Raw genomic sequence first — 137,251 nt, forward strand, 5'->3', positions numbered from 1 at the left:
TCCTCCTTGACAAGTGACTTGTACCATATTGTCTTAGCCCAAAGTAGGGTTACGTTTTATGGTTTTACCACAGGACTAATGCAGAATGAGAATCTCTGTTGTATGTGATGTTTCTTGTAGATTAATTGTGCGTGCCAATGCTGGAGAAATTATGTGTCGTCAACTGTATTCGCTTTTTAACTTAAAGCAAAATAATCACTTTCCTTCAAAGTATACACAGATTATCTGCATTAATTTGGGTTTTGTAATGTTTCTGTAATGATGTTGTCGTTATGCAGTTTCTGTGATTTGTATTTCTTATGAACACGTCATTTATTAATAGATAATGCTGTTTTGTAATGTGTATCTTGCTACTTGAACTTTAGTACACCAATCACCTTTATGGATTTATTTTCTATGTTCTGTAGTAGTTGCTGTGTTAGTTTAAGTTTGTGTATCTCGTGTACTTACAGTTAAGTAACTTGCTTCAGGCATCAGCAGTCACTAAGTTACACATAACACCTGAGATGTATTAGGACGATGAGCCTGACGGACATCAATCATGAGGAATTGACACCACATATCCTCTTATTACAAGTACGTAGACACACAAATTACCTGAGCTGCCTTGCTATCTTAGTGCAAAAGCTAGAAACGTAATAAAACAGCAAGAGACAGCAATAAAAAAAGGATGTTACCACAAGTGACTGAGGTCCTGGGTAACTATTTAGTAGTTAATGGGAAGTGACAACAGCAAGGTGACTGGGTAAATGGGAAACAACATCAGCAAGGTGACCAACAACCTTCAGAGACCAATCAGACATTGATGTTGCATCATTTAATCAATCAGCGACTGATCATGTGCTGTTTGGGCCAATCTGAAGTTCAGGATACTACCGACCATGCATCGAGCTGGTTTCTAGAAAAGGTTAATGAGCTACAATTCTCTGGAGCTCGGTGCACAACACAACATGAAGTAAGAAGTTAGGCATCGGTCAACAGAACAAGAGACAGCGGCAACATGGTGGCGCAGTGGTTAGCACAGTGCCGAAGTCCCAGATTCGATCCCAGCTCTGGGTCACTCTGGGTTTCACCCCCACAACCCAAAAGATGTGCAGGGTAGGTGGATTGGCCACACTAAATTGCTCTTCATTGGAAAAATTAATTGGGTATTCTAAATGTATTTTAGAAAAAAGAACAAGGGACAGCCCACAGTCACTCGGAACTCGAGAGCTGGTGACCCAGAGTAAACAGACTGATCCACTGACGATGTTAAGCATTGTGATTTTATTACAATCAACTTAATGAATTCTGTGACAACATTCTTGTACCCGGAATGGTCTGTAACTAGTCAGGAGCAGCAGGTTCCATTTAGATAACGATCGCAACACATTCTGACATGTAATTGATTTGAGTGTTACAATTGAGATTGGAGCCAAAGCCAGATCTTACAATAGGATCAAATTTCACATTCCGTTTGCGTATCCTGCACTAACAGCTATGGCTTTTGTAAACTCCTTTTACAGGGTATTGAAGGGGAGGATTTACAGACAGAAATTTCACACCAAACATCACGTCAAGATCTGACAGAGTCACTCGATTCATGGGAGCTGAATATCATCGACCTTTGAATCTAGAAGGAAAAATATTGTTTGATTTTTAAACATCACTCAGTGTCCAGACACTGAGACAGGCTCATGCGAGTGAGAGGCATCACTGCAAACAATCTATTTTATACTCTTTAGCTCACCCAAAGATGGAAATTTCAGCTCACATTTCTCCATCTTGTATTTTTTAACATTTTGTTCAACCGTTAAATGTCCTCGACCTTTGGACGTTTCATTACAGAACTCAGCTCGACGACATCAAAACTTGTGTCCGGCCTTGTATGTGTGCCCAGCCAATCCAATTGGCTTCGACTTTGCAGCTGCTCAGTCCCAGCTTTGGAAACATCTAAAAGTGGTGCGAATGCAGGCAGTGAAGAGGAGGTAAAGATTTTACAGATGGATATAGGTAGGATAGGAGATTGGGCTAAAATTTGGCAAATGGATTTTAATGTAGATAAGTGTGAGGTTATCCATTTTGGCCAAAAATAATAAAGGCAAATTATTATTTAAATGGAAAGCAGATTCAAGATGCATCTGGGCAGAGGGATCTGTAACAATATGAAAATTGTAAAGATGACAAAGGGTTAACAATTTTATGTTAATACTTCTCTCCACCAGATGGAGATAAGGAGCAGTCAAATAAATATAAGGTGACTCCTGGGATTCTGGGAGAAGATGTTTCGGCATGAGAGATTAGTTGCATAGTTGAGAGATCAGTAGTTAGAGATATTGTTTCATTTAATAACTTTTACCTTGGAACTTGTTCGTATCTTATTTATGTAGTGTAAACAAATCAGCTTTGTTTGTTTACTTAGCTTGATGTTCTTTGTTCAACACCACGTACACAACAGAGAACATCACATGGTACCAGGAGTGGATCCTAAGATAGAATAGTTAGATTTAGAGAGGAAAAGAAAACAATCTCCCCCCCAAAATACTTGCGAAGGTCAAAAAAAAATCTCATCCAGACTGATTGCAACACCCTCATGGAAGCCAGTCATTTTGAACAGAAGAGCCCAGTCGAAGCTTCATGGAGGGTTTGCAGGCTCCAAAGCAGTTCAGGACATTGGGTAAAGTAGATGTAAACTGGAGGAATTTCAAACCACAGTTTAAATTGTACCTCTCAGCCTCAGACCTCGAAGCGGGCAGTGATCAGTGAAAGATTGCGCTGTGCTTAACCATGGTTGGACCACAAGCGTTAGAATTGTATAACTCATTCCACTTCAAGAGTGAAGTTGATAAGAAAAAATATAATAGTCACAGAAAAGTTCAACAGACACTGTGAATTGCAGATTAATGAAATGTTTGAGTGCTATATATTCCGAAAAAGAGTCCAAAAGGCATGTGAAACACTTGACAGTTTCAGAAGAGATCTCAGGCTCAAAGCGCAGATCTGTAATTTTTCGCTATTATCAGACACCCCTCTGTGTGATCAGATTGTATTCAACAAGAAAGTGCAGGTTCAGCATGTAATTAAAAAGGCAAATGGAATGTTAGCGTTTATTGCAAAAGGACTGGAGTATAAAAGTAGAGCAGTGTTGTTGTAATTGTCTGGGTGTTGGTGAGATCACATCTGGAATACTGTGTCCAGTTTGGGCCTCCTTATTTGAAGGAGGATGTGGTGGTACTGTAGGCAGTTCAGAGGAGGTTCACCAGATTGATTCCGGGGATGAACGGTTTGACGTGAGGAAACAGTTTGGGCTTATACTTGCTGGAGTTTAGAAGGATGAGAGGGATCTGATCGAGTTGTATAAAATACTAAATGGGATTGATAAGGTAAACATAGACCAAATGTTCCCCCTTGTGGGGAACAAGAGGTCACGGATATAAGTTGAGAGGCGGTAGATTTAGAACTGAGATGAGGAAGAACTACTTATCGCAGACGGCGGTGAATTTGCAAAATTCAGTAATTAAATGTTTTCAAGAAAGAGAGATATATTTTGATTTCAAAAACGGTTAAAGGGATATGGCCAACATGTGGGGAGGTAGATTTTAGATCAGGAAGAGATCAGCCAAGATCTGATTGAATGGCAGAACAGGGTCGAAGGGCTGAATTGACTACTGCTGCTCCCAATTCCTATGTTCCACTTTCTCTGAGACCCCAGCCCCATTGACTGTGACAGGGTTCATACTGTCTCCGTGAAATTGTTGATGTAAAGTCACATCAGACCCACACTGCTCGCTTTCCAATCCAATTTATTTAAAGGTCCCAGAAGCCTGATTCCAACCTTAAATGTTGTTCAGATCCTGTCAGTAACATTGTTTTGGAACTCACTCGTACCACCACATAGACAGTCATCAACATGCATCATAAAGATGCCCGAGAGTTTCCTGCCATGGTACCAATAAAGCACGGCAGCTTCTGCCTTCTGGTGGAGACAACCCGACTTGAACAAAACTGATCCAAATGAAAAGTACCATATACTCTGAAAAAATAGACAAACTTATTTAACTTCCAAAGTCTTCCTTCTACATCTGGCACCTTCTTAGGAGGTTGCAGAAACACTGCCCTCGGGTGTGACCCCCAGCACAAACGCAGCTTTTATGTTTCTTGAATTATATTCCCAAGAAAATGTTGTGAAGAGGACCAAAGGAATTTCAAAATTACCTTTCCTGCTGTGGGTAAGTCCACTCTGACCTCTTTATCTTCCAAGGGTCCTTCAAATCCCCGAGACACTAACCTCACCATGGACTTGTAAGTTCCGCCTGATTGGAGCTTTTCTGTGCAGATCCATCGATGTGATGATGCTGGCTGACCCCTATCTGGGACCTCGGAACACATGCCAAACTCTGTCCAACTGCCTAACTCTTTTTGTTTCACCTCCCTTACGGCTTTATCCCCTCATATTTTGGCAGCTACAAAACCCTCTCGGTTACGGGGACTTCAGCATCGCCCCCAAACATATCCTTGGTGTAAAACCGACAATTCCTGTCTGAAATGTTACAGTTATTGAAATTACATCGAGTGGACGTCACAGAAACAGACCAGAAACAGATCCCTGAGGTTCCGAGGAGGCCCCAGTTGTCAGTCAGACTGAACTAAACACGGGTGGTATAAAACAAACAACACCCAAGTGTTTGCTGTCCACGGGGACCTTCCTTTAATCAGAGCCATGATGTGGAGATGCCGGCATTGGACTGTGGTGGGCACAGCAGGAAGTCTTACAACACCAGGTTAAAGTCCAACAGGTTTGTTTTGTGATTCAAAACACATTGTTTTGTGTTGTAAGAATTCTTACTGTTAAATCAGGATCCGTCAGTGGATCCTGTTCCTGACACCAGGTTGTTGTGGGACAAATGTCACTCGGAGTCCAGAGTTGGTAAAAGTTTGGGAATCTTTATTACAAACATGCAGGGAATGCTTCGGCGAACCGAAGCATCTCAAGGAGTAGTTGCAATAACACACGTTTATACACAGTACAGTTGCTGCTGGTCAGGCTGTTGTTTCTGCAAATTAGTGGGAAAGTACAGGATGTCAAGGAAACAACTCGAAAACAGCTCAGAATTATCGGCTATAGTGATCTATATTCATCGCTCACAAAACAGATCTAGGAAAACAATAGCTAGACTAATAATCTAAGGACCCACGGAAATACAATAGGGATCCAGGTTCGGCAGATGGTGAATTTTGCATTCATTTATATCTGGAATTAAAGTCATTGATGACCATGAAGGAATTGTTGATGGTTGGAAAAAAAATCTGGTTCACTGATGTCCTTTGGAGAAGGAAATCTGCCATGCTGACGTGGTCTGGCCTATTTGTGACTTCAGACCCACAGCAATGTGGCTGCCTCTTAACTGCAGCCACTCAGTTCAAGGGCAATTAGGGATGGGCAACAAATGCAGCCCAGCCAGCAATGCCCACATCCCATGAATGAAACAACAGATGTGCAGGCCAATGGATCTGGTGGGGAAAAGTGTGTGAGAGAGACAGAGAGCTTTCATGAATATAACTCACTTTAATCACATTCACACTTTATTTCCCATATCATTCGATGGGCTGAATGTCCTCCTTCTGGGTACTAATGACTATGTCTGAAAAAGAACAAATTCAGCTGCTCCAGTCTCTCCAACTAACTGAAGTCCTTCATCCCTGGTGACATTCTCATAAACCTCCTCTGCACCCTCTCTGAGAACTTCACATCTTTCCTAAACTGTGGGGCCCATACAGAGGGTTCCATTCGAGAGAGATAGAATTGAAAAACAGGGAGGTTATGTTCAACTTGTTTAGACAACGGTTAGACTACACTGGGAGCACTGTCAACATTTGTGATCTCCATTTGGAAAAAGGAAATAGAGGCACTGGAGAAGGTGCAACTAAGATTTATAGAATCCCTATAGTGCAGGAGGCCATTCAGCCCCTCACATTATGTACCAGCCCGCTGAAAGAGTACACCACCCAAGCACACTCACTTGTCCTATCCCAATAACCCGTCAACCTAAACATTTGGACACTAAGGAGGAATTTAGCATAGCCAATCCACCTAACCTGCACATCCGCCACACAGATACAGGGAGAAAGTGAAAACTCACACGGACAGTTATCCAAGGCCGGAATTGAACCTCCTGGGTCGCTGGTGCTGAGAGGCAGCAGTGCTAACCACTGTGGTACCGTGCTGCCCAGGAATAATATCAGAACTGAGAACATTAACCCACAGGAAAGGCTGGAGCTACCTTTCTTTAGAAAAGAGAAGACTGAAGGGTGACCTGATGGAAGTCTTTAAGATGAGAAAGGGGTTCCATAATCCAATAGGGATTTGATGAGAAACCTCTTTACCCAGCGAGTGGTGAGAATGTGGAACTCGCCACCACAGCGAGTGGTTGAGGTAAACAACGTGAATATATTGAAGGGGAAGCTAGATACAAGTCTGGTGAACCTTTATTGCACTCCCTCTGTGGCAATAATACCTTTTCTAAGGTAAGGGGAGTAAAACTGCACACAGTACTCCAGCTGTGGTCTAACCAAGGTTCTATACAATGGGTATATTCTGGCCAATCTCACGACTTTGCTTCCAGTGGGCTGATGCTCTTTGAGCCTGGGAGAGCACATTTCCACTGAAATGATCCACAAAGTACAAGTGATTAGCACTGTGGCTTCACAGCACCAGGGTCCCAAGTTTGATTCCCTGCTGGGTCACTGTCTGTGCGGAGTCTGCACGTTCTCCCCGTGTCTGCGTGTCGGTTTCCTCCGGGTGCTCCGGTTTCCTCCCACATTCCAAAGATGTGCCGGTTAGGTGGATTGGCCGTGCTAAATTGCCCTTAGTGACCAAAAAAGGTTAGAAGGGGTTATTGGGTTATGGGGATAGGGTGGATGTGAGGGCTTAAGTGGGTCGGTGCAGACTCGATGGGTCGAATGGCCTCCTTCTGCACTGTATGTCCTATGTTCTTAAAAGCTGCTGAAGGACATTTATTTTATGGTGTTTTTCCCCCCACTACAGGTAGATCTAAAATAAATACATTTGTCTCTGTTCCATTGAGTCTACAGCACAGGGCCCGGCCAGTCGGCTCAATTGGTCTCTGTCAGTATTTATGCTCCACATGAGCCTCCACCCAGCCCTCTTCATCTCCCCGTCAGCATATCCTTCTATTCCTTTCTCCCTCATGTGAAAGCAGGTGAATGGCCTCTCCCCAGTGTGAACTCACTGATGTCTCCGTAGGCGGGATGGATCATTGAATGCCTTTCCCTTATCAGAGTAGGTGAATGGCCTCTCCCTGGTGTGAACTCACTGGTGGACCAATAGGTTGGATAACTCCTTGAACATCTTCACACACAGAGCAGGTGAATGGCCTCTCACCAATGTGAAGTTGTTGGTGTGACTTCAGGCTGGATAAATGAGTAAATACCTTCTCACACTGAGCGCAGGTGAATGGCTTCTCCCCAGTGTGAACTCGATAGTGTGACTTCAGGTTGGATAAATGAGTGAATCCCTTCCCACACTGAAAGCAGGTGAATGGCCTCTCCCCAGTGTGAACTCGCTGGTGTGTCTGCAGGGTTGATAATTGAGTAAATCCCTTCCCACACTCAGAGCAGGTGAATGGCCTCTCCCCAGTGTGAACTCGCTGGTGTGACTTCAGGCTGGATAACTCAGTGAATCTCTTCCCACACTGATTGCAGGTGAATGGCCTCTCCCCAGTGTGAACTCGCTGGTGTGAATTGAGGTTAGATAGCTGAGCGAATCCCTTCCCACACTGAGAGCAGGTGAACGGCCATTCCTCAGTGTGAATTCGCTGGTGTGCCCACAGGGTGGATGAATGACTGAATCTCTTCCCACACTGAGAACAGGTGAATGGCATCTCCCCAGTGTGAGCCCGCTGGTGTCTCTGCAGCTGGGATAAGCAAGTGAATCCCTTCCCACACACAGAGCAGGTGAACGGCCTCTCCCCAGTGTGAATGCGTCGATGAATTTCCAGCGTAGATGGGTATCTGTATCCCTTCCCACAATCCCAACATTTCCACGGTTTTTCCATGTTCATCGTCTTCTCGTGTCTCTTCAGGTCAAACAATTAGTTGAAGCCCGTCCACACAGAACACATGTACGGTCTCTCCTCACCGTGAATGTTGCAATATTCTATCAGGCTGTGTAACTGGTTAAAGGTCCTCCCACAGTCACTGCTCTCGAACACGCTCACTTGGGTGTATGTGTCTCGGTGCTTTTCCAGTCACACAAATGTTCAAAATCTTCTGAAGCAGCCAGAACAGGCAAACATTGTTCTGTGTAGATTCAAAAGCCGATAATATTCAGGTCCCAAGGAATCCAAGTGACTCTGTCAGATCTAGACGTGATGTTTGAGATTTATCTGTAATTTCTCCTCTTCTAATATCCTATAAAAACAATTTTCAAAAAATATCACCTGTCTTAACAGGGAGAAATTCAGAACAGATAATTCTATTTTCCATGGAATATTCTTTCCTCGCTCATTCCCCAAAAGCTGTAAATCTCCATCCCACACACTCTCCCTCTATTCTCACACTGCTGCATCTAATATTCACCCTCCCAATTCTCTTGAAAGTGCTGTTTCAGGCTGATTGACAGACCCATGATCATTGCTTCCTGTCCTGGACACAGAGATCATAATAAAGAGTAAGCTTATGGCCCATCCAGCCTGCTCGACCATTCAATCATATCATTGGGTGATCTACATCAGCACCATTTTCCCACACTATTCCCCCATATCCCTTGATATATTCAATATCTAGAAACCCATCAACCTTTGTCTTGAAAATACCTGATGACTGAGACTCATCTCAGCTTTCTCCCCATTTTCCTGCCGGTTCCCCATAATCCTTGACTCCCTCATCAAATATAAATCTGTCCAACTCATCCTCAAATATATTCAATGACCCCAGACTCCACTGGGCCCTGTGGAAGAGAAATCCAGAGACTAACAACCTTCTGAGGAAAAAGATGACTGTAAATATATAACATAGCTACTGTACTAGATTAGAAGCTTGAAATAATAATCAATGTGCTTTATTACAGAACCATAAATAATATGTCTAATCTGTACCATATAACACTCGACATATCTCTGTCTGATATTTTTAGTGTCCCCTAAATGTCAGCCATCTCCTGGGGAAACCAGTCCTTTAGCTGCGAACACTGGGAAAGAGACGATCCTTTTAGCCAAACAAATAAACGTGTCAAGCTGAGGGAGCAAAGGATATCAATGTCTTTAAGGGAGAGCGAGACCTGGGCCAAGCTTTGCAGAGTCTGCAACCTCCCTGGATTCACTTCCTTTTCCTTCAGTTGCTGCAAGTGACCAACTGAAGGTCAGAACGAGAAAATAAATGGAAAGGGGGAGAAAAGAAAGTGTTTTACTCACAGATGTTGCAGACAAGAGTCGATTTCAGTCCGTGCAAAGCTCAATCGTCATTCACACAAACACGCGCTCTGATTGGCTGGTGGACAAAGTCCTTCCGGTCCTCCAATTCGACCCATTGGTCAATATGTCAGCTGGAAGGTCAGGAGGCGGGCTCTACCCCGCACACGCGCAGTCTCCCCGCTCCCTTGGACATGCGCAGTCCCGGGCCGAGAGGGTGATCACCGAGCGGCTTCTCGCTCTGGCCGGAGCCGGTTGCCTGGAAACCTTGTCTCGAGGAGGTGTGGCGGGAGAGGGAACAATTGGTGGGGGCGGGGATCCCGTGCCCGCGCGCCGGGCACGCGCACTGGAACCCGGAGATGTGTTTGGGGCCTTTCCGTGGATGTGGAAGAATGTGCGGGGGGGCGGGGGGGGGGGGAGTGCGCACGCGCGGGCTCGCCTGCTGGCGGCTTCGTTTTATTGATTGGAGCTTTTTGTCTTTGGTGCAGCTGATGTGTTTTTGCATCGTGACTATTGTGTTTTGTGTGTTTACCCTGTCCTCTGCCTTGGTCTCTTGGGCAATGGAACCGCCTTTTGGGGCTGAACTGTGCCCCTCCGGGGAGGGGAGGGGTCTCGGTGTCGGTGTGTCCTTTCCTGATGGTCGGTGCTGCTCATTCTCTCCCACACACTCTTACAGACCGGCACATGCAGCATTCACTCAGATACTCCTTCACACACGCCTGCTCTTGCTGACATGCATGTACTGCTTCCACACCCATGATTTACCCCACACACGTTTCCACTGATGTGGGGCTACCGCTGGGGAGTCGCTGGCCTTGTTTTCTTGCTGATTGTTCTGTATTCAGCGTTGTCCTGTTGTATTGTAGAATTGTTAACAAACTAAAAGATCTAAAACTTTCTCCTCTGTACAACATCTAGGAGGAAATCAATGTTTCCCCCTTTCCATTTCTTTTCTCATTCTCACCTTCAATTGGTCACTTGCAGCAACTGAAGGGAAAGGAAGTGAATCCAGGGAGGGTGCAGACTCTGGAAAGGTTGGCCCAGGTCTCTCTCTCAAAGACATTGACATCCTTTGCTCCCTCAGCTCGACACATTTATTTGTCTGGCTAAAAGGATGGTCTCTTTCCCAATGTTCACAATTAAAGGGCTGGTTTCTCCAGGAGATGGCTGACATTTAAGGGGACAATAAATTAATATAGGCCAGAGATATGTTTAGTGTTATATGGTACATAATAGATATACTATTTATAGTTCTGCAATAAAGTACATTTCTTATTATTTCTAGTTGTATAATATAGTGCTGTAGCTATGTTATATATTTCCAGTCATGGAGTCATTACAGCACAGAAGAAATCCATTCAGTAACTCGAGTCCATATCGACTCTCTTTACAACAAACTAGTCAGTTCCATCCCCCCTCTATTTGCTCGTTCCCCTGCAAGTTAATTTCCTTCAAATACCTATCCAATTTTATTTTAAAATCAATATTCGTCTCCACTTCCACCTCCATCATAGGCAGAAAACTCTTAACCACTCGCTACCAAAATTAAACCCTTCCTCAGGGTGGCACGGTAGCACAGTGGTTAGCACTGTTGCTTCACAGTGCTAGGGCCCGGGTTCAATTCCCAGCTTGTGTCACTGTGCAGAGTTTGCAAGTTCTCCCAGTGTCTGCGTGGGTTTCCTCTGGTTGCCTCGGTTTCCTCCCATAATTCCCAAAACACGCGCTTGTTATGTGAATTGGACATTCTAAATTCTCCCTCGATGTACCCAAACTGGCGCCGGAGTGTGGCGACTGGTTGATTTTCACAGCAATGCCATTGCAGTGTTAATGTAAGCCAACTTGTGACACTAATAAAGATTATTATTAGACCCCCCCCCCCCTTTATCGAATCAATAGACGCTTGGATGAAGATTTTCACCTCTTCAACAAGAAGCAGTGAGCCTGGATCCCTCATGAATCAGCCCCTCAGGAGAATTGGGAGGGTGAATATTAGATACAGCAGAGTGGGAATGGAGGGAGAGTGTGTGGGATGGAGATTTACAGCTTTTGGGGAATGAGAGAGGAAAGAATGTTCCAGAGAAACTAGAATTGTCTGCTCTGAATTTCTGTCCTGGGCTGACAGTGATGTCTTTTGTAAACACCTTTTACAGGATATCAGAAGGTTAGGATCTACATACTGAAATCTCAAACCAAACGTCACATCAAGATCTGGTGGAGTCGCTCCATTCGCTGGGATCAGAATATCATCAGCTTTTAAATTTAGAAGGAGAAAACGTTTCTCTGTTCTGACGGCTTCAAAAGATTTTAATCATCTGCGTGACTGGAAAACACACACACAGCGAGTGAGAGTGTTCCACAGCACAGACTGTTGTTACACAGTTACACAGCCTGAAAAAACATTGCACCATTTACAGTGGGGAGAGACCGTACCTGTGTTCTATGTAAGTGAATTTTCAACATACTGTTGAATCTGGGGACACACAAGGGACACCTTTATCATGCAGAATCTGTGGGAACACGGGAATTTTGGGAACAAATTTGGATGCCTGTCTGAAGTGGAAACTGATCAACATGGACAGACCGGGGAAATGCCCTTCACCTGCACTGAATGTGGGAAGGGATTCAGTGATTCATTCAAACTCCAGACACACCAGCGAGTTCACACCGGGGAGAGGCCATTCACCTGCACGGAGTGTGGGAAGGGATTCACTCAGTTACCCAATCTGCAGACGCACCAGCGAGTTCACACTGGGGAGAGGCCATTCACGTGCACGGAGTGTGGGAAGGGATTCACTCAGTTATCCCATCTGCAGAGACACCAGCGAGTTCACACTGGGGAGAGGCCATTCACCTGCTCTGAGTGTGGGAAGGAATTCATTCAGTTACTCAATCTGCAGACACACCAGCGAGTTCACACTGGGGAGAGGCCGTTCACCTGCACTGTGTGTGGGAAGGGATTCTCTCACTTACCCAATCTGCAGAGACATCAGCGAGTTCACACAGGGGAGAAGCCATTCACCTGCACTGAGTGTGGGAAGCAATTTACTCAGTCACCAGATCTGCGGGCACACCAGCGAATTCACACTGGGGAGAGACCATTCAACTGCTCTCAATGTGGGAAGAGATTCACTCAGTCATCTACCCTGCTGATTCATCAGCGACGTCACACAGGTGAGAAGCCGTTCAGATGCTCTGTGTGTGGGAAAAATTTTATTCAGTCATCCAGCCTGCTGCAACACCAGCGGATTCACACTGGGGAGAGGCCATTCACCTGCTCTGTGTGTGGGAAGGGATTCACTCGATTATCAACCCTGCAGACGCACCAGACAGTTCACACCGGGGAGAGACCGTTCACCTGCAGTGTGTGTGGGAAGGGCTTCAACCATTCAATCCACTTCATGACACACCAGCGGGTTCACACTGGGGAGAGACCGTTCACCTGCTCTGACTGTGGCAAGGGATTCACTCATTCATCAAACCTGCAGAGGCACCAGCGAGTTCACACCAAGGAGAGGCCATTCACCTGCTCTGTGTGTGGGAAGGGATTCTCTCAGTTATCCCACCAGCAGTCACACCAAAGAGTTCACAGATGATTACACGGGGTCAGATTCTGCTGTCGGTGTTGCTGTTAATCACATCCAGGATCAACCGTGTTCATTTATAGAATTTACAGTGCGGAAGGCGGCCATTCGGCTCATCAAGTCTAATCAACCCTTGGAAAGAGCACCTTACTGAAGCCCACACCTCCACCCCATCCCAGTAACCCCACCTAACCTTTTTGGATGCTAAGGGCAATTTAGCACGGCCAATCCACCTAACCTGCACATCTTTGGACTGTGGGAGGAAACCGGAGCGCCCGGAGGAAACCCGCGCAGACGTGGAGAGAATGTGCAGACTCCACACAGCCAGTGACCCAAGCCTGGAATCGAACCTGGGACCCTGGAGCTGTGAAGCATCAGTGCTAAACACGGTGCTAACGTGCTGCCCATTCTGACATCCTTCACGCCCTCTCGACACATTTATTTGTCTGGGTAAAAGGACGGTCTTTTTCCTAATGTCCACAAATAAAGCAGCGGTTTCCCAGGAGTTGGCTAACATTTATGGGGACTATAAACTAACATAGGACAGAAATATTTTGAGTGCTATTGTATAATAGAGATTAAATGTTTAATACTGTGGTATAACATATGTTATTCAAGATTCTGTAATGAAGTAAATTTTTACTATTTCTACTCTTGTAATATAGTACTGTAGCTACGTTATATATCTCCAGTCATAGAGTCCTTACAGCACAGGGGGAGTCCATTCAATAACTCGAGTCCAGACTCTCTGTAGAACAATCCAGTCTGTCCCATCCCCCTCTCTATCCCCGTTCTCCTGTAAGTTTATTTCCTTCAAAAGTCCAAGAATTTAAATTTGGAAATTGTTGATTGTCTCCACTTCTATCATCCTCGTAGGCAGCGAGTTCCCGGTCATGACTACTCACTGTTTAATAAAGCTCTTCCTCACATCATCCTTGTATCTCTGTTCAAGTAACTGACTATTAAACGTATCTTTCGCTCAATAAATATACAGATATCTATATGTATTTAGACTAGCAGTCTGCAGGAAGATTTTCAGGTTTCTCTGTCCAGGATACATGTTGTGTTGCCCTATTATGTATTTTCTTTTATTCCCTTTTCTTCTCATGTACTTAATGATCTGTTGAGCTGCTCGCAGAAAAATACTTTTCACTGTACCTCGGTACACGTGACAATAAACAAATCCAATCCAATCCAATTCAAACCAGGACAGGAAGCAGTGAGCATGGATCTGTCAATCAGCCTGAATCAGCACCTTCAGAATAACTGGGAGGGTGAATACTAGATACAGCAGAGTGAGTGTGATGTTGTACGAATTAAGTAATGGCATGATGGGAAAACTGGTCAACTATTCAGTACAATGTAAGAAAAGCTGACCTAGCCACTTCAATGTACCAGAGCCCTTTGTAAGGAATGCTAATTTAGCTATTCCAAAATGCCTGACCTCTGGAATTTCTGATAAGGCTAACCCGTCATAACCCAGGGCGGTATGAATAAGACAAGATAAGGAATGGATGAGTCTCCTCCAACCTTTTAATGTTCTATCAAAGGACAAGATAATGGTATGAGGGATGAGACAAAGAGTCCGAGAAGATCAACAGGTCAGCAGGTTTATGACATTGCTTCCGTTTCTACTTTAGGTTGAATTCCTGACTAAGCTGTAGTCATGCAATCTTGATAATGTGTAAATACCGAGGTGATGCTCTGAAAGCGCGGACTTGGGAAGGAATCAGCAGTGGTACTAACTGCTCTCTGACCTCAAGTTTCAGCCATTACTGCATGCAGTCTTTTTGTAAATAACGCCTTGTTATTTTGCCTTAACGAGCGTTGTTGAATCTGTCTACTACAGTCCAGAAGCAGGACATTACTAACTAATAACATTTGGCGCAAGCGAGCAGCTACGAATATCCTGAGTGAATACCGTGGGGGACTGAAGAAGTGATTGAGCCACGACCCGGAGGGAAGAGACGGACTCCGGCACAGGGTAAGATTCACCTTGGTCTCTCTTTCTCGGATCGTTGCTACGACCCCTCATCCCTGACGGAGGAAACTAGCAGGTGACGGTACTCAAAGCACTCGTAATTAAACAGCAACTGCACTGCGCGTATCACCCGCAGGCAGCAGGAATTGTGGAAAGAGCCAACGGGACTTTAAAAGAAAAATTATCTAAATTAACTGAAGAAACTGGGTTAAATTGGCTAAAGGTATTACCCTTGGCACTGTTTCACATGCGAGTGACTCCACATTCGCGGACCGGACTGTCAGCTGCAGAGATAGTCTATGGTCGGCCAATGAGGACTCCCTGGGATGCCCATGAAAAACCCCTGGAGGGAATAGACCTCCATGTGATGGGGGAATAGACCTCCATGTGATGGGGGAACAGATGCAGAACTATTTGAAGCTCTGAAGTTTTTCCACTCACAGGTGAAACAGGCACATCTCCCAGTGCCAGCAGGGACAGCCGTCCCTCGATATCCAGTGGTCGAAGCCGGAGACTACATATTGGTAAAGAATTGGGACAGAAAGAAACTAGGACAACGCTGGAGCGGACCTTTCCTAGTACTACTGACTACACCGACTTCTGTCAAGCTTGAAGGACGTTCAAGTTGGATACATCTATCCGATTGCAAGGAGATAGTCTCCAACCCAGACGTGAACACAGGATGAAGATCTTCATTATAATTTTGGACTCTCTGGACTATTTAGCCACTCGGTAGTAAAAAAAAACGAACTACCCGGGAACTGCATTCCAATACCTATTTATATATGTCATATCTTTATGCTGAAAAATTGAATGTAAGCAAGTGTTGGGTTTGTACCCACATCCCCGTCCTTTCGAGGGAAGGAATACCTCTCCAATCCATCCCCTTTCCATATCGCAGAGACAGTTGAATGGATTTTACGACAAAATCAAAAAGGGACCAGGGGAGATATGGAAATATGGAGATCTGCTGGCTATGACATGACTAAATTTTCGGCTTCGTATCAGCCCGCTTATAATCATGCCTGGACTCCACCCTCCCTCACCATCCACTCGAATAATGTTCAAGGTTCCATGTGTTTTAATAAATCAGGGAAAGGAAAGTTAATGGGGCAAAGTAGGTGTAGCCTTACAGTTGACTGGCAAGGACCGGTACCAGGCATATCCAACAAGGGCATGTTTAACTGTGATTGGTCCAGGGTATGGAATATAACCTCTAACAGCTCATGAGGCCAAACCTCCCCAATCCCCTGGATGACGTTAGCTGATGATTTTACGGCCTATAATGGAACATATTTAATATGCGGCACTAAAGCATATCCGTGGCTCCCTACTGATTGGACAGGATCCTGCTTTCTGGGATATGTCGTACCCCAAATGCGTCACCTACCCTCCCTTAAGCACTCCCCCTCGCGAGCCAAAAGGACTATCACTAAAACGGAACAGTTCTTTATGATGGCCTTTCCATTGTATGGAATGGGCAAGGCAGCCAACAAACTGATCCACATGGCCACAGCATTGGAACAACTGGCGAACATAACGGCAGCAGAAGCCTGGGAAACTGGACAGGCACTGGCCGAGGTCTCAGCTGAGCTGGTGGCTGTCTGGACCGTGGCATTACAAAATCGACTGGCTTTGGATTATCTGTTAGCCTCGCAGGAAGGAACGTGCGCTATTGTCGGTCATGAGTGCTGTACTTATATTCCAGATAGCTCTGAAAATATCACTAACCTGGCCGACCATATTAAGAGACAAACTGATCAAATTCAAGAGATTGGCAGTGAATTTCATGACTATAACCCGCCGGGTTGGCTAGGATGATTGGGTCATGGATTATTTGATTGGATCGTTAAGGCCTTCATGCTACTACTACTAATGCTACTAGGGATAGGATTGCTTGGTTGCTTGTGTAAATGCATTTTCAATCGAGTCATGGAAATCCCTATTTAACTAGTTGTCATGATATGACAAAAGGAGGGAATGTGATGTTGTACGAATTAAGTAATGGCATGATGGGAAAACTGGTCAACTATTCAGTACAATGTAAGAAAAGCTGACCTAGCCACTTCAATGTACCAGAGCCCTTTGTAAGGAATGCTAGTCAGTCAGACTGAACTAAATCCGGGTGGTATAAAACTCACCCCAGTATCTGCTGTCTACGGGGACTTTCCTTTAATCAGAGCCGTCAGTGGATCCTGTTCCTGGCACCAGATTGTTGTGGGACAAATGTCACTCGGGGTCCAGAGTTGGTTAATGTTTGGGAATCTTGGGCAGCACGGTGGCGCAGTGATTAGCACTGCTGCCTCACGGCGTCGAGGTCCCAGGTTCGATACGGCTCTGGGTCACTGTCCGTGTGGAGTTTGCACATTCTCCCCAAGTTTGCGTGGGTTTCTCCCCCACAACCCAAAGATGTGCAGGGTAGGTGGATTGGCCACGCTAAATTGCCCCTTAACTGGCAAAAATGAATTGGGCACTCTAAATCTTTTCTTTTAAATTTTTTTTTCACATTTTCTCCCACATTTACACCCATCAACAATAATCAACAAGATATGTCAATCCCCATAATAACAACGATCCCATCCGCCCACCAACCCCCAAACCTCAGCCCACATGTTTACATAAACAAATGACACAAAGGAATCAGGGATTACCCATAGTCACCCTTAATCTACACAGCCCCCTTCCCCCACCCCAACTAATGTTCGATGTTATCCAGTTCTTGAAAGTGCATAATAAATAGTGCCCATGACTTGTAGAACCCCTCCGAGTTTCCCCTCAGTTCGAACTTAACCTTCTCAAGGGTCAAGTATTCCAACAGGTCCGCCACGCCAGGGCACTGGGTGGAGAGGCTGCTCTCCATCCCAGCAGGATCCGCCTTCGGGCGATCAACGAGGCGAAGGCTATAATATCTGCCTCCTCTCCCGTTTCCAACCCTGGCTGGTCCGACACCCCGAATATGGCCTCCTGGGGACCCGGGTCCAGTTTCACACGCACCACCTTGGAAATTACCCTAAACACCTCCTTCCAGTACTCCCCTAGCTTTGGACAGGACCAAAACATATGAACGTGATTCGCGCCACCCCCCCACCCCGCGCAACGCTCACACACATCCTCTACTCCTTCAAGAAATCAGCTCATCCTCGCCCTCGTGAGGTGTGCTCTATATACCACCTTCAGCAGTATCAGCCCCAACCTCACACGAGGTGGAGGCATTCACTCTCCGGAGCACCTCACACCAGGCCCCCTCCTCTATAACCTCTCCCAGCTCTTCCTCCCACTTTGCTTTGATCCCTTCCAGTGGGGCCTTATCCTCTTCCAGAATAGCTCCATACACCGCTGACACTGCCCCCTTCTCCAGTCCCCTTGTCGTCAACACCTCCTCCAGCAATGTGGAGGCCGGTTCCTCTGGGAAGCTCTGTATCTCCTTCCTGGCAAAATCCCGAACCTGCATGTACCTAAACACTTCTCCCTGCTCTAGCCCATACTTCGCTTCCAGCTTCCTCAATCCTGCAAATCGATCCCGAAGAAATCGATCCCGAAGAAACAAATCTTTTAGCGTCTTAATCCCCTTCTCTTCCCATTTCTGAAAACTTCCATCCCACCTCCCTGGCTCAAATCTGTGGTTCCCCCAAATCGGCATTTCCCTTGACCCTAAACCCAACCCGAAGTGTTGGCGAAACTGCCTCCAGAGTTTCAATGAAGCTATTATTACCGGACTCCCTGAATATTTCCCCGGAGCTATTGGGAGCGGCGCTGTTGCAAGTGCCTTCAGCCCCGACCCCCTGCACAAACTCTCCTCCATTCTGACCCACTGAGAATCCACCCCTCTGACCCAGCTCTTCACTTTCTCCACATTCGCCGCCCAGTAGTAGTACAACAAGTTCGGGAGACCCAAACCCCCTGCCTGCCTTCCCCTCTGTAGCAGCACCTTTCTCACTCTGGCCACCTTCCCTCCCCATATGAATGAGGTAATCCCTCCCTCAATCTCCCTGAAAAAAGACTTTGGCAGGAAAATCGGTAGGCATTGAAAAATAAACAGGAATCGCGGCAACACATTCATTTTAACCGTCTGTACCCGACCCGCCAGTGACAGAGGAAGGCCATCCCACCTTGCCAGATCAGCTTTCACTCTCCCCACCAAACTAGTGATGTTGTACCTGCGAAGCCTCCCCCACTCCCGGGCAACCTGCACCCCCAGATACCTAAAATGAGTCCCTGCTCTACGGAATGGCAACCCCCCCACCCCTGCCCCCACCCCCGGCCGAGACACCACAAAGTACTCACTCTTGTCCAGGTTCAACTTGTACCCCGAGAAAGACCCAAATACCCGCAGTAGCTCCAACATTCCTCCTATCGACGCACTCGGCTCCGACACATACAGCAGCAAGTCATCGGCATATAAGGACACCCTATGCTCTATCCCCCCCCCCCCCCCGCACTATTCCTTTCCATGCTCCCGAACTTCTCAATGCGATGGCCAGCGGCTCAATCGCAAGTGCAAACAGCAGGGGGGACATAGGACATCCCTGTCTCGTCCCACGGTGGAGAGAGAAATATCTCGAACTGATATTATTTGTGCGGACACTCGCCTTTGGATCCTTATATAATAGCTTTACCCAGTTCACAAACCTGGGTCCAATCCCAAACCGCTCCAGCACTGCCATCAGGTACCCCCATTCTACCCGATCAAACGCCTTCTCGGCATCCAATGCCACAACTACCTCTGTTTCCTTTCTTTCCACCAGTGCCATAACAACGTTCAAAACCCTCCTAATGTTCGAAAACAGCTGCCTCCCTTTCACAAACCCCGTCTGATCCTCCCCTATTACCTTCGGAAGGCACTCCTCCAGCCTACCTGCCAGTACCTTCGCCAACACTTTTACGTCCACATTCAGAAGTGATATGGGCCGATACGACCCGCACTCCGTCGGATCCTTATTTTTTTTTAGTAACAGGGAAATCGATGCCTGCCCCAAGGTTTGCGGCAACACCCCCTTCCCTATCGCCTCCTCAAACATGCCCATCATCAGGGGTGCCAACCTATCCTTAAATTTTTTATAATATTCCACCGGAAACCCATCTGGCCCTGCCACCTTCCCCGACTGCATCCTCCCAATCGCATCCTTTATCTCCTGCTCCACTATTGCTCCTTCTAATGTAGCCCTGTCCCCCTCCCCTAGCCTCGGGTACTCCAACCCATCAAGAAATTCCTGCATCTCACGGTCTCCTCCGAGTGGCTCTGACTTGTACAACCTCTCATAAAACTCCTCAAAAACCTTGTTAATCAGCACTGGGGCCACCACCAACTTCCCTGCCCTATCCTTCACCTGAAGAATTTCCCTTGCCGCTGCCTCCCTCTGGAGCTGACCTGCTAACATACGCCTTATCTCCATGTTCATAAACTGCACCCCTTGCTCGTCTCAGTTGGCGCACCGCCTTCCTGGTGGACAGTCGGTCGAAGCTCGCCTGTAGTTCCGTCCTCTTTTCCAGCTTCGCCGGGTCCCCATCCTCTGCATACCTCCTATCTACCTCCAACATCTCATCTATTACCCTCTGCCGCTCCAACCTCTCCTCCTTATCCACCCTAGCCTCAAACGAAATTACCTCGCCTCTCACCACCGCCTTTGGAGCCTCCCAGACGACTGCCTTCGACACCTCACCCGTACAATTGAAACCTACATATTCCTTAATTACGTTTTCAATTTTCTCACAGAATACTTGGTTCCCCAAAAGCCCCACATCCAGTTTCCACCCCGGTCTCTGCGCTGCCCCCTTCTCTAGCACCATATCCACCCAATGTGGAGCGTGATCTGACACTGCAATTGCAGAGTATTCCGACTCCTTGACTCCAGCCAGCAAAGCCTTCCCCACCATAAAAAAGTTGATCCGCGAGTATACCTTACGGACCGCTGAGAAAAACGAATACTCCCGTTCCCTTGGGTGCAGGAACCTCCAAGGAACCACCCCTCCCATTTCCACCATTAGCCCAGCCAGCGCCTTCGCCCCCCCCTGATGGGACCAGCGAGCGCGGCCGTGATCTGTCCAACCTTGGCTCCTGCACCAGGTTCCAGTCCCCCCCCCCCCACACACACACACATACAATCAGCTACTCTAAATCTTTTTTAAAGAAGTTTGGGAATCTTTATTACAAGCACGCAGGGCAATGCTTCAGTGAACCAAAGTATCTGAAGGAGCAGTTACAATAACACACATTTATACACAGTACAGTTGCAGCTGGCCAGGCTGTTTTGTCTGCAAGTTAGTGGGAAAGTACAGGACTTACGGAAAACAAAATATAACTTGATAACAGCTCATGCTTATCGGCTAGAATTACGTCATCTCTCACAAGACACATCTGGGAAATCAAAAGCCGGACTAGTAATCCAGAGACCCAGGGTAATGCAATAGGAATTCAGGTTCAGCAGATGGTGAAATTTGAAGTCACAAAAAATTTGGAATTTAAGTTGATGACCATGAAAGCCTTGCCGATTGTTGTAAAAACCCATCTGGTTCACTGATGTCTTCGAGAAGGAAATCTGCCATGCTGACCTGGTCTGGCCTACTTGAGACTTCAGACCCACAGCAATGCAGTTGACTCTTAGCTGCAGCCCCTCAGTTCAAGGGCAATTAGGGATGGGCAACAAAAGCGGCCCAGCCAGCGATGCCCACATCCCATGAATGGAATAAACAAATAGAAGATGTGCAGGTCAATGATTCTGGTGGAAAATACAGTGAGATAGAGTCTATGAATATAACTCACTTTCCTTATCTGGATGGAGCAAGGAAGTATGTGGGGTTGATCACACACTTCATGGTCAGGGATGTGGCCAAATACTGCCAACGATGAATATAGTGCACCCTGGTGGAACCAGGCCGTCCCTGCACGATCAAAATGGAAAGTCAGCCCCGGCCCAAACGACCCTGGGAAAACCTGCAACTAGATTTTCCTGGACCCTTGCCTGGAATACAGGGTAAAATATGTTGTCTGCTGGTTCTACGTCAATTCACCGGTGGGTGGAAGCATTCCTGTATAAGGACGCCACCGCTGGCACCATGGCTTTGATATTGGCTAACAAAATAATACCAAGGTGGGAGGGTGCCCCTCCAACTGGATTCTGACAAAGAAGAGGAGGATTGGAAATGATACAAATGATATAATACTAACTGAGATCCGGAAGGCGTCTCTTTATACCTCCAGAATTGTATTGCCAGCGTGCTTTGGGGCCCCATCCCATATCTGGTTTCAACCACTGACATCGACCTCCTCACCATGGACACAGAAGGAGCCGGACATCACTGACACGAAAACCAATGATCACATGTATACAAATGTCACGTGGGTGTGTTGGGCCACTATAATTGCAATAAGAGACATAAGGGGAAGGAGCGGTATAGGTTTTTATTATGACGAGACCCAGGATGTATGTACCAATGGGACTTTATACGTCCTGCGGGGCAGCTTTTACCAATTACCTGCAGTTCTGAAATACCTCGGCCCTATATCGGTTGGGGAACCCAGGATCAAGGGAATTACAGGTAATAGGGAAAGCTGGGACACAGGACCCTTCCCCCCAGGCAAGATGACAGTGTATTTTAAAATGACGGAGCAGAAAATACAGTGCCCTCAACAACCGCTCTATTGTGAAATATAAAGTTAGAGGGGACTGTATAGAAATGTATTGTATAGACCCCTGCCAGGCACCTCAATGTACTAAGAATCAAGAGGTGAGAGACTGATTGCTTTGTACCAGGGAAGAGAATCAGAGGAAGAGCAGGCAGGGTGTGGTTGCTGATCAAAGCGGGTCTGGTGGACTGAAGTGCATTTGTTTCAATGCAAGAAGAGTAACAGGTAAAGCAGATGAACTTAGAGCTTGGATTAGTACTTGGAACTATGATGTTATTGCCATTACAGAGACTTGGTTAAGGGAAAAACAGGATTGGCAGGATTTCAGGCGGGATATAGAGGGATGTAAAAGAGGTGGGGGAGTTGCCCTACTGCATAAGGAGAATATCAGAGCCGTATTGCGGGAGGACACCTCAGAGGGCTCATACAACGAGACAATATGGGTCGAGCTCAGGAATAGGAATGGTGGCTTCACAATGTTGGGGGTTTAGTATAGGCCTCCCAACAGCCAGCGGGAGAGAGAGGAACAGATATGTCAACAGATTTTGGCAAGGTGTAAAAGTAGCAGGGTTGTTGTGGGTGATTTTAACTTCCCTTATATTGACTGGGACTTACTTAGTGCTGGGGGCATGGATGAGGCAGAGTTTGTAAGGAGCACCAATGTTTGAAACAGTATGTTGATAGTCCAGCTAGGGAAGGGGGCGTACTGGACCTGGTATTTGGGAGTGAGCCCAGCCAGCTGATCGACGTTTCAGTAGGGGAGCAGTTTGGGAACAGTGACCACAATTCAGTAAGCTTGAAGGTACTGATGTATAAAGATAAGTGTAGTCTTCAGGTGAATGTGCTAAATTGGGGGAAGGCTAATTCCCACAACATTAGGCAGGAACTGAAGGATTTAGATGGGGGCAGGTGTTTGAGGGCAAATCAACATCTGGCTTTTGGGAGGCTTTCAAGTGTAAGGTGATAGGAATTCAGGACCGGCATGTTCCTGGAAAGGAGGAAGTATGAGTATGGAAAGTTTGGGAACCTTGGATAACGAGAGATATTGTGAGCCTAGTCAAAAAGAAAAAGGAAGCATTTGTCAAAGGTAGGAGGCTGGGAACACACAAAGCAAGCGTGGAATACAAGGAAAATAGAAAGAAACTTAAGCAAGGAGTCAGGAGGGCTAAAGAGGGTCACAAAAAGTCATTCGCCAGCAGGATTAAGGAAAATCCCAAGGCTTTTTATACATATATAAATAGCAAGAGGGTAGCCAGGGAGAGGTTGGCCCACTCAGGGACAGGGGTGGGAATCTATGCGTGGAGCCAGAGGAAATGGGTAAGGTATTAAATGAGTACTTTGTGTCAGTATTCACCAGAGAAGGACTTGGTGGATGATGAGTCTGGGGAAGGGTGTGTAAATAGTTTGGGTCATGTTGAGATCAAAAAGGAGGTATTGGGGGTCTTGAAAGACATTAAGGTAGACAAGTCCCCAGGGCCTGTTGGGATATACCCCAGAATACTGAGAGAGGCAAGGGAGGAAATTGCCGGGGCCTTGAGAGAAATCTTTGTATCCTCACTGGCTACAGGAGAGGTCCCAGAGGATTGGAGAATAGCCAATGTTGTTCCTTGGTTTAAGAAGGGCAGCAAGAATAATCCAGGTATTTAAAGGCCAGTGAGCCTTATGTCAGTGGCAGGATTATTGGAGAGGATTCTTTGAGACAGGATTTACTCCCACTTGGAAATGAGTGGACGTATTAGTGAGAGGCAATATTGTTTTGTGAAGGGGAGGTCGTGTCTCAGTAAATTGATTGAGTTTTTCAAGGAAGTGACAGAGATGATTGATGACTGTAGGGCAGTGGATGTTGACTACATGGACTTCAGTAAGGCCTTTGACAAGGTCCCTCATGGCAGACTGGTATAGAAGGTGAAGTTGCACAGGATCAGAGGTGAGCTGGCAAGATAGATACAGAACTGGCTCGGTCATAGAAGACAGAAGGTAGCTGTGGAAGGGTGCTTTTCTGAATGGAGGGCCATGGCGTTCCGCAGGGATCAGTGCTGGGACCGTTGTAATAGATATAAATGATTTGGAGGAAAATGTAACTGGTTTGATGGTAAGTTTACGGACGACACAAAGGTTGGTGGAATTGCGGATAGCGATGAGGACCATCAGAGAATACAGCAGGATATAGATTGGTTGGAGACTTGGGCGGAGAGATGGCAGATGGAGTTTAATCCGGACAAATGTGAGGTAATGCATTTTGGAAGGTCAAATACAGATGGGAAATATGCAGTAAATGGCAGAAATCTTAAGAGTATTAAAAGCAAATTACTGCAGATGCTGGAATCTGAAACCAAAAGAGAAAATGCTGGAAAATCTCAGCAGGTCTGGCAGCATCTGTAGGGAGAAAAAAGAGCGAAAGTTTCAACTGTTTCAGATTACCCTTTGTCAAAGCTAAAAGGCTTAGAAAGTGGGAGATATTTATACTGTGGGGTGAGGGAATGATAGATGAGTCATAGCCACAGAAACCAAGGGAAAAGAGTGCTAATGGCAGTCCCCAGCGAGAATAAAAGATGTGAAAGGCCAAACAGCAGAGAAACTAAAATCAGAGGGTAAAGTGTGACAGATGTAGGGGGGAAGCAAAGGGGAGAAAAGGTAAGGAGAGGAGGAAAGGATTGGAATTGAGGAAGTGAGTAGGGTAGGAGAAGAGCGATTAAAGGAGGCCATTGGGACCCTGTTTCTCGATGGGATCCGGCGGAGTGAATGAAGAGCCAAGAACAGGATGGGCGATAGTGGAACAAAGCGGGAGGGAATTCAAAGTGGAATCTATGTGATGGGTAATGAGAGCAATGATGGTGTAAAAAAAACATACAGTTTAGCTGCTGTTCATGGACAGAAGGACAAAGCCTCTTATTCAAGAATATACCAATGAGTCACTAACAACAAAGTCGTATTTCTGACACCTCCACCAACTGGACTACCGATTCTTATTCAAAGAGAAAAATAAGAGTCCCTATACCCATTATAAACTCTCCTGTCTCTGCCTGGAATAGACCCACATTGGTCTTTGCTAATCTTTTCCTTTTCACATTCCTTTAGGAGCTTTTCCAGTTCTCCCCAGTTTGCTCTCATATTCTATTTTCTCTTTATCATTTCCTGTTCCTCCTTTGCTGAATTCTAAAACAAGTTCCCAATTCTCAGACCTGCTACTATATTGGCCACTTTATGAGCCTCTTCCTTTGATCAAAAGTTAACCACGGTTTCCTCACTTTTCCTGTTGGATTTTTGTTTCTTAAAGGAATCTATATTTGTTGTATAAATGTGAAGTGAAAGTCACCAGAGTCTGAGAGGCCTGTGGGCTGCTCTCCCCTTTGAGAGAGAGAGAGAGAGAGAGAGAGAGTGAGAGAGCTGGACTTCCAGTGATGGGGATGTGCTGAGAAGTCCCACATCAGGTGGCTCTCCTCCCACGAACCTGAAAAATAGGCTCTTTTTGACCGAAAAATGCGAACACCAAAAAACACCCCCACACCAGTTCCACAACACGGCAGAGAGAGAATAATACCAAACAGCAGCCAATCCAGAGGACAAGTGGAAACCAGGAGTAGAAAAAGCATGGACAAGCAAACGACCGAACCGGCTGACACACGAGGCAGTGAAACGCAGGCTTCGCCAGAGCGAGAGGGACCGGCCTGCCACACGAGAAGCCCCCCCCACTCCACACACCAGGGGATGGGTGGAGGATGTTTCTCTCAACAGAAATGAGACAACATTGGGAGGAAACTAAACTGGACATCCAAGCTGTGGTGAAGAGTATGGTTGCCAAAGCGATGGCGACCATGCAGGTGGACCTGGACAAGGCGGAAAGGCACCTGGAAGTCCAGGGGGAAATATCAAGGAGCTGGAAAGGGCTGCATCAGATCAGGGCGACCGGATCATTGCCCTGGAAAAGGAGGTGGTAAGGTTGATCGCGACTCTGGGGAATTTAAAAGGGGAAATCGAGGACCAGAAGAACGGGTCGAGGTGGCAAAACCTACGAATCGTGGGCCTTCCGGAGGGGATTGAAGATAGGAACCCCACAGACTTTGTGGCCCAATTGCTGGGTAACCTGGTGGGAAGGGACAGCTTCCCCAACCCACCTGAAATCAACACAGTGCACCGGTCGCTCCGACCAAAACCCAAAACCGGGGAACAGCCAAGGGCGATAATCGGCAAGATGCACCGGTACCAGGACTGGGAAAGAATCCTGTGCTGGGCCATGCAGTCCACAAACTGCAGCTGGGAAGGTCACCGGATTTGGATTTATCAGGACATTGGGGCTGACCTGGCCAAGCGTCGGGCTGAATTTAACACAGTAAAGGCCGCATTATACAAAAACAGTGTGAGGTTTGGGATGCTGGACCCAGTCAAGCTCTGGGTCACGTCCCAAGGCAGAGAGACTTCTTCACGGTCCCTGCGGACGGGGACAAGTTCGTCGCGGAGAATGGACTGGAGAAGCGACAGCAGGGACAGCGATGGAGAGCCCATAGAAAGACACTCTTAATGCTTAGTGTTTATTTGTTACATTCTGTACAGCCAACTGTGAACCATCACCACATCGGCCACGTGGTGCGGGAGCGTACTGGTGCGGGACCGAGGAGGAAAGAGAGGGAGGCATGAACGAGGGCAGCAGAGAGAAGCTGTGGGGAATGGCGGACAGGGAGCCCAGGGATCGGGCGACAGAGGATGCATAACTCACCACGGGAAAGGGGGCCACCACACTAAAGAGTTAGTTAGCACCGGGAAGCGTGCAGGGAAGAGTCTGTGGTGCGTCTCCTGCAAGGGGGAAAGCACCTGGCGAGGGGGGGCAGACATCGTGAATTGGAGGACAATCAGGGGAAGTAACCACAAGGGAGAGACAGGTAAAGATTTAGGGCATTAGACCGGCTACATTAGGCCACACGTGGGGACTTGGAACAAAATGGCTCTGCAAGCAACCACTTTGGAGGGTCCCTGAACAAAGGGAAACCCCAGAGTTCAGGGGCTCACCCACGTGGAGAACTCACAGTTGGCGGCCATGTTCGGTGTCCCCTGGACAAAGGGAAACCCCGGAGCGCAGGGGCCCGACCTCATGGGGAGAACAGTGACCGCGGCCATCTTGGACGACCCCCAAACAAAGGGAAACCCCGGACTGCAGGGCGCATCCACCAGGTAAGTATTGATCCCGAGTAACGGGGGGAGAGAAACCCCCCATCAGGACAATCACCTGGAACGTCAGGGGATTCAATGGCCCAGTGGAAAAATCCAGAGTCTTCGCCCACGTGAAAAGTTTGAAAGCCGACATAGTCTTCCTCCAAGGGACACACCTGAGGGAGAAGGACTGACTGTGGGTAAGGAAGGGCTGGGTGGGACAGACCTACCATTCCTGCTAATCTCCGACCACCTCCCCCAAGGAGGTTGGACATGGCCCTCCTGGCCAATAAGGCTTTCTGCAAAAACATTTCACAGGCCATCGGCAAATATATGACTAATAATCAGAATGTGGAGGCTGTGGCCAGGGGCGCAATTATAGCTTACAACAAATGAAGAAATAGGGGTGGCTAGGCAACAGCTAGTCGCCTCCAAACTGGAGGTAGACCGGCGATACTCCGGGGCCCTGATTGTAGAGCTCCTGGCAGAGAGGAAAAAGCTACGGATGGTCTTTGACCTGATCTCCACGAGAAAAGCAGTGCACAGGGGACCCTGTACGAACACGGAGATAAGGCCAGCCGCCTGCTGGCTCACCAGCTGAGAAAGCGGCAGCAATGAGGGAAATAGCCCAGATTAGGGACAGCAGAGGCAAATTAGTAGCGGAGTCGGTAAAGGTCAACAAGGCATTTGAGACCTTCTACTGGGGGCTGTACACCTACGAGTCCCCAGCAGGTGACTTGAGGATGAAGCAGTTCCTCGATGGACTGGACGTGCCCATTGTGGGGCAGGATAGGAGACGGGGCCTGGAAGCGCCGCTAGAACTGGGAGAGATCATGAGAATATTAGCTCCATGGAGGCGGGGAAGACACCGGGACCGGACGGTTTCCCAGCGGACTTCTACAAAAGATTTGCGACAGCTCTGGCCCTGCAGCAGCCGGAGATGTTCACAGATTCACTGGCAAGGGGCACCCTGCCGCCTACACCAGCACCAGCCTCAATCTCGCTGATACCCAAGAAAGACAAAGACCCAAAAGAATGCAGTTCCTACAGATCCATCTCGCTGCTAAATGTAGACACAAAATTACTGGCCAAGATCCCAGCCTAAAGGCTGCAGAACTGCCTACCAGAGGTGTATCAGAAGACCAGAGGGGCTTTGTTAAGGGTAAGCAGCGAACTCGAACATCAGGCACCTGCTGAATGTGATCATGACACCATCTGGGGAGAGAAAACCTGAGGTGAACATCTCCCTGGACACAGAAAAGGCCTTTGACACAGTCGAATGGAAGTACCTCATCGAGTTACTGGAGCGGTTCGGGCTTAGAACAGGATTCACCACCTGGGTGAAACTCCTGTGCAACGCTCCCACGGCGAGTGTTCGGATAAACACCAGCAGCTCTAAGTATTTCCAACTGTACAGAGGCACAAGGCAGGAATGCCCATTGTCCCCGCTGTTGTTTGCATGAACGATCGAGCCATTAGTGATCGTGCTTAGGACAGCAAAGAACTGGAAAGGGCTCCGGAGAGGAGACACAGAGCACAGAGTCTCACTCTATGCAGATGACCTCCTCTACATCTCGGACCCGCGAAGCAGCATGGGAGGAATAATGGTGCTTTTGAAAGAGTTTGGAATCTTTTTGGGCGACAAACTTAACCAGAGCAAAAGCGGGATCTTCCCATTGAACCCGGAAGGGGGAGGAGCAGAGCTGGAGTGGCTGCAGTTTAAACAGGCCCGGCACAAATTCCACTACCTGGGGATCCAAATCGCTCATCACTGGACTGGGATCCACAAGTGGGACCTGACCAGCCTGGTGGAGTACCTGCAGAGATGGAACACATTCCCACTCACCCTGGCGGCGAGCCACTGCAGCACTCCCATCCCCACCTAATAAATACTCAACTAGCCCAGTGGCAGCAACTCTCCTGTCATGGAACCAACCGCGACAGCATTTCAGGCTAACTGAGATGTTCGATAAAGCCCCATCTGCAACAACCACAGGATCGCACCGGCGACCATGGACTCTTCCTTCAAAAGGTGGGGACAGGACGGGGAGACACTGACAGTTCAGGACTTTTACACCAACAACAGGCTAACAACGCTCGAAGAACTGACTGAAAGATTCCAGCTGACAGGTGGTAATGAACTTCGGTACCTCCAACTGAAAAACTTCCTATGAAGGGAAACATGGACGTATCCACGACCACCACGCCAGTCACTGCTAGAGGACCTGCTGGACACAGACAGCTGAGGGAAAGGGAACTGTGGTGACATGTACGGGCGACTGCTAATGGGGGCCAACATCCAACTGGATGAGACGGCACAAGTGGGAGGAGGACTTGTGGTTTGAAATAGGGTGGGGACTCTGGAGCGAAGCACTGCACAGGGTCAACTCCACCTCCACATGTGCAAGACTAAGCCAAATGCAGCTACAGGTTTTACACAGAGACCACTGAACTAGAACCCAAATGAGCAGCTTCTTACCGGACGGGTGGAGGATAGATGTGAACGGTGCCAAGGAGGCCCAGCCAACCACGGCCACATGTTCTGGTCTTGCCCCAGACTTGCTGGGTATTGGACAGCCTTCTTCGAGGCAATGTCCAAAGTGGTGGGGATGAGGGTGGAGCCATGTCCGAGAGTGGCAGTCTTCAGGGTATCAGAGCAGCCAGATGGGGAGGAGGGCGGTCGCCCTTTCCTTTCGCCGGAGAATCCTGCTCGGCTAGCGGTCAGCAGCACCACCCAAAGCTGCAGACTGGCCGTCCGACCTATCGGAATTTCTCCAAATGTAAAAAATTAAGTTTGCCATCCGAGGTCGGAAGAGGGCTTCCACAAAACGTGGGAGCCATTCACCCGACTGTTCCGAGACCTGTTAGTAGCTAATAGCTTAGAAGACAAAGAACAGGAGAAGGCAGTCATGACACAGTAAGGAAGGGGGGGGGGGGGGTGGGATAGGGGAATGAGAGGGGGGCAGGAGACATGGAACCCAACCATGCCCAACAAAAGAAGCATGGGAAACAAGGGGGGGCGGGCAGGAAAAGAGAAAAAGGGGGGGGGTGGGCCGGGGCAACAGCCGGAACAAAAATAAACAGTGGGGAACGAAAACCAGGAAACCACCACTGTGAATAATGCGAAAGAAAGAACAACCGTGTCTGTACGTACACACTGATCCTTCTTCTGCATACCACAAAAAACTCAATAGAGAGAGAGCCCCTGGTAAATATGTAATCATTCCTTAAATATTAGCTATTCCCTGTCCCCCATGTAGTTTCCCAGTCCACCTCAGACAACTTGCCCCTCATACCCTGATGGCGTTCTTCTGTGAGCAACACCCAGATAAATTAAACAAAAAAAAAACCCATGTAACCATCACGGCCCATCTTCATGGCAATGTGGCATTGTTTTGGGGGATCCAAACAGGAATGCAAGCTGAATAACTTCTCTCTTGCAAAACATCCTTTTACTCTGTGATCCTTATGAAATTTGAAACCAGGTATTCGCAACAAGGCTCAAAGAGCATCAGCCCACTGGAGGCAAAGTCCTGAGACCGGCCAGTCCAGCAGAAAGAAACCCTCAGACCCTCCCCATTGACCAACTGACAGAATGAATGAAATGCAGTCCTGGATGTAACTGAGAGCAGAAACAATAACAGCAGAATCTAACTCCTGTAATCACTGGTCAATTTATTGGTGTCTCAGCAGATGCAATGAATCATGCTTTCCCTTCCCACATTGAGAGGAGGTGAATGGCCTCTACCCAGTGTGAATTCGCTGGTGACTCTGTAGGTTGGATAACTGAGTGAATCCCTTCCCACACCGAGAGCAGGTGAACGGCCTCTCCCCAGTGTGAACTCGCTAGTGTTTCCGCAGGGTGGATGAATCACTGAATCCCTTCTCGCACTGGGAGCAGGTGAACGGCTTCTCCCCAGTATGAACCCGCTGGTGTGTTTTCAGGTTAGATAACCGAGTGAATCCCTTCCCACACTGAGAGCAGATGAATGGTCTCTCCCCAGTGTGATCTCGATGGTGTGTCTTCAGACTAGATAAATGAGTGAATCGCGTCCCACACTGAGAGCAGCTGAACGGCCTCTCCCCAGTGTGAACTCGCTGGTGTGTCTGCAGGTGGGATAACCGAGCGAATCCTTTCCCACACTGAGAACAGGTGAATGGCCTCTCCCCAGTATGACCTCGCTGATGTGACTTCAGGCTGGATAACTGTCTAAATCTCTTCCCACACCTGTAAGCAGATGAACAGCTTTTCCCCAGTGTGAATGCGCTGGTGTGACATCAGACTGGAGATTTGAGTGAATCCCTTCCCACACTGAGAACAGGTGAATGGCCTCTCCCCAGTGTGACCTCGCTGATGTGACTTCAGGCTGGATAACTGTCTAAATCTCTTCCCACACCTGTAAGCAGATGAACAGCTTTTCCCCAGTGTGAATGCGCTGGTGTGACATCAGACTGGAGATTTGAGTGAATCCCTTCCCACACTGAGAGCAGGTGAACGGCCTCTCCCCAGTGTGAACTCGCTGATGTACCCGCAGGGCATATAACCGACTGAATCCCTTCCCACACTGACAGCAGTTGAACAGCCTCTCCCCAGTGTGAACTCGCTGATGTATCCGCAGGTCAGATAACCTACTGAATCCTTTCCCACACTGAGAACAGGTGAACGGCCTCTCCCCAGTGTGAATTTGCTGGTGTTTCCTCAGGTCAGATAACCGACTGAATCCCTTCTCACACACAGAGCAGGTGAATGGCCTCTCCCCAGTGTGACTGCGTCGGTGAACTTCCAGCTCTGATGGGACTCTGAATCCCTTCCCACAGTCTCCACATTTCCACGGTTTCTCCATGTTTTGGGTCTCCTCGTGTCTCTCCAGGTTGGACAATCAGTTGAAGCCTCGTCCACACACAGAACACGTGTATGGTCTCTCCCCCCTCCCTTGACCAGGCTAGTCATGTGGAACATGCGAGGGTTGAATGGGCCGGTTAAACGATCGCGTGTTTTTGGTCATTGGAGCCTGAAGGCGGACGTTGTGCTCTTGCAGCAGATGCAGCTGAAGTTTGGGGATGAGACGAATGGGTGGGGCAGGGGTTCCACTCGGGGTTAGACACGAAGACGAGGGGTGGCAGTGTTGGTTAATAAGAGGGTGGCTTTTGAGTTGGGGGTGCATTGTGGCCGATCCGGAGGGTGGGGGTAGCTCTGGGATGGTCAGTGGGAAGCTAGAGGGAATGCCAATGGTCATGGTGAATGTTTATGCCCCGAATTTGGGACACTGTGGCCTTTGTGAGGTGGGTGTTAGAGAGGATCCCGACTCGGAGTACTCGGCCATTGTGTTTTTCGACCACGCGCTGCATTGGGTGGATTTGAGGATGGGGGAGGGGCAACGGTTGCAGTGGAGGTTGGATGTGGAGCTATTGGCGGATGAGGGGGTGAGTGAGTGGGTTACAGCTGCTATGTCTAGTAGAACGATATGGAGGACGTCCCAGCCACCACGCTGTGGGATGCAGTAGTTAGGGAGGAATCTGGGTGGATAGGGAGAGGGTTCCCACCTCTCCCATCCTTTCAGGCAGTGAGTTCCAGATTTCAACAAACCTCTGGGGGAAAAGCTTTTCCTCACATCTCCTCTAAACGTCCTGCCCATTTCTTTAAATCTGTGCCCCTAGTTATTGACCAGCTGGGGTTTAAACCAGCATTTTATACAGCTCCAGCATAACCTCCCTGCTCTGATATTCAATGCCTCTGTTAATAAAGGCAAGAATCCCATTGGCCTTCTTAACCAGCTTATCCACTTGCCCTGCTGCCTTCAGAGATCTGTGGATACGCACACCAAGTCACTTTGCTCTTCTGTACTTCATAGGGTCCGACCATTCATTGTATATTCCCTTGCCTTGTTAGTCCTACCAAAATGCACAACATCACACTTTTCTTGTTTAAATTCCATTTGTCACTCTTCTGCCCATCTTTTTTTCAAATAAATTTCGAGCATCCAATTATTTTTTTCCAATTAGGGGGCAATTTAGCGTGGCCAATCCACCTACCCTGCACATCTTTTGGGTTGTGGGGGTGAGACCCAAGCAGATATGGGGAGAATGTGCAAACTCCACACCAACAGTGACCCGGGCCGGGATTGAACCTGGTCCCTCGGCGCCGGGAGGTGGCAGTGCTAACCACTGCACCATCCTGCTGCCCCCTCTTCTGCCCATCTAACCAGCCCATCTATATTGTCCTGTAATCTAAGGCCTTGTTCCTTACTATTTACCACACCACCATTTTGTGTGTCATCTGTGAACTTACTAATTATACCTCCTACATTCACATCCAGATCATTAATGTGTACTACAAACAACAAGTGCCCCAGCACTGATCCCTGCAGAACACCGCTGGACACAGGCTTCCAGGCACAAAAACAACCTTCAAACATCACCCTCTGCCTCCTACCACTAAGCCAGTTTTGGATCCAGTTTGTCAAAGTGCCCTGAATCCCCTGGGCTCTTACCTTCTGCATCAGCCTCCCATGTGGGAGTTTGTCAACAGCCCTACTAAAGTCCATGTCGACTATATTAATGCACTATCCACATCTATAGCCTAGTCACTTCCTCAAAAAAGTCAATCAAATTTGTAAGACATGCTCTCCCTTGTTTAATCTTTGTGTTTGAAAAATGGTGAAAAGTAATAAAAATATTGACATTTGCGGGTGTCTGGCGGGAGGTGCGCGGCTTCCCTTCCGTCAGGGAGCCGCTTCAGCTCTTTCCGTGCAGCCTGGTCAAGCTGCCGAGAGCCTCGGGACTCGCTGCTCGGTGTCGCCGGTCGGTGCTGCGGGTCTGACGCGGGGACAACCCAGTCCGTGACCTTCCCCTCCCCCCGGCCCGGGACTGCGCATGTGCGGCTGAGCGCCCACCCCTGACCTTCCTGGGGACGTATGAACCAATGGGAAGGATTGGAGGACCGGAAGGACTCTAGTCTCCCGGCCAATCAGAGCTCCGGCTTTGTGTGAACGAAGTATGAGCTTCACACAGACTGAAACATCCTCCTGTCTCCAACATCTGTGAGTAAAACACCTTCTTTTCTCCCCCTTTCCATTTCTTTTCTCATTCTGACCTTCAATTGGTCATTTGCAGCAACTGAAGGGAAAGGAAGTGAATCCAGGGAGGGTGCAGACTCTGGAAAGCTTGGCCCAGATATTTCTCTCTGCCTGAAAGACATTGACATCCTTTGCTCCCTCAGCTTGACACGGGGAGAACGTGCAGACGCCGCACAGACAGTGGGACCAGGTTTTTGGACCGAACCCCTGGGTGGTTCCGATGTGCTTGGCCTGGCAGGGCATCTGAGGTTGCAGATTCCTTGGCCTCCTGTAGGGTTACAACACTGGGAAAATGGTGCTGAGGTAGAGGGGCCAATTATCTCATCGAATGGTTGAGCAGGCTTGATGGGCCTAATGCAGCTCCTATTTATTCTGTGTTGAAACGCATGATAGCACAGTGATTAGCACTGTTGCTTCACAGCTCCAGGGTCCCAGGTTTGATTCCCGGCTTGGATCACCGTCTGTGCAGAGTCTGCACGTTCTCCCCGTGTCTGCGTGGCTTTCCTCCCACAAGTCCCGAAAGACGTGCTGTTCGGTGAAATGAAAAATGAAATGAAAATCGCTTATTGTCACAAGTATGCTTCAAATGAAGTTACTGTGAAAAGCCCCTAGTCGCCACATTCCAGCACCTGTTTGGAGAGGCTGGCACGGGAATTGAACCCGCATTGCTCGCCTTGTTCTGTTTTACAAGCCAGCTCTTTAGCCCTGTGCTAAACCAGCCCCTCAGTGATTTGGACATTCTGAATTTTCCCTCTGTGTACCCGAACAGGCGACGGAATGTGGCGACGCGGGGTTTTTCAGTAACTTCATTGCAATGTTAATCTAAGCCTACTTGTGACAAGAAAGATTATTATTATTATAAAGCAGTGAGCGTGGATCTGTCAAACAGCCTGAATCAGCACCTTCAGGAAAATTGGGATGTTGATATTAAATACAGCAGGGAGCGAATGGAGAGTGTGTGGGATGGAGATTTACAACTTTTCGGAACATAGGAACTGGAGCAGACCATTCAGCCCCTGGAGCCTGTCCCACTATTCAATGAGATCATGGCTTATCTGTGACCTAACTCCATATACCTGCATTTGGCCCATATCCCTTAACCTCTTTGATTTACAAAAATCTATCTATCTCATTTAAAATGAACAACTGATCTAACTTCAACTGCAGTTTGTGGGAGAGAGTTCCAAACTTCGACAACACTTTGAGTAAAGAAGTTCTTCCTAACATCTCTCTTGAATGGTCCAGCCATAATTTTATTTTTTAATAAACATTTTATTGAGGTATTCTTGGTGTAGAAAGAACAACAAAATAGAAAAGATACATGAAACCATAAACATCGTGCAAAAACCGTTTACCTTTCGTACAGGACTCACCCTCATTGACCCCCGACTCTAACCTAACCTACTCTCCCCCCGACCCCCCCCCATTGACCCCCGACTCTAACTTAACCTTCTCTCCCCTCCCCCCCCCCCCCCCCCCCCCGTCTGCTGACGTTTAATTTTCCGCAAGGAAGTCGACGAACGGTTGCCACCTCAAGTGAAACAGTGAACAAGGCAAACTTAATTTTCTCCATACAGAGAAAGCTAGCCATGTCCGATAACCAGGTCTCCGACTTCAGGGGCTCTGGGTCCCCCCATGCCAAAAGTATCCGTCTCCGGGCTACCAGGGAAGCAAAGGCCAGAACATCCGCCTCTCTCTCCTCCTGGATTCCCGGAACTTCCGACAACCCGAAAATCACCACCTCTGGACCTAGCGCCACCCTTGTTTTTAACACCGTGGACATGACGTACACAAACCCCTGCCAGATCCCCGAAGCTTTGGACATGACTAAAACATGTGGACATGGTTTGCCGGTCCTCCCGCGCATTTTGTGTACCTATCCTCCACCTAAAAGAATCTGATCATCCGGGCCACTGTCTTGTGAGCCCGGTGCACAACCTTAAATTGTATCAGGCTGAGTCTGGCACACGTTGCAGACATGTTGACTCTAAACGCGTCTGCCCATAAACCATCCTCTATCTCACCTCCCAGCTCCTCCTCCCACTTACGCTTCAGCTCGTCGGTCTGCGTCTCCTCCAACCCCATAAGCTCCTTATAGATGTCCGAGACGCTCCCCTCCCCTACCCACCCTCTGGAAATTACCCTGTCCTGAATCCCCCTCAGCGGTAGAAGCGGGAAGGTTGACACCTGTTTACGAAGGAAGTCCCGCACCTGCAGATACCTGAATTTGTTTCTCCTCGGTAGCCCAAACCTTTCCTCCAGCATACTCGGGAAACCCCCCTCTATGAACACATCCCCCATCCTCTCAATCCCCACTCTCCGCCATAGCTGGAACCCCCATCCATATTCCCCGGGGCAAACCGGCGGTTAGCACAAATTGGGGCCCAGACCGATGCTCCCACATGCCACGTCCACTGGCCCCAAACTCTCAGGGCCGCCACCACCACTGGACTGGTGGAGTACCGTGCCAGCGGGAATGGCAGAGACGCAGACTGGTGCTTACAAGAAGCCGCCTCTTTACGCACCCACGCCGACCCCCCTCCCACCACCCACTTCCTGATCATGGCTATGTTAGCTGCCCAGTAATAATTGCTAAAATATGGCAGCGCCAGCCCACCTTCTTCCTGGCTCCGCTCGAGCATTACCTTTCCTTACCCGCGGAGTCTTGCCCGCCCAGATGAAGCCCGAGATCACCATGTTGTCCCGCTTAAAAAAGGAACGCGGAATAAAAATGGGGAGACATTGAAATACAAATAGGAACCTCGGGAGGACCGTCATTTTCACCGTTTGCATCCTCCTGACCAGAGACAACAGGAGCGCGTCCCATCTCCGAAAATAGTCCTTCATTTGATCCACTAGCCGGGCCAGATTCAAGTTATGCAGCCGGTCCCATTCCCGTGCCACTTGGATGCCCAGGTACCTAAAACTACCCCCTACCGACCTGAACGGCAGCTTCCCCAGTTGCCCCTCCTGTCCCCGCGCCTGAACCACAAACATCTGTTTTATCCATAGAACATTACAGCGCAGTACAGGCCCTTCGGCCCTCGATGTTGCGCCGACCTGTGAAACCACTCTAAAGCCGATCTACACTATTCCCTTATCGTCCATATGTCTATCCAATGATCATTTGAATGCCCTTAGTGTTGGCGAGTCCAATACTGTTGCAGGCAGGGCATTCCATGCCCTTACTACTCTCTGAGTAAAGAACCTACCTCTGACATCTGTCTTATATCTATCTCCCCTCAATTTAAAGCTATGTCCCCTCGTGCTAGACATCACCATCCGAGGAAAAAGGCTCTCACTGTCCACCCTATCCAATCCTCTGATCATCTTGTATGCCTCAATTAAGTCACCTCTTAACCTTCTCTCTCTAACGAAAACAGCCTCAAGTCCCTCAGCCTTTCCTCATAAGATCTTCCCTCCATACCAGGCAACATTCTGGTAAATCTCCTCTGCACCCTTTCCAATGCTTCCACATCCTTTCTATAATGCGGCGACCAGAATTGCACGCAATACTCCAAATGCGGCCGCACCAGAGTTTTGTACAGCTGAAACATGACCTCATGGCTCCGAAACTCAATCCCTCTACCAATAAAAGCTAACGCATCGTACGCCTTCTTAACAACCCTCTCAACCTGAGTGGCAACATTCAGGGATCTATGTACATGAACATCGAGATCTCTCTGCTCATCCACTCTGCCAAGAATCTTACCATTAGCCCAGTACTCTGTCTTCCTGTTATTCCTTCCAAAATGAATCAGCTCACACTTTTCTGCATTAAACTTCATTTGCCACCTCTCAGCCCAGCGCTGCAGCTTATCTATGTCTCTCTGTAACCTGCAACATCCTTCCGCACTGTCCACAACTCCACTGACTTTAGTGTCATCTGCAAATTTACTCACCCATCCTTCTTCAGGTCATTTATAAAAATGACAAACAGCAGTGGCCCCAAAACAGATCCTCGTGGTACACCACTAGTAACTGGACTCCAGTCTGAACACTTCCCATCAACCACCACCCTTTGTCTTCTTCCAGCTCGCCAATTTCTGATCCAAACTAAATCTCCCTGAATCCCATGCTTCCGTATTTTCTGCAGTAGCCAACCGTGGGGAACCTTATCAAACGCTTGACTGAAATCCATATATACCACATCAATTGCTTTACCCTCATCCACCTGTTTGGTCACCTTCTCAAAGAACTCAATAAGGTTTGTGAGGCACGACCTACCCTTCACAAAACAGTGTTGACTATGTCTAATCAAATTATTCCTTTCCAGATGATTATACACCCTATCTCTTATAAACCTTTCCAAGATTTTGCCCACAACAGAAGTAAGGCTCACTGGTCTATAGTTACCGGGGTTGTCTCTACTCCCCTTCTTGAACAAGGGGACAACATTTGCTATCCTCCAGTCTTCTGGCACTATTCCTGTAGACAAAGATGACTTAAAGATCAAAGCCAAAGGCTCAGCAATCTCCTCCCTAGCTTCCCAGAGAATCCTAGGATAAATCCCATCCGGCCCAGGGGACTTATCTATTTTCACACTTTCCAGAATTGTTAACACCTCCTTCTTATGAACCTCAAGCCCTTCTAGTCTAGTAGCCTGAATCTCAGTATTCTCGACAAGATTGTCTTTTTCCTGTGTGAATACTGACAAAAAATATTCATTTAGCACCTCTCCTATCTCCTCGGACTCCAAGCACAACTTCCCACTACTGTCCTTGACTGGCCCTACTCTTACCCTCGTCATTCTTTTATTCCTGACATATCTATAGAAAGCTTTAGGGTTATCCTTGATCCTACCTGCCAAAGACTTCTCATGTCCCCTCCTGGCTCTTCTTAGCTCTCTCTTTAGGTCCTTCCTAGCTAACTTGTAACTCTCGAGCACCCTAACTGAACCTTCATGTCTCATCTTTACATAAGCCTCCTTCTTCCTCTTGACAAGTGTTTTGACTGCCTTAGTAAACCACTGTTCCCTTGCTCGACCACTTCCTCCCTGCCTGACAGGTACATACTTATCAAGGACACGCAGTAGCTGTTCCTTGAACAAGCTCCACATTTCCATTGTGCCCATCCCCTGCAGTTTTCCTCTCCATCCGATGCATCCTAAGTCTTGCCTCATCACATCATAATTGCCTTTCCCCCAGATATAACTCTTGCCCTGCGGTATATACCTATCCCTTTCCATCACTAAAGTAAACATAATCAAATTGTGGTCACTATCACCAAAGTGCTCACCTACCTCCAAATCTAACACCTGTCCTGGTTCATTACCCAGTACCAAACCCAATACGGCCTCGCCTCTCGTTGACCTATCTACATACTGTGTCAGGAAACCCTCCTGCACACATTGGACAAAAACGGACCCATCTAAAGTACTCGAACTATAGTGTTTCCAGTCAATATTTGGAAAGTTAAAGTCCCCCATAACAACTACCCTGTTGCTTTCGCTCCTATCCAGAATCATCTTTGCAATCCTTTCATCTACATCTCTGGAACTTTTCGGAGGCCTATAGAAAACCCCTACTAGGGTGACCTCTTCTTTCCTGTTTCTAACCTCAGCCCATACTACCTCAGTAGACGAGTCCTCATCAAACGTCCTTTCTGCCACCATAATACTGTCATTGACTAACAATGCCACCCCTCCCCCTCTTTTACCACCTTCCCTGAGCTTACTGAAATATCTAAACCCCGGCACCTGAAACAACCATTCCTGTCCCTGCTCTATCCATGTCTCCGAAATGGCCACAACATCGAAGTCCCAGGTACCAACCCATGCTGCAAGTTCACCCACCTTATTCCGGATGCTCCTGGCATTGAAGAAGACACACTTTAAACCACCTTCCTGCCTGCTGGTACACTCCTGCAACTTTGAAACCTTACTCATGACCTCACTACTCTCAACCTCCTGTATACTGGAGCTACAATTCAGGTTCCCAAGCCCCTGCTGAACTAGTTTAAACCCTCCCGAAGAGCATTCGCAAATTTTCCCCCCAGGATATTGGTACCCCTCTGGTCCAGGTGTAGACCATCCCGTTTGTAGAGGTCCCACCGACCCCAGAATGAGCCCCAATTATCCAGAAATCTGAAACCCTCCCTCCTGCACCATCCCTGTAGCCACGTGTTCAACTCCTCTCTTTCCCTATTCCTTGTCTCGCTATCATGTGGCATGGGTAACAACCCAGAGATAATAACTCTGTTTGTCCTAGATCTAAGTTTCCACCCTAGCTCCCTGAATTCCTGCCTTACATCCCTATCCCTTTTCCTACCTGTGTCGTTGGTACGTATGTGGACCACGACTTGGGGCTGCTCCTCCTCCCTCTTAAAGATCCCAAAAACACGATCCGAGATATCACACACCCTGGCACCTGGGAGGCAACACACCAACCGCGAGTCTCTCTCATTCCCACAGAATCTCCTATCTATCCCCCTAACTATGGAGTCTCCAATGACTAATGCTCTACTCCTCTCCCCCCTTCCCTTCTGAGCAACAGGAACAGATTCTGTGCCAGAGACCTGCACCCCATGGCTTACCCCTGGTAAGTCCCCCCCCCCCCTCCCCCACCAACAGTATCCAAAGCGGTATACTTGTTACTAAGGAGAATGACCACAGGGGATCCCTGTACTGACTGCTTCCTCCAAGCCCCTCTCACCGTCACCCATCTATCTTTATTCTTCGGAGTAACTACATCCCTGAAGCTTCTATCTATGACCACCTCTGCCTCCCGAATGATCCAAAGTTCATCCAGCTCCAGTTCCCTAACGCGGTTTCTGAGGAACTGGAGATGGGTGCACTTCCCACAGATGAAATCAGCAGGGACACTGTCGGCGTCCCTCACCTCAAACATTCTGCAGGAGGAACATTGAACTGCCTTCCCTGCCATCCTATCTAGATTAAAAAAAGAAAACGAAAGAAAGAGCTTACCTGTTATTCACTCCCCTTCTCAGCAAGCACTAACTCAGCAACCTCTGCGCCCTGCACGATAACACCTGAGGGAAAATAAAAGAAAAACTACTTACCAGTCACCAGCCAATCCCTTACCTGCATGCTGTGATGTCACGGTTCAACTTCTTTCTACTTCTACCTGCCCTCGTGTCTTCCTCTTGATCTTTACAGCGGTTGTTGCTTTTTTTGAATAGAGGAGGAGGTAGGGAGGGAAACACTGAAGAACTGTTTTGGGTTTAAGTGTCCCTTGACAACAGCTCCTCCACAAACCACCTTCAAGTTAGGGTGACCACAACAGAGGTATGCAAATTTCCCTTACAACAGTCAATCAGAAGCTCTGCTCTCCTGCCCTCTGCTGGATGTTTAGCTTACACCCTGAAAACCGGCCAAATTCCCCGAAAATCTTCATGATTTCCTTCATCCCCTCTACTGGGTCCGAAACGTACAGAAGATCATCCGCATAGAACGAAACCCTGTCTTCCACCCCCACCCTCACCCCCGACCAGTCTAGCTCTTTGAAGCTCTCAAAGAATTGCCAGCGGCTCTATAGCCAGCACAAACAGTAGTGGGGAGAGGGGGCATCCCTGTCTCGTCCCCCGGTGCAGTCCAAAATAGTCCGAAGTTGTCCTGTTCGTCCACACACTTGCCACAGGAGCCTGATACAGTAACCTGACCCAGTCAATAAAGCCCCGCCCAAATACGAACCGTCCCAGCACCTCCCACAGATAATCCCATTCTACCCCATCAAAAGCCTTTTCTGCATCCATTGCGACCACTACCTCAACCTCCCTATCTTCCGGGGACATCATGATCACATTTAACAGCCTTTGTACATTGGCCACCAACTGCCTATCCTTAACAAACCCCGTCTGGTCCTCTCCAATAACGTCTGGAACACAATCCTCAATCCTGGAGGACAAGATTTTGGTCAGCAACTTGGCATCCACATTCAGCAGGGAGATCAGCCTGTAGGACCCACACAACTCCGGGTTCTTGTCCCGCTTAAGAATCAGCGAAATCATTGCCTGTGACATCGTCGGGCGCAGCACCCCTCTCTCCCTTGCCTCATTGAACATCAGCAACAACACTGGCTCCAATATCCCCGAGAACATTTTATAGAACTTTACTGGGTACCCGTCCGGACCCGGGGCCTTACCCGCCTGCATGGCCTTCAAGCCGGCCACTATCTCTTCCAGCCCAATTGGGGCCCCCAGCCCTTCTACCCGCTCCACGTCCACCATTGGGAAATTCAGCCCCTCCAAGAAGCGCCTCATCCCCTCTGGCCCCACAGGGGCTTCCGACCTGTACAGCCTGCTGTAAAAATCTCTGAATGCCTTATTCACCCCTACCGAATCACCAACCAGGTTCCTATCTCAGTCCTTTACTTTCCCTATCTCCCTACCTGCCTCCCTCTTCCTAAGCTGCTGTGCGAGCATTCTACTGACCTTCTCCCCATGTTCATAAATCGCCCCCCTCACCTTTCTCAGCTGCTCCACCTGTGGTTAGCAAACTAAACCCCGCCTGCAACCTCCGTCGTTCCCTTAATAGCCCTGCCTCTGGGGGTCTCCGCATACCTCCTATCGATCTGTAGTATCTCCTTTACCAGTCTGTCCATCTCTGCCCTGTCAACCTTCTCCCCATGAGCCCGGATCGAGATCAGCTCCCCCCTTACCACCGCCTTCAGTGCTTCCCAAACCACTGCTGCCGAAGTTTCCCCGTGTCATTGACCTGCAGGTAGTTCTGAATGCATTTCCTCAGCCACTCGCTCACCCCTTCATCCGCCAAAAGTCCCACATCTAACCTCCAGTGCGGGCGCTGGTTACTGTCTTTACTAACCTGCAGGTCATCCCAGTATGGTGCAAGGTCTGAGATTGTAATCGCCGAATACCCCGTGTCCACTACCCCAGTCAGAAAGACCCTGCTCAAAATAAAGAAATCAATCCGGGAATACACTTTATGCACGTATGAGTAGAAGGAAAACTCCTTCACCCTCGGCTGTCTAAATCTCCATGGATCCACCCCGCCCATCAGCTCCATGAACCCTCTTAGTTCCTTTGCCATTGCTGGAATCCTGCCCGTTTTCGACCTTTAACCTGTCTAAGCAAGGGTCCATAAGTGTATTGAAGTCCCCTCCCATGACCAACCTGTGCGAGTCCAGGTCCGGTATCTTTCCCAGCATCCTCCTAATAAACTCCACATTGTCCCAATTTGGCGCATATACATTAATACCACCTACACCCCCCCTAGCTTCCCACTGACCATCATGTACCGACCTCCCACGTCCGAGACTATTCTACCCGCCTCAAACACCACCCGCTTATTGACCAGGATCGCGACCCCTCTACTCTTTCAATCTAGTCCCGAGTGAAACACCTGGCTGACCCAGCCTTTCCTCAATCTAACCTAGTCCGTTACCTTAAGGTGCGTCTCCTGCAACATTACCACGTCCGCCTTCAATCCCCTCGGATGTGTGAACACACGTGCCCTTTTGACCGGCCCATTTAACCCTCGAACATTCCAGGTGATCAGCCTAGTTGGGGAGCTCAGCCATCCCCTTTTTTAGGCCCGCCTCCAGCCCGTGTTCCGCATCACCACCGGTCCGCCCCAGGCAGCCGCCGACCTCCTCTCTGTCCCTCAGCTCAAGTCCCTCCCTCGTCAGCAGAACATTCACCCCCCACCCAGCAACAACACCCTGTAACCCAACCCCTTTCCTAAACCAAACATATGCACACCCCCCACTGCACTTCCGAGAGCTAGCTCACCCAGCTAGCTTGGCGGCCCCCATCCCCGGCGGCAGATAGTCTTCCACCTATTGTTCTCCCCCCCCCCCCCGCCCCCCCGCTCATACAAACAAACTCCAACATCAAACAATCCCCACACAATTGCCCAACAGAAAAAACACCAAGATCAAAACAAGCACACCTCCATCCCCCAACAGTGCAAATGAAAACCTTAACTCACTCAGCTCTACTCCTGGTTCCAAATCAGTGCAAACGGCACCTCAAACCCATCTTCCGTAAAACGCAAAACGAGAAACTTTTACAAAAACAGAGAAACAAAAACATGAACGTTGCAGCCAAGTTCAAAAGTTCTCAGTCCTTCGCCAGCCCTTTCTTTCGTGGAAAGTCCAACGCGTCCTCAGGCGACTCGAAGTAAAAGTGTTGATCCTCATGCGTGGCCCAGAGACGGGCTGGGTATAACAGTCCAAACTTCACCTTTTTCTTGAAAAGGATCGCCCTGATCTGATTGAAGCCTGCCCTCCTCCACGCTCAGGTCTTGGTAAACCCGCAGGATGCTATTGTCCCATTTACAGCTCCGTATCTGCTTGGCCCACTGCAGAATACGCTCCTTATCTGAGAACCTGTGGAATCTCACCACCATAGCCTTGGGGTGGGGGGGGGGGGCCCTCCCATCCGCGGCTTCCTCGCGAGTGCTCTGTGAGCCCTATCCACCTCCAAGGGCCGGGAGAACGCCCCATCCCCCAGCAGCTTCTCAAACATGCCTGCGACGTATGCCCCTCCGGGACCCCGACAGTTCTTAGGTTCTGCCGGCCGGACCTATTCTCTAGGTCCTCCACCTTCTCCAGAAGCTTCTTTTGCTGGTCCCTCAGCATCCCCACCTCCAGCTCCACCGCAGTCTGATGCTCCTCTTGCTCAGCCAGCGCCTTCTCCACCTTCTGGATCGCCCGATCCTGGGCGTCCAATCTGAGCTCCAACCGCTCAATCAACACTTTTATTGGGTCCAAGCAGTCCCGTTTCTGCGCAGCAAAGCCCTCCTGAATGACTTGCATCAGCTGCTCCACAGACTGCTGGGTCGACAAGCCAGAGGTCCGCCCCTCCGCCATGTTGTCTCCTGTTGTAACTACAGCCCAAGTCTTCTCTGTCTTTTTGTTTCTGCCCTTACGAACACTTCTCGTCCTTTTCTCCATGCACCAAAGTGGGAGTTCAGAAGAGAATTGCCACTAACATCCGTTCGAGAATTCAAGTCCGTTAAAAAATAGGGGGAAAAGATCCAAAAGTCCGACCAGAGCGGGAGCCACCAAATGTGCGACTTACTCCTTCATAGCCGCCACCGGAAGTCCTCCGGGGCTAGAACTGGCCACACACCAGGCCGAGGGTTGCAATATAACTTGGGGGCTCAGGTCCCTGATCTTTGGAATGGCAGACGGCGATGATTGGGTTACAGTATAAATTAAAAAGACACACCAGGTTTGTAGTGGTATAAGGACGGCTCTGGAGGCTGCTGAGAGTTTTTTCAGGCGGATGACCTGTCTTTGGTTTCTTGAAAAGGGTTTCAAAACTGCAAGCTGGCGAATTGGCAGGTGAATGAAAATAGAGATGCCAGCTAAAGCTAGGAAGGCAGAGATATGTGATGTATTGGTTGAATATGTGGGTCTGTTAGAAACACAGGAGAGCCCACATGGTTCTGAGACTCAGAGAGATCTGGGTGTCCAAGAGCATGAATCACAAAAGGCGAGTAGCAGGTACAGCAAGTAATTAGGAAAGCTAATAGAATGTTATTGTTTATTGTGAGGAGAATTGAATACAAAGGTAGGGAGGTTATGCTTCAGTTACACAGGACATTGGCGAGACCACATCTGGAGCACTGTGTACAGTATTGCTCATTTACCGCCAGTCCAGCAGAACAAAACCCTCCGACCCTCCCCATTGATGAACTGTCAGAATGAACGAAATGCCGTCCTGGATGTAATTGAAGCAGAAACAATAACAGCAAAATCCAACCCCTGTAATCACTTGTGAACTTGGTGTCTCAGCAGGCGCCAAGAATCATGGATTCACTTCCCAGACTGAGAGCAGGTGAACGGTTTCTACTTAGTGTGAATCCACTGGTGACTCTGCAGGTTGGATAACCGAGTGAATCCCTTCCCACACTGAGAGCAAGTGAACGGCTTTGCCCCACTGTGACCTCGCTGATGTTTCCGCATGTTGGATAATTGACTGAAACCCTTCCCACACTGAGAGCAGGTGAACGGTCTCTCCCCAGTGTGAACTCGACGGTGTGATTTCAGGTTGGATAACTGAGTGAATCCCTTCCCACATTGAGAGCAGGTGAACGGCCTCTCCCCAGTGTGAACGCGTTGATGTGACTGCAGGTGGATTAACTGAGTGAATTCCTTCCCACACTGAGAACAAATGAACAGCCTCTCCCTGGTGTGTACCCGCTGGTGTCGCCGCAGGCCGGATAACTGAGTAAATCTCTTCCCACACTGAGAGCAGGTGAACAGCCTCTCCCGAGTGTGAACTTGGTGGTGTGTCTGCAGGTTGGATAATTGAGGGAATCCCTTCCCACACTGAGAGCAGGTGAATGGCCTCTCCCCAGTGTGAACTCGCTGGTGTGCCTGCAGGTTGGATAACTGAATGAATCCCTTCCCACAGTCAGAGCAGGTGAATGGCTTTGCCCCAGTGTGAACTTGTTGGTGTGTCTGCAGGTTGGATAACTGAGTGAATTCCTTCTCACACTGAGAGCAGGTGAATGGCCTCTCCCCAGTGTGAACTCGCTGGTGTGTCTGCAGGTTGGATAACTGAGTGAATCCCTTCTCACACTGAGAGCAGGTGAATGGCCTCTCCCCAGTGTGAATGCGCCGATGAGCTTCCAACTGTGATGGGACTCTGAATCCCTTCCCACAGTCCCCACATTTCCACGGTTTCTCCATGTTTTGGGTTTCCTCGTGTCTTTCCAGGTTGGACAATCAGTTGAGGTCTCATCCACACACAGAACACGTGCACGGTCTCTCCCTGCTGTGAATGGTGTGATGTTTTTTCAGGCTGTGTAACTGGTTAAAGCCCTTTCCACAGTCAGTGCTCAGGAACACTCTCACTCGGGTGTGTGTGTCTCGGTGCTTTTCCAGCCACACTGATGGTTTAAATGTTTTGATGCCGACAGATCGGGTAAACATTAATTCTTCTGGATTCAAAGGTCGATGATATTCAGATCGTAACAAATCAAGTGGCTCTTTCAGATCGAGACGTGACGTTTGAGATTTCTGTCTGTAATTCCTCCTCTTGTAATATCCTGCAGAAGGAGTTTACAAAATCAACTCAGTATCGGAAAAAAATTCAGAACAAACAATTCTTGTTTCTGTATAACATTCTTTCCTCTCTCATTCCCCAATACCTCATCTCCAATACCTATTCCCGATACCTAGTCTCCAGGGAGGGATGGAGTATTGGAGCAGTAAGTATAACAACCGTACCACGGGATTCACGGCCTAGTCTCCAGGGACGGGACTCGGAGAGGCGGAGTATCTGAGCTAAGAGTATAAAAACTTTACCACGGGGATTTGCAGCCTTGTCTCCAGGGAGAGGACTCGGAGGGGCAGAGTATCTGAGCTAAGAGTATAAAAACCTTAATTTGGGGATTCTAAAGTCCATGTAGACTAAATCAACCGCACTACCCTCATCTACACACCTAGTCACCTCTTCAAAAAATTCTATCAAATTTGTAAGACATGTTCTCCCTCGTTTAATCCTTGCCTCTCCAGGTGGAGATTAATTCTGTCCCTAAGAATGTTTTCCAGTTGTTTCCCTGGCAGTGAAGTTAGACTCACTGGCTTGTAGTTTCCTAGTTTGTCCCTACTTGCCTTCTTGAATAATGGCACCACATTAGCCGTCTTCCAGTCCTCAGGCACCTCTCCTGTGGCCAGAGAAGATTTGAAAACGTTTGTCAGAGCCTCTGCAATCTCCTTCCTTGCCTCCCACAGCAGCATGGGATACATTTCATCTGGCTCTGGTTATTTATCCACTTTCAAACCTGGAGAAACTGTTCATACCTTCTCCGTCTCAATGTTAAGTTGTTCAAGCAAATCACAATGTGCCTTCCTGATTTCCATACCTACGTCATCCTTCTCCATAGTGAACACAGATGCAAAGTACTCATTTAAAGCTTCACCTGTATCTTCCAGTTCCATGCACACATTGCCACATTGTTCCGTACTCTTACCCTGGTCAACCACCTGCTCCAAATATACTTATAAAACATTATTGGATTTTCCCTTATTTTACCCGACAGTGCTTTTCCAAGCTCCCTCTTTGCTCTCCTAATTCCTTTCTTAAGTAATCCTTTGCACTTTCTATGTTTCTCTGGGACTTCCGCTTTGAGCCCTCGGTATCTGTGATAAGACTCACCTTTAATTCCTTACCCAACCCTGGATATCTCTCGACATCCAGGGTTCCCTGGACTTATTGCTCCCACTCTTTACTATCATGGGAACATAGAATCATAGAATTTACAGTGCAGGAGGAGACCATTTGGCCCATCGAGTCTGCATCGGCCCTTGGAAAGAGCACCCCACTGAGACCCCAACCTCAAAGTCAGATGCTTCAATTTTATTGGCTTGCTCCTCCTGGGCTTTCCATGAGCGAATTCAATTTATCCATTTCAAGTTGACTATGTTGTTAGTCAGTTTGCCAATACTTTGGGGTGTGTGAGCTGCATTGTTATCCTCCTGTTTTTATAGAATCTAACCCTCTTTCCCCACTCACTATGTGAACATGTTGACTGGTTGTTGAATTGCTGACATTTGATCTGGAGGCTGTGCTCCCTCAGATATCCTGTTCTGAATGAATTCCCAATGTCTGGTTGTATTTCTGCGGCAATATCTCTTGTTCTCTGGGCCCATTTCCCGCCAGTTTTTCTGCTGCTTTCATTGTTTGAAAAATGGTGAAAAGTAATAAAAATATTTACATTTGCGGGTGTCTGGCGGGAGGTGCGCGGCTTCCCTTCCGACAGGGAGTCAGGGAGCCGCTTCAGCTCTTTCCGTGCAGCCTGGTCAAGCTGCTGAGAGCTTCGGGACTCCCTGCTCGGTGTCGCCGGTCGGTGCTGCGGGTCTGACGGGGGAACAACCCAGTCAATGACCTTCCCCTCCCCCCGGCCCGTGACTGCGCATGTGCAGCGGAGCGCCCACCCCTGACCTTCTTGGGGACATATGAACCAATGGGAAGGATTGGAGGACCGGAAGGACTCTGGTCTCCCGGCCAATCAGAGCTCCGGCTTTGTGTGAACGAAGTATGAGCTTCACACAGACTGAAACATCCTCCTGTATCCAACATCTGTGAGTAAAACACCTTATTTTCTCCCCCTTTCCATTTCTTTTCTCATTCTGACCTTCAATTGGTCATTTGCAGCAACTGAAGGGAAAGGAAGTGAATCCAGGGAGGGTGCAGACTCTGGAAAGCTTGGCCCAGATCTTTCTCTCTGCCTGAAAGACATTGACATCCTTTGCTCCCTCAGCTTGACACGGGGAGAACGTGCAGACGCCGCACATACAGTGGGACCAGGTTTTTGGACCGAACCCCTGGGTGGTTCCGATGTGCTTGTCCTGGCAGGGCATCTGAGGTTGCAGATTCCTTGGCCTCCTGTAGGGTTACAACACTGGGAAAATGGTGCTAAGGTAGAGGGGCCAATTATCTCATCGAATGGTTGAGCAGGCTTGATGGGCCTAATGCAGCTCCTATTTATTCTGTGTTGAAACGCATGATAGCACAGTGATTAGCACTGTTGCTTCACAGCTCCAGGGTCCCAGGTTTGATTCCCGGCTTGGATCACCGTCTGTGCAGAGTCTGCACGTTCTCCCCGTGTCTGCGTGGCTTTCCTCCCACAAGTCCCGAAAGACGTGCTGTTCGGTGAAATGAAAAATGAAATGAAAATCGCTTATTGTCACAAGTATGCTTCAAATGAAGTTACTGTGAAAAGCCCCTAGTCGCCACATTCCAGCACCTGTTTGGAGAGGCTGGCACGGGAATTGAACCCGCACTGCTCGCCTTGTTCTGTTTTACAAGCCAGCTCTTTAGCCCTGTGCTAAACCAGCCCCTCAGTGATTTGGACATTCTGAATTTTCCCTGTGTGTACACGAACAGGCGACGGAATGTGGCGACGCGGGGTTTTTCAGTAACTTCATTGCAATGTTAATCTAAGCCTACTTGTGACAAGAAAGATTATTATTATAAAGCAGTGAGCGTGGATCTGTCAAACAGCCTGAATCAGCACCTTCAGGAAAATTGGGATGTTGATATTAAATACAGCAGGGAGCGAATGGAGAGTGTGTGGGATGGAGATTTACAACTTTTCGGAACATAGGAACTGGAGCAGACCATTCAGCCGCTGGAGCCTGTCCCACTATTCAATGAGATCATGGCTTATCTGTGACCTAACTCCATATACCTGCATTTGGCCCATATCCCTTAACCTCTTTGATTTACAAAAATCTATCTATCTCATTTAAAATGAACAACTGATCTAACTTCAACTGCAGTTTGTGGGAGAGAGTTCCAAACTTCGACAACACTTTGAGTAAAGAAGTTCTTCCTAACATCTCTCTTGAATGGTCCAGCAATAATTTTATTTTTTAATAAACATTTTATTGAGGTATTCTTGGTGTAGAAACAACAACAAAATAGAAAAGATACATGAAACCATAAACATCGTGCAAAAACCGTTTACCTTTGGTACAGGTCTCACCCTCATTGACCCCCGACTCTAACCTAACCTACTCTCCCCCCCCTCCCCCCGTCTGCTGACAATTAATTTTCCGCAAGGAAGTCGACGAACTGTTGCCACCTCCGAGTGAACCCGAAAAGTGAACCTCTCAAGGCAAACTTAATTTTCTCCATACAGAGAAAGCGAGCCATGTCCGATAACCAGGTCTCCGACTTCGGGGGCTCTGGGTCCCCCCATGCCAAAAGTATCCGTCTCCAGGCTACCAGGGACGCAAAGGCCAGAACATCCGCCTCTCTCTCCTCCTGGATTCCCGGAACGTCCGACATCCTGAAAATCACCACCTCTGGACCTAGCGCCACCCTTGTTTTTAACACCGTGGACATGATGTACACAAACCCCTGCCAGAATCCCCGAAGCTTTGGACATGTCTCAAACATGTGGACATGGTGCACCTATCCTCCACCTAAAAGAATCTGATCATCCGGGCCACTGTCATGTGAGCCCGGTGCACAACCTTAAATTGTATCCGGCTGAGCCTGGCACATGTTGCAGACGTGTTGACTCTAAACGCGTCTGCCCATAAACCATCCTCTATCTCACATCCCAGCTCCTCCTCCCACTTATGCTTCAGCTCGTCGGTCTGCGTCTCCTCCAACCCCATAAGCTCCTTATAGATGTCCGAGATGCTCCCCTCCCCTACCCACCCTCTGGAAATTACCCTGTCCTGAATCGCCCTCAGCGGGAGGAGCGGGAAGGTTGACACCTGTTTACGAAGGAAGTCCCGCACCTACAGATACCTGAATTTGTTTCCCCTCGCCAGCCCAAATTTTTCCTCCAGCACCCTCATACTCGGGAAACTCCCCTCTATGAACACATCCCCCATCCTCTCAATCCCCACTCTCCGCCATAGCTGGAACCCCCCATCCATAGTCCCCGGGTCAAACCGGTGGTCAGCACAAATTGGAGCCCAGACCGATGCTCCCACTGCTCCCACATGCCACATCCACTGGCCCCAAAACTCTCAGGGCCGCCACTACCACTGTACTGGTGGATTACCGTGCCAGCGGGAATGGCAGAGACGCAGACTGGTGCCCTTACAAGAAGCCGCCTCCTTACGCACCCATGCCGACTCCTCCCCCACCACCCACGTCCTGATCATGGCTATGTTAGCTGCCTAGTAATAATTGCTAAAATATGGCAGCACCAGCCTGCCCTCTCCCTGGCTCCGCTCGAGCATTACCTTCCTTACCCGCGGGGTCTTGCCCGCCCAGACGAAGCCCGTGATCACCGTGTTGACCCGCTTAAAAAAGGAACGCAGAATAAAAATGGGGAGACACTGAAATACAAATAGGAACCTCGGGAGGACCGTCATTTTCACCTATTGCACCCTCCCGGCCAGAGACAACGGGAGCGCGCCCCTTCTCCGAAAACCGTCCTTCATTTGGTCCACTACCCGGGCCAGATTCAAGTTATGCAGCCGGTCCCATTCCCGTGCCACTTGGATGCCCAGGTACCTAAAACTACTCCCAACCGACCTGAACGGCAGCTCCCCCAGTCACCCCTCCTGTCCCCTCGCCTGAACCACAAACATCTCACTCTTATCCATGTTTAGCTTATACCCCGGAAACCGGCCGAATTCCCCGAAAATCTTCATGATTTCCTTCATCCCCTCTACTGGGTCCGAAACGTACAGAAGATCATCCGCATAGAACGAAACCCTGTGCTCCACCCCCCCTCCCCCCACCCCCGACCAGTCCAGCTCCTTGAAGCTCTCAGAGAAATGCCAGCGGCTCTATAGCAGCACAAGCAGCAGTGGGGAGAGGGGGCATCCCTGTCTCGTCCCCGGGTGCAGTCCAAAATAGTCCGAAGTTGTCTGTTCGTCCACACACTTGCCACAGGAGCCTGATACAGTAACCTGACCCAGTCAATAAAGCCCCGCCCAAATCCAAACCGTCCCAGTACCTCCCACAGATAATCCCATTCTACCCGATCAAAAGCCTTTTCTGCATCCATTGCAACCACTACCTCAACCTCCCTACCTTCTATGGACATCATGATCACATTTAACAGCCTTCTTACATTGGCCACCAACTGCCTATCCTTAACAAACCCCTTCTGGTCCTCCCCAATAACGTCTGGAACACAATCCTCAATCCTGGAGGACAAGATTTTGGTCAGCAACTTGGCATCCACATTCAACGGGGAGATCAGCCTGTAGGACCCACACAACTCCGGGTTCTTGTCCCGCTTAATAATCAGCTAAATCATTGCCTGTGACATCGTCGGGCGCAGCTCCCCTCTCTCACTTGCCTCATTGAACATCCTCAACAACACCGGCCCCAATATCCCCGAGAACATTTTATAGAACTCTACTGGGTACCCGTCCGGACCCGGGGCCTTACCCGCCTGCATGGCCTTCAAGCCCTCCACTATCTCTTCCAGCCGAATTAGGGCCCCCAGCCCTTCTACCCGCTCCACGTCCACCATTGGGAAATTCAGCCCCTCCAAAAAGCGCCTCATCCCCTCTGGCTCCGCAGGGGGTTCCGACCTGTACAGCCTGCTGTAAAAATCTCTGAATGCCTTATTCACCCCTACCGAATCACCAACCAGGTTCCTATCTCAGTCCTTTACTTTCCCTATCTCCCTAGCTGCCTCCCTCTTCCTAAGCCGCTGTGCGAGCATTCTACTGGCCTTCTCCCCATGTTCATAAATCGCCCCCCTCACCTTTCTCAGCTGCTCCACCGCCCTCTCTGTGGTCAGCAAACTAAACCCCGCCTGCAACCTCCGTCGTTCCCTTAATAGCCCTGCCTCTGGGGGTCTCCGCATACCTCCTATCAATCTGTAGTATCTCCTTTACCAGTCTGTCCGTCTCTGCCCTGTCAACCTTCTCCCCATGAGCCCGGATCGAGATCAGCTCCCCCCTTACCACCGCCTTCAGTGCTTCCCAAACCACTGCTGCCGAAGTTTCCCCCGTGTCATTGACCTGCAGGTAGTTCTGAATGCATTTCCTCAGCCTCTCGCTCACCCCTTCATCTGCCAAAAGTCCCACCTCCAGTGCGGGCGCTGGTTACTGTCTTTGCTAACCTGCAGGTCATCCCAGTACGGTGCATGGTCTGAGATTGTAATCGCCGAATACCGCGTGTCCACTACCCCAGTCAGAAAGACCCTGCTCAAAATAAAGAAATCAATCCGGGAATACACTTTATGCACGTATGAGTAGAAGGAGAACTCCTTCACCCTCGGCTGTCTAAATCTCCATGGATCCACCCCGCCCATCAGCTCCATGAACCCTCTTAGTTCCTTTGCCATTGCTGGAACCCTGCCCGTTTTTGACCTTTAACCTGTCTAAGCGAGGATCCATAAATTCATTGAAGTCCCCTCCCATGACCAACCTGTGAGAGTCCTGATCCGGTATCTTTCCCAGCATCCTCTGAATAAACTCCACATTGTCCCAATTTGGCGCATACACATTAACTAATACCACCTACACCCCCCCCTAGCTTCCCACTGACCATACTGTACCGACCTCCCACGTCCGAGACTGTTCTACCCGCCTCAAACACCACCCGCTTATTGATCAGGATCGCGACCCCTCTAGTCTTTGAATCCTGTCCCGAGTGAAACACCTGGCTGACCCAGCCTTTCCTCAGTCTAACCTAGTCCGTTACCTTAAGGTGTGTCTCCTGCAACATTACCACGTCCGCCTTCAATCCCCTCGGATGTGCGAACACACGTGCCCTTTTGACCGGCCCATTTAACCCTCGAACATTCCAGGTGATCAGCCTAGTTGGGGGGCTCATTGCCCACTGCCCCCCCCAGCCATCCCCTTCTTTAGGCCGCCTCCAGCCCGTGATCCACGCCTCCACCGGTCCATCCCCAGGCAGCCCCCGCCCCTGCCCTCTCTGTCCCTCAGCCCAAGTCCCTCCCTCGTCAGCAGAACATTCATCCCCCCTCCAACCCCCCAGCAACAACACCCTGTAACCCAACCCCTTTCCTAAACCAAACATATGCACACCCCCCACTGCACTTCCGAGAGCTAGCTCACCCAGCTAGCTTGGTGGCCCCCATCACCAGGGCCAGATAGTCTCCCACCTATTGTTCTCTCCCTCCCCTCCCCCCGCTCATAAAAACAAACTCCAACATCTAACAATCCACACACAATTTCCCTACAGAAAAAACACCAAGATCAAAACAAGCACACCTCCATCCCCCAACAGTGCAAATGAAAACCTTAACTCACTCAGCTCTACTCCTGGTTCCAAATCAATGCAAACGGCACCTCAAACCCATCTTCCATAAAACGCAAAACGAGAAACTTTTTACAAAAACAGAGAAACAAAACAGAGAAACAAAAACATGAACATTGCAGCCAAGTTCAAAAGTTCTCAGTCCTTCGCCAGCCCTTTCTTTCTTGCAAAGTCCAACGTGTCCTCAGGCGACTCGAAGTAAAAGTGTTGATCCTCATGCGTGGCCCACAGACGGGCTGGGTATAACAGTCCAAACTTCACCTTTTTCTTGAAAAGGATCGTCCTGATCTGATTGAAGCCTGCCCTCCTCCTCGCCACCTCCATGCTCAGGTCTTGGTAAACCCGCAGGATGCTATTGTCCCATTTACAGCTCCGTGTCTGCTTGGCTCACTGCAGAATATACTCCTTATCTGAGAACCTGTGGAATCTCACCACCATAGTCCTCAGAAGGCCTCCCATCCGCGGCTTCCTCGCGAGTGCTCTGTGAGCCCTACCCACCTCCAAGGGCCGGGAGAACGCCCCATCCCCCAGCAGCTTCTCAAACATGCCTGCGACGTATGTCCCAGCGCCGTTCCTTCGGACCCCTCCGGGAGCCCGACAGTTCTTAGGGTCTGCCAGCGGGGCCTATTCTCTAGGTCCTCCACCTTCTCCAGAAGCTTCTTTTGCTGGTCCCTCAGCATCCCCACCTCCAGTTCCACCGCAGTCTGATGCTCCTCCTGCTCAGCCAGCGCCTTCTCCACCTTCTGGATCGCCCGATCCTGGGTGTCCAATCTGAGCTCCAACCACTCAATCGATGCTTTTATTGGGTCCAAGCAATCTCGTTTCTGCGCAGCAAGGCCCTCCTGAATGACTTGCATCAGCTGCTCCACAGACTGCTGGGTCGACAAGCCAGAGGTTCGCCCCTCAGCCATGTTGTCTCCTATTGCAACTTCAGCCCAAGTCTTCTCTGTCTTTTTGTTTCTGCCCTTACGAACACTTCTCGTCCTTTTCTCCATGCACCGAAATGGGAGTTCAGAAGAGAATTGCCACAAACATCCGTTCTACAATTCAACTCAGTTAAAAAATAGGGGGAAAAGGTCCAAAGGTCCGACCAGAGCGGGAGCCACCAAATGTGCGACTTACTCCTTCATAGCCACCACCGGAAGTCCTCCGGGGCTAGAACTGGCCACACACCAGGCCGGGGGTTGCAATATAACTTGGGGCTCAGGTCCCTGATCTTTGGAATGGCAGACGGCGATGATTGGGCTACAGTATAAATTAAAAAGACACACCAGGTTTGTAGTGGTATAAGGACGGCGCTGGAGGCTGCTGAGAGTTTTTTCAGGCGGATGACCTGTCTTTTGTTTCTTGAAAAGGGTTTCAAAACGGCAAGCTGGTGAATTGGCAGGTGAATGAAATTAGAGGTGCCAGCTAAAGCTAGGAAGGCAGAGATATGTGATGTATTGGTTGAATATGTGGGTCTGTTAGAAACACAGGAGAGCTCACATTGTTCTGAGACTCAGAGGGATCTGGGTGTCCAAGAGCATGAATCACAAAAGGCGAGTAGCAGGTACAGCAAGTAATTAGGAAAGCTAATAGAATGTTATTGTTTATTGTGAGGAGAGTTGAATACAAAGGTAGGGAGGTTATGCTTCAGTTACACAGGACATTGGCGAGACCACATCTGGAGCACTGTGTACTGTATTGCTCATTTACCGCCAGTCCAGCAGAACAAAACCCTCCGACCCTCCCCATTGATGAACTGTCAGAATGAACAAAATGCCGTCCTGGATGTAATTGAAGCAGAAACAATAACAGCAAAATCCAACCCCTGAAATCACTTGTGAACTTGGTGTCTCAGCAGGCGCCATAAATCATGGATTCCCTTCCCAGACTGGGAGCAGGTGAAGGTCCTCTACTCAGTGTGAACTCGCTGGTGTGACTGCAGGCTGGATAACTGAGCGAATTCCTTCGCACACTTAGAGCAGCTGAACGGCCTCTCCCCAGTGTGAACTCGCTGATGTGTCCGCAGGTTTGGTAACTGAGCAAATTCCTTCTCACACTGAGAGCAGCTGAACGGCCTCTCCCCAGTGTGAACTCGCTGATGTTTCCGCAGGTTGGATAACTGAGTGAATCCCTTCCCACACTGAGAGCAGGTGAACGGCCTTGCCCCAGTGTGAACTCGCTGATGTTTCCGCAGGTTGGATAACTGAGCGAATTCCTTCTCACACTGAGAGCAGCTGAACGGCCTCTCCCCAGTGTGAACTCGCTGGTGACTTCGCAGGATGGATAAATTAGTGAATCCCTTCTCACACTGAGAGCAGGTGAATGGCCTCTCCCCAGTGTGAACTCGCTGGTGCGTCTGCAGGGTGCATAACACAGTGAATCCCTTCCCACACACAGAGCAGGTGAACGGCCTCTCCCCAGTGTGAACTCGCTGGTGTGTCTGCAGGGTGTATAATTGAGTGAATCCCTTCCCACACACAGAGCAGGTGAACGGCCTCTCCCCAGTGTGACTACGTCGATGAACGTCCAGCTGAGATGGGACTCTGAATCCCTTCCCACAGTCCCCACATTTCCACGGTTTCTCCATGTTTTGGGTGTCCTCGTGTCTCTCCAGGTTTGACGATCAGTTGAATCCTCGTCCACACACAGAACACATGTACGGTCTCTGTCCGCTGTGAATGGTGTGATGTTTTTTCAGGCTGTGTAACTGGTTGAAGCTCTTTCCACAGTCAGTGCTCTGGAACACACTCACTCGGGTGGGTGTGTCCCGGTGCTTTTCCAGTCACATTGATGTTTAAAATGTTTTGAAGCCGACAGAACAGACAAACATTTCTCCTTCTAGATTCAAAGTCTGGTGATATCCAGTTCCAAGGAATTGAGGGACTCAGTCAGATTGAGACGTGACGTTTGAGATTTCTGTCTGTAATTCCTCCTCTTCTAATATCCTGTAAAAACAATTTACAAAATACATCACTGTCAGTACAGGATAGAAATTCAGAACAGACAATTCTAGTTCCTCTGGAACATTCTTTTCACTCATTCCCCAAACGCTGTAAATCTCCATCCCACTCTCCCTCCATTCTCACTCTGCTGTATCTAATATTCACCCTCCCAATTCTCCTGAAGGTGCTGATTCAGACTGATTGGCAGATCCATGCTCACTGCTTCCTGTCCTGATCACAGAGACCATTACAAATAGGAGCTGCAGTTGGCCATTCGGCCCATCGAGCCTGCTCGTCTATTCTGTGGGATCATTGGTCGATCTATGTCAGCGACATTATCCGTGTTATTGACCAGAGGCTGAGTGTGCTGACTCAATATCTGTGAGCTCATGAGGCCGAGCTGTAAAACACCATGAAGAGGCTCAATGATCCGGAGGAGAGAATCCTGAACGTTGAGCCTTGGCGGAGGCAAGAATTCAATCCTTGGAAAACTGGCTGAGTGGCGTGGTGGACTCCTGGAGAACGTGGAGAACCGAGGGTCAGAGAAAGAACATCCGAGTCGTCGGCCTGCCAGAAGGTGTGGAGGGTAAGGCCCCCGTTAGGTTCTTCGAGGACCAGCTGCCACGTTTTCTCAAGCGGGATGTGAAGCCTTGGCGTTTCAAATTAGAAAGGGCATCGGATCCTGTCTTTTGAGGCCGAGGGATAGTTTTCATCCCAGGCCTGTAATCATTCCCTTCCACAACTTGAAAGATCACCAGAGGGTCCTGGAGACGGGTAAGGTGAGGTGGGACCTGGCTCCCATCTCACCTTACAGTGAATTATGTCACTTTATCCTGTGACCCTGAAAATTGTATCCGACAACTCCGTCAAGTCTTTCAATAATCCTAATACTGCCTTAGTCTTCGCTAAATCCTTGAAGGGCAAGGATTGGAGTGATGATTTGCAGCTCAGACTAACTCAGGCTCTAATCTGAACTCTTTCCCTATCATGGATTTGTTGTCTGAATTTGTTATCTTTTATCCTGTTGAAGAGAGTTGTTATTCTTCTCCTCGAGTGTTCCAGGGACTCATATTATCTTATCTCTGTTATGGTAGATGTGCAGTGTGCTTATTATCCATCGTCTTTCTTCTATTATCCGAGTGTTAATCATGGCAGAACTGAGTGGTGCCATTGCCGAAGGGTGGTTCCACTGTGCTAAAGTGGATTGGTCACACTAAATTGCCCCTTAGTGTCCAAGGCGTTCAGGTTAGGTGGCTTGACCATGATCAATGCACCGGGTTAAGAGAATAGGATGCGGAGTGGGCTTCAGTGAACTGTTCTTTCCGAGGCTCCCGGCAGACTTGAGGGGTGAATGGCCTTCTGCATTCTAGGAGTTCTCTGTCATTCATTTTGTGTCATCCATTTTCATTTGTATATGCTGTTCGTCTGTTTGTCATATGTTACAAACTGAATTGTTATCCTCTGTTTTTATATAATCTTACCCTCTTTCCCCACTCACCATTTTAACCTGTTAACTGTTGTTCAATTGATCTGGCATTTCATCTTGAGGCTCTGGTCCCTCAAATATCCTGTTCCAAATTAATTCTGCAATGTGTTGCTTGGATTTACTTTGGCAATATCTCTTGTTCCGCTTTGTGCCCATTTGCCACCATTTTTTCTGTTACACTGTTGCACTCATTGTTTAAACAAATGATTTTTAAAAAATAACAATTTATTAAAAATCTGTCCACCTCATCCGTGAATATATTCAATGACCCCCACACCCCACTGGTCCCTGTGGAAGAGAAATCCAGAGACTAATAACCCTCTTGAGGGAAGAGATGACTGGAAATATATAACATAGCTACAGCACAATATTACACAACTGGAAATAATAATAAATGTACTTTATAACAGAACCATAAATAATATATCTAATCTGTACCATATAACAACACGAGACATATCTCTGTCCGATATTAATTTACTGTCCCCTTAAATGTCAGCCATCTCCTTGGGAAAGCAGCCCTTTAATTGTGAACATTGGGAAAGAGACCATCCTTTTAGCCAGACAAATAAATGTGTCAAACTGAGGGAGCAAAGGATGTCAATGTCTTTCAGAGAGAGAGAGACCTGGGCCAAGCTTTCCAGAGTCTGCACCCTCCCTCGATTCACATCCGCACCCTCCAGAATGAGAAAATAAATGGAAAGGGGGAGAAAATAAGGCGTTTTACTCACAGATGTTAGAGACAGGAGGGAGGTTTCTGTCTGTGTGAGGCCCCAGTTTTGCTCATTGTCCAGCTTCCGCATTCAGACAACGGGGGAGCTGATTGGATGGTGGAAGAGAGTCCTTCCGGTTCACCAACTCTTCCCATTGGTCAACAACCTTGCGGCGCATGCCTAGAAATGTGCGGTGACGTCTCAGGGTTCCAGTGCGCATGATCGGCGCACGGACACAGCAGCTCCGCCCCACTCATTGTTCCCCCTCCTCGAGACAAGGTTTCCAGGCAACTGGCTGACAGCTCCGGCCAGAGCGAGAAGCCTCTCAATGATTTTCCCTCCCCCGGCCCGGGGCTGCGCATGTGCAAGAGAGAAGAGAGACTGCGCATGTGCGAGAGAAAACAAACTCCCTGACCTTCATGCTGAGGTATTGACCAATGGCAAGAGTTAGGACCGGAAGGACTCTAGTCCTCCATTTCATCAACGCGGGCTTTCTGTGAATTGAGATTGAGCTTCACACCGACTGAAACCTCCTCCTGTCTCCAACATCTGGGAATACCTCTTTTAATGTCGTCACAATGTTCAACACAGACTCATTTACAGGGCACAAGGCCCAATTACACTTCACATTAACGATTCAACAGTCACTGAACACGAAACAGCTGCAAGGCACAAGGCCCAATTACACTTCACATTAACGATTAAACGATCACTGAGCACAAAACAGCTGCAAGGCGCCAGGCCCAATTACATTTCACGACAACGTTGTAACAGTCATTGAACACAAACAGCTGCAAAGCGCAGGGCCGAGATACGTTTCCAAATACCAATTAACCAGTCATTTATCACAACCAGCCGCAAGGCACAGGCCCCACGTGTAGTTCAGGTAACAATCAAACAGGTTCATAACTCGAACAGTTGTAAGGCACAAGGCCATGAAACCAAACGACTGTTTTAAAAGTAAAAAGAAACAAGGAGACACAAAGCACAATTACATCGAGGCATCAACCTCTGAACACATACACAAGCAGTCGCGAGGCACAAGGCCCCGAAACCATACGACCACTCCAAAATAAAGTAAAGAGAAAGAGAAACAAAACCCAAAAGTACAACACACGACACAGGCACGTTTCAAGGTAACGACTCTAAACACAAAAGACAAGCAGTCGCGAGGCACAAGGCCCCGATACAATACGGCCGCTCCAGTACAAATATGACCCACAGGGCCTCAATTCTTTTTAACAGTATCATATCAAAACCCAGGCACCAGGCCTTAAATTACCCCAGAAAAAGTTTAACAGGGTAGAATCCATCACCGAACACTAATCCCTGCTCACCCACCCCCGTTCGGCCCGCCCTGCCGCCGACACCCCGGGGGAAAGGCCCCCCCTTGGCTGAGAGCACAGACCCCCGGAGAGCCAGACCCGAGCGCGGCGGAGGAGAGAGGGTTCCCCCCTCCTGGACCCGCCCGAGGGCACAGGACCATTCGGAGGGAGAGCAGTTCCGCACTAACCAGCGTTCCACCACAATTACTAAATACCATTCCGGAGGACCGAAATGTGTTCAATGTTACAGGCTACTAAATAAAACAAAAGCAAGGAAAACAAGAAAGCAAATCCCTCATTATACATAGAAAAAGTCTATAGAAAAAGTCCATTAATTTTGCAAGTTCCATAACACAGCACTGGCGCTCTTGCGAAATTTCACAAGGAACAACATGTCCTCAAAGTCCTCCAATGGCAGCGGCCAGAGTCGCTCCAATGTTGGCAACAGTCGACAACGGGGAAGAAAGTCCCAGAGTCAGTCCCAACCGCCCACAGGGCGTCCAGGGGGGCCGTACCCCCGGAGACCCCAGGAACGGCAGCAACCCACCCCGGGCTGCAGGCCGCGGGCCGCCCATCGGGTATCCACTCCCGGTTCCGACCCGCCGCTTCCAGCAGCCTATCCAGCTGCCATCCTTCCTCCATTCCTTCGTCCTCCATTGGGCGAACTCAAAACCGCCGACAGCAAACCTCGCAGTCCGAAGCAGCGTCTCCGCAGCTCAACCGCTGACTTGAAACACGACTGGTCGCAGTACTCCCAAACCGGTCTTCTCCCCTTCCCTCGGGGACCAGGAGCAATGGGCGCCGAGTTGCTGTTTCACCCCATCCAGAAAGCTCCCAGAGGCGGCCTGCCTTTCGAATCGGCCCGGGGGCGGACACCAAGCTCGCACACAACCGCCCAGGCCTCCTCCATTTTTCACCCCAGGAGTTTGGACAGTGTCGGCCGTAGCTCCCACAATCCACCGCGCTGGGGAACCCGCTCTATCCACCGCACGGGCGGGTGATCAGGTACTGCGCATGTCCAAGGGTGAGGGGAAGCTGCGCATGTGTGGAGGAAAGCCCAGCCCCTGACCTTCCTGTGAGGTGTTGGCTAATGGAGAGAGTTAGGACCGGAAGGATGCTGGTCCTCCAATCAATTATGTGAAAGGAGATTGGGCTTCACACAGACTGAAACGTCCTCCTGTCTCCAACATCTGGGAGTAAAACACTTTCTTTTCTCCCCCTTTCCATTTCTTTTCTTATTCTGACCTTCAATTGGTGACTTACAGCAACTGAAGGGAAAGGATGTGAATCCAGGGAGGGTGGAGACTCTGGAAAGGTTGGCCCAGATCTCTCTCTCTCTCTAACACATTGACACCATTTGCTCCATCAGCTTGACACATTTATTTGTCTGGCCAAAAGAATGGTCTCTTTTATAATGTCCACTATCCCCTGATGCTCTCAGTCCATCTCCAACGGTTCTTTTGCCAGGGCAAACAGCAGCGGGAGAGTGGGCACCCCTAACTCGTCCCCCAGTGCAGCCTGAAATAATCTGAACTCACCCGGTTCGTCCGTATAAATGCCACCGCTGCCTGGTATAACAACCAGACCCAGTCCACAAAACCTGCCCAAATCCAAACCGCCCCAGGACCTCCGACAAATAGTCCCACTCCACTCGATCAAAGGTTTTCTCTGCATCCATTGCGACCACCACCTCTACCTCTCGTCCCTCTGGAGGTATCATAATCACATTGAGTAGCCTCCTGATGTTGGCCGCCAGATGTCTTCCCTTCACAAACCTGTCTCATACTCCCCTATCACCCCTGGGACACAATCCTCTATTCTCGAGGCCAAGATTTTAGCCAACATTTAGCAGGGAGATCGGTCTCTATGACCCACATTGTTCCGGGTCCTTTTCCCACTTCAAAATGAGGAAGAACGAAGCCTGCAACATCGGGGGGTGCACTCCCAGCTCCCTTGCCTCGTTAAAATCCCTTTCCAGCAGCGGCCCCAATACCCCCCAAGAATGTCTTCTAAAATTCCACCGGGTACCCGTCCGGACCCTTGCCCAATTGCATCGCCCCCCAGCCCCTCCACTGCTTCTCCCAACCCAATTGGTTCCCTCCACCAGCTCCTCATCCACCTTTGGGAACTCCAACCCCTCTATAAATCGCCTCCGCCCCGGCTGGGGGTTCTGACTCATACAGCTTGCTATAAAAGTCCCTAAACAACCCATTCACTCCCGCGAGGTCCAAGACCATATTCCCTCCCGCGTCTTTAACTTTCCCGATCTCCCTCGCAGCCTCCTGTTTCCTCCACTGGTGCACAAGCATCCTGCTTGCCTTCTCCCCATACTCATACACCGCCCCTCTCACCCTTATCAACTGCCCCACCACCGCTGTTCTGTTCCAGGGACAGGGTCACTTTCTGATTAAAGGGGCCGGATCTCTGTTCTGTTCCAGGGACAGGGTCTCTCTGATTAAAGGGACAGGATCTCTGTTCTGTTCCAGGGACAGGGTCTCTCTGATTAAAGGGACAGGATCGCTGTTCTGTTCCAGGGACAGGGTCTCTCTCTGATTAAAGGGACAGGATCTCTGTTCTGTTCCAGGGACGGGGTCACTTTCTGATTAAAGGGACAGGATCTCTGTTCTGTTCCAGGGACGGGGTCACTTTCTGATTAAAGGGACAGGATCTCTTCTGTTCCAGGGACGGGGTCTCTCTCTGATTAAAGGGACAGGATCTCTGTTCTGTTCCAGGGACAGGGTCTCTCTGATTAAAGGGACAGGATCTCTGTTCTGTTCCAGGGACGGGGTCTCTCTGATTAAAGGGACATGATCTCTGTTCTGTTCCAGGGACAGGGTCTCTCTCTGATTAAAGGGACAGGATCTCTGTTCTGGCGAGGGTGTGGCCAGGGGGTCCACAGACCCGGCTATTTATTTTGTGGAGGCCGAGAGCTTTTCGTGGCGTGGCTGCCAGCCCCTCACTGTTCGCAGCATCGGGGAGGGGGCTGCACCGATTGTTTCCATGTAAAACGCCACAGATCCTCCGCACTTCGCCTCGGAGTTGGAGAATTTGGCCCAGGATCTCTCACTGATTAAAGAGACAGGGGCCGGGATTCTCCGCTTGCCGACGGTGATTTTGTAATCAGCGATCAGGCAGAGAATTCCTTTTTCCGACCGAATCGGGGGTGCCGCCTGTTTTTGGACGCTCCGCACCTTCCAAAACGGCGTCATCGAGGAGTAGCCGCATGCCATTGGGACGGCCTCAGGATGTTAGCTGAAGGCCCTCCCCTGATGCTCCGCCCCCGATGGTCCGAGCGCCCAACCACGCAGTTGACGTGTGGGCCCAGCCGTGCGGCAACCTGCGTGGCGGCTGCGCACTGTGTCCAGCAGCTCCACAGTCAGCAGGGGGGTGGGGTGAGAGGGGGGAGCCTTGCTGCTGGCCGGGGGGTGGGAGGGGGGCTTCAGCGAGGGGAGGTCCAGAGGGCCACTATCTGGCAGATCAGGTCCGCGCGCGGCCGACCCCATGTACAGCACGACTGCTGCAGGTCGTCGCCATGCACATGTGCGGCCACAGACCCAGCAATTCTCTGGCCGTTTATTTTGTGGAGGCCGTGCGTTTTACGTGCGGCTGCGAGCCGGTCAGAGGATCGGTGCTGGGGCCTCGCCCATTTTTCCCACTTAAAACGCCAGATTCTCCAGACAGGCCCAAAATCGGAGTATGTTTCAATTCTCTGTGAATAACTTGCACAGCAAACTCAAGGTAAGATGAAATAAAGAGGTTGGTTTATTTTTACACACACGGGGTGAGACCAACACCCACCCACTTTTGCACTCGTACAATAAACGGGGGATAAGGAAAAAGGAAGAGGGTTCCGGGAATGACCACAATAAAATACAAGTTATGGTTTTCCATGTGTCCAGAATCCAAAGTCTAATGGAAAGTTCCTTCAGAGGGAGGTTTACTGTTGCGGGCGATCCGTCTTTCCAGCAGTGAGACTTCCACGATGGGGGAAGACACGGAGAGTGAGTCAGTCTGGGGGGAACAAGAGCCAATGTTTCAGCCATTTGCAGGTTTTTTAATTTATATTTTTATTGATGTTTTTCCCTTTTAACAAATATCCAACAAAAGCTCAGGATCGGTGCAGCACAGCAGAAATGTCTCAGCAATACAGAAATACAGGAGAGGACAGGAGGACGACAATACAGATGGATCAGTGTAATCATTAAGTTTGGTGCATCCGTATGTACCAATGGATATCCTGGAGAACAAGGGAGAAGAAGAAAAAGCCATGAAAACATGGTGAAACGGTGCACACCTTCTCACGAAGCGAGTGCTCGCATCGACCAGCAGAATCCAGGATAAGATCACGGTGCCAGGTTCAGGCGGGTGTCAGAACACATCTCCCCCAGCTCCAGTCACACCAGAGGCATCAATAACACATCCTTATGTCCCCTTCTCGGGTACAAGACCTGTCTATACCTTTGCAGGAACCAGTCAATGATTTTTCCCCCCAAAAATAACAAATAAATTTCAGGAAAAAATCAACAAGGACACTCGACCTAAAAGGCACAGCACAGAATAATCATTACTCAACACAATTACACAGAGAAGACCAGCAAATATTCACACAATTGGTTCAAATTCTAACCGATGCAGCTTCCAAGAGACTAACAGTAACAGGATAAAAAAAGTACTACCAAAAGCAGAGGATCTCAGGATAACAGGGACCAAGATACAGCCCTGAGCACATGGTCCCCTGACGTACGCCCCTCACCACAAGCCTCATTCGAAACCTCACTCAGCCTCTCAGGACACCCCGGCCAAGAAGGAACCTCCCAAGCAAAAGGGGGCAACAGGAAAGGGACCACAGTACAAGACCTGGCCCGGCCCTGTCCACCCTCGTACACAGGAGTCAGGCAAGCAAGGATAGCCACACTGTGCCAGGACTCACTACAGACCCAACCTCATTCCTCTCTCACCATCATAAATAACTATGTTTATGAAACAAAGTCTAATGTTCTTTATTCACACAACAATAAAGATTCAACATCAGCCCAAAGAACATTGCACCGTGCACCGTCACAAAAAGGATACTCGGGGCAGAGCTGCGTAGCCTCAGTGGCGTCAAAACACTGCCTCCCCACGGGAGACCCTGCTTCAACAAGGAGGGCATTCAGGAAGTCACTATATAATCCCACTTGGAGCAGGGTGCCTATCCCCCCCTCAGCCTCACCCTCAGACCCAATGAGAGCTCAAACATCAATGATCCACAACACTCAAACTCTCACTCAAACCCTCCAACCCACAGGTTACTACCTCCCCAGTGGAACCTATCCCGAGAGGATTGATTAATGATTTGATTGATTTGTTTTATTGTTACGTGCACCGAGGTACAGTGACAAGTATTGTTCTGCGTACAGTCCATACAAATCGTTCCATACATGAAAAACAAAACATAGGACATAGATAAATACACAATGTAAATGCATAGACACAGGCATCGGGTGAAGCATACGGAGTGCAGTACTACTCAGTGGAGAAGGTGTGTGAAGAGATCACTTCAGTCCATAAGAGAGTTATTCAGGAGTCTGGTAACAGCAGGGAAGAAGCTGTTTTTTATCTGGTAGTGCGTGTTCTCAGACTTTTGTATCTCACTGCCTGATAGAAGAGGTTGGAAGACAGAATAACCCGGGTGGGAGAGGTCTTTGATTCTGCTGCCTGCTTTCCCAAGGCAGTGGGAGGTTGTTATAACCTGCCTACTTACCATTGGCTGGGGACTAATGACTATCCCACAATCCTGTGGGAGTATGAGCTTCCCCAATGAGGGGGGGCGGAGAAACCACTAGTAAACTCCTAGTATAAATAAAGCTGGCCAGTTCAGGAACCAGCAGGAAGGAGTATGTAGCAAGGGAAGTTACTGCTACTGTTATGTATATATGTTATAGTAAATAAATGTTATTACTTTGTATCCTTAAAACTCGTGCTGGATTCTTCGTGGCCCTTACAAAAGAGGTGTAGACAGAGTCAATGGATGGGAGGCGAGTCCGTGTGATGGACTGGGCTGTGTTCACGACTCTCTGTAGTTTCTAATGGTCTTGCCCCGAGCAGTTGCCATACCAGGCTGTGGAGGAGAAGCAGAGGAGGAGCAGACCAGGGGCCTCCAAAGGGGACAACTCAGGAAGGGAAACTCACTCCACCACCCAACAGACCCTCCGCCTGACCCAATAAGCAGAGTTACTCCTGCCCTGCCCGAGCCGATCAAGTGACCACTGCCACTCCCAGGCAGCCAAGAGAATATTGAAGACGACAAGTGGAACAAGAATTAACTGACCACACCCAGTTCCTCGTGCTCACTCGTTCCCTTGGTTCTCTCATGTTTTTGGGACGATTTCTGTGAAGACAGACTCACATTGTTTAGTTTCTCTGCCATTTCCTTATTCCCCATTATAAACTCTCCTAACGGACTCACATTGGTCTCTGCTAATCTTTTCCTTTTCACATTCTTATTGGAGCTTTTCCCAGTCGGTATTTACGTTACTCGTCAGTTTGATCCCATATTCTATTTTCTCTTTATCAATTTATTGGTCCTCCTTTGCTGAATTCTAAATCAATCACCAATCCACAGGCGTACGGTTATTTTGGCCTCTTTATGAGCCTCTTCCTTTGATCTAATGGAATCTTTAAATTTTCTCGTTAGCTACAGTTGCATCACTTTTCCTGTGGCTGTTTGTTCCTTAAAGGAGTCTACATTTGATGTCAACATGTAATAATACCTTAAAAATTAGTGATTGCCTGTCTATTGTCATACCTTTTGTTGTAATGTCCCAATCTACCACAGCACAACTTGCCTTTCAAACCTCGACAGTTTTCTTTGTGAAAAACACGTGGGTAAATTAAACAAAGGAACCATGTAACCACCATAGCCCATCTTCATGGCAACGTGGCATGCTTTCAGAGGTTCCAAACAGAAATGGGAACTAAATATCTTCCAACCACTGTTGCTATATTTACTTGCTATAAATATGGCAGCTAATAAGGTTGCCCTTCTTAATCTAGATATGAATAGGATATGCTTTCAGAGTCGCCAGGTAACAAATGATACCGCCACAAGGTTCAACCGGATATCGATCAAAGACCCCAAACAACCAGTTCGTTAGTTCAAGATCAATAATACTTTATTTACACACAAGATTAACTTACACATGCAACATAAACACTACGAGCTAAATTACACCTATCACTATGACAAACTGTACTTAACTTCAGGCATCCGGCTTAGGTCAGAGGAACAGTGGCCTTTGTTCGAACCTGGATCTGCTGGGTCTGGAGAAGTAACTGTGGTTCAGCTAGGCTCATCCGTCTGGTAGCGAGCATTGAACGTGAACTTGCTCCATGTCGAGGTGTTGCAGATGGAGTCAGACGTTGCCGGAGCGCCAGGTCCAAAAGAGACCGAACACATGGCAGTGTCTCTCTTTATCCTTGGGGGGGTTTCGCGCTCTTTTAGGCGGTTCTTAGGTTTGGACCCAATAATTCGGCAGTCCTCGATCACTGCTTTCGATCTGAGCCAATAAAGGGGCGGGTGCTTTGATGGCTGGGCGTGTCCTGAGCGGTCATTGGCCTTGGCTGTTTATGCTTCCTGAGTAAAGGGAGTGGCACCGATGTGTCTGGAATTGTGTGTCTGGAATTGTATCGGATACCCGAGTACCAGTTCCTTTGTCTTAGGGAAATGGGTCATTAGCGTGCAAATCGGCCGGGGGTTTCGATTATGTCTGGTTCTGTTTACAAATATACATTTAGGCTCTGAGCCTGCCTGAATCTTACATTGGCCATATTTCCCTTGAGGCTTTGCATGTTTCCCATGTTTCTTTATACGTGGCCATCCCAGATGGCTACACCACCAAACACCCTTTCACTCTGTGATCCTCGTGAAAGTTGAAGCCAGGAATTCACAACATGGCTCAATGATCATCAGCCCACTGGAGGGAAATTTGTGAGACCAACCAGTCCAGCAGGAAGATACCCTCCGCCCATCCCTATTGATCAACTGTCACAATTAACAAAATGCAGTCCTGGATGCAATTGAGAGCAGACCAGCGGAATCCAACCCCTGTAATCAGTTGTGAACTTGGGGTGTGAGCATGTGCGATGAAACACAAAATCTCTCCTACACTGAGAGCAGATGAACGGCCTCTCCCCAGTGAGAACTCGGCGGTGTCTCCAAAGTTGGGATGGATCACTGAATATCTCACCTACTCAGAGCAGGTGAACGGCCTCTCCCCAGTGAGAACTCAGCGGTGTCTCCATAGTTGGGATGGATCACTGAATATCTCACCTACTCAGAGCAGGTGAACGGCCTCTCCTCAGTGTGAACTCGCTGATGTCTCTGCAGGCTGGATAACTGAGTGAATCCCGTCCCACACCGAGAGCAGGTGAACGGCCTCTCCCCAGTGTGAACTCGCTGATGTCTCTGCAGGCTGGATAACTGAGTGAATCCCGTCCCACACCGAGAGCAGGTGAACGGCCTCTCCCCAGTGTGAACTCGCTGATGTTTCTGCAGGCTGGATAACTCAGTGAATCCCTTCCCACACTGAGAGCAGGTGAACGGCCTCTCCCCAGTGTGAACTCGCTGATGTCGCTGCAGGCTGGATAACTGAGTGAATCTCTTCCCACACCGAGAGCAGGTGAATGGCCTCTCCTCAGTGTGAACTTGCTGGTGTGTCTGCAGGCTGGATAACCAAGTGAATCCCTTCCCACACTGAGAGCAAGTGAACGGCCTCTCCCCAGTGTGAACTTGCAGATGTTTCTGCAGGGCAGATGAACGTTTGAATCCCTTCCCACACTGAGGGCAAGTGAACGGTCTCTCCCCAGTATGAACTCTCTGGTGTGTCCGCAGTTGGGACAACTGAGTGAATCCCTTCCCACACTGAGAGCAGGTGAATGGCTTCTCCCCAGTGTGAACTCTCTGGTGTGCCTGCAGGGTAGATGAACGACTGAATCCCTTCCCACACTGAGAGCAGTATAATGGCCACTCCCCAGTGTGAACTCTCTGGTGTGACTGCAGGATGTATAACCGAGTGAATCTCTTCCCACACTGAGAGCAGGTGAACGGCCTCTCCCCAGTGTGAACTCGCTGGTGTCTCTGCAGGTCAGATAATTGCGTGAATCCTTTTCCACACTGAGAGCAGGTGAATGGCCTTTCCCCAGTGTGAATTCGCCGATGAATTTCCAGCACAGACGGAGCTGTGAATCCCTTCCCACAGTCCTCACATTTCCATGGTTTCTCCATGTTTTGGGTCTCCTCATGTCTGTCCAGTTCGGACAATCAGTTGAGGCTTCGTCCACACACAGAACACGTGTACGGTCTCTCCCCACTGTGAATGGTGCAATGTTTTTTCAGGCTGTGTAACTGGTTAAAGCTCTTTCCACTGTCAGTGCTCTGGAACACTCTCACTCGGGTGTTTTTCCAGTCTCAATGATGTTTAAAATCTTTTGAAGTTGACAGATGAGGCAAACATTTCTCCTTCTAGATTCGAAGGCCAATGATATTCAGGTCCCAAGGAATTGAGGGACTGTCAGATCCAGACGACATGTATTAGATTTCGGTCTGTAATTTGTCCTCTTTGAATCTCCTGTTAAAACAATTTACAAAAGACATCACTGTCAGTGCAGGATAGAAATTCAGAACTATTCTAGTTTCTCTGGAACTTTCTTTTCTCTTGCATTCCGCAACATCTGTAAATCTCCGTCCCACACACTCTCCCTCCATTCTCACTCTGCTGTACCTAATATTCACCCTCCCAATTCTTCTGAAGGTGCTGATTCAGGCTGATTGACAGATCCATGCTCACTGCTTCCTGTCCTGGACACAGGGACCATAACAAATTGGAGCTGCAGTTGGCCATTCGAACCTACTCAATCATTCAATGAGAGCATTGGCCGATCTACCTCAGCACCATTTTCCAACACTATCCCCCATATCCCTCGATAACTTGACTCCCTTGAAACGTTAGCAATCTCTGTCTTGAAAATACTTAATGACCGAGGTTCCACAGTTCTCTGGGGTGGAGAATTCCAAATGCTGACGGGGGAGTGAGGGGAAGATGTGTTTGGTGGTGGAATCATGCTGGAGTTGGCAGAACTGGCGGAGGATGATTTCTTCAATGCGGAGGCTGGCGGGGTGAAAAGTGAGGACAGTGGGGATTCTATCCTGGTTCTGGGAGAGAGGAGCGAGGGGGAGGGCAGAGGTGTGGGAGATGGGTCGGTCACGGTTGAGAGCCCCGTCGACCACAGTGGGTGGGAAGCCACGGTTAAGGAAGAATGAAGACACGTCGGCAGCACCGTTTTGGAAAGTGGCATCATCGGAACAAATGCGACGGAGGTGAAGGAACTGAGAGAATGAGATGAAGTCCTTACAGGATGTGGGATGTGAAGTGCTATAGTCGGCGTAGCTGTGGGAGTCGGTAGGTTTGTGGTGGATATTAGTGGACAGTCTATCTCAGAAATTGAAATAGAAAGGTCAAGGAAGGAAAGGGAAGTGTTGGAGACAGACCATGTGGAGGTGATAGAGGGGTGCAAACCGAAGCAAAATGAATATATTTTTCCAGGCTTTGCAGAACACCTCCGGTCCATCCGCAAGCAGTTCCCAGACCTTCCTGTCACTTGCCATTTCAACTCACCGCCCTGCTCTCAGTCCACATGTCCATCCTTGGCCTGCTGGAATGTTCAGGTGAAGCCCAGCGCAAACTGGAGGAACAGCACCTCATCTTCCGATTAGGCATGTTACACCCTTCTGGACTTAACATTGAGTTCAACAACCTCAGACTCTCCACCACCTTTACCCCATTTTTATCTATCAATTTATTTTTGTTTTTATTTCTTCCATTGATCGTTTTTTCCCTCCCCATTATTTTCCTCCCCTCCCCCCATTCAAATTATTTCAAGTTGCCCTTTACACACTGCTCACCTTTATTCTGACATTCACACATTCTAACCTTTTTATGTACCACTATCAGCCCTTCTTAGCCTTAATTACCACCATTTGCATTCCTTTTATCTTCAGTTCTCGACATCTTTGTCTATATCTCCACCTATTGCTGGCCCTTATCCAGCCCCACCGCTCCATTCCACCCCTCCCCCACTACAGTACAAATCTGACCCCATTTCCAGTTCTCTCTAACTGTCACAAAGAGTCACCCGGACTCGAAACATTAGTTCCCTTTTCTCTCCACAGATGCTGTCAAACCTTCTGAGATTGTCCAGTATTTTCTGTTTTTGTTTAAGATTCCAGCATCCACAGTAATTTGTTTTCATAATAATATATCTAATCTGTACCATGTAAAAACACTAGACATATCTCTGTCCGACATTTATTTACTGTTCCTTTAAATTTTAGCCAACTCTAATAATAATAATCTTTATTGTCACAAGTAGGCTTACATTAACACTGCAATGAAATTATTGTGAAAAGCCCCGAGTCGCCACATTCCGGCGCCTGTTATAGAATTTACAGTGCAGAAGGAGGCCATTCGGCCCATCGAGTCTGCACTGGCTCTTGGAAAGAGCATCCTTCCCAAGGCCACACCTCCACCCTATCCCCATAACCCAGTAACCCCACCCATCACTAAGGGAAATTTTGGACACTAAGGACAATTTAGCATGGCCAATCCACCTAACCCGCACATCTTTGGACTGTGGGAGGAAACCGGAGCACCTGCAGGAAACCCGCATAGACACAGTGAGAACTCTGGGGAAACCAACCCTTTTAATTGTGAACATTAGGAAAGAATGTCAATGTCTTTGAGAGAGAGAGAGAGACCTGGGCCAAGCTTTCCAGAGTCTGCACCCTCCCTGGATTCACTTCCTATCCGTTCAGCTGCTGCAAGTCACCAATTGAAGGTGAGAATGAGAAAAGAAATGGCAAGGGGGAGAAAAGAAAGTGTTTTACTCACAGATGTTGGAGACAGGAAGAGGTTTCAGTCTATGTCATGGTCAATCTTCATTAACACATCTGCCTTCTGATTGGCTGAAGGACCAGAGTCCTTCCAGTCCTTCCACTTTCCCATTGGTCAACACCTCAGCAGGAAGGTCAGGGGGCGGGCTTTCTTCCACACATGCGCAGCTTCCTCTCACCCCTGGACATGCGCAGTACCTGATCACCCGCCAGTGCGGCGGGTAGAGCGGTTTCCCCAGCGCGGCGGATTGTGGGAGTTGCGGCCTACACTGCCCAAATTCTTGGGAATGGGATGAAAAGTGGAGGAGGGGCAGTGACCTCACCCTGACACAAAGTACATGTTGGTAGTCACGGGAATTGATTGTGACGTTCGCCCTTAGCACCTGGGGAGGGCAATAGGTGAGAGTGAAACTGAACCCGAGAGTCAGCATCTTCACGGGAGGGGACTTGGGGAAAAGCAGGAGGACAGAAGGATAAATTAGTGTTAAAATCAATAGTGAGGAGAGCATGGGTGGGGGTCAGACATTTATAGTTTGAGAGGAAGAAGGCTTTTCTGTGACAACTAGAATTGTCAGTTGTGAATTTCTATTCTGTAATCACAGCGATTACTTTTAAAAAAAACATTTTTTTATATAGATTTAGAGTACCCAATTATTTTTTCCCAATTAAGGGATAATTTAGCAAGCCAATCCACCTTCCCTGCACATCTTTTTGGGTTGTGGGGGTGAGACCCACGCAGACACGACGAGAATGTGCAAACTCCACACAGACAGTGACCCAGGGCCGGGAGTGAACCCGGGTCCTCAGCACCGTGAGGCAGCAGTGCTGACCACTATGCCACCCTGATGATGTCAATCCTATCACACCCATTAAAGTCTCTATCAGGTCAGTCTTCAACCTTCTCTTCCCCAGGGGAAATATCCCCAACCTGTTCAATATCTCCTGAAACTTAAACACTCTCAGTTCTGATATCATCCTTGTTAATCTTTCTTGCACATCCCGGAGGCCCTATCTCTGTTTTAAAGGGTATATAATTAATATTTAGATTCGGTTTAATTTGGTTGAAGGTACCTTACTTACTCAGTTCCAAATTGACCCTCTAAAATGCTTCAATTCGAAAGAGGTTTAACAATCAGGCAAGAGAGGACTGTGAAATGTCAATGTCTATTTTTTAAAAGCAGTTTACTGATGAAGTACACGAGTGACGTTCACCACCTCAATTGGGTGACCTGTCCTGGTAGAAGTGTGAATCTTCCTCAGGTTCCTGAACCAACAGTGATTTCCTAAATTCCTGCCCGGGAGCGCTCCCGTGTCTCCACGACTAGAGTCCAACTTACAAAACCCAAAATCACTCACAAATCCCACTTTTACCTCTTGAATTAACATTACAACAGGTCTGATTCAAGATGAGGTAATCAGACAATTGGTCATTATTGTCACTGGGTTAATTTTATTGGATTTAACCATTGATGTAAATTGCTCCTTGGAGCAGAATAATGGGACTGTTCAGGATCTTTCTATTATCTGAGTTTAGACAAGATCATGAACGGTTTACATCGAGTAATTAAAGAGAAACTGTTTCCACTGACAAAAGGATTGTTAACCAGAGAACAAGATTTAAGTTAATTCACATAAAAACCAGTGGGGAAATGAGGAAGATGAAACTTGATCCGGAATGAAATTAAATGAAAATTGCTTATTGTCACAAGTAGGCTTCAAATGAAGTTACTGTGAAAAGCCCCTAGTCGCCACATTCCGGCGCCTGTTCGGGGAGGCTGGTACGGGAATTGAACCGTGCTGCTGGCCTGCCTTGGTCTGCTTCAAAAGCCAGCGATTTAGCCCAGTGTACTAAATCAGCCCAGAATGCACTGCCTGACAGGCTAGTGGAAGCAGATTCAACACAGGGAGTTGGATAATTAGAAAGGGACTAGTTTTCAGGGTTCATGGGGAAAGGGCATGATAGTGGGACGAATTGAGTACTTCTTTCAAAGAGCCAGCACAGGCATGATGGGCCGAATGGCCTCCTGTGCAGTGAGATTCTGTGGTCAAAGATAAATAAATGTGTGTCTGCAATATGTACAGTGATGTCAATAACGCCTGGAATTCTGTTTTCCCAGTTTCAGAGTTGTCTCCCTTTTCTTCCAACAGAAGCAAATGGCTTTCAGTACATTGAGCAGCCCCGATGTCTATTCTCAGCCAGCGTTACACAGCGGGGCAAGGTGTGGATTCTCAGACCAGCGAGTCAAGACAGCCTCTTTAAATGGGCAGTTCCCACAATGTATTCAGTGACCCTGAATAACTGCCCCTCTCAGAGCAACCGCCCCTCTCAGAGCAAATTTCACCTTCTCTGACTACAAGAACTCCATTAGATCCCCCAGCCATGCCGAGGCCCGGGGGGGGGGGGGGGGGGGTGAGGAAGCTGGTCTCCACCTCAACAGGTCCTGTCTGCAGGCAATCAACAAGGCGAAGGCTGAAACATCTGCCCACTCACCCTTCTGCAGCTCCAGCAGGTCTGACACCCGAATATGGCCTCCAGGAGACCCGGCTCCAAATCCACGTGCAGAACCTGAGACATGGTGCTGAAAATTGACACCCAAAATTTGTCCAACTTTGGGCAGGACCAGAACATGTGGACTTGATTGGCTGAACCCCTCCCACACCGCTCACAGCTATCCCCCCACCCCCTTGTACAACCGGCCCATCCTCACCTTCATTACACCCTGTGCACAACTTTCAATTGAATCAACCCCAGCCTCACACACGACATTGAGGTGTTAACCCTCCGCAGCGCCTCACACCATAGTCCTCCCTCCAACACCATCCCAAACTCTTCCTCCCACTTGGCCTTAATCCTTTCCATGGACTCCTTGTCCTCCTCCATAATCCTACCATAGATCGCCAAAACAACCCACCCCCCACTGACAACAACGAGGGGTACGGTGCCAAATTCCGCACTTGCACGGGCCTGCCAGCGACAAGGGGGAAAAGAGATGGAAAGGGGGATAAAAGAAAGTGTTTTACTCAGAGATTTGACAGAGGAGGACGTTTCAGTCTGTGTGAACGTCAATCTTCATTCAGAGGCAGAGGAGCAGCAGCTTCCTGGGGAATCTCTCGGCAGCCATCACCACAAATTCCGCACTCTGATTGGCAGGAAGACCCGTGCCCTTCCGATCTTCCTCGGATTCCCATTGGTCTCTGATGGCGCCAGGATGGGGCGGGAACAAGCCCACGTGGAGCAGGAGCGCCTCCTCCCTCCGGGTCGAGGAGCTGCTGTCCAATCCGCAGCATCGTGTTTCTGTGACCAGTGATATTGCCCCAATAGGAGGCTGAGCTGGGTACGTCCCTCTGAGTCATCCTGACGTCACAATAGAGCTGCCTGAATCAGCTAATAGAAATCATTCTGCTCCACAATGACGTTTCCGGATTCCAGTGCGCAGACCGGCGCGCGGGCGCGGCTGCTCTTGTTCCCACAACACCTCCTCAGGACAAGGTTTCCAGGCAACCGGCTGCGGCCACAGGGAGAAGCCGCTTGGTGATCTCCGCCACTGCGCATGTTCAAGGTAGAGAAGAAGCTGCGCATGTTCAAGGTAGAGGAGAAGCTGCGCATGTTCAAGGTGGAGGAAAATCTGCGCATGTTCAAAGGAGAGGAAAAACTGCCCATGTTCAAGGTAGAGGAAAAGCTGCGCATATACGGAAGTGCCCATCCCTGACCTTTCTCCTCAGGTATTGACCAATGGGACCAGTGGGAGGACCGGAAGGACTCTGGTCCTCCAGTCAATCAGAGCGCGTGCTTTGTGTGAATAAAGATTGAGCTTCACACAGATTGAAATGTCCTCCTGACTCCAACATCTGTAAGTAAAACACTTTCTTTTCTCCCCTTTCCATTTCTTTTCTCATTCTGACTTTCAGTTGGTCACTTCCAGCAACTGAAGGGAAAGGAAGTGAATCCAGGGAGGGTGCAGACTCTGGAAAGGTTGGCCCAAGTCTCTCTCTCTTAGAATCACAGACTACAGCACAGATAAGGCCCTTCGGCCAATCAAGTCATCACCGATGCATGAAAAACACCTGACTTGCCTACCAAATGCCATTTGTCAGAGCGTGGCCCAAAGCCTTGAATGTTATGACATGCCAGGTCATTCAGGTACTTATTAGAAGGATGTGAGGCCTCTTACACCCTCCCAGGCAGTGCATTCGAGACCATGATGTGGAGATGCCAGCGTTGGACTGGGGTAAGCACAGGGTAAGCACAGGATTCCACAAGCTCAGGCCAGATGGTGGGGGTGAATGTAATTAGACATGAATCCAAGGTCCCGGTTGAGGCCGTACTCGTGCGTGTGGAACTTGGCTATCAGTTTCTGCTCAGCGATTCTGCGTTGGAGAAGGTTTACCGTCGATCAGAGGCTGAATGCTCTTGACTGCTGAAATGTTCCCCGACTGGAAGGGAACATTCCTCCCTAGCAGTTGTCGCACAAAGTCGTTTCATCCGTTTTCGCAGCATCTACATGGTCTCGCCAATGTACCACGCCTCGGGACATCCTTTCCTGCAGCGTATGAGGTAGACCATGTTGGCCGAGTCGCATGAGTCTGTACCGCGTGCCTGTTGGGTGGTGTTCCCACGTGTAATGATGGTACCCATGTTGGTGATCTGGCACGTCTTGCACAGGTTGCCATAGCAGGGTTGTGTGGTGTCGTGGTCGCTGTTCTCCTGAAGTACCATGACCACCCTCTGGGTAAACAGGTTTTTTCTCAATTCTCCCCTAATAATAATAATCTTTTATTGTCAGAAGTATGAAGTTACTGTGAAAAGCCCTTAGTCACCACATCCCGGCGCCTGTCCGGGTAAGCTGGTATGGGAATTGAACCCGTGCTGCTGGCTTTGTTCTGCATTACAAACCAGCTGTCTAGCCCGCTGAGCTAAACCAGCCCAAAACCTCCTACTCGTAGAATCTCATAGAACTTACAGTGCAGAAGGAGGCCGTTCGGCCCATCGAGTCTGCACCAGCCCTTGAAAAGAGCACCCTACCCAAGCCCACGCCTCCACCCTATGGCCATAACCCCACTTAACCTTTTTGGACACTAAGGGCAATTTATCACGACCAATCCACCGAACCTGCACATCTTTGGAAGGTGCGAGGAAACCTGAGCACCGGAGGAAACCCACGCACACACTGGGGGAACGTGCAGACTCCGCACAGACAGTGACCCAAGCCGGGAATCGAACCCGGGACCCTGGAGCTGTGAAGCAACTGTGCTACCCACTGTGCTACCGTGTTGCCTCATCTTGAACTTGTGTCCACTCTTCAACTAAGGTGAACAGCTGCTCTCTATCCACCCTGTCCATGCCCCTCATAATCTTGTACACCTTGATCAGGTTGTCCCTCAGTCTTCTCTGATTCACTGAAAACAACCCAAGCCTATCCAACTTCTCTTCATAACTTAACCGTTCCATCCCAGGCAACATCCTGGAGAATGGGCTCTGCACCTCCTCCAGTGCACTTCCATCCTTCCTATATAGTGGCGACCAGAATTGCACACAGTACTCCAGCTGTGGCCTCACCAAAGTTCTACACAATACCAACATGACCTCCCTGCTTTTGAAATCTATATCTCGGGTTGAATGGGCCGGTTAAACGATCTTGTGTTCTTGTGCATCTGATGAATTTGAATGCGGACATTGTGTTCTTGCAGAAGACGCACATAAAGGTGGAAAATCAGGTGAGGCTAAGGAAGGGGTGGGTGGGGCAGGGATTCCCGTACCAGCTTAGACATGAAGACAAGGGTGATGGCGCTGTTGGTTAATAAGTGAGTGGCTTTTGAGGTGGGGGAACATTGTGGCCGATCCAGGGGGTGGGTATGTGATGGTTAGTGGGAAGTTGGAGGGGATGCCAATGGTCCTGGTGAATGTTTATGCCTGAATTGTGAATATGTGGACTTTGAGGTGGGTGTTTAGGAGCATCCAGGACCTGGACATCCATAGGCTGATTATGGTTTGTGTTGCCGAGGAGGGAGGCGGGGGGGGGGGGGGGGGGAGGGAGGCGGGGTGGGGGAGCGGGGTGGGGGAGGGGGGGGGTCGCTGAATCAGCACCTTCAGGAAAATTGGAAGGGTGATTATTAGATACAGCAGAGTGAGAATGGAGGGAGAGTGTGTGGGATGGAGATTTACAGCTTTTGGGAATGAGAGAGGAAAGAATGTTCTCGAGGAACTAGAATTGTCTGTTCTGAATTTCTATCCTGTACTGACAGTGATGATTTTTGTAATTTGTTTTTACAGGATATTAGAAAAGGAGGAATTACAGACCGAAATCGCAAAAGTCACATCTCGATCTGACAGTCCTTGGGACCTGAATATCATCGGCCTTTGAATCTAGAAGGAGAAATGTTTGACTAATCTGTCTGCTTGAAAAGACTTTAAACATCAATGTGACTGGGAAAGCACCGAGACACACACACCCGAGTGAGAGTGTTCCAGAGCACTGACTGTGGAAAGAGCTTTAACCAGTTACACAGCCTGAAAAAACGTCACACGATTCACAGCGGGGAGTGACCGTACACGCGTTCTGTGTGTGGATGAGGCGTCAACTGATTGTCCGACCTGGAGAGACACAAGGACACCCAATACATGGAGAAACCGTGGAAATGTGAAGCTTGTGGGAAGAGATTCCGAGTCCGATCGAAGCTGGAGATTCATCAACGCAGTCACACAGGGGAGAGGCCATTTACCTGCTCTGTGTGTGGGAAGGGATTCACTGAATTATCCAGCCTGAAGTCACATGAAAGAGTTCACACTGTGGAGAAGCCGTTTCCCTGCTCTCAGTGTGGGAAGGGATTCAGACATTCATCCACCCTGAAGTCACATCAGCGAATTCATACTGGGGAGAGACCGTTCACCTGCTCTCAATGTGAGAAGAGATTCACTGCGTTATCTAGCTTGAAGTCACACCAACGGGTTCACACTGGGGAGAAGCCATTCACCTGCTATCAGTGTGGGAAGGGATTCAGTCAGGTATCCAACCTGAAGACACACCAGCGAGTTCACACTGGGGAGAAGCTATTCACCTGCTCTCAGTGTGGGAAGGAATTCACTGCGTTATTCAGCCTGAAGTCACATCAGCGAATTCACACTGGGGAGAAGCCATTCACCTGCTCTCAGTGTGGGAAAGGATTTACTCAGTCACCCCACCTGCAGGCACACCAGCGAGTTCACAGTGGGGAGAGACCGTTCCCCTGCTCTCAGTGTGGGAAGGAATTCAGAGATTTATCCACCCTGCGGACACACCAGCGAATTCACACAGGGGAGAGGCCGTTCACCTGCTCTCAGTGTGGGAAGAGATTCGCTCAGTTATCCAGCCTGACGATACACCAGCGGGTTCACACAGGGGAGAGGCCGTTCATCTGTTCTCAGTGTGGGAAGGGATTCAGACATTCATCCACCCTGTGGAGACATGAGCGATTTCACACTGGGGAGAAGCCGTTCACCTGCTCTCAGTGTGGTAATGGATTCACTCAGTTATCCCACTTGAAGAGTCACCAGCGAATTCACACTGGGCAGAAGCCCTTCACCTGCTCTCATTGTGGGAAAGGATTCCGACATTCATCTAACCTGCAGAGACATCAGCGAGTTCACACGGGGAGAGGCCATTCACCTGCTCTGATTCGGGGAGGCATTGAGTGATCTATCTCACTTGCGGAGACACCGGCGAGTTCGCACAGGGGAGAGGCCATTCATCTGCTCTCAATGTGGGAACACATTTTGTGTTTCATCACAACTACTGAGACACCAACAAGTTCACAATCGATTGCAGGGATTGAATTCTGCTGTTGTTGTTTCTGCTCTCAATTACATTCAGAACTGCAATTTATTCATCCTGTCAATTGGTCAATACGGATGGTCGGGGTTTCTTTCTACTGGAAAGACTGGTCTTGCAACGTTTCCTCCAGTGGGCTGATGCTCTTTGAGCTTTGTTGCGAATACATGGTTTCCAATTTCACAAGGGTCAAAAGTGGAAATGTGTTGGAAGTTAGAAGATATTTAGTTCCCATTTCTGTTTGGAACCCCCTAAAGCATGCCACGTTGCCATGAAGATGGGCTTTGGTGGTTACATGGTTCTTTGTTTAATTTTTCTGTGTGTTTCTCAAAGAAGGAAACTGTTGAGGTATGAGGGACAGGTTGTCTGTGGTAGGTTGGGAAATTACAATAAAAGGCTAGACAATAAACAGACATTTGCTGGCATTTAAAGATTTATTACATATTTGCAACAAATACACATTCCTTTCAGCAACAAAAATCCACAGGAAAAGTGATGCAGTAATTCTTCCCACCTACTGAGACACCAAAAGGTTCACAATTGATTGCAGGAGTTGGCTTCTGTTATTGTTTCTACTCTCAATTATATCCAGCACTGCCTTTCGTTCATTTTCACAGCTGCTCAGATATAGATTCCTTTAAGAAACAAAAATCCAACAGGAATGGTGGTGCAACCGTAGCGAACAAGAAAAGTTACAGATTCCATTAGATCCAAGGAAGAGGCTCATAAAGTGGCAAAAATAGTCGTGAGCCTGAGGATTGGGAACTAGTTTTAGAATTTAGCAACGGAGGATCAAGAAACTGATCAAGAGAAAATAGAATATGAGAGCAAACTGGGGAGAACTGGAAAAGCTCCTATAGGAATGTGAAAAGGAAAAGATTAGCAAAGACCAATGTGTGTCCATTCCAGACAGCGACAGGAGAGTTTATAATGGGGAATAAGGAAATGGCAGAGAAACTAAACAATGTGTGTCTGTCTTCATGGAGGAAGATACAGAAATTCTCCCCAAAACATGAGAACACCAAGGGGTTCTCACAATTGTGAGCATGAGTGAAAAAGTAGTACTGGAGAATGTAATTGGATTAAAAATTAATAAATCCCCAAAAGCTGATGCAGCATGGGTTCACAAAGGGTAGGTCATGTCTGACTAATTTGGTAGAATTTTTTGAGGCCGTTACCAGTGCAGTAGATAACGGGGAGCCAATGGATGTGGTATATCTGGATTTCCAGAAAGCTTTTGACAAGGTGCCACACAAAAGGTTGCTGCATAAACTAAAGATGCATGGCATTGAGGTAAAGTGGTAGCATGGGTAGAGGATTGGTTAACTAACAGAAAGCAGAGAGTGGGGATAAATGGGTGTTTCTCTGGTTGGCAACCTGTAACTAGTGGGGTCCCTCAAGGATCAGTGTTGGGCCCGCAGTTGTTCACAATTTACATGGACGATTTGGAGTTGGGGACCAAGTACAATGTGTCAAAGTTTGCAGACGACACTAAGATGAGTGGTAAAGCAAAAGGTGCAGAGGATACCGGAAGTCTGCAGAAGGATTTGGATAAGTTAGGTGAATGGGCTAGGGTCTGGCAGATGGAATTCAATGTTGCCAAGTGTGAGGCTATCCATTTTGGGAGGAATAACAGCAGAATGGATTATTATTTAAACGGTAAGATGTTAAAACATGCTGCTGTGCAGAGGGACCTGGGTGTGCTGGTGCACGAGTCGCAAAAAGTTGGTGTGCAGGTGCAACAGGTGATTAAGAAGGCTAATCGAGTTTTGTCTTTCATTGCTAGAGGGATGGAGTTCAAGACTAGTGAGGTTATGCTGCAATTGTATAGGGTGTTGGTGAGGCCGCATCTGGAGTATTGTGTTCAGATTTGGTCTCCTTACCTGAGAAAGGACATATTGGCACTGTAGGGAGTGCAGAGGAGATTCACTAGGTTGATCCCAGAGTTGAGGGGATTAGATTATGACGAGAGGTTGAGTAGACTGGGACTGTACTCATTGGAGTTAAGAAGGATGCGGGGGGGGGGGAATCTTATTGAGACAGAGCAAATTATGAAGGGAATAGGTAGGATAGATGCGGGCAGGTTGTTTCCACTGGTCGGGGAAAGCAGAACTAGGGGGCATAGCCTCAAAATAAGGGGAAGTAGATTTAGGACGGAGTGTAGGAGGAACTTCTTCACCCAAAGGGTTGTGAATCTCTGGAATTCCTTGCCCAGTGAAGCAGTTGAGGCTCCTTCTTTAAACATTTTTAAGAAAAAGATGGATGCCTTTCTAAAGAATAAAGGGATTCGGGAATATGGTGTACGGGCCAGAGAGTGGAGCTGAGTCCACAAAGATCAGCCATGATCTCATCAAATGGCGGAGCAGGCTCGAGGGGCCAGATGGCCTACTCCTGTTCCTAATTCTTATGAATCCGACCAAGGTTCCCATTTTACGGGACGTGTCATGCAGAACGTCCTCATGATATTTGGCATCACCCAAAAATTCCACATAGCATACCACCCACGTGGTATCGTGGAGTGCATGAATCGGACCCTAAAAACCACCCTCAGAAAAATGGTCCAGCAGAACAACAGCACTTGGGACTCAGTCCTCCCTTTTGTGCTGATGTTTTTGCGTAACACTATTTCTACCTCCAGAGGTTACACACCACACACCCTCCTGACCGGACGCCCCATGCAAGGCACAGAATATTTGTTAGGTTTGGACCTGACCAGCTCCGAAATGACGGCCCTCACACACGAGAAAGCCGTGGAGCAATTAGTTGCAAATGTTAAAACGGCTCAGCTAGCAGCCGCAGTAAAATTGCGCACCAGAAAGAAACAGCAAGGCTTGTTTCGACAAGACAGTGCATGCGACTGAGTATAGTATCTGACAGCAAGTGATGCTTTCTGTATATATCCCCAGCACATTCTTGTCACCAAAATACTCGGGTCCGTATTACATTGCGGATAAAGTAAGCCCTTCCGTTTACAAAATAAAGTACCCCAATGGTAAGACTGCATGGTTTCATATAAACCAGCTGAAGGCTTATGGAACACAGTCGAACCACGCACACCACGTCATGCTTGACGCAGCACACCACACCCCGCCCACAGCCAACATAACCCTACCAACCCCCACCACGACCAGCCACGACTCGACCTCGACTCCATCCCCGAAATATACACTCCGCCCCGGAACGCCCACAGACTGCAGCAGCAGAGACAGCGACTGTGGCTTGGACGATAGCCACAGCACGTCTCCCTTCATAGAATTTACAGTGCAGAAGGAGGCCATTCGGCCCATCGAGTCTGCACCGGCTCTTAGAAAGAGCACCCTACCCAAGGTCAACACCGCCACCCTATCCCCATAACCCAGTAACCCCATAACCCAGTAACCCCACCCAACACTAAGGGCAATTTTGGACACTAAGGGCAATTTATCATGGCCAATCCACCTAACCTGCACATCTTTGGACTGTGGGAGGAAACCGGAGCACCCGGAGGAAACCCACGCACACACGGGGAGGATGTGCAGACTCCGCACAGACAGTGACCCAAGCTGGAATTGAACCTGGGACCCTGGAGCTGTGAAGCAATTGTGCTATCCACAAGGCTACCGTGCTGCCCACCAGCAGGTATGCCTCCCTACTATCCCCATGCACCAGGACCCACAACTAGCGACTCCGACTTCGATCCAAGTGATCCCTTCCTGATCACTTTCCTGAACAAGTCCCACCACCGAACCACACTGATGACCCCGCTTTTGTCCCCACACAACTAGACACCAATTAGTGGCACCGAGACAACTCATACCGACTCGTCCGCAACGACGAGAGTGACCCCACCTCACACCTTGCAGCCTTTTCAGCCCTAATCCACTCCAGAGTTTGGCACCCGGGAGAAGAGGACGACCTTGGGTCTGACTCCCAAACCGCCAACCCCTTTGCGACCCTGTTCGCAACCGAGAACTGAGGTGCCCAGATGATGTTTCAAAGGAACCGCTTGGGAGAAGTGTTGTCCTTTCTGATGGAACCTGCAGAATGTTTATGGTGTTTGTAAGTTTGTTCAATGTTGTATGTCCGACAGGAGAATTTTTCTCACTGCCACACGCCTATTTGGCCGAAACCTCTGAGAACTTGCCTTCAGAGACTAACCATTGCCAGACGCCAATTCACCTGAAACCTCTGAGGACTTACCCACAGAGACCCACCATTGCCAGACACTTGTTCAGAGGAACTAGCTTGTCTGCAGACACTTGTTCGTGTACCAGACGCCCGATCGTAACTGCCCTTCTGGTTCGAAGGATAGAACCACTACGGCAGCCCCACCACGATGACTACATTTTTGCCCGTTCTTGTGGTTGCTCAGGCAGTGGAGAAACGGTTTGGGACCCGCCCTGCCTGGAAACCCCCCGCTGGTCAACTACGCTCAGGTAGGAGAGATACGGCATTGGTAGCCATCCTACCCGGGGACTCCATCCAAATCGTACCCGTCGCGGCCCATACGCACCTCATTTTGGCATTTTTCAGTTCAAAGGGTTTTGTTTGTTTAGGTAACCTTTAGGTTGCCAGCCATCTGCTATTTACATCCTGGAACATTTGGATGCTAAATCAGCACTGGTTCATCATTGGGAAGTGTGTCTTCTCCTAAAATTTGTTTTTTTTTTAAATGAGGGAGTCACACATAGTGACCAATTATAAAGGGAATAATTGGCACAAAAGGACAGACACACTAGCATACCAGATATTAAACAAAGATAGTTACAGACACTATGCTTGTTTCTACAGAAGCTCCAGGATCGGAGAAAACAAAGAAAGAAAAGGAAAGAGACCAGCCATGAGGACTTCCTTCATATGGATCAACATAATGTTATTGGACATTTGGTTGCGCGTGACCGCGAACCCCATGACTTCAAACCCCCCAGCCGTTAATGTTTCATTGCCCCGCAGTACCCAGAGCCCAGTCACCAGTGACACTACATCTTCTTGGTGTGCCAGGTTCATAACCTGGTACTCCCTGTCCTATGTGATCGAAACACTATTAACGTTGGTGATACTCTGCTGTGTAGTGCAGACTATGCGTCTACGAAAATAAAGAAGGATAACCTACCGCGCTCGAACCCCGGTATATAGGATCAGATCCCTTATGTTCAGTTACGACCAGACCCCCGACCCCCGCGATCTATTATAAAATAATAAAGTGCATTCACTTGCGTTTATTGTTGTTGTAAATAAAGAGATGTGAAAAACTTTTTCATGAGCAAAAATTGTATGATCCTGAGCTTGACTGCCAAGCCAGGAAAGACTGTCTGAAATGCTATGATTTTGTTGTATGATTGAGGAAGGTAGGATAATGGAATGTTTAAGCGAGTGTAGTATATTAAGGATAAGTTAGAGGTTCCAAGTTTGTTGTTTTGTAATGCATGTCCCTGTCTGACATAGCGCCCTTAGAATTGTTAGTTAAAAAATTTTGTGCATAGATATGGTCAGTGCAGAGGCCATGAAGGAAGTGTCCCCCCCCCCCCCCCCCGGGTCAGGGAATGGAAAGTAACATAATGATGTGATCCTTCACGCTTCGCGTTAGGATCACAAGGAGGAAATGTAGCCAGTTAAAATGGCTAACTCCCGATTAGAATGGCCAAACCCCGATTTAAAATGGCAAACGGAAGAGGCTGATGGGAAAATCAGCCAACAGGACTAAAACAAACAGCTGCAGGTAAAACTGTGTATTCGCCTCTGGGGAGGCCAGACAGAATCGATACCTGCAGCCATCAGCATAACAACACACCAGCCATCTGAATATGAATTAGCAATCCCCGGGAACAATGTGCAACAAATTAGACACAAAGCCAACCCAGACTTTTCGGCGCCAGCAGGAGCCTACACAAAGAGAGGTGAACGACCACCCCAAAACCGCCCATTGATCAAGGAATCGCTCCAGCATTGGAGAACATCGAACCAAGTGATTGGGACAAAGTCTAATCACTTGGAACCAGGTACAGGGTCCGCCCCGAAAGGTGGGAAGCCTCTGGGGACTATAAGAATAGAGTCCAAGTTCAAATCGATCTCTCTGCACCCTTCTTCTCTCTCCAGCCTTCGAGACCCTTCTGCTGACCTTCTGCAACAGCTGCTAAAATGGTAAGTCTTACTTCAATGCTCGCTACGAGATAGGCGCTCCTGGCTATCGACCTGTACCAGCTTTGAATCCCGCAGGCTCAGAACCCATACGAAAGGCCATTCGTTTCCCTGACCTGGTGGGCCATTCCCAAAGTTAAGTATTGGCCTGTTAGTTGTAGGAAGTAGCTTAGAAGTAGAATTAACGTATAAGTATTTACTGTATATAATAAATGTGCGTTGATTTAACTCTTACTAAGCGGTGTGTTGGATTATTGATCATTACTCGGACTTGAAGCTTGTGGCGGTATCAGAAAGATACCTGGCGACTCAAGAGCAAAGATGATAGAACAAGAGCAATTAAACTAAGGCTAAAATGAGCAACAATTGTCCTCTGCTCGCTTTTAAAGGCTTCCCAATCCTCTGGCTTCCCACTAATGCTCGCCACTTCGTAAGCTTTTTCTTTCGTTTTTATGCTGTCCTTGACATCCCTCATCAGCTATGGATGCCTTGTCCTCCCCTTAGCATATATTCTGCTCCTTGGGATGAATTTCTGTTGTGCCTGCCTAATAACCCCCCAAAACACCTGCCCTGCTAGGCTCCTTTTCCAATCAACTCCGGCTAGCTCCTCCCTCATGTCTTTGTAGTTACCTTTATTTCATTGTAATAAAATACGGTGAATGGCCTCCTGCACTGTAGGGATTTGAGAATCCCAAAATTATTGCACAGCACTTGGAAAACAGTGGCAGGATTGGGCAGAGTCAGCGTGGATTTATGAAAGGGAAAATCATGCTTGACAAATCGACTGGAATTCAGCAAAATGAGGGAAATGTTGACGCGGAGCTGGGTTCGATTCCCGGTCAGGGAATGATGAATTATTGTTGTCCAGCAAAATGTTCAATGAAGCTGAATCGCAGTTTCACAGAAAAGAGCTCTGCCAGAATCAGTTCAGTGACATTTGTTGTTTCACATCAGAGCTGAAAAAGTCACAAGTGCAGCAGGTGGAGAACAAAGACAGGGGCAGGAAGAAATGGACAGTGATTGGCTGCAAAGTGAGAGGGATTATGAAGCAAGCGAAAATTTGAGTGGTATTGGGCCAGATTTTGATGCTCACACAGACACAGTAATCGATCGCCCCCCCCCCCCCCCCCCCCAAATCAGGGTCCGAATCTCGGGCGTGATGACAAGAAAACTTCGAACTCAAATTATTCAGTCCATTGAGGTCACAGGAGCTGAATACAACAGAAGAAGCTCAAAGGAAATGATACTCGCTGAGGGATTGTGTAAATGCTGCTCGGAGGTTAAGTGAGCGGGGTATAATCTACCTGCATGTTTCTGAGCCTGTGCTCGGTGTATTGGGAGCTTTGCTCCTGGTTGGAGTGTCCCCGGGATGGGCAGTTAGCCGCTGATTGAAGCTGCAGTCCCCGCGTTCTGCTGGCAGCGGGTGAATGGAGAATTAGGGTAAAATCCTGCTGCTTGTCCCTCTCTCGCCCACTGTGGAGCCGGGGAAGAAAGAAACACATTCCAAAAGTGTAAATGTCACAAGGCTGTGAGATGACGTTTATGTGTGTTAATGTTTAACAACAGATCGGAACGAGGAAGCTTTGCCTCATAATTACAGATGAGTAAGTTGTATTGTTTATGCCCTGTTTGAAACCGGGGAGTTGGTTTATGTTCAGCAAACGTGATAGTTTCACTTCAGAAAAAGATCAACATAAACTGGAAACTTCAATTTTATCAAAACTTAATTGCGACAAAAAATGTTTTTAACTATTGAAATGAGTTATTTCTATTTACTGATGAATGTTTGCCGGATGTTGCGTTGTAAGTTTCACAGGAGCCACAGTGATCAAGTCGGTGGGTTTTGGAAATTGGAAGTTACACATGAGCAGCTTGTTGGGCTATTTCACCTCACTGTCGATTTCATGTTTCAGCGACAGCAATTGCTGTTGTGATTAGCTAAAGATGTCACTTCTGTTCATTCTAAACATATAATTTTGTATATTTCTAATTAAAACTGGGCAATAAGAATGAAAGGCGAATGATATACTGTCAGACGGGTTAAAACCCTGTTTGTCAGTTTCCCTGGTGGTCTAGTGGTTAGGATTCGGCGCTCTCACCGCCGCGGCCCGGGTTCGATTCCCGGTCAGGGAATGATGAATTATTGTTGTCCACCAAACCGTTCAACGAAGCTGAATCGCAGTTTCACAGAAAAGAGCTGTGCCAGAATCAGTTAAGTGATGTTTGTCGTTTCACATCAGAGCTGAAAAAGTCACAAGTGCAACAGGTCGAGAACAAATACAGAGGCAGGAAGAAACGGTCAGTGATTGGCTGCAATGCAAGTGAGAGAGATGTTGACGCAAGCGCAAATCTGCGTGGTATTGGGCCAGATAATATTGCTCTCACAGACAGAAATATCTCCCCGGTGCAAATCTCTTCTAACTGAAATTATTCAGTCCATTGATGTCACAGGATCTGAATACACCCAAAGAAGCTCAAAGGATGTTCCACTGACTGAGGGATTGTGTAAATGCTGCTCGGAGGTTCAGTGAGCAGGGTATAATCTACCTGCATGTTTCTGAGCCTGTGCTCGGTGTATTGGGAGCTTTGCTCATGATTGGAGTGTCCCAGGGATGGGCAGTAACCCGCTGATTGAAGCTGCAGTCCCCGCGTTCGGGTAAAATCCTGCTGCTTGTCCCTCTCTCACCCACTGTAGAGCCAGGCAAGAAATAATCTCATTGAAAACTTGTGGAAGTGTAAATGTCACATGGCTGTGAGATGACGTGTTGTGTTAATGTTTAACAACATATCGGAACCAGGAAGCTTTGCTCATAGTTACAGGTGAGTACTTATTAATATTCCTGCCCAGTGTGAAACAGGAGAGTTTGTGTTTGTTCCGCAAACGTGTGATAGTTCCAGTTCAGAATAAGAACATCAAAAATTGGAAACGATTCTAATTTTGATCAAAACTTAATTGCGAAAAGGATTATGTTAACTATGTTTTCAAAAAGTAAAATGAGTTATTTGAAATGACGAATGAATGTCCGCCGGATGACGTGTTGTCAGTTTCACAGGAGCCACAGTGATAAGGTATGTTGGTTTAGGAAATTGGAAGTTACACATGAGCAGCTTTTGGGACTATTTCACCTCACTGTCGATTTCATGTTACATCGAACAACAATCGGTGTTGTGATTGGCTGAAGATGTCACTTGTGTTCATTTTAAACATGTAATTTTGTATACTTCTAATGAAAACTCGGAAATCAAAATAAAAGGCGAGTAATATACTGTCAACCCGGGTTACAACTTTTATCGTTAGTTTCCCTGGTGGTCTAGTGGTTAGGATTCGGCGCTCGATTCCCGGTCAGGGAATGATGAATTATTGTTGTCCAGCAAAATGTTCAATGAAGCTGAATCGCAGTTTCACAGAAAAGAGCTCTGCCAGAATCAGTTCAGTGACATTTGTTGTTTCACATCAGAGCTGAAAAAGTCACAAGTGCAGCAGGTGGAGAACAAAGACAGGGGCAGGAAGAAACGGACAGTGATTGGCTGCAAAGTGAGAGAGATTATGAAGCAAGCGAAAATTTGAGTGGTATTGGGCCAGATTTTGATGCTCACACAGACACAGTAATCGCCCCCGCGCCACCCCCCCCCCCCCCCACCCCCAATCAGGGTCCGAATCTCGGGCGTGATGACAAGAAAACTTCGAACTCAAATTATTCAGTCCATTGAGGTCACAGGAGCTGAATACAACAGAAGAAGCTCAAAGGAAATGATACTCACTGAGGGATTGAGTAAATGCTGCTCGGAGGTTAAGTGAGCGGGGTATAATCTACCTGCATGTTTCTGAGCCTGTGCTCGGTGTATTGGGAGCTTTGCTCCTGGTTGGAGTGTCCCCGGGATGGGCAGTTAGCCGCTGATTGAAGCTGTAGTCCCCGCGTTCTGCTGGCAGCGGGTGAATGGAGAATTAGGGTAAAATCCTGCTGCTTGTCCCTCTCTCGCCCACTGTGGAGCCGGGGAAGAAAGAAACACATTCCAAAAGTGTAAATGTCACAAGGCTGTGAGATGACGTTTATGTGTGTTAATGTTTAACAACAGATCGGAACGAGGAAGCTTTGCCTCATAATTACAGATGAGTAAGTTGTATTGTTTATGCCCTGTTTGAAACCGGGGAGTTGGTTTATGTTCAGCAAACGTGATAGTTTCACTTCAGAAAAAGATCAACATAAACTGGAAACTTCAATTTTATCAAAACTTAATTGCGACAAAAAATGTTTTTAACTATTGAAATGAGTTATTTCTATTTACTGATGAATGTCTGCCGGATGTTGCGTTGTAAGTTTCACAGGAGCCACAGTGATCAAGTTGGTGGGTTTTGGAAATTGGAAGTTACACATGAGCAGCTTGTTGGGCTATTTCACCTCACTGTCGATTTCATGTTTCAGCGACAGCAATTGCTGTTGTGATTAGCTAAAGATGTCACTTCTGTTCATTCTAAACATATAATTTTGTATATTTCTAATTAAAACTGGGCAATAAGAATGAAAGGCGAATGATATACTGTCAGACGGGTTAAAACTCTGTTTGTCAGTTTCCCTGGTGGTCTAGTGGTTAGGATTCGGCGCTCTCACCGCCGCGGCCCGGGTTCGATTCCCGGTCAGGGAATGATGAATTATTGTTGTCCACCAAACCGTTCAACGAAGCTGAATCGCAGTTTCACAGAAAAGAGCTGTGCCAGAATCAGTTAAGTGATGTTTGTCGTTTCACATCAGAGCTGAAAAAGTCACAAGTGCAACAGGTCGAGAACAAATACAGAGGCAGGAAGAAACGGTCAGTGATTGGCTGCAATGCAAGTGAGAGAGATGTTGACGCAAGCGCAAATCTGCGTGGTATTGGGCCAGATAATATTGCTCTCACAGACAGAAATATCTCCCCGGTGCAAATCTCTTCTAACTGAAATTATTCAGTCCATTGATGTCACAGGATCTGAATACACCCAAAGAAGCTCAAAGGATGTTCCACTGACTGAGGGATTGTGTAAATGCTGCTCGGAGGTTAAGTGAGCGGGGTATAATCTACCTGCATGTTTCTGAGCCTGTGCTCGGTGTATTGGGAGCTTTGCTCATGATTGGAGTGTCCCCGGGATGGGCAGTAACCCGCTGATTGAAGCTGCAGTCCCAGCGTTCGGGTAAAATCCTGCTGCTTGTCCCTCTCTCACCCACTGTAGAGCCAGGCAAGAAATAATCTCATTGAAAACTTGTGGAAGTGTAAATGTCACATGGCTGTGAGATGACGTGTTGTGTTAATGTTTAACAACATATCGGAACCAGGAAGCTTTGCTCATAGTTACAGGTGAGTACTTATTAATATTCCTGCCCAGTGTGAAACAGGAGAGTTTGTGTTTGTTCAGCAAACGTGTGATAGTTCCAGTTCAGAATAAGAACATCAAAAATTGGAAACGATTCTAATTTTGATCAAAACTTAATTGCGAAAAGGATTATGTTAACTATGTTTTCAAAAAGTAAAATGAGTTATTTGAAATGACGAATGAATGTCCGCCGGATGACGTGTTGTCAGTTTCACAGGAGCCACAGTGATAAGGTATGTTGGTTTAGGAAATTGGAAGTTACACATGAGCAGCTTTTGGGACTATTTCACCTCACTGTCGATTTCATGTTACATCGAACAACAATCGGTGTTGTGATTGGCTGAAGATGTCACTTGTGTTCATTTTAAACATGTAATTTTGTATACTTCTAATGAAAACTCGGAAATCAAAATAAAAGGCGAGTAATATACTGTCAACCCGGGTTACAACTTTTATCGTTAGTTTCCCTGGTGGTCCAGTGGTTAGGATTCGGCGCTCGATTCCCGGTCAGGGAATGATGAATTATTGTTGTCCAGCAAAATGTTCAATGAAGCTGAATCGCAGTTTCACAGAAAAGAGCTCTGCCAGAATCAGTTCAGTGACATTTGTTGTTTCACATCAGAGCTGAAAAAGTCACAAGTGCAGCAGGTGGAGAACAAAGACAGGGGCAGGAAGAAACGGACAGTGATTGGCTGCAAAGTGAGAGAGATTATGAAGCAAGCGAAAATTTGAGTGGTATTGGGCCAGATTTTGATGCTCACACAGACACAGTAATCGCCCCCGCGCCACCCCCCCCCCCCCCCCCCCCCCCACCCCCAATCAGGGTCCGAATCTCGGGCGTGATGACAAGAAAACTTCGAACTCAAATTATTCAGTCCATTGAGGTCACAGGAGCTGAATACAACAGAAGAAGCTCAAAGGAAATGATACTCACTGAGGGATTGAGTAAATGCTGCTCGGAGGTTAAGTGAGCGGGGTATAATCTACCTGCATGTTTCTGAGCCTGTGCTCGGTGTATTGGGAGCTTTGCTCCTGGTTGGAGTGTCCCCGGGATGGGCAGTTAGCCGCTGATTGAAGCTGCAGTCCCCGCGTTCTGCTGGCAGCGGGTGAATGGAGAATTAGGGTAAAATCCTGCTGCTTGTCCCTCTCTCGCCCACTGTGGAGCCGGGGAAGAAAGAAACACATTCCAAAAGTGTAAATGTCACAAGGCTGTGAGATGACGTTTATGTGTGTTAATGTTTAACAACAGATCGGAACGAGGAAGCTTTGCCTCATAATTACAGATGAGTAAGTTGTATTGTTTATGCCCTGTTTGAAACCGGGGAGTTGGTTTATGTTCAGCAAACGTGATAGTTTCACTTCAGAAAAAGATCAACATAAACTGGAAACTTCAATTTTATCAAAACTTAATTGCGACAAAAAATGTTTTTAACTATTGAAATGAGTTATTTCTATTTACTGATGAATGTCTGCCGGATGTTGCGTTGTAAGTTTCACAGGAGCCACAGTGATCAAGTTGGTGGGTTTTGGAAATTGGAAGTTACACATGAGCAGCTTGTTGGGCTATTTCACCTCACTGTCGATTTCATGTTTCAGCGACAGCAATTGCTGTTGTGATTAGCTAAAGATGTCACTTCTGTTCATTCTAAACATATAATTTTGTATATTTCTAATTAAAACTGGGCAATAAGAATGAAAGGCGAATGATATACTGTCAGACGGGTTAAAACTCTGTTTGTCAGTTTCCCTGGTGGTCTAGTGGTTAGGATTCGGCGCTCTCACCGCCGCGGCCCGGGTTCGATTCCCGGTCAGGGAATGATGAATTATTGTTGTCCACCAAACCGTTCAACGAAGCTGAATCGCAGTTTCACAGAAAAGAGCTGTGCCAGAATCAGTTAAGTGATGTTTGTCGTTTCACATCAGAGCTGAAAAAGTCACAAGTGCAACAGGTCGAGAACAAATACAGAGGCAGGAAGAAACGGTCAGTGATTGGCTGCAATGCAAGTGAGAGAGATGTTGACGCAAGCGCAAATCTGCGTGGTATTGGGCCAGATAATATTGCTCTCACAGACAGAAATATCTCCCCGGTGCAAATCTCTTCTAACTGAAATTATTCAGTCCATTGATGTCACAGGATCTGAATACACCCAAAGAAGCTCAAAGGATGTTCCACTGACTGAGGGATTGTGTAAATGCTGCTCGGAGGTTAAGTGAGCGGGGTATAATCTACCTGCATGTTTCTGAGCCTGTGCTCGGTGTATTGGGAGCTTTGCTCATGATTGGAGTGTCCCCGGGATGGGCAGTAACCCGCTGATTGAAGCTGCAGTCCCAGCGTTCGGGTAAAATCCTGCTGCTTGTCCCTCTCTCACCCACTGTAGAGCCAGGCAAGAAATAATCTCATTGAAAACTTGTGGAAGTGTAAATGTCACATGGCTGTGAGATGACGTGTTGTGTTAATGTTTAACAACATATCGGAACCAGGAAGCTTTGCTCATAGTTACAGGTGAGTACTTATTAATATTCCTGCCCAGTGTGAAACAGGAGAGTTTGTGTTTGTTCAGCAAACGTGTGATAGTTCCAGTTCAGAATAAGAACATCAAAAATTGGAAACGATTCTAATTTTGATCAAAACTTAATTGCGAAAAGGATTATGTTAACTATGTTTTCAAAAAGTAAAATGAGTTATTTGAAATGACGAATGAATGTCCGCCGGATGACGTGTTGTCAGTTTCACAGGAGCCACAGTGATAAGGTATGTTGGTTTAGGAAATTGGAAGTTACACATGAGCAGCTTTTGGGACTATTTCACCTCACTGTCGATTTCATGTTACATCGAACAACAATCGGTGTTGTGATTGGCTGAAGATGTCACTTGTGTTCATTTTAAACATGTAATTTTGTATACTTCTAATGAAAACTCGGAAATCAAAATAAAAGGCGAGTAATATACTGTCAACCCGGGTTACAACTTTTATCGTTAGTTTCCCTGGTGGTCCAGTGGTTAGGATTCGGCGCTCGATTCCCGGTCAGGGAATGATGAATTATTGTTGTCCAGCAAAATGTTCAATGAAGCTGAATCGCAGTTTCACAGAAAAGAGCTCTGCCAGAATCAGTTCAGTGACATTTGTTGTTTCACATCAGAGCTGAAAAAGTCACAAGTGCAGCAGGTGGAGAACAAAGACAGGGGCAGGAAGAAACGGACAGTGATTGGCTGCAAAGTGAGAGAGATTATGAAGCAAGCGAAAATTTGAGTGGTATTGGGCCAGATTTTGATGCTCACACAGACACAGTAATCGCCCCCGCGCCACCCCCCCCCCCCCCCCCCCCCCACCCCCAATCAGGGTCCGAATCTCGGGCGTGATGACAAGAAAACTTCGAACTCAAATTATTCAGTCCATTGAGGTCACAGGAGCTGAATACAACAGAAGAAGCTCAAAGGAAATGATACTCACTGAGGGATTGAGTAAATGCTGCTCGGAGGTTAAGTGAGCGGGGTATAATCTACCTGCATGTTTCTGAGCCTGTGCTCGGTGTATTGGGAGCTTTGCTCCTGGTTGGAGTGTCCCCGGGATGGGCAGTTAGCCGCTGATTGAAGCTGCAGTCCCCGCGTTCTGCTGGCAGCGGGTGAATGGAGAATTAGGGTAAAATCCTGCTGCTTGTCCCTCTCTCGCCCACTGTGGAGCCGGGGAAGAAAGAAACACATTCCAAAAGTGTAAATGTCACAAGGCTGTGAGATGACGTTTATGTGTGTTAATGTTTAACAACAGATCGGAACGAGGAAGCTTTGCCTCATAATTACAGATGAGTAAGTTGTATTGTTTATGCCCTGTTTGAAACCGGGGAGTTGGTTTATGTTCAGCAAACGTGATAGTTTCACTTCAGAAAAAGATCAACATAAACTGGAAACTTCAATTTTATCAAAACTTAATTGCGACAAAAAATGTTTTTAACTATTGAAATGAGTTATTTCTATTTACTGATGAATGTCTGCCGGATGTTGCGTTGTAAGTTTCACAGGAGCCACAGTGATCAAGTTGGTGGGTTTTGGAAATTGGAAGTTACACATGAGCAGCTTGTTGGGCTATTTCACCTCACTGTCGATTTCATGTTTCAGCGACAGCAATTGCTGTTGTGATTAGCTAAAGATGTCACTTCTGTTCATTCTAAACATATAATTTTGTATATTTCTAATTAAAACTGGGCAATAAGAATGAAAGGCGAATGATATACTGTCAGACGGGTTAAAACTCTGTTTGTCAGTTTCCCTGGTGGTCTAGTGGTTAGGATTCGGCGCTCTCACCGCCGCGGCCCGGGTTCGATTCCCGGTCAGGGAATGATGAATTATTGTTGTCCACCAAACCGTTCAACGAAGCTGAATCGCAGTTTCACAGAAAAGAGCTGTGCCAGAATCAGTTAAGTGATGTTTGTCGTTTCACATCAGAGCTGAAAAAGTCACAAGTGCAACAGGTCGAGAACAAATACAGAGGCAGGAAGAAACGGTCAGTGATTGGCTGCAATGCAAGTGAGAGAGATGTTGACGCAAGCGCAAATCTGCGTGGTATTGGGCCAGATAATATTGCTCTCACAGACAGAAATATCTCCCCGGTGCAAATCTCTTCTAACTGAAATTATTCAGTCCATTGATGTCACAGGATCTGAATACACCCAAAGAAGCTCAAAGGATGTTCCACTGACTGAGGGATTGTGTAAATGCTGCTCGGAGGTTAAGTGAGCGGGGTATAATCTACCTGCATGTTTCTGAGCCTGTGCTCGGTGTATTGGGAGCTTTGCTCATGATTGGAGTGTCCCCGGGATGGGCAGTAACCCGCTGATTGAAGCTGCAGTCCCAGCGTTCGGGTAAAATCCTGCTGCTTGTCCCTCTCTCACCCACTGTAGAGCCAGGCAAGAAATAATCTCATTGAAAACTTGTGGAAGTGTAAATGTCACATGGCTGTGAGATGACGTGTTGTGTTAATGTTTAACAACATATCGGAACCAGGAAGCTTTGCTCATAGTTACAGGTGAGTACTTATTAATATTCCTGCCCAGTGTGAAACAGGAGAGTTTGTGTTTGTTCAGCAAACGTGTGATAGTTCCAGTTCAGAATAAGAACATCAAAAATTGGAAACGATTCTAATTTTGATCAAAACTTAATTGCGAAAAGGATTATGTTAACTATGTTTTCAAAAAGTAAAATGAGTTATTTGAAATGACGAATGAATGTCCGCCGGATGACGTGTTGTCAGTTTCACAGGAGCCACAGTGATAAGGTATGTTGGTTTAGGAAATTGGAAGTTACACATGAGCAGCTTTTGGGACTATTTCACCTCACTGTCGATTTCATGTTACATCGAACAACAATCGGTGTTGTGATTGGCTGAAGATGTCACTTGTGTTCATTTTAAACATGTAATTTTGTATACTTCTAATGAAAACTCGGAAATCAAAATAAAAGGCGAGTAATATACTGTCAACCCGGGTTACAACTTTTATCGTTAGTTTCCCTGGTGGTCTAGTGGTTAGGATTCGGCGCTCGATTCCCGGTCAGGGAATGATGAATTATTGTTGTCCAGCAAAATGTTCAATGAAGCTGAATCGCAGTTTCACAGAAAAGAGCTCTGCCAGAATCAGTTCAGTGACATTTGTTGTTTCACATCAGAGCTGAAAAAGTCACAAGTGCAGCAGGTGGAGAACAAAGACAGGGGCAGGAAGAAACGGACAGTGATTGGCTGCAAAGTGAGAGAGATTATGAAGCAAGCGAAAATTTGAGTGGTATTGGGCCAGATTTTGATGCTCACACAGACACAGTAATCGCCCCCGCGCCACCCCCCCCCCCCCACCCCCCCCCACCCCCCCCCCCCCCCCACCCCCAATCAGGGTCCGAATCTCGGGCGTGATGACAAGAAAACTTCGAACTCAAATTATTCAGTCCATTGAGGTCACAGGAGCTGAATACAACAGAAGAAGCTCAAAGGAAATGATACTCACTGAGGGATTGTGTAAATGCTGCTCGGAGGTTAAGTGAGCGGGGTATAATCTACCTGCATGCTTCTGAGCCTGTGCTCGGTGTATTGGGAGCTTTGCTCCTGGTTGGAGTGTCCCCGGGATGGGCAGTAACCCGCTGATTGAAGCTGCAGTCCCCGCGTTCGGGTAAAATCCTGCTGCTTGTCCCTCTCTCACCCACTGTGGAGCCGGGGAAGAAAGAATCTCATTGAAAACTTGTGGAAGTGTAAATGTCACATGGCTGTGAGATGACGTGTTGTGTTAATGTTTAACAACATATCGGAACCAGGAAGCTTTGCTCATAGTTACAGGTGAGTACTTATTAATATTCCTGCCCAGTGTGAAACAGGAGAGTTTGTGTTTGTTCAGCAAACGTGTGATAGTTCCAGTTCAGAATAAGAACATCAAAAATTGGAAACGATTCTAATTTTGATCAAAACTTAATTGCGAAAAGGATTATGTTAACTATGTTTTCAAAAAGTAAAATGAGTTATTTGAAATGACGAATGAATGTCCGCCGGATGACGTGTTGTCAGTTTCACAGGAGCCACAGTGATAAGGTATGTTGGTTTAGGAAATTGGAAGTTACACATGAGCAGCTTTTGGGACTATTTCACCTCACTGTCGATTTCATGTTACATCGAACAACAATCGGTGTTGTGATTGGCTGAAGATGTCACTTGTGTTCATTTTAAACATGTAATTTTGTATACTTCTAATGAAAACTCGGAAATCAAAATAAAAGGCGAGTAATATACTGTCAACCCGGGTTACAACTTTTATCGTTAGTTTCCCTGGTGGTCCAGTGGTTAGGATTCGGCGCTCGATTCCCGGTCAGGGAATGATGAATTATTGTTGTCCAGCAAAATGTTCAATGAAGCTGAATCGCAGTTTCACAGAAAAGAGCTCTGCCAGAATCAGTTCAGTGACATTTGTTGTTTCACATCAGAGCTGAAAAAGTCACAAGTGCAGCAGGTGGAGAACAAAGACAGGGGCAGGAAGAAACGGACAGTGATTGGCTGCAAAGTGAGAGAGATTATGAAGCAAGCGAAAATTTGAGTGGTATTGGGCCAGATTTTGATGCTCACACAGACACAGTAATCGCCCCCGCGCCACCCCCCCCCCCCCCCCCCACCCCCAATCAGGGTCCGAATCTCGGGCGTGATGACAAGAAAACTTCGAACTCAAATTATTCAGTCCATTGAGGTCACAGGAGCTGAATACAACAGAAGAAGCTCAAAGGAAATGATACTCACTGAGGGATTGAGTAAATGCTGCTCGGAGGTTAAGTGAGCGGGGTATAATCTACCTGCATGTTTCTGAGCCTGTGCTCGGTGTATTGGGAGCTTTGCTCCTGGTTGGAGTGTCCCCGGGATGGGCAGTTAGCCGCTGATTGAAGCTGCAGTCCCCGCGTTCTGCTGGCAGCGGGTGAATGGAGAATTAGGGTAAAATCCTGCTGCTTGTCCCTCTCTCGCCCACTGTGGAGCCGGGGAAGAAAGAAACACATTCCAAAAGTGTAAATGTCACAAGGCTGTGAGATGACGTTTATGTGTGTTAATGTTTAACAACAGATCGGAACGAGGAAGCTTTGCCTCATAATTACAGATGAGTAAGTTGTATTGTTTATGCCCTGTTTGAAACCGGGGAGTTGGTTTATGTTCAGCAAACGTGATAGTTTCACTTCAGAAAAAGATCAACATAAACTGGAAACTTCAATTTTATCAAAACTTAATTGCGACAAAAAATGTTTTTAACTATTGAAATGAGTTATTTCTATTTACTGATGAATGTCTGCCGGATGTTGCGTTGTAAGTTTCACAGGAGCCACAGTGATCAAGTTGGTGGGTTTTGGAAATTGGAAGTTACACATGAGCAGCTTGTTGGGCTATTTCACCTCACTGTCGATTTCATGTTTCAGCGAACAACAATTGCTGTTGTGATTAGCTAAAGATGTCACTTCTGTTCATTCTAAACATATAATTTTGTATATTTCTAATTAAAACTGGGCAATAAGAATGAAAGGCGAATGATATACTGTCAGACGGGTTAAAACTCTGTTTGTCAGTTTCCCTGGTGGTCTAGTGGTTAGGATTCGGCGCTCTCACCGCCGCGGCCCGGGTTCGATTCCCGGTCAGGGAATGATGAATTATTGTTGTCCACCAAACCGTTCAACGAAGCTGAATCGCAGTTTCACAGAAAAGAGCTGTGCCAGAATCAGTTAAGTGATGTTTGTCGTTTCACATCAGAGCTGAAAAAGTCACAAGTGCAACAGGTCGAGAACAAATACAGAGGCAGGAAGAAACGGTCAGTGATTGGCTGCAATGCAAGTGAGAGAGATGTTGACGCAAGCGCAAATCTGCGTGGTATTGGGCCAGATAATATTGCTCTCACAGACAGAAATATCTCCCCGGTGCAAATCTCTTCTAACTGAAATTATTCAGTCCATTGATGTCACAGGATCTGAATACACCCAAAGAAGCTCAAAGGATGTTCCACTGACTGAGGGATTGTGTAAATGCTGCTCGGAGGTTAAGTGAGCGGGGTATAATCTACCTGCATGTTTCTGAGCCTGTGCTCGGTGTATTGGGAGCTTTGCTCATGATTGGAGTGTCCCCGGGATGGGCAGTAACCCGCTGATTGAAGCTGCAGTCCCAGCGTTCGGGTAAAATCCTGCTGCTTGTCCCTCTCTCACCCACTGTAGAGCCAGGCAAGAAATAATCTCATTGAAAACTTGTGGAAGTGTAAATGTCACATGGCTGTGAGATGACGTGTTGTGTTAATGTTTAACAACATATCGGAACCAGGAAGCTTTGCTCATAGTTACAGGTGAGTACTTATTAATATTCCTGCCCACTGTGAAACAGGAGAGTTTGTGTTTGTTCAGCAAACGTGATAGTTTAACTTCAGAAAAAGATCAACATAAACTGGAAACTTCAAATTTTGATCAAAACTTAATTGCGACAAAAAATGTTTTTAACAATTGAAATGAGTTATTTCTATTTACTGATGAATGTCTGCCGGATGTTGTGTTGTAAGTTTCACAGGAGCCACAGTGATCAAGTTGGTGGGTTTTGGAAATTGAAAGTTACACATGAGCAACTTGTTGGGCTATTTCACCTCACTGTCGATTTCATGTTCCAGCGAACAACAATCGGTGTTGTGATTGGCTGAAGATGTCACTTGTGTTCATTTTAAACATGTAATTTTGTATACTTCTAATGAAAACTCGGAAATCCAAATAAAAGGTGAGTGATATACCGTCAACCCGGGTTACAACTTTTGCCGTTAGTTTCCCTGGTGGTCTAGTGGTTAGGATTCGGCGCTCGATTCCCGGTCAGGGAATGATGAGTTATTGTTGCCCAGCAAAATGTTCAATGAAGCTGAATCACAGTGCCAGAATCAGTTCAGTGACATTTGTTGTTTGACATCAGAGCTGAAAAAGTCACAAGTGCAGCAGGTGGAGAACAAAGACAGGGGCAGGAAGAAATGGACAGTGATTGGCTGCAAAGTGAGAGGGATTATGAAGCAAGCGAAAATTTGAGTGGTATTGGGCCAGATTTTGATGCTCACACAGACACAGTAATCGCCCCCCAAGCGCCCCGCCCCCCCCCCCACCCCCAATCAGGGTCCGAATCTCGGGCGTGATGACAAGAAAACTTCGAACTCAAATTATTCAGTCCATTGAGGTCACAGGAGCTGAATACAACAGAAGAAGCTCAAAGGAAATGATACTCACTGAGGGATTGTGTAAATGCTGCTCGGAGGTTAAGTGAGCGGGGTATAATCTACCTGCATGCTTCTGAGCCTGTGCTCGGTGTATTGGGAGCTTTGCTCCTGGTTGGAGTGTCCCCGGGATGGGCAGTAACCCGCTGATTGAAGCTGCAGTCCCAGCGTTCGGGTAAAATCCTGCTGCTTGTCCCTCTCTCACCCACTGTAGAGCCAGGCAAGAAATAATCTCATTGAAAACTTGTGGAAGTGTAAATGTCACATGGCTGTGAGATGACGTGTTGTGTTAATGTTTAACAACATATCGGAACCAGGAAGCTTTGCTCATAGTTACAGGTGAGTACTTATTAATATTCCTGCCCAGTGTGAAACAGGAGAGTTTGTGTTTGTTCAGCAAACGTGATAGTTTAACTTCAGAAAAAGATCAACATAAACTGGAAACTTCAAATTTTGATCAAAACTTAATTGCGACAAAAAATGTTTTTAACAATTGAAATGAGTTATTTCTATTTACTGATGAATGTCTGCCGGATGTTGTGTTGTAAGTTTCACAGGAGCCACAGTGATCAAGTTGGTGGGTTTTGGAAATTGGAAGTTACACATGAGCAGCTTGTTGGGCTATTTCAACTCACTGTCGATTTCATGTTCCAGCGAACAACAATCGGTGTTGTGATTGGCTGAAGATGTCACTTGTGTTCATTTTAAACATGTAATTTTGTATACTTCTAATGAAAACTCGGAAATCCAAATAAAAGGTGAGTGATATACCGTCAACCCGGGTTACAACTTTTGCCGTTAGTTTCCCTGGTGGTCTAGTGGTTAGGATTCTGCGCTTTCACCGCCGCGGCCCGTGTTCGATTCCCGGTCAGGGAATGATGAGTTATTGTTGCCCAGCAAAATGTTCAATGAAGCTGAATCGCAGTTTCACAGAAAGGAGCTCTGCCAGAATCAGTTCAGTGACATTTGTTGTTTCACATCAGAGCTGAAAAAGTCACAAGTGCAGCAGGTCGAGAACAAAGACAGGGGCAGGAAGAAACGGACAGTGATTGGCTGCAAAGTGAGAGAGATTATGAAGCAAGCGAAAATTTGAGTGGTATTGGGCCAGATTTTGATGCTCACACAGATACAGTAATCGCCCCCGCGCCACCCCCCCCCCCCCCCCCACCCCCAATCAGGGTCCGAATCTCGGGCGTGATGACAAGAAAACTTCGAACTCAAATTATTCAGTCCATTGAGGTCACAGGAGCTGAATACAACAGAAGAAGCTCAAAGGAAATGATACTCACTGAGGGATTGTGTAAATGCTGCTCGGAGGTTAAGTGAGCGGGGTATAATCTACCTGCATGCTTCTGAGCCTGTGCTCGGTGTATTGGGAGCTTTGCTCCTGGTTGGAGTGTCCCCGGGATGGGCAGTAACCCGCTGATTGAAGCTGCAGTCCCCGCGTTCGGGTAAAATCCTGCTGCTTGTCCCTCTCTCACCCACTGTGGAGCCGGGGAAGAAAGAATCTCATTCAAAACTTGTGGAAGTGTAAATGTCACATGGCTGTGAGATGACGTGTTGTGTTAATGTTTAACAACATATCGGAACCAGGAAGCTTTCCTCATAGTTACAGATGAGTACTTTTTAATATTCCTGCCCAGTGTGAAACAGGAGAGTTTGTGTTTGTTCCGCAAACGTGTGATAGTTCCAGTTCAGAATAAGAACATCAAAAATTGGAAACGATTCTAATTTTGATCAAAACTTAATTGCGAAAAGGATTATGTTAACTATGTTTTCAAAAAGTAAAATGAGTTATTTGAAATGACGAATGAATGTCCGCCGGATGACGTGTTGTCAGTTTCACAGGAGCCACAGTGATAAGGTATGTTGGTTTAGGAAATTGGAAGTTACACATGAGCAGCTTTTGGGACTATTTCACCTCACTGTCGATTTCATGTTACATCGAACAACAATCGGTGTTGTGATTGGCTGAAGATGTCACTTGTGTTCATTTTAAACATGTAATTTTGTATACTTCTAATGAAAACTCGGAAATCAAAATAAAAGGCGAGTAATATACTGTCAACCCGGGTTACAACTTTTATCGTTAGTTTCCCTGGTGGTCTAGTGGTTAGGATTCGGCGCTCGATTCCCGGTCAGGGAATGATGAATTATTGTTGTCCAGCAAAATGTTCAATGAAGCTGAATCGCAGTTTCACAGAAAAGAGCTCTGCCAGAATCAGTTCAGTGACATTTGTTGTTTCACATCAGAGCTGAAAAAGTCACAAGTGCAGCAGGTGGAGAACAAAGACAGGGGCAGGAAGAAACGGACAGTGATTGGCTGCAAAGTGAGAGGGATTATGAAGCAAGCGAAAATTTGAGTGGTATTGGGCCAGATTTTGATGCTCACACAGACACAGTAATCGATCCCCCCCCCCCCAAAATCAGATTCCGAATCTCGGGCGTGATGACAAGAAAACTTCGAACTCAAATTATTCAGTCCATTGAGGTCACAGGAGCTGAATACAACAGAAGAAGCTCAAAGGAAATGATACTCACTGAGGGATTGAGTAAATGCTGCTCGGAGGTTAAGTGAGCGGGGTATAATCTACCTGCATGTTTCTGAGCCTGTGCTCGGTGTATTGGGAGCTTTGCTCCTGGTTGGAGTGTCCCCGGGATGGGCAGTTAGCCGCTGATTGAAGCTGCAGTCCCCGCGTTCTGCTGGCAGCGGGTGAATGGAGAATTAGGGTAAAATCCTGCTGCTTGTCCCTCTCTCGCCCACTGTGGAGCCGGGGAAGAAAGAAACACATTCCAAAAGTGTAAATGTCACAAGGCTGTGAGATGACGTTTATGTGTGTTAATGTTTAACAACAGATCGGAACGAGGAAGCTTTGCCTCATAATTACAGATGAGTAAGTTGTATTGTTTATGCCCTGTTTGAAACCGGGGAGTTTGTTTATGTTCAGCAAACGTGATAGTTTCACTTCAGAAAAAGATCAACATAAACTGGAAACTTCAATTTTATCAAAACTTAATTGCGACAAAAAATGTTTTTAACTATTGAAATGAGTTATTTCTATTTACTGATGAATGTCTGCCGGATGTTGCGTTGTAAGTTTCACAGGAGCCACAGTGATCAAGTTGGTGGGTTTTGGAAATTGGAAGTTACACATGAGCAGCTTGTTGGGCTATTTCACCTCACTGTCGATTTCATGTTTCAGCGACAGCAATTGCTGTTGTGATTAGCTAAAGATGTCACTTCTGTTCATTCTAAACATGTAATTTTGTATACTTCTAATGAAAACTCGGAAATCAAAATAAAAGGTGAGTGATATACTGTCAACCCGGGTTACAACTTTTGCCGTTAGTTTCCCTGGTGGTCTAGTGGTTAGGATTCTGCGCTTTCACCGCCGCGGCCCGGGTTCGATTCCCGGTCAGGGAATGATGAGTTATTGTTGCCCAGCAAAATGTTCAATGAAGCTGAATCGCAGTTTCACAGAAAAGAGCTCTGCCAGAATCAGTTCAGTGACATTTGTTGTTTGACATCAGAGCTGAAAAAGGTCACAAGTGCAGCAGGTGGAGAACAAAGACAGAGGCAGGAAGAAACGGACAGTGATTGGCTGCAAAGTGAGAGAGATTATGAAGCAAGCTAAAATTTGAGTGGTATTGGGCCAGATTTTGATGCCAGACACAGACACAGTAATCGCCCCCCAAGCGCCCCGCCCCCCCCCCCCCCCCCCCCCACCACCACCACCAATCAGGGTCCGAATCTCGGGCGTGATGACAAGAAAACTTCGAACTCAAATTATTCAGTCCATTGAGGTCACAGGAGCTGAATACAACAGAAGAAGCTCAAAGGAAATGATACTCACTGAGGGATTGTGTAAATGCTGCTCGGAGGTTAAGTGAGCGGGGTATAATCTACCTGCATGCTTCTGAGCCTGTGCTCGGTGTATTGGGAGCTTTGCTCCTGGTTGGAGTGTCCCCGGGATGGGCAGTAACCCGCTGATTGAAGCTGCAGTCCCCGCGTTCGGGTAAAGTCCTGCTGCTTGTCCCTCTCTCACCCACTGTGAAGCCGGGGAAGAAATAATCTCATTCAAAACTTGTGGAAGTGTAAATGTCACATGGCTGTGAGATGACGTGTTGTGTTAATGTTTAACAACATATCGGAACCAGGAAGCTTTCCTCATAGTTACAGATGAGTACTTTTTAATATTCCTGCCCAGTGTGAAACAGGAGAGTTTGTGTTTGTTCCGCAAACGTGTGATAGTTCCAGTTCAGAATAAGAACATCAAAAATTGGAAACGATTCTAATTTTGATCAAAACTTAATTGCGAAAAGGATTATGTTAACTATGTTTTCAAAAAGTAAAATGAGTTATTTGAAATGAAGAATGAATGTCCGCCGGATGACGTGTTGTCAGTTTCACAGGAGCCACAGTGATAAGGTATGTTGGTTTAGGAAATTGGAAGTTACACATGAGCAGCTTTTGGGACTATTTCACCTCACTATCGATTTCATGTTACATCGAACAACAATCGGTGTTGTGATTGGCTGAAGATGTCACTTGTGTTCATTTTAAACATGTAATTTTGTATACTTCTAATGAAAACTCGGAAATCAAAATAAAAGGCGAGTAATATACTGTCAACCCGGGTTACAACTTTTGTCGTTAGTTTCCCTGGTGGTCTAGTGGTTAGGATTCGGCGCTCGATTCCCGGTCAGGGAATGATGAATTATTGTTGTCCAGCAAAATGTTCAATGAAGCTGAATCGCAGTTTCACAGAAAAGAGCTCTGCCAGAATCAGTTCAGTGACATTTGTTGTTTCACATCAGAGCTGAAAAAGTCACAAGTGCAGCAGGTGGAGAACAAAGACAGGGGCAGGAAGAAACGGACAGTGATTGGCTGCAAAGTGAGAGGGATTATGAAGCAAGCGAAAATTTGAGTGGTATTGGGCCAGATTTTGATGCTCACACAGACACAGTAATCGATCGCCGCCCCCCCCCCCCCCCCCCCCGCAATCAGGGTCCGAATCTCGGGCGTGATGACAAGAAAACTTCGAACTCAAATTATTCAGTACATTGAGGTCACAGGAGCTGAATACAACAGAAGAAGCTCAAAGGAAATGATACTCACTGAGGGATTGAGTAAATGCTGCTCGGAGGTTAAGTGAGCGGGGTATAATCTACCTGCATGTTTCTGAGCCTGTGCTCGGTGTATTGGGAGCTTTGCTCCTGGTTACAGTGTCCCCGGGATGGGCAGTTAGCCGCTGATTGAAGCTGCAGTCCCCGCGTTCTGCTGGCTGCGGGTGAATGGAGAATTAGGGTAAAATCCTGCTGCTTGTCCCTCTCTCGCCCACTGTGGAGCCGGGGAAGAAAGAAACACATTCCAAAAGTGTAAATGTCACAAGGCTGTGAGATGACGTTTATGTGTGTTAATGTTTAACAACAGATCGGAACGAGGAAGCTTTGCCTCATAATTACAGATGAGTAAGTTGTATTGTTTATGCCCAGTCTGAAACAGGGGAGTTTGTTTATGTTCAGCAAACGTGATAGTTTAACTTCAGAAAAAGATCAACATAAACTGGAAACTTCAAATTTTGATCAAAACCTAATTGCGACAAAAAATGTTTTTAACAATTGAAATGAGTTATTTCTATTTACTGATGAATGTCTGCCGGATGTTGTGTTGTAAGTTTCACAGGAGCCACAGTGATCAAGTTGGTGGGTTTTGGAAATTGGAAGTTACACATGAGCAGCTTGTTGGGCTATTTCACCTCACTGTCGATTTCATGTTCCAGCGAACAACAATCGGTGTTGTGATTAGCTTAAGATGTCACTTCTGTTCATTCTAAACATGTAATTTTGTATATTTCTAATTAAAACTGGGAAATAAGAATGAAAGGCGAATGCTATACTGTCAGACGGGTTAAAACCCTGATTGTCAGTTTCCCTGGTGGTCTAGTGGTTAGGATTCGGCGCGTTCACCGCCGCGGCCTGGGTTCAATTCCCGATGAGGGAGTGATGCTTTATTGTTGTCCACCAAACCGTTCAACGAAGCTGAATCGCAGTTTCACAGAAAAGAGCTCTGCCAGAATCAGTGAAGTGAGATTTGTCGTTTCACATCAGAGCTGAAAAAGTCACAAGTGCAGCAGGTCGAGAACAAATACAGAGGCAGGAAGAAACGGTCAGTGATTGGCTGCAATGCAAGTAAGAGAGACGTTGACGCAAGCGCAAATCTGCGTGGTATTGGGCCAGATGTTATTGCTCTCACAGACAGAAATATCTCCCCGATCTCGGTGCAAATCTCCAACGTGATGACAAGAAAACTTCTAACTGAAATTATTCAGTCCATTGAGGTCACAGGATCTGAATACACTTAAAGAAGCTCAAAGGAAATGGGGGGAGCAGATACGTGGAGATTTAGCCGGCCGGCAGCGAGGGAGTTCTCGTACTCCTCCCACGTCCACAAGGTGTACTCACGAATTGACTACTTTGTTGTGAGTCTGGACCTGCTGGCCGGAATGGTGGGGGCAGAATATTCGGCAATTGCCAGATCGGACCATGCTCCGCACTGGGTAGACCAGCAGTTTTGTAAGGACAGCTTTCAGCACCCACCATGGAGGCTGGAAGTTGGACTATTTGCGGACGAGGCGGTGTATGAGAAGCTGGTGAAATGCATGCAGAATTACCTGCAGGTGAACAATACTGGAGAAGTCTCAGCAGCGGGAGGCACTGAAGGTAGTGGTGAGAGGGGAGCTGATTTCAACCTGGGTGTACAGGGACAGGACAGATAGGGCTGAGACGGACCGACTCATTAAGGAAATTCTACGGAAGACAGGAGTTACGCGGAATCCCCGAGGCCAGAGTTACTCAGGAAACGACAGAGGCTGCAGGCCGAATTTGGGGTGCTGACTACAGGCAAGGCTGTAGAGCAGCTTAGAAAGGTAACGGTGATTTATGAGCATGGGGAGAAGGCCAGTAGAATGCTTGCACAGCAACTGAGGAAGAGGGAAGCGGCTAGGGAAATAGGGAGGGTAGTGGATGGGGTAGGTAATCTAGTGGGTGTTCCAGCAGGGCTGAACAAGGTCTTTAGGGACTTTTGTAGGAACCTGTACACTTCGGAACCACCCGGGGGAATGAGGCGATTCCTGGACGGACTGACCTTCCCAAGAGTGGGGAGACGTTGGTGGACGGACTGGGGGCCCTGGTCAGGATCGAAGAGGTATTGGGGGCCAGAAGGTCATGCAATTGGGTAAAGCTCCGGGACCGGGCAGGTATCCGGAGGAGTTTTACAAAAAATTTGCTGGGATAGTGGGGCCGGCGCTGGTCAGGGTCTTTAACAAGGCACAGACAGAGGGAGTTTACCCCCAACGATGTCGCAGGCCACCATCTCACTCATTCTGAAACGGGATAAGGACACGGAGGCCTGTGGGTCATACAGGCCGATCTCTTTGATTAACGTAGATGCCAAGCTACTGGCCAACATTTTGGTGACCAGAGTTGAGGACTGTGTACCGGATGTAACTGTGGAGGACCAAACCGGGTTTGTAAAGGGGAGGCAGCTGGTGGCCAACATAAGAAGGCTGCTCAACGTGATTATGATGCCCCCGGAGAGTAGGGAGGTAGAGATAGTGGTAGCCATGGATGCTGAAAAGGCTTTTGACCGGGTCGAGTGGGATTTTCTGTGGGAGGTACTAGGATGGTTCGGGTTCGGGGCGGGGTTCATCGACTGGGTTAGGCTATTGTATCAGGCCCCGGAGGCGAACAGGACAACATCAGACTACTTTAGACTGCACCGTGGGACAAGACAGGGCTACCCTCTCTCCCCACTACTGTTTGTGCTGGCCATAGAGATTGCACCGTAAAATTGCACTGAGATCTTCTAGGGGCTGGAAAGGGCTAGTCCTGGGGGGGGGGGGGGGGGGGGGAGAAGAGTGGAACATAGAGTCTTGTTATATGCGGATGATCTGCTGTTATATGTATCAGACCCAATGGTGGGGATGGACGGTATTATGGCAACTCTGAGGGAATTTAGCCGGTTCTTCGAATACAAATTGAACATGGCTAAGAGCGAGTTGTTTGTAATTCAGGCGAGGGGGCAGGAGAGTAGGCTGAAGGGGTTGCCGTTCAGGCTGGTGGGGGAAGAGTTTCCGATATTTGGGGATTCAGATGGCACGGGACTGGGACAGGTTGCACAAGCTCAACCTGTCCCAACTGATGGAACGAGTGAGGGAGGAGGTCCGGAGGTGGGATGCGCTCCCGCTGTCATTGGCGGGGAGGGTGCAGACTGTTAAGATGACGATTCTCCCGCGGTTCTTGGCTGATCTTTTGTGGACTCAGCTCCACTTTCCGGCCCGAACACCATAACCCTTAATCCCTTTATTCTTCAAAAAACTATCTATCTTTATCTTAAAAACATTTACTGAAGGAGCCTCTACTGCTTCACTGGGCAAGGAATTCCATAGATTCACAACCCTTTGGGTGAAGAAGTTCCTCCTAAACTCAGTCCTAAATCTACTTCCCCTTATTTTGAGGCTATGCCCCCTAGTTCTGCTTTCACCCGCCAGTGGAAACAACCTGCCCGCATCTATCCTATCTATTCCCTTCATAATTTTATATGTTTCTATAAGATTCCCCCCTCATCCTTCTAAATTCCAACGAGTACAGTCCCAGTCTACTCAACCTCTCCTCGTAATCCAACCCCTTCAGCTCTGGGATTAATCGAGTGAATCTCCTCTGCACACCCTCCAGTGCCAGTATGTCCTTTCTCAAGTAAGGAGACCAAAACTGAACACAGGGTACTCTCTCACTTGCATTGCAGCCAATCACTGACCATTTCTTCCTGCCTCTAGTAGGTACTAGAAAGGGTTAATGAGCTACAATTTTCTGGAGCTCGGTGCACAACACAACATGAAGTAAGAGGATAGACTTCAGTCAACAGAACAAGAGACAGCTCCATAGTCACCTGGAAGCTGAGAGCTGGTGATCCAGAGTGAACGGACTGATTAACTGCCTGTTAATTATTGTGATTTTGTACTTATTACAATTAACTTAATAAATTCTGTGACAATATTCTTGTACCTGGAATGGTCTGTAACTAGTCAGGAGCTGCAGGTAACGTTCACAACACAGTCTGACGTGTGATTGATTTGAATATTACAATTGAGATTGGAGCCAAACCCGGATCTTACAATAGGGTCAAATTTCACATTCTGTTTGGGTATCCTGCACCAACAGTGATGGCTTTTGTAAACTCCTTTTACAGGATATTAGAAGGGGAGGAGTTACAGAATGAAATTTCACTCCAAACATCACATCAAGATGTGACAGAGTCACTCGATTCATGGGAGCTGAATATCATCGACCTTTGAATTTAGAATGAGAAATGTTCGTCTGTTCTTCTGCTGAAAGAGATTCTTATACATCACTCAGTGTACAGACACTGAGCCAGGCTCATCCGAGTGAGGCATCACTAAAAAAATCCATTTTATATCTTGCAGCTCACCCAAAGATGGAAATTTCAGCGCACATTTCTCCATCTTGTATTTTTTAATGTTTTGTTTGCCCGTTAAATATTCTCGACCTCTGGACGTTTCATTACAGAACTCAGCTCGAAGACATCAAAACTTGTATCCGGCCTTATCTGTGTGCCCCATTCGTCAATTCAACTTTGCAGCAGCTCAGTCCCAGCTTTGGAAACATCTTCATCTTTCTGTGAGGCCCCGGCCCCATTGACTGTGACAGGGTTCATACTGTCTCCCTGAGATTGTTGATGTAAAGTCACGTCAGACCCACACTGCCCGATTTCCAATCCAATTTATTTAAAGGTCCCAGAAGTCTGACTCCAACCTTAAATGTTGTTCTGATCCTGTCAGTAACATTGTTTTGGAACTCACTAGTATCACCACATAGGCAGTCATCAACATGCATCATAAAGATGCCCGAGAGTTTCCTGCCTTGGTACCAATAAAGCACGGCAGCTTCTGCCTTCAGGTAGAGACAACCCGACTTGAACAAAACTGATCTAACTGAGAAGTGCTATACACTCTGAAACATTGTTCAAAACATAGACAAACTTATTGAACTTCCAAAGTCTTCCATACATCTGGTACCTTGGGAGGTTGCAGAAACACTGCCCTCTGGAGGTGATCCCCCAGCGCAAATGCAGCTATTATGTTTCTTGACTGAAAGTTCCGGGAAAATGTCACGAAAAGGGCCAAAGAAATTTCAAAATTACCTTTCCCACTGTGGGCGAGTCCACTCTGACCTCTTTATCTCCCAAGACTTCTTCAAATTCCTGAGCCACTAACCTCACCTTGGGCCTTATAAGCGCCATCCGGTTGGACCTTTTCTGTGCAGATCCATCGATGTGTTGATGCTGGCTGACCCCGATCTGGGACCTCTGAACACACGCCAAACTCTGTCCAACTACCAAATCTTTCTGTTTAGCCTCCCGTACGCCTTTATCCCCTCATTTTTCGGCAGCTACTAAACCCTCTCGGTTACAGGGACTTCAGCATTGCCCCCAAACATATCCTTGGTGTAAAACCGACAATTGCCTGCCTGAAATGTTCCAGTTATTGAAATTACATTGAATGGATGTCAAAGAAACAGACCAGAAACAGCTCCCTGAGGTTCTGAGGAGTCCCCAGTGGTCAGTCAGACTGAACTAAACACGGGTGGTATAAAACAAACAATACTCACCCCGGTGTCTGCTGTCCACGGGGACTTGCCTTTAATCAGAGCCGTCAGTGGATCCTGTTCCTGACACCAGGTTCTTGTGGGACAAATGCCACTCGGAGTCCAGAGTTGGTCAAAGTTCGGGAATCTTTATTACAAACACGCAGGGAATGCTTCAGCGAACCGAAGCATCTCTGGGAGTAGTTACAATAACACACGTTTATACACAGTACAGTTGCAGCTGTTTTGTCTGCAATTTGGTGGGAAAGTACAGGATGTAAAGGAAACAACTCAAACAGCTCACTTATTGGCTATAGTGACTTCATCTCTCATAAAACACATCTCGGAAAACAATAGCCAGACCAGTAATCCAGAGACCCAGGATAATGCAATAGGGATCCAGGTTCGGCAGATGGTGAAATTTAAATTAATTAAAAATCTGGAATTAAAAGTCATCGATGACCATGAAAGCATTGTCGATAGTTGTAAAAACCCATCTGGTTTCTTTTAGATCCACCTGTAGTGGGGGAATAACACTATTTACTATCCAGGATAAAATTAATGTACTTCAGCCTTTGTGGATCATTCCCGTGGAAATGTGCTCTCCCCCAGGCTCAAAGAGCATCGGTCCACTGGAGCAAAGTCGTGAGAGCGGCCAGTCCAGCAGAAAGAAACCCTCCGACCCTCGCACTTCACCAAGTGTCAGAATGAACAAAGTTTGATTTGATTAAATGTATTCATGTGTACCGAGGTACAGTGAAACGTATTGTCCTGCGTACAATACAGACAGATCATTTTATACATGAAAAAACATAGGACATATGATAAATACACAATTTAAATACATAGATATCAGGTAAAGCATACGGAGTGTAGTGCTACTCAGTAGAGAAGATGTGTGGCGAGATCAGTTCAGTCCATAAGAGAGTCATTCAGGAGTCTGGTAACAGCGGGAAATAAGCTGTTTAGAATCTGTTATTGCGTATTCTCAGACTTTTGTAACCTCTGCCCAATGGAAGAGATTGGAAAAGAGAATAACCTCAGTGGGAGGTCTTTGATTTTGCTGCCCGCTTTCCCAAAGCAGCTGGAGGTGTAGACAGAGTCAATGGATGGGAGGCAGGTTTGTGTGAGGGGCTGGGCTGTGTTCACAACTCTCTGTAGTTTCTTACAGTCTTGGGCTGAGCAGTTACCATACCAGTGTCATGGGAGTGTCCCTTTAAGAAATGTTTTGACTTATCACAAGGCTTCAGTGATGTCATTGTGTGGGTGGATCTGGGCTGTGGCTCTGGGAGTTGGATTTAACTTTCGCTTTGGTTTGGGGCTGTTTTGTGGCTCTGAGTGTTTTGCTTTCGTTCTCACATTTTTGGCTGCTGTACTCAGAAAGAGGAGTATTTTGGCCTGTCTCTCTCTATCTTCATTTTAAAAGCTGTTTCCAGACTGCTTGATAACTTGAAAAGAAATCATTGTTTTCTGGAAGGAATTCAAACCTGCTGTTTTGGAAAGGAAACAAGAGCATCCAAACCAGGTCTTGAGTGCTGTGTGCTGGGCCACACCTTTGAAAAGGAGGTACTGGTTTATGGGATCTAGTTATTAAATTGGAAAAGTTAAAGGGGGGAATTTATTAAGGGTTATACATAGATTACAGTAGCTGTGTCGGGTATTTATGTTTGTAATTGATACAAATGCTTACTGTGTGTGTTAAGGCCTCTGTTGAATAACCCCTGAAAGGCAGGCCCTGTGCTCATCGTAACCAAAATCAATAAACAATTGTAGGTCAGGTGAACTCCATGATATACTTTGGAGTTTTCTAAACCCTGGCCCATAACACAAGCTGTGATGCAGCCAGATAAGATGTTTTCTATGGTGCTCCTGTAAAAATTGGTAAAAGTCAATGATAATCTTTAAAATTGTCACAAGTAGGCTTACGTTAAGAACATAAGAACTTGGAACAGGAGTAGGCCATCTGGCCCCTCGAGCCTTCTCCACCATTTAATGAGATCATGGCTGATCTTTGTGGACTCAGCGCCACTCTCCGGCCCTTACGCCATATCCCCTTTATTCTTTAGAAAGGCATCTATCTTTTTCTTTAAAACGTTTAAAGAAGGAGCCTCAACTGCTTCACTGGGCAAGGAATTCCAAAGATTCACAACCCTTTGGGTGAAGAAGTTCCTCCGACACTCCGGCCTAAATCTACCTCCCCTTATTTTGAGGCTATGCCCCCTAGTTCTGCTTTCCCCGACCAGTGGAAACAACCTGCCCGCATCTATCCTATCTACTCCCTTCATAATTTTATATGTCTCAATAAGATCCCCCCCGCATCCTTCTAAACTCCAATGAGTACAGTCCCAGTCTACTCAACCTCTCGTCATAATCTAATCCCCTCAACTCTGGGATCAACCTAGTGAATCTCCTCTGCACTCTCTCCAGTGCCAATATGTCCTTTCTCAGGTAAGGAAACACTGCAATGAAGCTACTGTGAAAATCCCCTCGTCGCCACACTCTGGCACCTGTTCGGGTTCACTGAGGGAAAATTCAGAAAGTCCAATTCACCTAACAAGTGTGTCTTTCGGGACTTGTGGGAGGAAACCGGAGCACCCAGAGGAAACCCACGCAGACAAGGGGAGAACATGCATACTCCGCACAGACAGTGACCCAAGCGGCAATCGAACCTGGGACGCTGGCGCTGTAAAGCAACAGTGCTAACCACTGTGCTACCGTGCCGCCCATGTGGCAGACATTGTGGCAATGCTGAATTTCCTTAGTTTTCTGAGGAACTATAGGTTTCTTGGTCGTAGCGTCGATGTGGGTGGACTAGGACAGAATGCTGGTGATGTGCACACCTCGGAATTTGAAGCTACTAACCATCTCCACGTCGGCCCCATTAATGCAGACAGGGGTGTGTACGATACTTTGCTTCCTGAAGTCAATGACCAGCTCCTTAGTTTTGCTGACATTGAGGGAGAGATTGTTGTCATTACACCATACCACTAGGTTCTCTATCTCCCTCCTGGACTCTGACTCATCGTTGTTTGATATCCGACCCATTACGTCGTGTCATCAGCAAACCTGTAGATGGAGCAGGAGCAGATTTTGCCACACAGTCGTGTGTGTATAATGAGCGTAGTAGGGGGCTAAGTACGCAGCTTTGTGGGCCTGGTATTGAGGACTATCGTGGAGATGTTCGAGATCCGAACAACTACGGTCGTGTCATCAGCAAACATGTGGATGGATTTGGAGCCAAATTTTGCCATGCAGTTGTGTGTGTGTATAGGGAGTGCAGCCTTGCGGGGAATTGAGAACTATCATGGAGGAGGTATTGTTGTTTATTCTTACTGATTGTGGTCTATGGGTCAGAACGTCGAGGATCCAGTTGCAGAGGGAGGAGCCTAGTCCTAAATTTTGGAGTTTTGATATGAGCTTGGCTGGGATTATGGTGTTGAAGGTGGAGCTGTAGTTAATGAATAGGAGTCTGACGTCGGAGTCCTTGTTGTCGAGATGCTTCAGGGGCGAGTATAGGGCCAGGGAGATGGCATCTTACGTGGACCGGTTGTGGCGGTATGCGAATTACAGTGGAACAAGGAATGCTGCGAGTATGGAGTTGATGTGTCCAACATCTCGAAGCAATTCATAATGATCGATGTCAAGGCCACCGGATGATAGCCATTGAGCCACGTTGCCTGGTTCACCTTCGGAACTGGTATGATGGTGGTCTTCTTGAAGCAGATGGGAACCTTGGAACAGAGGAGGGAGAGGTTGAGGATGTCCGGAAACACACCTGCCAGTGGGTCAGCGCAGGATCTGGGTGCACGACCTGGCACAACCAACGAGAGTGCCGGTCGTTAGTCTGCGACTCTAGATTAGTTTGGTATCGTCTCTTGGGAGTCCCTGTTGGCTTTGCGGAGGTCATATATAGATTTCTTGTATAGGTCAGGGTTGCCTGCCTTGAACACCTTCAGTCGGGAGTGAACCTCCCAATTAAACCATGGATTCTGGTTGGGTAACGTACAGGCTACCTTCTTTTGCACGCAATCTTCTACACTAACTGATGAAGTCTGTGATGGTGATGGCATACTCGTTTAGGCTGGCTGCTGAGTTAACATAGAACATACAGTGCAGAAGGAGGCCATTCGGCCCATCGGGTCTACACCGACCCACTTAAGCCTTCACTTCCACCCTATCCCTGTGACCCAATAACCCCTCCTAACCTTTTTTGGTCACTAAGGGCAATTTATCATGGCCAATCCACCAAACCTGCAAGTCTTTGGACTGTGGGAGGAAACCGGAGCACCCGGAGGAAACCCACGCAGACACAAGGAGAACGTGCAGACTCCGCACAGACAGTGACCCAGCAGGGAATCGAACCTGGGACCCTGGCGCTGTGAAGCCACAGTGCTATCCACTTGTGCTACCGTGCTGCCCTTGTTCTTGAATATGGTCCAGTCCACTGACTCCAAGCAGTCGCGTAGGAGCTCTTCCGTTGCATCGACCTTCTTAAACGGATTCTCCCGCTTAAGTTTCTGCTTGTAGCGGGGAGAAGGAGCACCGTATTGTGGTCCGATTTTCCAAGTGCAGTCAGGGGATGGATCATCTGGGCCCTTGATGTTTGTGTGGCAGTGGTCAAGGATGTTGGGGCCCCTGTCGGGACAGGAGATGTATTGGCGGAATTTTGGCAGTACACTTGAGGTTGGCCTGGTTAAAGTCCTCGGCCACGATGAACAAGGCCTCCGGGTATTCTGCTTCATTATTATTTGTAGCGGTTACAATTCATCAAGCGCCTTCTTCACCTCCGCCTGGGGTGGGATGTAGACCACCATGATGATGGCAGAAGTGAACTCCGTGGAAGGTAGTCTGGACGGTACTTCACAGTCGGGTATTCCAGGTCCGGGCAGCAGTAGTTCATCAGGGTCGCCACATCCGAGCACCAGGAGTTGACGAGGAGACAAACCCCTCCACCCACTCCAGGTTCAGTCCTGGATGTGATTAACAGCAGGAATAACAGCAGAATCTAAACCATCATCACTTGTGAACCCTTTGGTGTCTCAGCATGTTGGACGACTGAGTGAATCCCTCCCCACAGTGAGAGCAGGTGAACGGCTTCTTTTTAGTGTGAACTCGCTGGTGTCTCCGCAATGCGGATGATGTTTGAAACCTCTTTGTGCAGTGAGAGCAGCTGAACGGTCTCTCCTCAGTGTGAATGCGCTGGTGGGACATCAGTACCCGAGAGCTTTTAAACCCACTCCCACAGTCGGAGCATTTAAAGGGTCTCTCATTGGTGTGAGTGACATTGTGTCTATGCAGGATGGATAATTGAGTGAATCCCTTATCACACACAGAGCAGATAAACGGCTTCTCCCCGGTGTGAACTCGCTGGTGGCTCTGCAGGTTGGATAACTGAGTGAATCTCTTATCACACACAGTGCAGGTGAATGGCCTCTCCCCGGTGTGAACTCGCTGGTGGCTCTGCAGGTTGGATAACAGAGTGAATCCTGTCCCACAGTCAGAGCAGGTGAAAGGCCTCTCCCCAGTGTGAAATCGTTCGTGTCTCCGTAGGTGGCCAATGTCAGTGAATCTCTTTTCACACTGAGAGCAGGTGAAAGGCCTCTCCCCAGTGTGAACTCGTTCGTGTTTCCGCAGGTTGGATAACTCAGTGAATCCTTTCCCACAGTCAGAGCAGGTGAACGGCCTCTCCCCAGTGTGAACTCGCTGGTGGCTCTGCAGGCTGGATAACTGAGTGAATCCCGTCCCACAGTCAGAGCAGGTGAATGGCTTCTTTTTAGTGTGAACTCGCTGGTGTCTCCGCAATGCGGATGATGTTTGAAACCTCTTTGTGCAGTGAGAGCAGCTGAACGGTCTCTCCTCAGTGTGAATGCGCTGGTGGGACATCAGTACCCGAGAGCTTTTAAACCCACTCCCACAGTCGGAGCATTTAAAGGGTCTCTCATTGGTGTGAGTGACATTGTGTCTATGCAGGATGGATAATTGAGTGAATCCCTTATCACACACAGAGCAGATAAACGGCTTCTCCCCGGTGTGAACTCGCTGGTGGCTCTGCAGGTTGGATAACTGAGTGAATCTCTTATCACACACAGTGCAGGTGAATGGCCTCTCCCCGGTGTGAACTCGCTGGTGGCTCTGCAGGTTGGATAACAGAGTGAATCCTGTCCCACAGTCAGAGCAGGTGAAAGGCCTCTCCCCAGTGTGAAATCGTTCGTGTCTCCGCAGGTGGCCAATGTCAGTGAATCTCTTTTCACACTGAGAGCAGGTGAAAGGCCTCTCCCCAGTGTGAACTCGTTCGCGTTTCCGCAGGTTGGATAACTCAGTGAATCCTTTCCCACAGTCAGAGCAGGTGAACGGCCTCTCCCCGGTGTGAACTCGCTGGTGGCTCTGCAGGCTGGATAACTGAGTGAATCCCTTCCCACAGTCAGAGCAGGTGAAAGGCCTCTCCCCAGTGTGAACTCGCTGGTGTCTCCGCAGGTTGGATAACTGAGTGAATCCCTTCCCACAGTCAGAGCAGGTGAACGGCCTGTCCCCGGTGTGAACTTGCTGGTGGCTCTGCAGGCTGAATAACTGAGTGAATCCCGTCCCACAGTCAGAGCAGGTGAACGGCCTCTCTCCAGTGTGACTGCGTTGATGCCTTTCCAGCTCGCATGGGGCTCTGAATCCCTTCCCACAATCCTCACATTTCCATGGTTTCTCCATGGTCTGGGTGATCTTGCGTCTCACCACGTTGGACGATCAGTTGAAGCCTCGTCCACACACAGAACACCTATACAGTCTCTCCAAGCCGTGAATGGTGTCGTGTTTTTTCAGGCTGTGTCACTGGTTAAAGCTCTTTCCACAGTCAGTGCTCTGTAACAGTCTCACACGGGTGTGTGTGTGTGTCTCAGTGCTTTTCCAGACACACTGATGTTTAAAATCTCTTGAAGCAGACAGAATAGACAAACATTTCTCCTTCTAGATTCAAAGGCCGATGATATTCGGTTCCCAAGAATTGAGTGACTCAGTCAGTTCTTGACGTGATATTTAGTTTGAGAGCTCGGCCTCAAACCCCTCTCGTTCGAACTTCCTGCAAACAGATTTTACAATAGTAATCATTGTCAGTACAGGATAGAAACTCAGAACAGACAATTCTAGTTTCTATCGAACATTCTCTCCTCTCTCTTTCCCTGAAATGCTCTAAATCTCCATCCCACACACTCTCCCTCCATTCTCACTCTGCTATAACTAATATTCACCCTCCCAATTCTACTGAAGGTGCTGATTCAGGCTGATTGACAGATCCAAACTCACTGCTTCCTGTCCTGGACACAGAGACCTGAAAATCTTCATGCAGGCTGCCAGACAGATACATGTCTACATTACTAGATGAAAAATGTGTGTAATAAACAGACTGTCTTCACTTACTTTCCCTCCCAATTTTCTTGAAGGTGCTGATCAACAAATCTAAACTCACTAAAACCTGTACAAGAGTAGAGAATCTCCATATAAATACATTTACTGATTAGAGATGGGGAAATTCTGAGGAAGAATTTTATTTAGTCATGGAGTGGTCATGACAGGGAACTCATTGCCCACAAGGGTTGTGGAAGTCCAGGTGATCAATAATTTAAAATAAAATAGGATGGTCACTTGAAGAAAATAAACTTGCAGGGGAACAGGGATATCGAGAGGAATTGGGACTGACTGGATTGCTGGACAGAGCGTCAGCATTGACTTGAGTTGCCAGGAGTTGGGGGACCCTATATAAACTGAATCTGACGAGGTTGGTGGAGCAAATGGAGGAGGATTTCAAAAGATGGGACATGTTACCGCTCTCGCTGGCGGGTAGAGTGCAGTCGGTCAAAATGGTGGTCCTTCCGAGGTTTCTGTTTGTGTTTCAGTGCCTTCCCATCGTGATCACTAAGGCCTTTTTTAAGACAGTAGGCAGGAGTATTATGGGGTTTGTGTGGGCGAATAAGACCCCGAGAGTAAGGAGAGGGTTCCTGGAACGCAGTAGAGACCGAGGAGGGTTGGCGCTGCCAAACCTGGGGAGCTACTACTGGGCAGCAAATGTGGCGATGATCCGCAAGTGGGTTATGGAGGGAGAGGGGGCAGCATGGAAGAGGATGGAGATGGCGTCCTGTAAAGGAACGAGCCTGGGGGCGTTGGTGACGGCACCGCTGCCGCTCTCACCGACAAAGTATACCACGAGCCCGGTGGTGGCCGCAACGCTAAGGATCTGGGGCCAGTGGAGAAGGCACCGGGGTGCAATGGGAGCATCGGTGTTGTCCCCGATCAGGGGTAACCACCGGTTTGTCCCGGGGAAGATGGACGGGGATTTCCAGAGCTGGCATCGGGCGGGGATTGTAAGAATGGGGGACCTGTTCATCGACGGGACGTTTGCGAGCCTAGGGGCACTGGAGGAGAAGTTCTAGTTACCCCCGGGAAATGCCTTTAGGTATATGCAGGTGAGGGCTTTTGTGAGGCGACAGGTGAGGGAATTCCCTTTGCTCCCAGCACAAGAAGTTCAAGATAGGGTGATCTCGGGTGTATGGGTCGGGGAGGGCAAGGTGTCGGAAATACACCAGGAGTTGCAAGAAGAGGGAGAAACACTGGTAGAAGAGTTGAAGGGTAAATGGGAGGAGGAGCTGGGGGAGGAGATTAAGGAAGGTCTGTGGGCAGATGCCCTAGGTAGGGTTAATTCCTCCTCCTCGTGTGCCAGGCTCAGCCTGATACAATTTAAGGTGGTCAACAGAGCGCACTTGACCGGGGCGAGGTTGAGTCGGTTCTTTGGGGTAGAGGACAGATGTGGAAAGTGCTCACGGAGCCCGGCGAACCATGTCCATATGTTTTGGTCATGCCCGGCACTGGAGGGGTTCTGGAGAGGAGTAGCGGGAGCAATATCTCAGGTGGTGAAAGTCCGGGTCAAGCCAAGCTGGGGGCTAGCAATATTTGGAGTGCAGGAGGCGAAAGAGGCCGGCATTCTGGCCTTTGCGTCCCTAGTAGCCTGGCGAAGGATCTTGCTAATGTGGAAGGAGGCGAAGCCTCCCAGCCTGGAGGCCTGGATAAATGATATGGCTGGGTTCATAAATTTGGAGAGGATTAAGTTCACCTTGAGAGGGTCTGCGCAGGGGATTTACAGGCGGTGACAACCGTTCCTAGACTATCTCGTGGAGCGTTAGAGGAAGGTCGGTCAGCAGCAGCAGCAACCTTGGGGGGGGGTGGGGGAGAACGGGACGGACGGGACTGCCTGGGAGGGTGGATGAGCAAGAGATAACATGAAGGGTTGGGGAAACTGGCACGTACGGCCAGTGTACAAAGCTGCGTAAATATATCATTTTGCCATGTATATATCTTGCTCTGCGCGATTTCTTGGGTTTTTTTTGTTACGGGGGGGGGGGGGGGGTTATTGTTTGTAAGGGAGAAAAATTGTGTTAAAAAACTTTAATAAATATATTTTTTTAAAAAAGCATTGACTTGAGTTCCCAAATGGATTCTGTCAGTGCTGCAATGACTGTATGACTGGAAATATATAATGTAGGTACAGTACTATTTACAAAACTAGAAATAATAATACATGTATTTCATTACGGAACCATCAATAATACCATACAATACATAACATATCAACAACACGAGACATATCTCTGTCCGATATTACATTTTTAAAAATTAATTTACTGGATGTGGACAATGCTGGTTAGGTCAGCATTTATTACCCATCCCCAGTTGCCCTTCCAAAGTAGGGGTGAGCTGCCTTCTTGAACCGCTGCAGTCCTTGAGGTGTAGGTACATCCCCTGTGCTGTTTTCTTTAAATTAGTTTTTTATAAATTTAGAGTGCCCAATTCATTTTTTCCCAATTTAGGGGCAATTTAGCGTGGCCAATCCACCTACCCTGCACATCTTTGGGTTATGGGGGCGAAACCCACGCAAACACGGGGAGTGTGTGCAAACTACACACGGACAGTGACCCAGAGCCGGGATCGAACCTGGGACCTCGGCGCCGTGAGGCAGCAGCTCTAACCACTGCTCCACCATGCTGCCCTACATCCCCTGTGCTGTTAGGGAGGGAATTCCAAGATGTTGCCCCAGGGACAGTGAAGGAACAGCAATATATTTCCAAGTCAGGGTGGCGTGTAACTTGGAAGAGAACCTCCAGGTGTTGGGGTTCCCAGGTATCTGCTGCTCTTGTCCTTCTAGGTGGGAGTGGTTGTGGGTTTGGAAGGTGCTGTCTGAAGAACCTTTATGAGTTACTGCAGTATATCTTGTAGATGGTAAACACAGCTGCTACTGTTTGTCGGTGGCGGAAGGTTTGAATGTTTGTGGAAGGCGACGCGATCAATCAGGCTTTGTCCTTGACAGTGTCAAGCATCTTGAGTGTTGTTGGAGCTGCACTCATCCAGCAAAGTGGAGCATATTCCATTACACTCCTGACTTGTGCTTGTAGATGTCTGGTCGACAAGCTTTGGGGCATCAGGTGGTGTGTTACTCGCCGTAGAATTCCTAGCCTTTGACCTGCCCTGGGAGCTACAGTATTAATATGGCTAGTCCAGTTCAGTTTCTGATCAATGGTAAACCCCAGGATGTTGGTTGTGGGGGATTCAGCGATGGAAATGCCACTGAATGTCAAGGGGTGGTGATTAGATCCTCTCTTGTAGGAGATGGTCATTGCCTGGCACTTTAGTGTAGCATGAATGTAACTTGCCACTTATTTGGCCAAACCTGGTTATTGTCCAGGTCTTACTGAACTTGGACATGGAGTGCTTCATTATCTGAGGAGTTGAGAATGGTGCTGAACATTGTGCAGTCATCCACAAACATCACCACTTCTCTACCTGATGATGGAAGGGAGATCATTGATGAAGCAGCTGAAGATGGTTGGGCTGAGGAAACTGCCCTGAGGAACTCCTGCAGTGATGTCCTGGAGATGAGATGATTGACGTCCAATCACCACAACCGTCTTCCTTTGTGCCAGGTGTGACTCCAACCAGTGGAGAGTTATCCCCCGATACCCATTGGCTCCAGTTTAGCTAGGGCTCCTTGATGCCATACTCAGTCAAATGCTGCCTTGATGTCAAGGGCAGTTACTCTCATCTCGCTTCTGGCATTCAGATCTTTCGTCCAAGTTTCAACTAAGGCTGGAATGAGGTCAGGAGCTGAGTGACCCTGGGGGAACTCAAACTGAGCATCCAGGAGCAAGTTATTGCAGAATAAGTGCCACTTAATAGCAACTTTGATTACTTCTTCCACCACTTTGCTGATGATGGACAGTAGACCTACAGAGAAGTAATTGGCTGAGTTGGATTTGCCCTGTTTACTGTCCCCTTAAATGTCCGTCATCTCCTGGGGAAACCAGCCCTTTAATTGTGAACATTAGGAAAGAGATCGTCCTTTTCGCCAGATAAATAAATGTGTCAAGCTGAGGGAGCAAAGGATGTCAATGTCTTTAAGAGAGAGAGAGAGAGAGAGAGACCTGGGCCAAGCTTTGCAGAGTCTGCACCCTCCCTGGATTCACTTCCTTTCCCTTCAGTTGCTGCAAGTGACCAATTGAAGGTGAGAATGAGAAAATAAATGGAAAGTGGGAGAAAAGAAAGTGTTTTACTCATAGATGTTGGAGACAGGAGTCTGTGTGCAGCTCAAGCTCATTCAGGGTTGGAGGAACAACGGCTTTTCTCGGCAGAAACCTCCATGTCCAGCTTCCGGAATGAGACAATGGGGGAGCTCTGATTGGCGGAGAAACAGAGTACTTCCGGTCCTCCAATCTTCCATTGGGCACAAGTCAGCGGTAAAATCAGCGGGATTGAGCTCACCCTGCATATGCGCAGATTCCCCTCTCCCCGAGACATGCGCAGTCCTGGGTTGGGGAGGGGCTTCTCGCTCTGGCTGGAGCTGTCGACCGGTTGCCTGGAAACCGTCTTGACGATGTGCTGGGGATGGGGAACAAAGGGTGGGGGCGGGTGCGCTCAAATGCAGTGACGTCACTGCGGAACGGATTTATTCGTATTGGCTGATTTTGAGGACGAGCTCCTTTGTGATGTCACAATGTGGAGGTTGGACAATGAGTTCCAGACTAAAACTTCCTCCTCTGGGCAACATCTGGGAGCAAATCAATGTCTCCCCCTTTCATGAGTTAATAAGATTTTGGAGCAGAAGTTAGGCCATTTGGCCCATCGAGTCTGCTCTGCCATTCTATCATGGCTGTTCTCATCCAGGCTTTAATTCAACCATACTGCCAGTTCACCATTGCCCTTCAACCCATTACCAATTAAAAATCTGTCTTCTATAAATCTGGATTCAGCCCTTTACATAAACTGTGTGACATTCATGGAAGTTTGCCAACTGAAGCGTTATTCTCAGTTAAATTCAGCTCTCAGCTCCGTCGCTGCCTGTCATTGACATGAAAGGTGCCCGAGGCTCAAATGGGAAGTCAAAACTTGTGACTCGAAACCAACACCTCAACATTTGTCAGTCAAATCCATGTTATTTACACTGGGGTTTTTATTATTACATTTAGGCACTGGAGGCAAAGGGTGGGGGTTTTAAAGGGTAACTTTCACTTTCGAACTTTGTATTGTCTATAATGTCAGCCGTGGCTCAGTGGGCAGCTCTCTCACCTCTGAGTCTGAAGGTTGTGGATTCAAATCCCAGTCCAGGGACCTGAGAACAAAAAAAAAAACATCCAACATTCCTCCTCGCAGCACTGAGGGAGTGCTGCACTGTCAGAACAGCCTTCTTTCACATAAGATACTAAACTGAGGCCCTGTCTGTCCCTATCAGGTGGATGTTAAATATCCCACAGCCACTATTTTGAAGAAGAGCAGGGGAGTTATCCCCTGTGTCCTGGTCAATATTTATCCCTCAATCAACATCACTAAAAACAGATCATCTGCTCATTATCACATTGCTGTGTGTGGGATCTTGCTATGTGTAAATTGATTGCTGCGTTTCCTACATTACAAAAGTGATGACACTTCAAAACTACTTAATTGGCTGTGAAGCACTTTGGGACGCCCTGTGGTTGTGAAAGGTGCGATAGAAATGCAAGGTTTTTAATTGAAGATACTGATCTTGTTATCGAGAACGTAATTGATTTCAGCTACCCCCAACTTACCATTTAATAAATTCATTTTAGGTTGGACAGCACTTGAATCAATTAAGATGAAGGCAGAATTCTCTGGATAGTAAATTCAAAAATAAGTTTATGAAAAGAAAAAAGTTTACTGAACTTTAAGGCATTGACTTTTCCAACTTCATGTGAGTGATCAGTCAGTAGAAGCGTAACCCTCTCTGGCTCTCTCTTCAACAGCAATATTTGTTGAATTCAGCCTCGGGAGTCAGGCTCCTTCTTTGACAGTAATTTCCTTGGAACTCGGCCTCAGGAGTCTTCAGTACTTGGCCAGCAAGGAAGACGTTCGGAACCTCTACTTTTATCACCAAAGTGACCATTACCTCATAACATGACAATTGGTCAATTTGGTCACTAGATTAATTGATTTGGATCCCCAATTACTGACACCACCTTCTCTCATTAACTTTGGCAGGAATACAATAGAACTGTTTCATACTATCCCTTTATCTGCTTCTATAGAATTCCTTATTTTACAACTTCAAATGATGAGGTTAATCTGCCCTTGAAAGTCTCTCTTGCCAGTACATTTATCTTCATTACACATTCCTTTTTTAAAATTTTATAAATTTAGACGACCCAACTATTTTTCTCCAATTAAGGGCAATTTTGCGTGGCCAATCCACCTATCCTGCACAATCGTTTTGGACTGTGGAGGTGTGACCCACACAGACACGGGGAGAATGTGTAAACTCCACATGGACAGTGACCCTGGGCCGGTATCTAACCCGTTCTCGGCACCGTGAGGCAGCAGTGCTAACCACTGCACCACCATGCCACCCAAAACATTCTTTACATATACAGCAAATAAGCTTTTGAAGAAATTTAGAGTACGCAATTCATTTTTTTCCAATAAAGGGGCAATCCACCTACCCTGCACATCTTTGGGTTGTGGGGGCGAAGCCCACGCGAACACGGGGAGAATGTGCAAGCTCCACACGGACAGTGACCCAGAGCCAGGATCGAACCTGGGACATCGGCACCATGAGGCAGCAGTGCTAACCACTGTGCCACTCTGCTGCCTTGCTTTTATATTTTTACAGCTAATAAAAATCAGTCTTTTACGAGAACTACTGATTCATTATTGATTCATTCATTGTAACTGAATTAAGGATCAATCATCTGTTACTGATTCGTGGATAAATAAAACAGTAATCTTTAATTCATATATTTGGTCACTCCAAGGTACACTGATTCAAAAAGACAGTTTGTGAAAGACAATAGCTTTATTTCTTACTCATCTTGATTGGATTCAACAAACAGCCTTGTGGCTGAGCCAGACATTGGCACAATTTAATGTTCGTTTTCTTGTCAAAATTATTGAAGAATTTATTTGTTTCAACAATTAATGCTCACTCAGCAGCGTCGAAGCATTCACGTTTATACAGTATTAATTTCTGAAATAAAGATCTCATCACACGCTAGAGTTTAACATGGCTTCTGTAGAAACCAACTATTTTCTAATACACCTGATAGGTAAAAGATAGCTATTTAGCATAAATATTAAGCCCCAGTTTTAAATACCCATTTTAAATTAAGGATTTCAACACTCATAACCTCAGGTCATCTCAAAACATATAGCTTCAACAGAAGAGAGACACAAAACAGCACGACACAGCATAATTCCATTATAGATTAAAAAAGTACTTTTACTGAGCTCCATTGTTCTAACAAATACATTTGTAAGACAGTGTGACATTAAAACACAAGTCGTACCAGGTATCATTCCAAGGACAGGGCAGGCACCATAGCAACATTAAGGTGCTAGTGTCCACAATGTGGAAAATAGCAAAGTCAGCAGAAGTCTAGTTTAAACTGGTTGTGATAATAGCACAGAATTGCATTCCATAATATACACAAGTATTCAGATATGAAACATTTAAAGCTAATGTTGCACATTGAAGTTTGACAGCTAACCGTCAAATCAAACTCATTTGATTCTAACTTAAACCAATTAGGATTACATAGGGGTGTATATAGATGGCTAAAGACTGATATGATATTGTATAACCGTGTAGGTCCGTACGGCCATCTTTATTCAAGAATCATCGATACTTTGATCTGAACTATTCGCTGTCTCTATACTTTCACTTTTCCACTCTAACTGTTGAAGTAAATGCAATCTGTTTTGCCGTAAGCAAGAAATCATTTCTGTATTATTTCAAAGTTAAATTGTGTACAAGTTGCTTCTCTTTAAGTCCTTTTTGCTAGCCGGACTTATTAGAGAATAAGATTTAAGTGATTCTCAATTGTAAACAAATAGAGGCAATAAACAAATCTTATTTGCACCCGAGAAGTTTTAACTCAAATTTCTACTGAGTTTTATCATAGAATTTACAGTGCAGAAGGAGGCCATTTGGCCCATCGAGTCTGCACCGGCTCTTGGAAAGAGCACCCTACCCAAGGTCAACACCTCCACCCTATCCCCATAACCCAGTAACCCCACCCAACACTAAGGGAAATTTTGGACACGAAGGGCAATTTAGCATGGCCAATCCACCTAACCTGCACATCTTTGGACTGTGGGAGGAAACCCACACACACACGGGGAGGATGTGCAGACTCCGCACAGACAGTGACCCAAGCCGGAATCGAACCTGGGACCCTGGAGCTGTGAAGCATTTGTGCTATCCACAATGCTACCGTGCTGCCAACACGGATATCACTGGTATATCTTGGGCCTTAGTTAAAATCATTTCATAAATTGCCCTTAGTGTCCATGATAAATTGCCCTTAGTGTCCAAAATTGCCCTGGGTTATGGGGATAGGGTGAAGGTGTTAACCTTGGGTAGGGTGCTCTTTCCAAGAGCCGGTGCAGACTCGATGGGCCGAATGGCCTCCTTCTGCACTGTAAAATCTATGATCTATGATCCAAACCAAATCCTACATTATTGCAAGCTGCTACTGACATGAAAACAATGAATACACTGATCGAAGTTCCACAGGGGGAGACTGGCAAAATGAACTATCTGTCAAGGACACTTTTACCCCAGAACAAACCTAATTCTTACTCTGAGACCGACCACGAAATACTGCTGGCACCGATCCAAAAGCCTCTCATGGCTGATGTGTTGGGTGTTCTGGATCCATGAAACACATACAGGCCACCAACACTTAAAACAGTACTACACTATTTTATTAAGCTAGAAACTGTTGAACATACTTTCACTGTGGGCTAACACAATGTTAGATTAAACTAAAGACCTATGCCTGTCCTAACCAGTCTATGCACTCAGCACATGGTAAAGATCTGTGCTGTAAGCTCTGTCCTTCTGAGAGGCTGCATCCCGAATGAGCGGGAAAACAGATGCACTCTGTCTTTATAGTGAGTGTGCTCTAACTGGTAATTGGCTGCGGTGTTGTGTGTGTTGATTGGTCTTGCTGTGCGTCCATCAGTGTGTGTTTCGGCACCATGATATACTGGTGTATATTATGACAGTGGCAGCTTTAATAGACTGTGAGATTTTTAAACAAGAAAAGCCTATTCGGTTAAGCAACGAGCCTCATGGCAAACAAAGTGTAACACAACTTAACCCATTAAGCACCAAACAGCTTGAAGTTGAAGTGATAAAGACAACAACCTGGGTTTTAAACCATTTAAAAGATCTATCAAAGAAAGATTTTGTCACTGGTTTAAAACCAGAACTGTCTGCAGCTTTAAACTTGATCCTACCCAGACTTCAGTCCAAAACCACCTCTCCTCCTCCATTACCGACAAATCTGTCCAGAAGAGATATGAAATTCCTTTCTCGTGTTGAAGACGGCCATTTTGAGAGTTTCAGATTTCATGATTACAAACTGGTTTCCTACGATGAAGGCCTGCCTCCTGGCTACAGGGATACGCCCCAAGTCACGTATCGCTAAAAGTTGTCAAGAACTGTTAACTTAAGAAAACTGTCATTATTTTGAATGTTGCTTTATTCATTTTAAGAAATTAACAAATCTTGTTAGCTGTGCTTCCTTTAACAGAATCGACAAATTTATCTACAGAAAACCAAGTTCATTCAGCGCAAGATTGGTTCAGTCATATATTCAATAAGTTGTTCTGTTTGATATTTTAAAATAAATGTTTAAAATTAGCTTGAAAATTAAAACTACAGACAATGTGGAAACTGTTTTTGAGGAAAGTAACTCTGATTAAAAAGCAAATCCATGGATAGAACACATCGTTCTAAGACACTTGATAACGGGAATTTGGCAGCAATCCAACTTTTACTCCCAGTCCATTTGAGTGATATATATATAAAAAACGTTTAGAGATGCAAATGGCATCATTCCAAGTTATCCACCCACTATACGCCCATTTTTGTTTCTGCAGGAAAATTAACCCTTTCAACAAGCTTTCATGCATCACCCAGAAGATGTCAAAGACTTGACAACTCACATCCAATACAAAGTTCAAAGAAAAACTATTTTTTTAATAAGCGTTTTATTGAGGTATTTCTTTGGCATTTCAACAACAACAAAATCAACAATATACATAACAAGAAAAATATAAACATAGTGCAAATTCCACCTTCCTCTCCCACAGGTCTTGCCATTACTTACCCCCCTAACCTACGTGAACCTAACCCCTTTCCTCCCTCCCCCCCCTTTCTGCTGATGATTAGTTCTCTGCGAGGAAGTCGATGAATGGTTGCCACCTCCGGGTGAACCCCAGCAGAGACCCTCTCATGGCAAACTTAATTTTCTCCAGGCAGAGGAAGCCAGCCATGTCCAAAAGCCAGGTCTCCGATTTCGGGGGCCTTGAGTCCCTCCATGCCAACAATATCCGCCTCCGGACTACCAGGGAAGCAAAGGCCAGAACATCCGCCTCTCTCTCCCCTTGGATTCCCGGATCCAGCGACACCCCAAAAATCGGCACCTCCGTACTCATTGACACCCTCGTATTTAATACTGTGGACATGGCATCGGCAAACCCCTGCCAAAATTCCCTCAGTTTTGGACATGCCCAGAACATATGGACATGATTCGCTGGCCCCCCCACCCCACGCATTTCGCACACCTGTCCTCCACCCCATCCGGGCCGCTGTCATGTCAGCCCGGTGAACAACCTTAAATTGGATAAGGCTGAGCCTGGCACATGTTGCGGTAGTATTGACCCTTCCTAATTCGACTGCCCAGAAGCCCTCCTCTATCTCTCCCCCTAGCTCCTCCTCCCACTTTTGCTTCAGCTCCTCTGTTTGCGTCTCCTCCGAACCCATAAGCTCTCTATATATGTCCGAGACACTCCCCTCCCCTATCCATCCTCTCAAGACCACCCTATCCTGAATCCCCCTTCGCGGCAGGAGTGGGAAGGTTGGTACCTGCTTCCGCAAAACGTCTCATACCTGTAAATATCGGAATTCATTTCCCCCAGCCAATGCAAACTTCTCCTCCAGCGCCCTCATACTCGGGAAGCTACCTTCCAAGACCAAGTCCCCCATCCTCTCAATCCCTGCTCTCCGCCAAATTCAGAACCCCCCCGTCCATCCTCCCCGGGGCAAACCGATGTTTGTCGCAGATTGGCGACCACACCGATGCCCACTCTGCTCCCACATGTCTCCTCCACTGCCCCCAGACTCTCAGGGCCGCCACCACCACTGGACTGGTGGAGTACCGCGCCGGCGGGAACGGCAGCGGCGCGGTACTTACATGAAGCCGCCTCCATGCGCACCCACGCCGGCTCACCCCCCCCACCTACCACCTCCGAACCATGGCTATGTTAGCCGCCCAGTAGTAATTGCCGAAATTCGGCAGCGCCAGCCCACCATCCCCCAGACTCCGCTCGAGCATTGCCCTCTTCACCCTCGGCGGCTTGCCACCCCCACACAAAGTCCACGATAATCATATTGATCCACTTAAAAAAGGACCGCGGGATGAAGATGGGGAGGCACTGGAAAACGAAAAGGAACTTCGGGAGGACCATCATTTTTACCGCCCACCCTACCCACCAGAGACAACGGGAGTGTGTCCCATCTCCGGAAATCCTCCTTCATCTGGTCCACCCACCGGGCCAGGTTCAATTTGTGTAGCCTGTCCCAACCCCTCGCCACCTGAATACCCAAGTACCTAAAACTGTCCCCTACATCTCTAAATGGCAGATCCCCCAGTCGCCTGTCCTGACCTCTCACCTGAACCACAAACAACTTGCTCTTCCCCATGTTAAGCTTGTACCTCAAAAACCGGCCGAGTTCCCCTAAGATTCCCATAATTTTCCCCATCCCCTCCATTGGGTCTGAGACATACAGCAGTAGGTCATCCGCATACATCGAGACTCTGTGCTCCCCCCACCCCCCGGACCAACCCCTTCCAGCCCCTTGAGGCTCTCTGAGCAATTGCCAGCGGCTCTATCGCCAGCGCAAACAGCAGTGGGGAGAGGGTCATCTCGGTTTCGTCCCCCGGTGTAGCCTGAAATATTCTGAAGTCGTCCTGTTTGTCCGTACACTCGCTACCGGAGCCCGGCACAGCAACCTAACCCAGTCAACAAAGCCCCTTCCAAACCCAAACCGCTCAAGCACCTCCCATAAGTAATCCCACTCGACCCGGTCGAAGGCTTCTTCCACGTCCATCGCAACACCACTTCAACTTCCCTACCTTCCAGGGGCAATCATGATCATGTTTAGCAACCTTCATACTTTGTCCCCCAGCTGCCTACCCTTAACGATCCCTGTCTGGTCCTCCCCTATAACGTCCGGTACACAGTCCTCAATCCTAGAGGCCAGAAGTTTGGCATCCACGTTCAGCAAGGCTATCGGCCTATGAGAACCATACAGCTCCGGTCCTTGTCCCTTTTCAGAATGAGCGAGATCATGGCCTGTGACATTGTCTGGGGTAAAACCCCTCTTTCCTTCGCCTCGTTAAAGACCTTCAACAGTACAGGCCCCAATATTCTGGAGAACTTTTTATAGAACTCGATTGGGTACCCGTCCGGTCCCGGGGCCTTACCCGACTGCATGGCCTTCAAACCCTCCACTATCTCCTCCAGCCCGATCGGGGCCCCCAGCCCTTCTACCAGCTCCCCATCCACCTTCGGGGAAGTCAACCCATCCAAAAAGTGCCTCACCCCGTCCGGCCCCGCAGGGGGTTCCGACCTATACAACCTGCTATAAAAGTCCCGAAAGGTCTTGCTCACTCCTGCCGAGACCCCGAGTTCCCATCCCCGTCAACAACTTTCCCTATTTCCCTAGCTGCCTCTCTCTTTCTGAGCTGCTGTGCAAGCATCCTACTGGCCTTCTCCCTGTGCTCATAAATCGCCCCCTTCGCCTTTCTGAGCTGCTCCACTCCCCTTCCTGTGGTTAACAAACCAAATTCCGACTTCCGGGTGCGGCGATGACCAGCTAAGTCGCATGTTTCGGCACCTCCCGTTTTAACGGACTTTTGGGCTCTTATCGGGTGCCCCAATGGCAATTTTTGAAGGCTAAACCCATTGTGCGGCGATATAGAAGGGAGTCCCCCCGGATGTAAATGGAGAAAGGAGATAATAGTGGCCAGATTGCAGAGGATCCTCTGGAGCAGCGGCAAGGAAGGGAAGCGAGAAGCAAGATGGCGGCGGAGGGAGGCCGATTGGTATGGGGCCTGGAACAGCAGGAGTTCCTTCGGCGATGTGTGGAGGAGCTCAAGAAGGAGGTGCTGGCCCCGATGCTGCAGGCGATTGAGGGGTTAAAGGAGGCGCAGAAGACCCAAGAGATGGAGCTTCGTGGCGTGAAGGCAAAGGCTGCCGAAAATGAGGACGAGATACAGGGCTTGGTGGTGAAGACAGAGACGCACGAGGCACTGCATAAGAGGTGTATGGAGAGGCTGGAAGCCCTGGAAACTAGCTTGAGGAGGAAGAACCTAAGAGTCTTGGGTCTTCCCGAAGGTGCAGAGGGAGCGGACGTCGGGGCGTATGTGAGCACGATGCTTCATTCCTTAATGGGACCGGAGGCCCCGACGGGCCCCTTGGAAGTGGAGGGAGCGTATCGAGTCCTCACGAGAAGACCGAAGGCAGGAGAAATACCTCGAGCTATAGTGGTGAGGTTTCACCGTTATAAAGACAGGGAGATGGTCCTGAGATGGGCGAAAAAGACATGGAGCAGCAGGTGGGAGAACGTGGTGATCCGCGTGTATCAGGATTGGAGTGCGGAGGTGGCGAGAAGGAGGGCGAGTTTTAATCGGGCCAAGGCGGTGCTCCACAAGAGGAAAGTGAAATTTGGAATGTTGCAGCCGGCAAGACTGTGGGTTACGCACCAGGGAAAACACCACTACTTTGAGATGGCAGAAGAGGCGTGGACATTTATTGAAGAGGAGAAGTTGGACTAGTTTGGAGAAAGAACTTTTGTAATGAAGTAGTGGGGTGGTTGCATGGGACTGGGAATCGGATGGGGGGAAATTTTTCTTTACCCTCGAAGGGGGGGGGGGCATGGTGAACTGTGGGCGCCGGTGGGGAAGGGGAGGGGGAAGGAGAGAGGGAGCTGCGCCATTAGGGGCGGGGCCGAGAGGGAAGCGCGGGCTTTGTTCCCGCGCTATGGTAATTGTGGCGGGAAAATGGGGCGCAGGAAGGAGGGGGCCTCACACAATGGGAGGCTAAGGATAAACGGGGGAAGCCAAGGTCAGCCAGATTTTGCTGACTTCCGGAAGCAACATGGGGGGAGCAACTAAGCTAGAGGGGGATCCAGCGGGGCGGGGTGGGGGGGTTAACTGGGTTGCTGCTGCTAAGGGGAAGGGGGAGCTGCCACGGGATGGGATGGTCGGGACGGGAGGGCTCCGTTGGGGGGATAAGCGGGTGCGTGGGAACCGGGTGAGGAGCTGGCCTAAAAAAGGGGATGGCTAGTCGACGAGGGGGGGGGGGGTAAAGATCCCCCCAACCCGGTTGATCACGTGGAACGTGAGAGGGCTGAATGGGCCGATTAAGAGGGCAAGGGTACTTGCGCACCTAAAGAAGCTAAAGGCAGATGTGGTCATGCTGCAGGAGACGCAACTGAAACTGGCGGATCAGGTCAGATTACGAAAAGGATGGGTGGGACAGGTATTTCATTCGGGCTTGGATGCGAAAAATATAGGGGTGGCAATACTGGTGGGGAAACGGGTATTGTTTGAGGCGAAGACCATAGTGGCGGTAGATACGTGATGGTGAGTGGCAGATTGCAAGGTGAGGCGGTGGTGCTGGTGAATGTATATGCCCCGAACTGGGATGACGCGAACTTCATGAAGCGTATGCTGGGGCGTATCCCGGACCTGGAGGCGGGACAGTTGGTAATGGGGGGAGACTTCAACGCGGTGCTGGATCCAGGGTTGGACCGGTGCAGGTCTAGGACCGGGAGGAGGCCGGCAGCGGCCAAGGTGCTTAAGGACTTCATGGAGCAGATGGGAGGAGTGGATCCCTGGAGATTTACTAGGCCTCGGAGTAAAGAGTTCTCCTTTTTCTCCCATGTCCACAAAGTGTATTCTCGGAAAGACTTCTTTGTCCTGGGAAGGGCGCTGATCCCGAAGGTGGCAGGGACGGAGTACTCGGCTATAGCCATTTCAGATCATGCCCCACATTGGGTAGATCTGGAAGTAGGAGAAGAAAAGGAACAGCACCCACTCTGGAGATTAGATATGGGATTGTTGGCGGACGAGGGGGTATGTGTAAGGGTAAGGAGATGTATTGAAAGGTACCTAGAGATTAATGACGACGGAGAGGTTCAGGTGGGAGTGGTCTGGGAAGCGCTGAAGGCGGTGGTCAGAGGGGAACTGATTTCCATAAGGGCCCATAAGGGGAAACAAGAGAGCAAAGAAAGGGAGAGATTGTTGAGGGAAATTTTGAGGGTGGATAGGCAGTATGCGGAGGCTCCAGATGAAGGGCTATACAGGGAAAGACGAAGATTGCTCACGGAATTTGATTTGTTGACCATGGTCAAAGCGGAGGCACAATGGAGGAAGGCACAGGGAGTGCAGTATGAGTACGGAGAGAAGGCGAGCCGGTTGCTGGCCCAACAACTGAGGAAGAGGGGGGCGGCGAGGGAGATTGGAGGAGTTAGGGACGAGGAGGGTAAGATGGAACGGGGAGCGGAGAGGGTGAACGGGGTGTTTAAGGCATTTTATGAGAGGCTATATAAGGCTCAACCCCCGGAAGGGAAGGAGGGAATGATGCACTTCTTAGACCAGGTGGAGTTCCCGAAGGTTGAGGAGCAGGAGAGGACAGGACTGGGAGCGCAGATTGAGGTGGAGGAGGTGGTAAAAGGGATTGGGAGCATGCAGGCATGGAAGGCCCCGGGACAGGATGGGTTCTCGGTGGAATTCTATAGGAAGTACGTGGACCTGCTGGCCCCACTTCTGACGAGAACCTTTAATGAGGCTAGGGAAAGGGGGACACTACCCCCGACGATGTCGGAGGCGACAATATCGCTGCTCTTGAAAAGAGACAAAGACCCGCTGCAGTGCGGGTCATACAGGCCTATTTCCCTCCTGAATGTAGATGCCAAGCTTTTGGCCAAGGTGATGGCGACGAGGATAGAGGATTGTGTCCCGGGGGTGGTTCATGAGGATCAAACGGGGTTTGTTAAGGGGAGACAATTGAATAACATACGGAGGCTGCTGGGGGTGATGATGATGCCCCCACCGGAGGGGGAGGCGGTGATAGTGGTGGCGATGGATGCAGAGAAAGCATTTGACAGAGTGGAGTGGGATTACCTGTGGGAAG

General features: G+C 47.9%; 4 protein-coding genes and 7 non-coding genes across 15 annotated transcripts; 8 read left to right on the top strand and 3 right to left on the bottom strand.

Moving 5' to 3' along the window:
• Positions 1-4,903: 4,903 nt before the first annotated feature.
• On the bottom strand, positions 4,904-9,672 carry LOC140420451 (uncharacterized). The gene is made up of 2 exons (XM_072504461.1): positions 9,411-9,672; positions 4,904-8,409 (listed from the first exon to the last, which is right to left on the bottom strand). The coding sequence occupies exon 2, from the start codon at positions 8,058-8,060 to the stop codon at positions 7,275-7,277; it is 786 nt and encodes a 261-aa protein (XP_072360562.1). The 5' UTR covers positions 8,061-8,409; positions 9,411-9,672; the 3' UTR covers positions 4,904-7,274.
• Positions 9,673-11,694: 2,022 nt separating this feature from the next.
• On the top strand, positions 11,695-82,063 carry LOC140420446 (uncharacterized). 5 transcript variants are annotated; one of them, XM_072504449.1, is made up of 2 exons: positions 11,695-12,756; positions 80,555-82,063. In XM_072504449.1, exons 1-2 carry the CDS (start codon positions 11,906-11,908, stop codon positions 81,513-81,515), a joined length of 1,812 nt encoding a protein of 603 aa, XP_072360550.1. In that variant the 5' UTR covers positions 11,695-11,905; the 3' UTR covers positions 81,516-82,063. The 5 variants fall into 5 exon arrangements, with proteins under 5 accessions (XP_072360550.1, XP_072360548.1, XP_072360547.1 ...); XM_072504447.1 differs by lacking the exon at positions 11,695-12,756 and adding an exon at positions 77,285-77,403 and having other exon boundaries at positions 80,115-82,063; XM_072504446.1 differs by lacking the exon at positions 11,695-12,756 and adding an exon at positions 77,310-77,511 and having other exon boundaries at positions 80,115-82,063.
• Positions 31,394-62,430, bottom strand: LOC140422322 (uncharacterized). The gene is given in 5 exon segments (XM_072507350.1): positions 31,394-31,966; positions 32,115-32,128; positions 32,130-32,591; positions 46,592-47,793; positions 60,608-62,430. Coding segments are annotated over 4 exon segments (1,701 nt in total). The 5' UTR covers positions 47,435-47,793; positions 60,608-62,430; the 3' UTR covers positions 31,394-31,584.
• LOC140420447 (uncharacterized) lies at positions 65,654-77,070 on the bottom strand. Its single transcript, XM_072504451.1, has 2 exons — positions 76,865-77,070; positions 65,654-71,522 (listed from the first exon to the last, which is right to left on the bottom strand). The coding sequence occupies exon 2, from the start codon at positions 71,177-71,179 to the stop codon at positions 70,226-70,228; it is 954 nt and encodes a 317-aa protein (XP_072360552.1). The 5' UTR covers positions 71,180-71,522; positions 76,865-77,070; the 3' UTR covers positions 65,654-70,225.
• Positions 82,064-89,826: 7,763 nt separating the features above from the next.
• trnae-cuc (transfer RNA glutamic acid (anticodon CUC)) lies at positions 89,827-89,898 on the top strand. Its single transcript has one exon. It is a non-coding gene; the product is annotated as a tRNA-Glu (tRNA).
• Positions 89,899-92,337: 2,439 nt separating this feature from the next.
• Positions 92,338-92,409, top strand: trnae-cuc (transfer RNA glutamic acid (anticodon CUC)). The gene has a single exon. It is a non-coding gene; the product is annotated as a tRNA-Glu (tRNA).
• Positions 92,410-94,856: 2,447 nt separating this feature from the next.
• On the top strand, positions 94,857-94,928 carry trnae-cuc (transfer RNA glutamic acid (anticodon CUC)). The gene has a single exon. It is a non-coding gene; the product is annotated as a tRNA-Glu (tRNA).
• A 2,446-nt stretch (positions 94,929-97,374) lies between these two features.
• Positions 97,375-97,446, top strand: trnae-cuc (transfer RNA glutamic acid (anticodon CUC)). The gene has a single exon. It is a non-coding gene; the product is annotated as a tRNA-Glu (tRNA).
• A 3,736-nt stretch (positions 97,447-101,182) lies between these two features.
• On the top strand, positions 101,183-101,254 carry trnae-cuc (transfer RNA glutamic acid (anticodon CUC)). Its single transcript has one exon. It is a non-coding gene; the product is annotated as a tRNA-Glu (tRNA).
• A 2,388-nt stretch (positions 101,255-103,642) lies between these two features.
• Positions 103,643-103,714, top strand: trnae-uuc (transfer RNA glutamic acid (anticodon UUC)). Its single transcript has one exon. It is a non-coding gene; the product is annotated as a tRNA-Glu (tRNA).
• A 2,476-nt stretch (positions 103,715-106,190) lies between these two features.
• trnae-uuc (transfer RNA glutamic acid (anticodon UUC)) lies at positions 106,191-106,262 on the top strand. The gene has a single exon. It is a non-coding gene; the product is annotated as a tRNA-Glu (tRNA).
• The last annotated feature ends 30,989 nt before the right edge of the window (positions 106,263-137,251 follow it).

This window comes from Scyliorhinus torazame, chromosome 5 (assembly GCF_047496885.1).
Source record: "Scyliorhinus torazame isolate Kashiwa2021f chromosome 5, sScyTor2.1, whole genome shotgun sequence".
In the NCBI taxonomy this organism is placed as follows: Eukaryota; Metazoa; Chordata; class Chondrichthyes; order Carcharhiniformes; family Scyliorhinidae; genus Scyliorhinus; species Scyliorhinus torazame.

Excerpts from the sequence above, each read along its gene's own strand:
- LOC140420446 (XM_072504449.1), top strand. The coding sequence starts at position 11,906 with ATGCAGAATCTGTGGGAACACGGGAATTTTGGGAACAAATTTGGATGC. Across the intron at positions 12,757-80,554 it reads GTTCACACCGGGGAGAGACC|GCCATTTACCTGCTCTGTGT; the intron begins GTTCACCTGCAG and ends CACAGGGGAGAG.
- LOC140420447 (XM_072504451.1), bottom strand. The coding sequence starts at position 71,179 with ATGGAGAAACCATGGAAATGTGAGGACTGTGGGAAGGGATTCACAGCT.
- LOC140420451 (XM_072504461.1), bottom strand. The coding sequence starts at position 8,060 with ATGAACATGGAAAAACCGTGGAAATGTTGGGATTGTGGGAAGGGATAC.